The sequence below is a fragment of the Mytilus edulis genome, chromosome 9, assembly GCF_963676685.1.
Source record: "Mytilus edulis chromosome 9, xbMytEdul2.2, whole genome shotgun sequence".
Classification (NCBI taxonomy): domain Eukaryota; kingdom Metazoa; phylum Mollusca; class Bivalvia; order Mytilida; family Mytilidae; genus Mytilus; species Mytilus edulis.
Window position 1 is genome coordinate 54,332,516 of NC_092352.1, and position 144,179 is coordinate 54,476,694.

The 144,179-nt window shown below is 32.5% G+C and overlaps 7 protein-coding genes across 9 annotated transcripts; 1 reads left to right on the forward strand and 6 right to left on the reverse strand.

Moving 5' to 3' along the window:
- Positions 1–5,452: 5,452 nt before the first annotated feature.
- LOC139490058 (52 kDa repressor of the inhibitor of the protein kinase-like) lies at positions 5,453–8,317 on the reverse strand. The gene is made up of 2 exons (XM_071276909.1): positions 8,012–8,317; positions 5,453–7,330 (listed from the first exon to the last, which is right to left on the reverse strand). Exons 1-2 carry the CDS (start codon positions 8,315–8,317, stop codon positions 5,453–5,455), a joined length of 2,184 nt encoding a protein of 727 aa, XP_071133010.1.
- Positions 8,318–11,876: 3,559 nt separating this feature from the next.
- On the reverse strand, positions 11,877–16,640 carry LOC139488593 (uncharacterized). Its single transcript, XM_071274313.1, has 2 exons — positions 16,509–16,640; positions 11,877–13,584 (listed from the first exon to the last, which is right to left on the reverse strand). The coding sequence occupies exons 1-2, from the start codon at positions 16,580–16,582 to the stop codon at positions 12,705–12,707; spliced, it is 954 nt and encodes a 317-aa protein (XP_071130414.1). The 5' UTR covers positions 16,583–16,640; the 3' UTR covers positions 11,877–12,704.
- Positions 16,641–24,315: 7,675 nt separating this feature from the next.
- LOC139488594 (uncharacterized) lies at positions 24,316–44,050 on the reverse strand. 2 transcript variants are annotated; one of them, XM_071274314.1, is made up of 5 exons: positions 43,942–44,050; positions 37,094–37,190; positions 33,474–33,603; positions 29,283–29,474; positions 24,316–25,941 (listed from the first exon to the last, which is right to left on the reverse strand). In XM_071274314.1, exon 5 carries the CDS (start codon positions 25,836–25,838, stop codon positions 24,807–24,809), a length of 1,032 nt encoding a protein of 343 aa, XP_071130415.1. In that variant the 5' UTR covers positions 25,839–25,941; positions 29,283–29,474; positions 33,474–33,603; positions 37,094–37,190; positions 43,942–44,050; the 3' UTR covers positions 24,316–24,806. The 2 variants fall into 2 exon arrangements, with proteins under 2 accessions (XP_071130415.1, XP_071130417.1); XM_071274316.1 differs by lacking the exon at positions 33,474–33,603.
- Positions 44,051–58,590: 14,540 nt separating this feature from the next.
- On the reverse strand, positions 58,591–74,336 carry LOC139488595 (transmembrane protein 104-like). Its single transcript, XM_071274317.1, has 10 exons — positions 73,997–74,336; positions 72,230–72,351; positions 71,191–71,260; positions 69,471–69,549; positions 65,435–65,487; positions 64,865–64,895; positions 63,705–63,804; positions 63,007–63,115; positions 61,578–61,671; positions 58,591–60,737 (listed from the first exon to the last, which is right to left on the reverse strand). The coding sequence occupies exons 1-10, from the start codon at positions 74,039–74,041 to the stop codon at positions 59,974–59,976; spliced, it is 1,467 nt and encodes a 488-aa protein (XP_071130418.1). The 5' UTR covers positions 74,042–74,336; the 3' UTR covers positions 58,591–59,973.
- A 9,581-nt stretch (positions 74,337–83,917) lies between these two features.
- LOC139488597 (prolyl 4-hydroxylase subunit alpha-2-like) lies at positions 83,918–115,075 on the forward strand. 2 transcript variants are annotated; one of them, XM_071274320.1, is made up of 14 exons: positions 83,918–84,059; positions 88,843–89,274; positions 93,860–94,014; positions 98,723–98,884; positions 101,570–101,730; positions 104,827–104,878; positions 105,531–105,751; positions 106,127–106,300; positions 106,734–106,804; positions 107,844–107,943; positions 109,795–109,848; positions 111,146–111,211; positions 113,312–113,380; positions 114,414–115,075. In XM_071274320.1, exons 2-14 carry the CDS (start codon positions 89,102–89,104, stop codon positions 114,579–114,581), a joined length of 1,626 nt encoding a protein of 541 aa, XP_071130421.1. In that variant the 5' UTR covers positions 83,918–84,059; positions 88,843–89,101; the 3' UTR covers positions 114,582–115,075. The 2 variants fall into 2 exon arrangements, with proteins under 2 accessions (XP_071130421.1, XP_071130420.1); XM_071274319.1 differs by lacking the exons at positions 83,918–84,059; positions 101,570–101,730 and adding an exon at positions 102,461–102,621 and having other exon boundaries at positions 88,835–89,274.
- On the reverse strand, positions 85,433–86,184 carry LOC139488596 (DNA replication complex GINS protein PSF1-like). The gene has a single exon (XM_071274318.1). The coding sequence runs from the start codon at positions 86,109–86,111 to the stop codon at positions 85,521–85,523; it is 591 nt and encodes a 196-aa protein (XP_071130419.1). The 5' UTR covers positions 86,112–86,184; the 3' UTR covers positions 85,433–85,520.
- An 18,669-nt stretch (positions 115,076–133,744) lies between the features above and the next one.
- On the reverse strand, positions 133,745–134,854 carry LOC139490059 (uncharacterized). The gene has a single exon (XM_071276910.1). The coding sequence runs from the start codon at positions 134,852–134,854 to the stop codon at positions 133,745–133,747; it is 1,110 nt and encodes a 369-aa protein (XP_071133011.1).
- Positions 134,855–144,179: the final 9,325 nt, after the last annotated feature.

Here is a 144,179-nt window from a genome sequence, read left to right on the forward strand (position 1 = left end):
TTCTCACTCTCACACTCACACTGCTCTCACTCTTACTCCACTTTTTCTCTCTCTTACTCCACTTTTTCTCTCTCTTACTCCACTTTTTCTCTCTCTTACTCCACTTCTTCTCTCACTCACTCACTCTCACATCACACACACACGTCCTTTAGCCCAACTCTTAAGTTTAGTCCAACCTTTAAGTTTAGTCCACCCATTAAGTTTAGTCCACCCCTTATGTTTAGCCCAACCCTTAACTTTTTTAGACCAACCCTTCACTTTAGCCCACCCTTTAACTTTAACCCACCCTTTAACTTTAGCCCAACCCTTAACAGCTTAATTTTTAACTTTAGCTTAACCCTTAACTTTAGCCCAACCCTTAACTTAACCCCTACCCAACTTTACCCCTACCCTAACACCCATGGATCTTAACTTTCTTCACCCTTTCCCAGCTTTACCATTATTCCCTTAACCCTCACTCCTTTACGTAACACCCATATCCTTTCCCAGTGAATGATCTGTATACGACTGTTTCCCATCCACTTGAGAATTATCAATATGACAGACATTCAAAATGGTTAGGACAGTATAGAGTTCTACTCCTTCAGGGCTGTGGTCACCACAGTCCATCGGGGAGGACACCAATGTCTACCATTCTCTGCGAAAGGTTGGTACTCGTTCCTTCAGTTAACCTTCATTAGGTATGAGTACAACACTATTTAAGAAAATCTATGCTTTTTATTGCAATGAAAATGTCTTACTTCACTGGTCTTATAACATTTTACAATTTGCAATATATACCTGTAATAAGAACCAACTTTTTTGTTTTCATTTGCATAACACTTTTTTTAATATTCTTGGCACTTTTTATGTTCAGTTAGCTATAAAATTTCTTACATTTTGTATGGACAAAAAATATAAGATGAGATAAAATCAAGGGCGCTAACTGTGACAATCCTGAAGTCATTGTTAATATATAACGTAACAGATATACGTTAATAAACAGATTGCATAATGTATGTTAAAATCTGTTCACTTGTTATCATAGTAATCACTAAACTATAGAAATATCAACTGACATTAATATCTTAAATTATTATTTATATTATAAGGATTTTACTAATCAATTAAAAGTGGTTATATACATTTTTTTTATCCGACTCTCAAAAACTCTGTTGAATGATATCAGCCCCTGTTGTTCCCTATTATCTTTGGTTGGCCGATTTGTTCATCATAATTGTGATGCTTCAGTCATCTCTTGATTTACATTTTTTTATTGTTGAAATCTACTGCACTTGGTTGTATTATTTCTTCTTGTAAGGTCTATTTTGATAGCCTTTTAATTCAGCATTATTCGTTGCATACCAACTTTCGTTGATTTCGTGGTTTCCTGTGAACCACAAATTTGATGTTCCACACATTAACTATAATTAAATATCCACGAAAATAAATGAATTCACAGTTGTCATGTTTGTGATTTTATCTGGTAGGTCGTTGATTTCCGCTTAATGTATTTCGCACATTGGTTATTTTCAGAAAAATATTTCAATCATTAATAAAAATCATAATGATGACTTTATTTGGATTTTTATTAATAGATAAAATTATTAGTTCTAACACTATTTAGACTTAAAGTTTTATTTTTTTCACAACCAGACACTAAATCTGTGAACGTTAATGTTTGGGACTGTCAATTTTAAAGGGAAATTAGATACGAGATAAAACGAAAAGTCAAAACATGTTTTACTTTATGTTCCATAATTAATAAAAGTCAAAAAGTAAAATAATAATTCACTTTTTGCAGCCAGTTTGTTTCAGTTTAATCAAACTAATAAAAAAAAAATTGAAACATCGCTGATGAATTGTTAACTAATTGAAACAATCATGTGACAAGCAATGTTACTTCTTATGCTATGGTGCATGAGTAAAGTATTGACAAGTCAAGAGATGTTCCGAAACTGTAAATATTACCTTTTTGCACTTGGCCTAATCACTCATTCCATATCAAAATCAGTTTAAATACAACATTCAAAAGTTTATTTCACCTCTCTTTCATTTCCAACCAAAAAAATCTAAGAAATGAGTGAGGAAGGGAAAGAAAAAAAATTAAGGAAAAATACACTCTTGGGCCTACATAAACATATCATTTCAGACCGGAAGTAAATTTCACTAAACCGGAAGTAACTTATATCTCATTCATTACAGGCAAAAGTATATAGGAACCATGTATTTTTGTAGTGCAAATAATTATGACGTCTTGGAAGGCTATTTTTTAAAAGAAAAAAAATATAATAGCCTTTCAAGATGTCATAATTATTTGGACAAACATTTTTGGAATCAGTAAAAATAAATGGGTGCGCTCGGTTGGTGTGATCTGAACAAGTCCGGCCCGCCTGTTCTGAATCCAGACGTCACTCTAGGAACAAACTCGGCATATCGAAAACTCGGATCATAATAAACTCGGCCTGCTAGTATTTATAAAAATTTATATATATATATAAATATAAATGAAATTGTTTTAGTTTGTCTTATCGGGGCCTTTTATAGCTGACTATGCGGTATGGGCTTTGCTCATTGTTGAAGGCCGAATGTCTGTGTCATTTTGGTCTCTTGTGGACAGTTGTCGCATTGGCAATCATACCACATCTTCTTTTTTATAAGTCGGCATTGTAGATTGCGTTTCTTATTTTTTGTTTATTTTATTTTACTTAATTTATAACAATATTAAAAAAATTAAGAAATGAAAATAAATACTTTTAATTTTCGAGTGGCAAGATATAATTGCAACTGGCTTCACTTTTCCGTAGGCTGAATCTTTTGGCCTTTCCGAACAAAACATTACATTTTTTAGTGTCCAAAGTTGTCACGATTATCATTATAAGAAAAAGACATCAGACGGCCACTATAAAGTGTTTATCTTAAAGGAAAAGAGAGTTTTTTTTCCATATTTCCCTAAAAATAATGCTTATATGATCAAGTACGTTTAAATACATTGAACCAATCATTTGTATAGTCGTACTAGATTTGTATAGTCGATAGTCGTACTATACAAATCCTTGATTGAACAGATTATCAATTTACAGTTTTTATTTCACTGAAAGCTAAAGATTATTGTATCTTTATCTTTCAGTTCTCTTCTCCGCCATTTTGAATTCTGTCAGCACCTAATATTTTTTCGGCACACTAGGAACGCGTTCAGATCACAGTTCTCTCTTGTTTTATTATACTTCCGGATGATTCCGTGCATTTCGATCGTCTGGAACTCGCCAACCGAGCGCACGTACCCATCATCATGAGAGACCGGAAGTGACATATTTTAAACCGGAAGTTTTAACAACTATCTTCCTTATTTCAGGCAAAAACATTTATTTATTGAATCAATAAAATTGAGGAAACCTATGCTTGCACTCCAAAAGTGACTGAGTAAACCGAAAGTAGCTTCTCATCAATGATATATAAAATTGATATTGAAAGACCTTCAATTGTTCTCTAAACAATTGGTTTTAATTTTTTCTAAATTTATTCATGATTAAAACTAAGATTTTAATACAGACAATAAGCGATATGTTTACAACAATAAATATGAATGTATTGACAGCTAGAGGTATAGCACATTAAAGCTATATATCAGAATATTTGCTAGTCCAATGATTTAGCAATACATTTCAACATGCGTTAACGAAAACAAATTTCTGAAGCAAACTTGACACTAAAATAATCATGGTTGTAATTTATTCCTCAGAATCTTTTTCTTTGCAGGTTCTCCTTTTTGATGTTATGAATATGCTCTTTCCGTAAGTAAGAACTAACTTATTTCCCATAACACATGGCATGGTTCATGAGCAATCATACACTTTCATCAATCGACAATTCTCGGGTGATTCCGTTATTCTCCTTCTAGATGAGGTACGGAATCGGCCGAGTTGTGACGAATGACACTTTCATCGCACTAAAGGGGCAGTAATCTTCGAATCGGGTATATGCGTATATTACGAAGAGATTGTCTTCAATTACAGTAATTGTATTTTTTCATCGTTGTTCATATTAATATTTACTACTGTTTCCGTAAAGTAAGATTTCGTTCTATTTGTTTCAAATTCTTGACTGCTTATCAGACCTTCCGTAATCAAGAGGAGAATTAGTCCAATACACAAAATAATAGGACCAATAACACGACATGTTTCTCGCATGGTCCAAAACAACGTGCCTCCACCAATACTTTGAACAGTGCTTGTAACTGTTATGTAGAAACCCAGTAGCCAGCAAATAGTCGTTGGAAGATACAACCATCGAAACCTTTTGGCTTGTTTTCTCTTTTGTTTCCTTATTCTTCCTTGTTCAATTCTTAGTTTTGAAAATTTCTGTTGCTGTGCGTCATCTTTCTCTTTGGTCCAAATACGGAATTGATTTAGTCTCACCACAGTATTTCTTCTATTAAATCTTTTCGATTTCCAAAGACGTGAGGTGATTGGATTTCGTTTTTCTTCTGTTCTGCAAGCGAGAAAAGAACTGTTTTTATTGATAAATACATTTAAAAAAAAGTTTGTGAATACCAATATTGGCGAATGTCTCAGTCCGCTACTGAGCACAAACTATTGAAATCGATACGGACTAAATGCTCTAAACAGCCTTCAACTGAATCTCCAATATTTAAAGTTTATTCTTTTTTTTTAGATGCTGGCTGTTTTCTAAATGCTATTGTTTAGTATATTAACTGACTCAGGCTGATACATCTAACATGCATACAAGTTTTAGTAATTTGGTAATTTTCTGACACTAGTCTTATTTACATCCAAACACTTGAAATTGGACCTATAGTTTTATACAAATATTCAGGTGATGTGATATGATTAGCAATTAGACAACTATCAGAAGCCATAGGTACTTTTGGACAGGACAAGATTTTCAGCCTTTCGGTTTTTCCAAAAAAATGTTATTTTATAAGTTTTCTATTTAAATATTATATAGAGAGCTATTATGTTATACATCAGTCACTGCTGTGGATAGTAAACTTGAAAATGATAGGAAATATAAAATACAACATGTTTTTTGTATACTGATGTTCATTTGATACAGAAAAACGTAAAAATAGTTGAAAATGATAGACTGAAAAAAAAAAAGGATTTTAGAAAAAATGGTGAGGTCTAAAAAGAATTGTATTGTCCCCAAGTACCTACATTTGTCGGAAACAATAAAATATACAATATGCTTTATTTTAAAAACACTCCGTCACATTCAGGGGCGTAGCTAGGTTAAAATGTAGTGCACGCTTGTACCGCCGAGCGGAGCGATGCGAAAAATTTTGGGGACTATTTTATGCTGAAAATATCATTTTTTTTGGTTTTCGGTCATAGGAGGGTGAAAAGAGGTGATACATAAACAAAAGACTTGACGTAGACAATTCAAAAATATAAAGGCAAATTATGGTTACATAAATAAAAAAAGCAACACATTTTTGTTAGATAGAATTTATTCAGAATTGTCCAAAATCTGCTCTTCGGGTCTTTGAAGAAACGAACTTTTCCATTACCTTGTCAATATCAACATTGAAATCCCGATGGATATGCATTAATGCCAGCGATGATAATCTGTCATTATTCATGGTTGATCGTACATACGTTTTCAACCGACGAAGTACACTAAACGATCTCTCCGCGGTAGCACTTGTTACCGGCATTGTCAACATGATACTTAAAATAGTATCGATAGAAGGATACAGCACTGGGCTTACCGCATCGAGTGTCTCACACAGTGAGGTTGGCATCTGATCGCGAGGTGTGATACACCATCGTGTTCGCCATCGAGCGACCTCCCGTTTAAATTCGTCTAGATTACATGTCAGGTCTTCCTCGTATGTTTCAAACAGTGTTGTGATTTGATCGTTTGTCACGTTTTCTACAACTCGAGGAAGCAGATACTGTGCGAAAAATCGATTTTCGGACGATATTAGACGCGACTCGAGTTCCATTATCATGTGGTCTATGAATGGAAAATACAATGACACTTTCCAATATTGTTTTGGTGTGTTTGCCGGATGATTGGCCCTAGTTGTCTGTCGACCGCATCGCCTCGGCATATTCTCCACAATATCAAATGGTTCTGATAAATCTAAAGCTGTTTGGTAAATTTCATTCCAAACAGCTTCATCGCTGCGTTCGGCCCGTAGCATCTCTATAACTGTTCTACATTCTTTCGTAGCCTCTAACAGATCACATTCTACACCTTGCAGATATTTTGATAGATATACCGTACTCTGCAAAATGTGCTCCGAAACTACAAGAGCAATTACAAATTCAAATCTGGTTATAGAGGCAAGATACTGTCCGGATTTGTCATCTCCGTTTTCTCGTAATCGTTCCAATGCATGAACCACCACAGGAAACGATGTTTTAAAAGTATAAAGCGCGTCGGCTCGACTCGTCCATCGTGTTTCACAAAGGGTTCGCAATTTGGTCCTCTTGTCCATATTTTCTTTTGTAGTTGCATCGGAGTCCAACTCTTGGTAAAATGCTTGAAGTTTTTTAGATGAATAATCGAACGAAAAGGCAACTTCCTGTACGGTCGACATTACATTTCTAACCGATGAATCTTTACAACTATGGACTATGGCTAAATTCAAGCAGTGAGATTTACAATGAACATACATAGCACCCGGAACCATTTCACATATTCTTGCTTGAACCCCTTTATATTTACCAGACATATTGGCGGCCCCATCATAGCCTTGTGTCCTCATATTCATGGTAATGATGTCCGCACTGATCAGAGTTTCAATCAAAAGTTCCGCCAAATGCTCACCTGTAGTGCTGGTGGCCATCACGAAATCCAGAAAGTCTTCCTTAATAGATACTTTGTTTGTGATAGTGTCTCTCTCCAAGTAGAGTAGACATACAGATACCTGTTCACGGGTTGATGTGTCAGTTGTTTCGTCTGCGATTAATGTGAAAAATTTACTGTTGTTGCAGTTTTCAACTATCGATGTGCGAATCTGATTTCCGATTATGTTTATTATTTCGTTTTGAATATCAGGGGACGTATATTTTGCCCTGCTACTACTGTTTGCTAAGTGGTCCCTTAAAATGTCATCGCCCTGTGCCTTTGAGTTTAATACTGCCATAAAGTTACTAAGCTCTGGTGTGTGTCCACGTATAGCAATATTTTGTTTCCCGCATAACAAAAGTGTCTCAATAATTTTCAACAGAACATGACGATTTTTAAGAACTTGTGTCTTTTTGAATTCAGAAAGTTTGTATATGATTGCTTCATCAGCAGAATCTTTTGAGTTTATGTGTACAAAGTTATCTGCCATTGCCTGGTATTGAAAGTGTGGTGAACCTTCCCTAGTATGGCGCTTTATGAAGCAAGACAAATTGGACCAATCTGTAACTTTATTAATAAAAAGTTTCTCTTTTGCTTCTTTTCGACCAAAAATCACACAAGGGCCACAGTATAACGCATCCTCAGAGACTGAATAGCGCATCCAGCTATTTTCCAACAACCATTTAGCCGAAAGGCGACGACTGTGTTTACCTATTTCCCTGTAAAGAATGACGATTATTAAGTTTGTAAATTATGTAAATTTATTAAATAGCCATTAGGGTTTATTATATATATATCTGCGCACAGTGAGTCAACATACCCCCTTTTTTTTATTCAAATCCCTGTATCAATATACGGTTTGCCGGAAATTAGACGCGTTTGTGAATCTCATGTTGATTTATTTTTTACTCGGGGAACGAAGAACTAAGATAGATTCGGGTTGAAACGCGGGTTCAAACGTGGCAATTTACATAGACTATCTCATTCTGGGTCTGTTATTATCAATTTAATTTACGAGTCGACGTGTGAACCTTTTGAAATTGCCTGTTTTTCGGACAGTTGATGGATTTACATAACCACTAAAAAATTTGCCGGTATACTAATTTTGAAGTGTCACACATTGGCTTTGCATATGATATAATTCCATTTTTTGGAAACGTTTCATACAAATTATTAATTTAAAGTGACTTTGAAGAATAACAACACAACATACATAATTATTTACATCATTCCAGTTGGATGTTAGTAACTGCATCTTAACTTCTGTCATCTGCAAGTTAGAATCGTGCAGACTTGACATATCTGGGTACGGAGGTGTGTTGGCTTTGCCTTTGGAGGTGACGGCTAAAACTGAGCTGCAGCTTGCAGTTGCATTGTCACTCTCAAACTCTGGCAAGGATTGTTGGGATATGGGTTCATCTGAAGAATCTTTCGTTTCTGTTGAAACGGGTTTGGTAAAAAAACTATCAATAGTTTTCCATTTAGACTTTCCATCTTTTTCGTTACGTTTCGACGCCATGCCGTGTTCAACGCCGGAAATGTAACGTTCGTATATTCCAGAAACAATAACGGATAACGATGATAAGTCCGGGACGTACTTCATGAGTTATAGAAAACTTTCTGTTTGAAACCAAATGCCGTTATTTAATTACGTTTCATCAAGTAAAAAAAAACATCATAAAATTGAGAATGGAAATGGGGAATGTGCCGAAGAGACAACGACCAGACCATAGAGCAGACAACAGCATAAGGTTACCAACAGGTCTTCAATGCAACGAGAAATTCCCGCACCCGGAGTCGTCCTTAACCTGGCCCCCTAAACAAATATTTTATTCATCAAATTTTTTTTTTTTTTTTTTTGCACGACGAAACGATGTGCACGCACCTGCGTGTTGGCGTATATGGAGCTACGCGCCTGACATTGACATGCGAAATAAGAGGTAAATTACAAAATACAATCATATACAATTAAAGAAATAAATAAAACAACTTAGAAATGAAATATATAGAAAATTACTTTAAATTATATTATAATATTTTAGTTAACTTTGAAATGAATAAAGACACATTTTTAAGTACGTTGAAGAACATATCACTTTCTGTCTGTCGTCCTGTGCATAGTCATGTCTGCCAGTAAACCCGCCTTTTTATCATTTCGTGCAGAATGGCTAGAATCATTTTGCATCTCTATTTTGGATTAATGTAATGTTGTATTATATTTTATTGTATAGCAATATAATATTTCCCACAGAAAGTAACCAAAAGTTAGCGTGCAATAAATTCTAATATTGCACAAGTGCAATAAATCTTCAAAATTCATGCCGTCTTCAACGACAAAATCTTAGTTTAAACGAACTTTTACTTTTAAATATTATATTGCTATACAATAAAAGGGTTATTGCATGAATATTGGAATATTGAAAAATCATAAAGAGCTGTCGCTTTGAACATCTTTTAGAGCATAGTGTCGATATAAACTATTTAAAAAAACCGTTAAGGAACGACTGTTTAACTTCCAGGAGGGAGGAGGTTATGAAATGTTTCCTAAAAAAAAATATAATCCCAATTTGACTGATGACAAGAAAAATATGTGGTCAAGCTAATGACCAAAACAATTTTTCTGAGTCTAGATTTAAAAAAAACCGATTGATTACGTTGTAAAATTAAATAAAACAATTCTGAATCAGAAAAAAAAACATGCCCCCCTCAAGTTAAATGGTTGCACCCTTGTGATGTGTAAAAATAAAAATGTATACTCATCAACCTCGATGTGTTTGCAACTGCAGATCCGGACTGGATATTATTTTGTAACGTTACTCTGATGGTCATCATTGAAGAACATTCCTCTGGATTAAAACAAAGCGTAGGTATTATATGCTCCTTTTTTTTGTATATTAAAAGTTGAACGATTGGATGCTTTAAGACTACATGGTTGAAAGATATTATTGACACTTAAATAGTGCGTTGATTACTTGGGACAAGTTGAAACCCAGTAAGCTATTTTTGTCCTAATTTTATAATATCACACCTATTTAATTTAACACATATTCAAAACTCCAGTAATCTTATAATTGGTGTATTGATAGTTTATTTTTTGGAATTATCAACTTGGCGATTTTTGGAATTATCAACTTGGCGTTTTTTATTTGACAATCAAATATAAAACTGTTGTTTAAAAGATATATGGTTAGATGGAGAATAATATCACAATTACTGGTATAGACATGCATATGATGTCAATATAAGGGGCGACATCAAAAGATCAATGTAAGATAAAAAAAATTAAAAAAAACTTAATTCAAATAGTTTGGGGGGAAAAGGGGGGGGGGGGGTGAACTGCTGCAAGATGTAGTTATCCGACATTGATTTTTAAATATATCTATGTGGGTAAATCATTTTTTTCCAATATTAAGTTAAGAAGGGGGGAGGGGGGTCAGTGATAAAATATGTGAATTAAGTTTTGAACCTTTGATGTCGTCCCTAAGAGAAAAAGTTTCTCGACCTGATATGCATGAAGTAGTTGCCACTTGACGTTATGAAACAAAACGACGTTCTATAGAACAACGATATAAAGAGAAAGCATACTAATTTTATGGTCAGTATTTTCTCCAAGAGAGGTCGGAAATCCTTATATATATATATATATATATATATCATTAGATTTATGTTTATAAATTATAGCAGACTACTGAACTTTAAGAGCCATAAATGCTTTTCTAAAAAATATAAAGTTGGGTTTTTTTTTTTTTTTTTTTTAATTTTTTTTTTTAATTTGTATTTTTGATTCTAAGCTTCCATATTTAATTAAGAATTTAATTTTGTTTTCTTCCACTAAAGAAAGAAAGCCGCCATTTAGAAATTCTTTGCTCTTTCGGACACTCCGACAGTTTTTACTCTCTCCTCCTATAGCTAGCCTATGCTGACTAAAAGCGCTGTTTTTTTAGTTAAGTTTATAACGAAAATGTTCGTCCCAGAGAATAGAATATGTACATACTTTTAGGTTATTCAAGGATGTTTGCTTGTCATGTTTTTGATTTTTTGTCAGATTTTCGAAATCCTCTGGTTTTATCCATTTGAATGCCTTAATAAAATTTGAATATTGACCCCCATTTTTCTTTTTATAAATCTTTTACATGTATATAATTATAAGCCATCTGTAAAAGTCTTTTAAAATCTTATTTATTTTAATAGTTTTTGAGAACTTTAACTGGTCAATGATAAAGCTATGAAAAATCAAGAGAGAACATTTTCCTGTCGAAATTCTAATATATAATATCTGGATAACAAGCACATTTACCCCTATTTTTTTTTTTATTTTTTTTTTTGCTTTTTTGATTCCTCAATTAATCCCCTATCAATATATACTAGTGTTATGGAAAGCTATTTATTTTGAAACTAAGCAGCGAACTTTCTTAAGAGTCATATTGGGAACAACGTATTGGTTGGTTTTTTTTTTCAACTGTGTAAATACAATACTTGCATGCTGTGGTTTATTTTAGATAAACAATGAACAATAATTTTTTAGCGGTAATCGCTTCTGCAAAGTATGATTGCTTCGTTCAAAATATGATGGTTAACTGCTTTGTCATTTTGAGAAGTCCAGTCTTTCGGTCTGTCTATCCGTCCGTTGGTATACTGAAATCATCACCTACAATACAGAGACTCGAGACATACACGCTATCTTCATCTGAATTTTATAAGACACGGCCGTGACTTTTTCTTTTCCCTTGACATCTTTCTCTGACCCTTTAGCCAGTCAACTTTTTATTAGAACTGTCATGAAAACCATAAGAATAAAGAAGATTAAAACTTAACTGTTGCAGGATAACTTAACCTGAGATCACCCCTAGTTTTTGGTGGGGTTTGTGTTGTTTATTCTTTAGTTTTCTATGTTGTGTCATGTGTACTATTGTTTTTCTGTTTGTCTTTTTCACTTTTAGCCATGGCGTTGTCAGTTTGTTTTAGATTTATGAGTTTGACTGTCCCTTTGGTATCTTTCGCCCCTCTTTTAAAATCGATGCATTTGTAGGATTTGCTGTCCACCTGTTTTTGGATGATCATTAAGAATAAAAATAATATAAATGGTTCATAATTTTCATCTTTAATAAACGTAACACTGAAAGATGAGTGGAATAATATACATAACATCGATGTCAAAATTCAAAGATGGTTTTAATTTGAAGAATACATGTGATTAGTTTCTACAAGAAGAAAACGAAACTTTTTAAACGGACTTCCTAGTTTTATCGGGAACGAAGATTGATTTTTTGAATTTCTTCTTATCTTGCGATTTTATTTTTTTAATATATAACCCACATTAGAAATGTAGTCTATTTAAGGAATGACTGTAATATTTTTTTCTGTCTATGAAGAAATAACATAAGAAATGTGGTGCCCACTGAATAACGCGCGTAGCGGGTTATTTAACAGTGTGCACCACATTTTTTATGTTAATTCGAATAGACGGACAAAATATTACAGTTATTCTTTATAATTTTATTCTAAATTCCATTTTAAACCGGAGTAAACCATGAAAAATCGTTGATGACGTCAAGGTCACATGACTAAATTATGTCTATGAGCTGATAAACCAAACGACTTCTGCCAATCAGAAGACGCGTTACAAAATTATTGTCATTTAACATGATACTATAGTATAACAAGCAGAACACGAATGTGATTTTGACAAGATGAGCAGACTGAACTCTTCCTATATGATTTTAAAAAAAATATATATAAATACAATGAAGAACGTTCTTATTCTTACTTAGTATAATTATTGTCAAAAAATTATCAGAATGACTATATTTTATTGATATCCATTGTCAATATCAAGTGCTATTGCATGTGCTTTGTCCTCTTATGTTGCATTAAATCATATTTAGGAATGATATTTTCTTCAGTATCTATGTAGTTGCACCAATTAAATAATGTTCGTTGCTTTCTTTTGTTGCGTTAAGTAATTGTTCATATTCAGTAACGGTATGTTCTTCGTGAACAGTGTGTAAGCCTGTTTTCTCACTCTCTAGTAGGTGTGCTGTTGTTGCTAATGGCAACTTATAATCTTCATTGTTTATTTCACTGGGATGTTTCAATACTGGTATGTGCACCGTTGGCCTAGTTGATTCTATGTTTTGTGAGAATGCATATGTTTTAGGTCTAACCGCTTGTTCTTCGTCTTCTAATAAGAATGGTGTAGTTTCTGTGGATTTATCTGCGCTTTTCACTTTCTGAAGTTTAGGCAGTTTACCGGAAATAGTATTCAAAGTTTTTTGCCCAGGATTTTTAACATTGTTCACGGCTGTATTTTCATTGCCGTTAACCACAATATTCACTTCCGGTGTCAGAATAATCGATTCAAGCTTTCTTATTTTCATCTGGTGATTACTAATGCAGCCTTCTGTTATCAATAAAAGGACCAGGCCTGTACCCAAAACAACGGGGCCGATAATGTGAAATTTATCTCGCAAATTCCAAAATATCGTTCCTTCGCCGAGACTTTGAACGGTGCTCCCCATGATTAAAACAAAACCAACCAACCAACAAAAAGCTGTAGGAATTAACAATTTTCGTAAACATCGGACTCTTTCTTTCCTTTTCTCTCTTTTAGCTTCTCTGTCAAATCTTCTCTGTGCATAAGTCTTTTGTCTTGCAGCATCTTTCTCTTCGAACCAAATGCTAAATTGCTTAATTCGCTGCCTTTCTGATGATTTTTTCTTAGAGTTCTTAGATTTCCCAAGACAGCCACATGATTCATCAGCCAATTCGTGAAAGTGGCTGTTCCTTCTGTAAATAACGATAGATCTGTATAAAATTATGATTTTGAAAGTGAAATTCGTTATTGTTAGTGTTTTTAAAAGTAATATAAATATGAATTGAAAATAACATGAGTTTGATCAAATATGTGTACGACTTCTATGAACAATCAAAACCCATAAGTTGAATACAAGCTGCCTACACTATGATAAAAAAAAAATATATATCAGAAATGACATAAATTCAAGGAAGCATATCAAATAGCTTATGTCACATGGAAGCACAGTGTGGTACTTTTACACGGTCACATGACAATATTATGTTTATGAGCTGATAAACTAAACAACGTCGGGCAATCAGAACACGCGTTACATCCTGAATTATATTATTGAAACATGGTCAAGAAACTAGCTATAAAAACTCAAAAAAGGATGAAAGGTTATTTAATTTCTAGCATATTTCTTTGGAATGCGTGTGTTGTAAACACAATACATATTTAGATTTCTATCAGATTGTCATTTAAATGATATTAAGATCATTAATAAAAATGAACCTTTGTATTATTTGGTCGGTGAAGTTTAAATTTTTTTAAAGTTAGTAATACATTTAATCCATATCATACTTGTAAGCATTTAATAACCATCTACAGTTTATTTATACTTAAACAAAACTGACTTAACTTTTAGGACTTCAATAATTTGCAGTAATATTAGATATAACGTTGTCACATTGACATGGACACATGTCGTTCTGACCAAGACAGCTTTGACCTTATAGAGATTTTTTTTATTCAGGCAATGTTGATTTTATACATGTAGAAATATTTCTGATCCAAACTGTTCTGGCCTGATGCAGATATTTCTGACCCATGCAATGTTGATCTAAAAGATGTGCAATTCTGCCCTAATGCAGATATTTCTTTCTGGCCGAGGCAATGTTGATTTTATAAAAATATTTCTTATCCAAGCAATTCTAACCTTAGAGAGGTACTTCTGACACAGACAATGTGGACCTAATTGAAAGATTTCTTAATCAAGTAATTCTTGCCTTCTATAATGATATTTCTGACCTTATAGAAATAATTCTGACACAAACAATTCTGACATCTTGCAGATATATCTTATCCAGGTAGTGTTGACTTTATAATGATAGTTTTGACCCTGGCAATGTTGACATTATGTAGATATATTTCCGACTCGGGCAATGTTGACCTCATATAGATATATTTCCGACTCGGGCAATGTTGACCTTATATAGATATATTTCCGACTCGGGCAATGTTGACCATATATAGATATAATTCTGACCCAGGCAATGTGGACCTTATAGAGATATTTCCGACCGAGGCAATGTTGACCTTATATAGATATATTTCCTACTCGGGCAATGTTGACCTTATATAGACATAATTCTGATTCGGGCAATGTTGACTCCATAGAGATATTTCTGGTTCAGGCAGTATTGACTTTAAACTGATATTTTTGGGCCAGGCAATGTTGACCTTACATAGATATTTCCTACCATGACAGTGTTAACCTTTTATGGATATTTCTGACACAGGCAATGTGGACCTTATAGAGATGTTTCTGGCCGAGGCAATGTTGACATAATAGAAATATGTATAACCCAAGAAATATTGAATTGATAGAAATATTTCTGACCAGGGCAGAGTGTTGACATTGCAACGCCTAATCCAAACAGACACTTTTCCGAGTAAAAAATACCCCTTGCACAATGATCTTTTTGGTTGGACTTCAACGCAAAATGTTACATGGGAATCCAATTTAATTAAAACTTATCTGTAAAACAGTATCGTGGTGTTTACATTCAGAAGCAGTAAGTATGATCAGAGGCAGCTTTAGAAGGTTTTTCAGGGGGGCCGGGCCCCTTTTTGTGAGAAAAATTTGGTTGCTTATATAGGGAAGCACTGAAGCATGACTGAAGCGGGCCCTTTCTTAGGCAGTCAGTGGGGCCCCTCTTATGAAAATTTCTGGATCCACCACTGATGATTGAATATAAAATAAGAAGATGTTATGCGACTGAGACCACTATACATCAGAGACCAAGTTAGACTATGAAGAAGGTACCAGTTATCATATGTCCCCGTGCGGCTTTCAACATTGAGGAAACCGTACCTTAGTGCATACTAACCGTGGTTTGGTATAGATAAATGTATTTTGTGATTGTCACAGTTACCTTTTGGTTGAATCGAGTATATCTTTGTCTTTTTAATAGATATGAATAAAGTGTAAAGGCTGCTTTAGGATATGGTAAAAACAAATATCGAATTTCAGAATTTTAGAATTCATCTCACATAGTTTGTGTGCAATTGCCTAAAGATGACAAAAAACTATAATGTCGCTATAATTTATTATTACACATTAAATGTAAGAATAAGGACAAATAAAACGAATAAGGACATTATTCACCCGAATTCTTTAATCTGAAGTACATGTAATTATATGCAATGGAAATTGGCCAAAATTTCTTTGTAAATTTCAAACCTCAAACCTCCTCGCATATATTATCTCCAAAACACATAATTGAAAGGAACAGAGGGAAAAGGAATTATGAACTGTGTGAAAATAAGAAAATGGTAATATGATTACCATTGAGACAGCTATCCAACATAGACCAAATGACGCATATGTAAACAAATTTAAGACCCATTGGTGGCCTCGGGCTGTTTTCTGCTCTTGGGACGGGTTATTGTCTATTTGACACATTCCCCATTTCTATTCTCAATTTTATTTTAATTACAGTCACGGTATAGATTGCAGCATCTAAGTTTTTCCGCAACCTAAACACCTAAACACTTACTATGCATCACATTAGTAATGCTGAAGTAATGACACAGTAACAACAGTTTCTCGTTTACCATGGTGAGCGTTACTAAATAACAAATTGCATTTTAAGTACAAGAACAACACATGTTGCCTGAATATATTGCCTACCTTCCCGGAGTACTATTTTTAACGGCACTCTGCATCACCATTTTATTTCCGATATTTACATTAAACGCTGCCATATTGTTTATAGACAAATTTTAATCAAGTTATGTTGTTTAATTATGTTTGTAATAACGTGCTCCTTTAAACCTTTTTGTTTTAAAAAGAATCATTCATGAGGAGACACCGTATTGTCTTTTTGGACTGACGTATGTTGGTTTAAATATATAATAATGCTATTCAACACCAGATATAATATTATTAATTTTGCTGTACATTTTATTTAAGAATTGAATGCTTCTTTTTGTAACTTCATAGGCTTGTAAAAGCGTTGACCGTGCGCACATTTTTAGTATGAAGCGCTTTCGCGCTTCAAATGTTCTTCGGTCAATGCTTCTTTGAAATGATCATGAAAACACAAATGTTATTATTGTTTTATCTAATTCACATGTGCACTTTACTGTGGGACCACGCGTTATCATAAATGAAAAGTTTTATTAAGCAAAATGAATGCAATTGCTTACGGAATAACACGTTAGCCAATCAGAATAAAGTATCATAATGAAACATACACCTTATGTAATTATATATTTATGATAAACTAACATGCAGATACCTTTTCGAAATAAAAATTTCGAATTTTATTGACTGTTGTTTCCCGCGTATATTGCACAATATTATGAATACACACGTACGTGCGTCTATAAGTTTTGAAATCTTGTGAACAAAAAAATGGTTAACGCTTAAAATGTTTAACTAAATGCTGATTACCGCTAAGTATGATTTACTAAATGCTATGTCCATTACAGCTATATAAAATTGAGAAGTGATATGGGGGATGTGTCAAAGCGACAAAACCCCGACCATAGCTGAGCAGACAACAGCCGAAGGCCACCAATGGGTCTTCAATATAGCGAGAAACTCCCGCACCCGTAGGCATCCTTCAGCTGGCCCCTTAAAGAATATGTAATCTAGTACAGTGATATTGGACGTCATACTAAACTCCGAATTATAAACAAGAAACTAAAATTAAAAATTATACAAGACTAACAAAGGCCAGAGGCGCCTGATTTGGGACAGGCGCAAAATTGCGGCGGGGTTAAACATGTTGATGAGATCTCAACTCTCCCCCTATACCTCTAGCTAATGTAGAAAAGTAAACGCATAACAATACGCACATTAAAATTCAGTTCAAGAGAAGTCCGAATCCGATGTCAGAAGATGTAACCAAAGAAAATAAACAAAATGACAATAATACATAAATAACAACAGACTACTAGCAGTTAACTGACAGGCCAAATCCAGACTTCAATTAAACTGATTGAAAGATTATGTCTTCGTCATATGAATATCAGGCACAATACCTCCCGTTAGAGGTTTAGTATTATACTATCGAATACCATAACCCGTGTCAGGCCAACAACTGTTTTTTTTTTAAATAAATGTGTTTCGTTCCGATGCAAAGACCCTATAAGTGAATAAATATTAATGAAAATCTTTAATGACCTGACAACAGTATCGTAACTATATCCCTTCTTAATAAGTATGTTTAAAGGTTTTGTAAGCTTTTGAGGTGAATACTGACATTTTTGTGCTTTGTTAAGAATATTACCATAAAAGATTGGATGTGAAATACCTGAAAGTATAAGATGTCTGCATGTTGAGTTATATTTACGAATTATTTCCTTATACCGATGATAAAATTTAGTAAATGTTTGTGATATCGAAAACCCTGGTGTAATAATTTTTCAATAATACATAAATTTCTCTCGCTAAAATCTAATACGTTGTTACATACACGAGCGAATCGTACAAGTTGAGATATATATAAACGCCATAAGATGGTGACAAGGGAACGTCACCATCTAAAAATGGACAATTAACGATAGGAAATGAAAAATCATCTCTTTTATCATAATTTTTTGTATTAAGCTTCCCATTAATGAGATAGATATCAAGATCGAGGAAAGGGCAGTGGTCATTGTTAGTATTAGCTTTATTTAAAGTATGTTCAACAGGATAAATTTCTTTAGTTCATACATACTGAAGTCGTCATTATTGAGAGCCAATATATCATTCAAATATCTAAAAGTATTCTTAAATTTTTGTATCAAATGTTGTTTCGATGGGTCTTTGCTAATTTTAGTCATAAATTGTAACTCATAACTATACAAAAACAGGTCCGCAATAAGTAGTGCACAGTTAGCTATATGAATGTTTAGATCCTTTAATAAATTGGCATTGGGATTTTTTTTAAGTTTAAATGCTATTAACTGTTGTTAGTAGTTGGAAAAGGAAATACAGGTGTAAGTGACTGTACGCGGTAAAAATTACGAGCCGTTCTTAATGAATTTTTATTGTTTCTTAAGGATGTACTTAGGTGAGGTTTTTGAATATGTGTTGAATGTTCGGACTCCTTGGTGTTTTTCCATACAATACAATGTAATATATTTTGCCCCATAACACCCATTTATTTTTTCATACAAGACTTAATAGCTCACGAAAGGTCATTTACCAAAATTTTAGAAGATTCTTAATTTTCTTTCTTTTGTTTTGAGACCCAATAATACCAATGCAAATATAAGGTAAAAGTCCGAGTCATCTTTTTCCCGCCATATTTTAATTCTCAAATATCTCGAAAAGGAGGTCCATGACCTATCAATATTTATAGCTTATGTTTATCCTTAATTGATGCTCTACCAGCTTATAGTATCAATTTTAACTTCTTAATTTATTAATTTTCACCTAACCTCACCTAAGTACATCCTTAATGAATTTTTATTGATTCTTAAACAAGGAGCATAGTATATCTGTGACCTATTGAACCAATTTTTGATCAAATAATTTAGATATAGACTTTGTTGGCAAATAGCCTTGTGTCATTTATGGAAAAGGTTATATAGTCAGGGAACCCTATATAAGGTGAATGATGATCAAGTTGATAAGTTAGTACTAGCAATTGGATATACATCATATCACTTCATTTATGGATGTATAAATACGTAACCACGTCCAGTCGGAATGAGTAGTCAATATCCTACAAGGAGAGCACCATAATATGTGCACGTTAGGGAACCATTGAAACATGTCTTTCAGACAAAAATTATGTATGTATGTCTCATAGGACTTTTATTTGAAGTAATAGTCGAAATTTCTTCTTTTTTTCCTGTTCGATCCCGTTTCCAGAACCTATTTAGTGGATTATTGTTAATATGATTTAGTCCTGATAATGCATGAACTATTTTTCATTCGTCGTTAACTTGAGCACAATCAAGTCAATATAGAATTCAACTTCTTGCATTCGTAAATGATGAAAATTCTCTTGTTACGCCAGTTTCGTACTTGAACCATCCATTTCCATGCTTCAGATTGTTTACCCCACTGGAAACTATTGACAAGTTACGCAATTGAAAATGCACACAATAAACTGTATATGGGAAAATTGAAAACTAGACTTTCAAACATTTTCTTTGAACATGCAACTACAATATGAAGAGGCGTGAGCAGTTTTGTATGCAGTCATCCATCTCTCGTTGCAGCTTGACCATTATTGTAGCTTAGTAGAAATGGGGGAGGCGTGAACAGTTTTGTCAGTAGTCATCCTTCTCTCGTTGCAGCTTAACCATTGTTGTAACTTAGTAGAAATTGGGGGGGGGGGGGGGGTCGATAAAAGCAACTATACTAAGACTTAACTGAGGATATCTGTACTTATAACATAAATGTCATCTTTCTTTTACAGAAAAGTAGTAAACAAATCAAACATTGAAATTATGTTTCCTTGTCATATACTATCAGTGTGTACACGTCCAAACGGATCTCGTATAAACCAGTTGACAAAACAAAACAAAGCAAGTTGTCCTATTTACTACGAATTATCAAGCGAAGACGTATTGCTGCTTTTCCCGGATATCGTTTTAGCCCCAGGCCTATTTTTAAAAGTCCTTCAGGTTTTTGCTAACGCCAATATGTTAACGGGGTCTGCGTATTTGTAGCTTCATTAGTGTACAATGAGAATATTTCATATGCGCAATGCACTACTTCTGAAACTGTTATCAAAATATCACTAGTCGGGTTGTTGTTTGGCAGTGCGGGTTATATAAGTACGCATCCACTTTCGGTCAGAATCTAAAAGCTTTTGAAAAGATGACTTACAACTTCAATGTACATAGCTTTCCAAAAAAAATATTAAAAAATAGGGTATATTTCTTACTGAAAACCACAATTCAATCGCTTTTAATACTACACCTTGTCTTTTTAAAAGTCTTTACGGTAAAAGTTAATCCAGAATTTTAAGGCATCCCTTCGATGCAACAATCATATTAAAAAATACGTCTTCAACAGCAATGCACAGCGTTGAATAACAGTTATGCCGTGCTGTTGTTCTTTTCAATACTTATAGTAATCATGTTATCCTTTTTATGTATATGCTAAAAAAAACCATGAGATGTTGTACTGTTACACCACTGGCCCGGGTAAGGGGAGGGGGCGCCTTCAAACAAGTTGAACCCCGCCACATTCTGTATGTGTCTGTCATAAGTCAGGAGTCTGTATGTTGTAAGTTGTCGCTTGTGGTTGTAGGTCTTATGTTTTTCGTTCATTATTTTGTTTATAAATCAGGCCTTTCGTTTTCTCGTTTGAATTGTTTAACATTTATCATTTTGGGAACTTTTATAGCTGACTATGCCATATGGGTTTTGCTCATTATCGAAAGCCGTACGGTGACCTATAGTTGTGAATGTTGTCTCATTTAGTCTTTTGTGGAGATTTGTCTCATTTGCAGTCACACCACATATTCTTATTTTTATACGACCGCAAAAATTGAAAATTTGTTGGTCGTATATTGGTATCACGTTGGCGTCGTCGTCGTCGTCGTCCGAAGACATTTGGTTTTCGCACTATAACTTAAGTAAAAGTAAATAGAAATCTATGAAATTTAAACACAAGGTTTATGACCATAAAAGGAAGGTTGGGATTGATTTTGGGAGTTTTGGTCTCAACAGTTTAGGAATAAGGGGCCAAAAAAAGGTCCCAAATAAGCATTTTTCTTGGATTTTGCACAATAACTTTAGTATAAGTAAATAGAAATCTATGAAATTTTAACACAAGGTTTATAACCACAAAAGGAAGGTTGGGATTGATTTTGGGAGTTTTGGTCCTAACAGTTTAGGAATTAGGGGCCTAAAGGGTCCAAAATTAAACTATGTTTGGTTTCATCAAAAAATGAATTATTGGGGTTCTTTGATATGCCAAATCTAACCGTGTATTTAGATTCTTAATTTTTGGTCTTGTTTTCAAATTGGTCTACATTAAGGTCCAAAGGGTCCAAAATTAAACTTGGTATGATTTTAACAAAAATTGAATTCTTGGGGTTCTTTGATATGCTGAATCTAAACATGTACTTAGATTTTTGATTATGGGCCCAGTTTTCAAGTTGGTCCAAATCGGGGTCCAAAATTAAACTTTTTTTTTTGTTTGATCAGGGCCGTAACTAGCCTCTTTTAATAGTGAGGCAAAACATATTCGCCGAGCGAGGCGAAAACATTTTCAAGGCCACCAGAAGCTCTGAGAAAAATAACGCAAAATCATGCATTCTGAGCGTTCCACGGACTCTTTCTTACATTTAAACGCAAATAATCTTTAGCTATTTTTTCGACAATATTCTGGTCTCAAAGCAAAAACATAGATTTATTGTAATTTAACACTTTTAGGTTTAAGGGGCAACATTAAAAGACCGATATGTAGGATAAAGTAAAAGTCGTATTTCTCATAATCATTAATACCAGGTCTGTCTGTTTGCTCTTGTCTTGTATTGTGCTGACTTTGGTGATTTTTTTGTGACAAGATTTAAATATAGTGACAGTGCAGTATTATACTTAAAGTACTAGTACTGCTTAAGTCGACACTAGGGACCATCTTGACCTTCTTTTACGGTATTAATGATTATTGAAGTCCAAGACCCTCCAGCAACTATCAAGATGAAGAACAGGAATAAAAACTTTGACCATTGATCATTTGTATTTTTTCTATGCATTGACTTTGTGTGCGATTAGGTCCCGTGCACGTTTACTCCATATTCCTTTATTTTCTGTCCAAACACAACTTGATGCAAGTTTAACCCTTCAATATAAAAAGTCATATGGCAATACAATGTTTTTTTCAAATGATTTGATACCGGGAAATTGGTGGTCTTTCTTTAATTTAAACCATGTCAGCTATGTAGTTTTATCCACAGGAGCTTGGGTATATTAAACGACTCAGATAAAATACCAAATTTTACAATCCATACTAAGAAAAATTGCCGGTATTTTCTCTGAGTCGTTTAAATCATAGAAACTAGGTGAGACATGCACAAAAGTGATATAGAAAATTGAATATCTTAATCAACGGGGAAAAAAGACAAAAAAATATTTGTATTCTTTGATATCAAGTTCAATTATCCATGCAGAAACGACAATTTTTTCTGTGTCCAGTATAGCATCGTAGATAAATATAGGAAGATGTGGTGTGAGTGCCAATGAGACAACTCTCCATCCAAATAACAATTTATAAAAGTAAACTATTTTAAGTCGATGTACGTCCTTCAACACGGAGGCTTGGCTCACACCGAACAAAAAGCTATAAAGGGCCCCAAAATTACTAGTGTAAAACCATTCAAACGGGAAAACCAACGGTCTAATCTATATAAAAAACGAGAGCATATTCTTAAAATATTTTCCCGCACAATATCTGGACATCAGTGGACATGCAACATTGCACATGTTTACAAATGAAAATCAACACTCAGACTATAGTCATAAAGTAGGACAAGTCAATAAAAGAACAAAATACAAACCCGAGACACAGAAGTACAAACAATAGACCATCAACTCCGAAAACCAAAAGTAAAATAGAAACATAGATCACGAAAAAAATGCAGGGGCGACATCAGGGAGTGAAGAGAACTTGCTTCTTGCAAGACACTTTCCGTGAAAACAATTTGATATAAAGACAATTTTATATTTTTTTTAATTTTTTTTTTGAAATTTCCAGCATGAGGCATTTGCCTCATTTGCCTCAATGTAGTTACGGCCCTGTTGATGTCAACAAAAATTGAATATATGGGGTTCTTCAATATGCTGAATTTAACCATGTATTTAGATTTTTAATATTTGGGCCCGGTTATCAAATTGGTCCACATTGAGGTCTAAAGGGTCTAAAATTGAACATTATTTGATTTCATCAAAAATTGAATTCTTGGGGTTCTATGATATGCTGAATCTAACCATGTATTTAGATTTTGGATATTGAACCATAATAGGTAAATGTCCAATTTAAAAATTTCACATTCATTCTGTGTCAGAAACCTATATTGTCTCAACTATTTAATCACAATCCAAATTCAGAGCTGTATCAAGCTTAAATGTTGTGTCCATACTTGCCCCAACTGTTGAGGGGTCGACCTCTGCGGTCGTATAAAGCTGTGCCCTGTCGAGCATCTGGTTATAATTAGCACTAGTTTATAAAGGTTATTATAAAGTGCAGATATTAAGACTGGTCAATTCGAGCTCAGAAGAATGTTCCCGGGTGAGGCGACCATTACTTGCGACTGACTAGCGAGTAAAAATCCTGCTCAGTTTGTCCGTCCAGTAATAATCTAAGTTAAAATGTATATCGCCATGATCTTGTCCTGTTATTCAATTTGCCACCGAACGTTACACAGCTAGCCATCTATCCGAGATCTAGCCTTTCTACCGCAATTAAAATTCCACTGGGAAAAAACGATTGGATTGTTTTCAAGATACCAATTCTTTCACTTCAAAGTATAAACAAAACATAAAAACATGTGTATATTGAATTACATTATGAATGAAAGCAGACTTGAAAAATATACGGCAATGAAACAGTATCCCCCAAAAACACTTCCCCTTGACTCCTTAAACAGCAATGTATATATAGCACTTAATATTTTTATTTTCTGTATAAGTATATACAAGAGTTGGAAAATCTTGTAGGTTGATTACTTTATAGACTCACAAATATTCATACTTAAATAGTTTTTTTTCAACTTTCCTGAGTGAAGCAAACACTGGTGGAATTGATATTTAATCCCATCAAATGTATACTAGTCAAATGTATAGTTGAATGTAGTTTTGATGAATGTATATATATATCCTTTATACATGATCCGTGTACACAGTACACATTTAGTATATACGTAAACACAGTGACTTATACCTTTTAAATTGCCACATATATAGTTTATACACATATTTGTCTTTTCCTCACGATTGTTCACAATTATTCTCATTGCTGTAGAAAAAAAGACTACATCAATAATTCTTCTGTTTCATCGATGTAAGGTATTTTAGAAAGTAGACATGTAGTTGCAGCAGATGATGTAATGTTAGAGGACGGAAGTGACGTCATATATGCTAATGATGATGATGATGAATTATTATTTTCGAGACACTTAAATGATTCACTAAATTCATAAGAGTCTTTCTTATTTAACAGTTTCCTATAAGGCCGTAAAGATCCATTTGTCATTTTCAAATGTGTACCATTTGATAAATGAGCAGGCATGCATGTCGTAGATGGTGGCCCTGAAATAGATCTTGTTAAAAGTTTTTTGTTCACAGGTGAAGACTCGAGGTAACAGATTTGAAGAGTCTTTGAAGTGTCGCCTTCGACTGAATCTTTGTTTGGAATTGGTTTCCAATTAGGATGTAAGCATCCGTTTAACAATGATCCAGTTATGAATTGAGCAGAAGATTCAAATTCGTCAAGCGTATGACATGTAGCAGACGATGTTGCAGAAATAGATCTTGCTAAAGGTTTTCTACTGAAGTTTATTTCCTTTTGTTTCTTGTATTTATTTAAGACCCGCTCTCTCCGCTCTTTCTTTCGTTTTATTTCTTCCTCTGCTTTAAGTTTTGTTATTTTAACAGTATGATTATTGACAAAAGCAACAGTAATGAAAAATAATACAAGACCAAAAACAATAAAAACTGGTCCAATTATCCGGAATACTTGTCTTTGTTTCCATAATAGAGAACCCTCACTTATACTTTGAATAGTAGCACCTAGAATGAACACACAACCACAAAGCATTATTAACCCTGACGGCCAGTATAAACATTTATATTGTCTTAATCTTCTGTCTCTCGCAATTCGTTCTTTTCTCTCTTTTTTCTTTTTTCGTCGTCCAGCATATTCATCATCTTTTTCACCTGCATATTTCTTTTTTTCATCGTTGAATTTTTCAACGCGTCTTTTTATGGAATCGTGTCTACTTTTCTGTGAATCTCGTGATTTGAAAGAACTAGTCGAGTCTTGTTTGGTTCTTTTTAAATCCATTGATTTGAAAGAATTGTTTTCAGAGCGATTCGTTTTTTTAGTTCTGCTTGCATTTCAAAGAATCACATGATTTTAAATGACCACTTAATTTTCTTCCCGTTACCTAGAAAGAAAAGAATATGAACATAAAGAATGTATGAACAAGGTTTATACGCGTGAATTTATAATTTAAATTTCATTATGTAGATATAATGTGGTATTAGTGGCAATCAGAAAACTCTCCATATATACGACAGGTTTATTATTTTACTAAATTCTGAAATTATTGCCGCAGAGGTTTTAATTAATGCGAATAATGCAACTGGGTTATGTGCTTATAATAAGAACTCGTATTCTGATATCTAATTCATATATCTTTTGCAGGTTTTCCCGAAGTTGCAATAACCAATCTCGGTTTTTTTTCAGTTCTTCAAAATTCGCAATAATAAATCCACAGAATTATTTCTGAATTTATACTAGTATTTAAAATTATAATTAGTATGGCGTTTAGTGTTATATAATTATCATCAGGAAAGGTCAATGCTAACTGTTTGAATGACTATAAACAAGCAAAACATATTCCAAATATCCATAACCAGGGAGTTCGGACATTCTGAAGATTTTTGAAAAATTACCACTAAAGTATATTTTAGTCGAGAACCAAATTGATGTGTGAATGAAAAATGGCCACTAGTTAATATATTCATCGACATTGTGGCTACGGACCTTATTAGACAATGTTTATTTTATAGTATGTTATATACTTCAAGTGTATTTAGACAAAATTGACTTTAGATGAATTTAGCTATCAATTTTAGGTAATTTTGTCATATAGCTCTTCAACGGTTTCGGTACTTATACATTCTCGGATTTCAAATGTTTGGCTTTGAGCGTTCCTGATGAAGGTAAATCCAGAAAGTGCTTCGGAGGCATGACATTATTAAACGTCGTTTTCAATTTTTTTAGAAGCGTGTATATTATTCTGCAAACATTATCGGTAATGTATTTTTACAATAATAATAGTGATTATATAAGGACATATAACTCATAGGTATGCAAGGTTGATACGGTAATAAAAGATTCGTTCACCCTTTAAACCTAGAACATTAATAATTAAGTGTTTTACGATATAACATGGAATTATTGGTCAAATCAAATGTCTTGATAAGACATGTGATTACGTATTACATGCTCTGTTAGGAAATTTGGATGTCATGAGAGCTAGCTCATAGTGACATCATTAATTAAAAAGATGCTGCATACGTCATCAGAGCATAAGTGTTGCATAATGCATTGATTCTGACCTCAGTACAGTACATGTGGATTAGTCGCATATTAGTTTACCCAAATGTTGTTCTACATAATAACTATATATGTTCTCATTGCTCTTTCTGACGTCTTGGTAGTTTACTGGTGCAGTTTGATTCAGTGCCAATTATTTCGATCCCGTTACTTTTTGTGTGTTTAAAGGTTTTTGTTCCACATAACAGATCAATTCAAAAACGATGTAGCTTTTTAAAAGGGATCAACACTGTGTTTTGTTAAACAAGCGTCATTCCCGTACGCCGAGACTTCACTCGCGCGGACAGAAGTGAAATTTCTGAAACTGTCCATCTAAAATTAAGAAGGAGATGCTCGAGAGGAGATTCCATACATTGTTTGATATGCAATGAGAAAACTGTATGCATGTATCCACCAGAGACACAATGACGTACATTGTAGATATAAGCAACTACAGAAGCCAGAAAAAAACAACTAAAAACCAGACAACACAATGACCAAAAAGGAAAGGACAAAAAGACCAATGACGATCATCTCTGCACAGCACCCAATGAGAACACGTCATCCTTATAAGCGCGGGCATTCCCTCAATCATAAAACCAATTAATGTCATGAAACAATAGAGCCATGTGATATGGGCATGCATATAATTGCAATAGTGAAATTAAACATCAATTGAAATATAAAAAAAAAGAAGATGTGGTATGAATGCTAATGAGACAACTCTTCACAAATGACAAAACGACACAGAAATTAACAACTATAGGTCTTCGTACGGCCTTCAACAAAGAACAAAGACCCTGCCACATAGTCAGCTATGAAAGGCTTATTTAACACAAGGTAATATATAAGAAATGTAACTTCGATTTATCATACAACAATATTAATTTAATAATAACATAAAATTACAGTACAATACCAAATGCATTCACAATATAATGCAGTACTTTTTAACAAGTCATGTGATTACTCCCAATTTTGACCTTTCATAGAGTTTGAGCTCTTTGACATGTTAGCCCCAATCTAATTAAAATTAGTTCTCCGCACTTGGTCCTCATTTTCGTTCGATTGTTTATATGTCGCGCGAACTTGTAGGTGTAAACAACCGAACGAAGATGAGGCGCAAAGTGCAGGGAACTTATTTTAAGACATTGGGTTAATCACAAATAAATTTTAACTTTTCCAATATTATTCTTTGTATCGTTCGTTACAACACAGGACGGTGTCTGAACTTTAATTATCATATTGAGTATTCGTACTAGGCATTTCGACTGAGAATTTTCATTTCCCTAAACATACTGAGCAACAGGAACGGATTTAATTTTAGTGAAAACTGCCCAAGTCAAATAGCGGATTCACAATGATTTCACAAATGGTATTACTGGTGCACATACAATAAACCAACTTTACCACCCTATTAGTTTTAAACTAATACAATAATACATATTTCTTGAAAGGAATGCAGAGCAATTTTCCTCAATATATGGGACCAAATAATGCATGTCTTACCAGGCGTACCCTCTTAAGTTGGGACCACCCTGTTAAGGGAATACTGTAGGAAGTTCATTTTCTATGCAGTCCAATTATTTGATGCAAAAAAAAATCTGTAAGAAACCGGCATTATAAACACTACCAGTTGATGCTCTTCACAACTGGGAACAAGGCCTGAATAATGGAATAGTAAAAGGCAAATTCAGAATTCACGAAAGACTTGTTAAAAAGTGACATAATTTGTATAGTACTTTATAAATTCCAGGCAGACTTACCCTTTCCATGGTGGCTATAACACAAACACTGAAATATTAGGGCTTTATAATAGAACGACCGCAATTTAGAAATTGCAACAATACGAAATATCGTATTTGTTGTGTATGTATGCCGCGTGGCATTAATATTGTAGATGATTACAAATTTGGTAATGTTAAATACGATTTCTACCAAGTTTTCTTTTGTTTTCCCTGTGCACTTTATTGTAGGAGCTCATATCATATGTATGATACAATTTTCATTTTGAAATGAAGGCCGAAGTTAATTTCAGAATGACGCGAGATTGCTGTTAGCCAATCAAAGTAACGTATTATAATGATACATACGTGTAATGTACTTATTATTAATTAATAAAAACAAACAAAAACCAATATATGCGAAAATTGATTTGTCGTATTTTCCTTTTAACTTACTTACTGTTATTTTCCTTCATCATGGAAATTTCAAATCTTGTATGACATATTTGAATAATCCATGACCTTTGTTGTTATTAACAAGATCATTATTGTATTTATAAATCCACCCTTTAACGAAATGAATTTGTCTTCCATTTGTCATTGGTTGGAATTCTGTACCCCTTTTTCCTTTTCTATATTCATTCGATGCTATCTACAAAGAAATGGTAGAACTTATAATAAGAGAGTCTTTCAATATACAAAGTTCTGCTGGAAAAGAAAGAAACAATGATTTATAGTACTATAGTATGTGCCGTCCAAATTTACCCTGACCGGGCCAATAGGATAAATATGAACAAATTTGAAAAGTAAATCAATATATAATAAATCATTGTAAAATAGGTCATATTTTTGCTGTCGGGGCCTTTTTCTTACATCGAACTTAGTCAACGAAATGGTTCTCATTTGTTTCACTTTCAATATTGACATTCTTTTCCTGACTAATGCATATTTAACCCAATCTCTAGCTATTGGGTTGATTTGAAAGTCGCATGAATACAGATTCAATGAGGTCGAAATATTCACTTACAAGTGGGTTCTTTTGAAATAATTCTTTTCCGATGTTTCTTTGCTTATTTTGACAAAATTGAATAAAATTGGCTGTTAAAAGCGAATTATTATTTCATTATTTCACTTTAACTAATGATTCAAACAAACAAAATCATATTTCTAATGGTGGCTTGTGTCCTTTTAAGGAGTAGGTAATTTTACTGATGAAATGAAAAATCTTAAAATGACAAATCTTAAAACGACAAATCTTAAAATGACTTACTTTTTAAACATTATCAAAGACATCTAGGCCTATATTTTCTAACATAAAAAGTATCAAAATCTGTAAGTAAGATTCGTCAAGCAATTAAGTCACTGACCTAAATTAAAATAAAGTATTTAAAGTATAAATATACTTTGCAGAAAGCCAGCTTAGACTTAATATCCTAATATAGACGGACATGGTTGTTAATGTTATGTATAGTTAATCCAAATAAGTCGATATCGATTGAAATCCTTTGAGAATCACTTCAAACCGTGAAGTTGTCGAATTCCTAACATCACTGAAGAGACATTCATCTTCGAAATCCGATATGAACCTCAGGTTTGTGGTATACCATGTTTTCTGTTTGATATTAAACTAATAATTAAGATCCATTTTGTTACATCTGGTTATCCGTTTATTTGGCAATCGCCATGGCAGTCAGCAGTGTTTAAGAACATCCAGTGGTTGACCTTCTAGTCAGATGTGTTTTGTTAAAATCTACCTTTTCACTTTTTTGGTCTTTTGTTAAATGTTGTATGTGCTGTATTTAGACCCCTTTACCAGAAATTTTGTTTTGCATGCACACTTATAAATTTGGGGTTTTTATCTAACGGAATCATAGATTTGAACATTTGTTTTCAACTTAGACTTGTTAATATATACATATATAGATAGAAGGAGAATCCAGCAGTCAAAAAGGGTACCATTCGTACAGTAAGCAGAACCTTGGATGGTTTAGATGATGCATTAAAATAATTTAGATGACGAGGAACACTTTTTTGCCAAATCAGCAGTAATATAAGAAATCCCCTAATAATTTCAAATAAACCCTTCATCCTAATTTTGCCTAGTTTTACTCACAATCTAAACTTTGTCTAATGCTGAAGGCTTTATATATGAAGCAAGCCATGGAGTTTCTAAAATCTGGTTTACATTGGTCAGTTATCTATGTTCTTAAATTTTATTTCATACCAAAAGTCTGAGAAGGATTATGTGAATCTTTTGGCGACAAAAAAAATCTAACGAGAACCTTCTCATCACATGTCAACAACAAGATATAGCCACAACTATAATGAGAAGACGCTGGCGGTGGATTGAACATGTCCTATAGAAAGACCAGGAGGATACCATAAAGACAACTCTCCACTGAACCCCAGAAGGTAGAAGAAATAGCTATATAGGAAGGCAAAAAATGACACGGAGAAGAACTGTTGAGGCAAACGCTATTAAACATCAACAGACATGGGCCACACTACAGAAAACTACCAACGACCGACGAAAGAGGAAAATCTTCGTTACTGCCCTACACGCGCCAATGGCGTACAAGGGCAGTACGTAAGTAAATAAGTTAAATATTATTAACTTCTCTTGCTTAGAACTTATTTCATATGTTGTATACTTCTTATGTAAACGGACAAATCTACTAAAAATAAGGTTGCAATTCTCGTAGAAAAATTTAACCCTATACATGAATTTGATTGTTCTTTTCTGGTATCATTTGGGTTTTTTTTTGTTATCTCTCAAAGGTTAGTATCATCTTTCGATGATTGTTACCGCTATTGGAATTTCAGTACCTAAAGAGTACCATCCACACAGTAGACACTGCATCCGAATGGTCAAAATTGAAATGATGCATTACAAAAAAAGACAAATTATTCTAGATGATTTTGACTGTTCTTTTATGTCGTTTTGATGTTTAGATGTCAAATGATTTCAGTATCTGGCTCCATAACATGTTTTTAGCTCTCTAAAGTTTGTTACGTCTTCGGATGAGTATCACCGCTAGTGGAATATCAGTACCTAAGGGTACCACACAGTAGCACTGCTTCTGAATGGCCATGATTGAAATGATGCATCATAAATAAGATAATTCTAAAGAGGTCTAGATGATTTTGACTGTTCTAAAGTTGAGGTTCGTTTTAATGTTTAGCTGTCAAACGCTTTCAGTATCATTATCAATATTATTAAATTTGACGCGACTGTCATAAAAGAGAGAGGTTTAGCGCTGTAAAACCAGGTTCAATCCACCATTTTCTACATTTGAAAATGCCTGTACCAAGTCAGGAATATGACAGTTGTTGTCCATTCGTTTGATGTGTTTTATTCTTTGATTTTGCCATTTGATTAGGAACTTTCCGTTTTGAATTTTCGGCGGAGTTCAGTATTTTTGTGATTTTATTTTTTGCTTCACAACAGAATTGACGAGATCAAAAGATGCAAGTTCTTCAAGAAACACGCGTAAGGTCATTTAACCCAAATGTCCACTAGCTTTAAAATTTCCTTATAAATTGAAAATTTACACAATCTGTAAAATCAAAACATAAAATTTAATGATCTAATAATTAAATTGATTTGTTGCATTAAAACTACATTTAGTTGTTTATTGTGTTTCAAATGTACGTCAGTCCATTATTTACGTTTTGCCATTTAAATAATTACAATCATATATTTAAACATACGAAAGAATATGCTTTGAAGCACCTCGTAGACTTTGGTCATATATTACACGTGCTCCCGCTAAATTTTCATTCCACGAGTATTTTTCACCAAGATTGCACAACCCACCCTCCCTCCCTTTAACAAACAAAATTGCTGCTGTTTTTGGTTTATTTTTCAGATTACATGGTGAACAGATCCAAATGTATTGAATGTTCCAATTAGATTGTCATGTATCATCAAAAGTGTCAGACGTTTCAATATTCATCGGCAGATCCAATGAAACCTGAATATTCAAGGAATTTGCAGGAATAATTAAAAAAAAGAGTGTCTATCGTCATGGCATTCCGTTCAATATGGAAAGTGCGTTAGTAGATGTCATCTTCAACATGATTCAACTGGTAGTGATTTATTCAAATATCGTTCATAAAGCTGTTATGGATCTGCCCAGCAGCTAGAAATTGTTATGCATTTACTGTAAAGTGTTGGTTTCCCATCAGTGACCAATTGTCATCAAGTTTCAACTTGTTGGCCATTTTGTTGATGTTGGTTGTTTGTTGGTTTATATTGTTGAATAAATGCCATGAGAAATAATCAGCCAAATTTCAATTGGTTGTTTGTTGTTTATATTATTCTTGGAAAGAATGAAACAACACAAATCTTCAGTTGTATATTCATTGCGCACATTGAATATGCAATAAGCAAATATTACCTATTATATATCGTATACATGATGATAAACAGTTTAGCATAAGATAATCCAATTATCCCGAAATATAATGGAAGAATTAATACATGTAACGGACAGGTAAATCTTGATTAAGCATAGTCATTCCTGATATGAAAGTAGGTTTGTCTAGAAATTTTAAAATGATAACACTTACGATACTTATAAAAATTATTCTTTTTATTATATATCAAATTTTTAATAAAAAACAATCTTAAAGTAACTAATATTCTTACCATATGAAAAATACAGGAACAAAATCCTAAGTCATCAGAAAGAAATTGATTTTATTACTCCGTGTTAAGTCAGTGGTGGTCAGTGTATAGATATTAGTCAATGAATCCAATGAATTATTCACTCGTCTTCCTAGTAAACAAGATGTAATTGTCTGTACATATATAACCGTTATATAAAAAGAAGCACTGTTAAGACATAGTTTGATGAACATTCGCTTATTTAAAGTTCTAAAATTTGAATTATAATAATCTAGTGATTACTTTGACTGTTTAACCTATTAAATTATATATGGTCAACTATGTTAATGTGTTTTTAAGTAGTTGGTATTATATTCGAATATAATAACCTAAGGTGCAACAAAGCTTTTCACAGTTAGTAGTTTTATTCAAGTGCTGTTTTCTGATAGTTTTTGGGGGTTTAATTGTTGGGATTAGAAGCTTTCTTTCCTAAAAGATTTCATATATATTTGAATATCCTATTATTCAGTGAGGAGACTTTTATCCTTTCTGATTAGGGTTAATCCAAAAAGAATTAAAGTGTTTTTATCTTCAGTTGTTTATATTTCTCTTCAAAAGTAGATTAAGTTACAAAATACTTTTAAATCATACAAGGATAGCTTACAAACTCCTGCATGTTATATGTCTATTTTTTTAAAGCAGCATATAATGTCTTGCTTTCTTTAAATACTGTTGTTATTATCGTAATTTTTTACAGGATTTTTGCGCTTTTTTTTGCTGTGCCTAATCACACTTCTGATCCATAAAGTTAAATATATAAGTAAGTAATGTCTACCAGTAAATAGAAGATATAAGTAGGTAATTTTTCGCCATTTGACATATCTTTTTAGGGCGGCATTTGATAGCCCAATCTTTTATTCCTTTTTTTTGTAATTTTAAAACTAACGCTTTTCAACCGCGAGAAGCCCTCCAGAAATGGCTTGTTCGTCTTGATTATCACTTTTAATTATTTTTCATTCTGATTTATTAAGCTTTATTTTTTTTTAAACAATAGATACTGAAATGAGTGTATCCGTCTTTCGGTCCATATTTAGATTCGAAAAGATAGCAAATTGTACGTATACTTCAAAATACTTATTGAGAATAGTTGGAATGTTCCTAGCAGATGATAACAATTCCTCAAAAAAGTTTGTTTCTTTTTTATTGTGATGCACTGTTTTTTTGTTTTGTTTTTTTTTTTTGTTTTTTTTTTTTTTTACTTAGTCCGAGTTTAGTCAAAACTGATTTCATTTAGATACGTTGTTGTGCGTCATTGTTTGAACATTGTTTGAACTGTGTTTGTTTTCATCGTATCGAAATGAGTTTCTTGCTTGTATTTGGAACATATATATTGACATAGATATACTGTTCCCATGTATAATTGCGTTTTGTTTGAGATTTTACTGATGTTAATAAACTTTATTTCGTGTGGATTTGTTTTGGTGAATTATTGGGGTTTTTTTTTTGTCTTTAGCTTTACCTTTTGGCCTTCACATGGGTATTAACGTACTGCTTTGCTATCAAAAACTTTGTTAAATTAAATCATTTATTACATAATATCCCAAACTGAATAATCACAAATAAAGATAACTTCTTAGATCTTACACGGTATACAATTATAAATGTTATCTATTCACGGAACATATTACGATTTTTTTATTCGTCCGGAAGTCGGGTATCGCCATCAAAAAGCAGATCTTCTGCAATGATTTAATATTATTGACTGACCACAAGAAAGAATCAAATTGAATAATATTTTGAGTTGTAAGAACGCATGCCTCAACTATATGGTTGTCGGATAATCTCGGGTGTATAAACGATTTCCGTTCGGAAAACATGTCTTTTTTTCATAGGCGATCGTGACTAAAAGTTTTGAATGCCAGAAATTGAATTGCTCACTTTTTCGAGTAATATGATAATCATGATGGTATAGGGAATCAGTGCATGGTCTGTTTGTCAGATACTATAAGCAATAATTTAACTTTATGTGGCGTATTGACTGATGACAATTTGTACATGTCTGTCTGGCAAGTATCATATGACATTGACGTCATTTTCATGGTTCGTCAATGTGAAGTTTCGTTGTTTGGTCCTTTAATGAAATATAATAAGCAATAGATAACCTATATGTAATGTATGGAATGAGTGTTAGGTTTACATGTCCGGCTGAAAGGTTTTATTTGCATGACATTGACCTCGTTTTTATGGTTTGGTGGTCATTGTTAAATTTCACTGGCTAGGTCAGTTTGTCTGATATTATATGCAATGGATCAAGTATGTTGAGAATAATGGTACGGTATAATTATGTCTGCTTGGCAGGTATGATCTGACCTTGACATCATTTTCATGGTTAGTTATATTTTTATAAGCAATCGGTGAACTACTTTGGGAATATACCATTTGGAGGTATTATATATATATATATATATATATATATATGTCCATCAATGACTTTGACAGAGAGTTGTCTCATTAACAATAATACCAATCTTCTTATTTTTACTTAATAGTATATGAATAGACCGTCTTTGCTAGCCAAGGGTTACGACCCACTCCCTTCCGCAGATGATGAATGAACAAGAAAAAATTAAAACTATTTAATTTTAATTTGTAATCTCTTTGTTGGGAGCCTTTCGACTCTTAATATAGCAGGAAAATCCTTTCATTGGTTCTTGTATGACCAATTGGATTTATTAATTTTTAAAGTCTTTGAAAAGGTATTGAAAAGGTATAACTCGTCATACATGTATACAATGTAATATAACATTATAAATGTCAGCGAATTGTTCAGATAAATCTTTTTTGGCTGCATTTAAATTTTTAAAATATGTAGTGCGTGTAGATCGATTTGTTTCTAATCCTTGTAATACTAGTTAATTAAGTGCATTGCATATCCTTTCGAACTTCACATAGGTGAAGGTTGGTTTGTATTACCTAACTTTTTGGGGGTGTAGATTCACTGGCCTTTGGAATATTCAAGTTGATCAGTTGGTCGACGCACATTTTGTATGGCAGAAGCGTTCAACGCTTTCCTAAATGCTTTGTTGCAACGTTTTGATTGGAAGCACGCGTGCAGTCAAATACTGCGTTTTATAGGGAACCTTCGGAATATCTTGCAATTGTTGTTTTCCAATCAAAAAGTACCACGTACATTTCCAAAGCAAACCCCAGACTACCAAAATCAACATATGATTACCATAATTTCTAGCTTGATGCTGCGTTCACACGTAATTCGATTTCGATTCGGATTAACCAATTCGAATTAGTTTAATTCGCATTCTAAACGTTTTACGACCGAACGTAAATTCTAATTCGAATTGCAATGCGCGTCAAATTGGCTTTACTGTCCGAACGACGTTAACTTTTTTAAGTTCGTATTAACAAAAACACATTTCTAATGCAAATTGGCCAATTCGAATTAAAAAGGAAGAGTGTGTGGACGCGATTAGCGAATTCGATTCGCATTTGATTCGAATTCAAGATTGGTGCATACAATGCAAATGTTTTAATGTTTTAAATCTATTTATGTGAATCTCATTTAATGTTGTATGTGTTGTCGAGACTATAATTAAATATTGAATCTTATTGAATCTTGGTTTAAAAAAATATTTTAAATAACTTACCTTGAATATTTTCCGTCAGCAACTGCCAGGACGAAAAACAGCATTAAAAGTTTTGTTCCTTTGTATCGTTCACATCAAAACCATATCCAAGTATTACCTAGTATATAAAATGTGAAAATACAGAATGCATGTATTTAAGTGCAATGCTAAATATAAACAAACAAAGGCTATACGGGATTATAAATGCACGACTGTAGGCTTAAAAGGTTGCATATGATGTGAGATTATAACTTTATTTAAATCGTGGCATTCCTGGTTTGACACGGTGTTTGAGGTGACATATAATTGTTAACTAACCACGACTCACAGAAAAAGCATAATTGATTTGACTGCACATTTTCGTATTTTACGACGAACTTGGCATTTGAGTCTATAACAGCAAATTATGAATACAAATAGCATTTTCCGTTTCCAATTTGTTTTTTCAAAATTGCACAATAACGTCTTCCATTCGGATAATTTAAGGGGTTCAGTTAAAAAAAATCACTACAGAGTAAAAACACAAAAAATCCAATTTATTTTTCTTATATTCATTTCTGATGACAATCTTTATTGGAGAAAAAATCAGCCCTAATCCAAAATATTCTCCCATCCGGTCAGACAGTTTGTATGAGGTCTACTAGTTTCTATTTTCGAAAAAGATAGGATTCAAGGTAACCTATAAGTATTGCTCAGCATCACTATGACGCGCGTACGGTGTTGGTGATAATACGGGTTTTGTTTTCCAGTTCGCCTTTATTGCATTTGTTAGAAGTTTCGGAATTGATAACTATATAAATGTATATATCAAAATGTGCGTAATTAAAAGTAGAAATGGAATATCCCTTTAAATCAATACTTTTATTCATTTTCTTACTCGAATGAACCCTAATAACACTGATTTTGAGCGTGTAGACAAGTAACACAGCGACATATGGTCAGCGTTGCTTTGAAGTTATTCTTGTCATTTTTTAAACTTATTAAAAAAAAGTTGTACTCCTAGGAAGAGTAGTATTTGGTGTTAATGTTGTATGTTTTATTTATGACGTCATCGTTAACTGGACGCGTGGCCATGCCGAAAATAGAAAAAAAATATGGATAGGGGTGAAGTTAAGAGTGATTTTAAAAAGTAATCCAAAAAGATTATTCCGAAAAAGATATATCATTTTATTCCGTATATGACAAGGAAAAAAAATAAAAAGTTTTGTTCAACTTTTCAAATGATCGTGGCAGAATTAATGATTTTTTGAATTTTGTATTTCTGTCACAAAACCCAAATCTCGCATATTTTAAAGGGCTCTTCAAAATTCGAACAAATGCTGCAGACCCAAAACCACAATTTACATATCCACCCTTCCTGTGTCAAAATTATACAATAGATATATAGCTTTCTATGTCTTCAATTAGTAAGTATTGTTTAAATTTGTTGAAATGTCACACTGGCCGTTTTCCAATCCACTATAAATAAAAATGTTTAAACTAAAAGAAAAAGCAGCAGAAAAGAAAGTGGTTTAAACTTTTCAAAGTTTAAAAATATCCTGTTACAATCAAAAGAAAGAGAAAAAAAATCTTCGCTCCAAGGGGATACTATATTTAAATGAATATTATTTTTCTGTTTTAATTTTATAATAACTGTACTTAAAAAAATATGTGCCGCTTTTGCATTTCGGTTCTATACGTAGCAAGTCAAGCAAACCGCTCATATAAATTATGCTGTATGGTTGAGCTGCACGATATGAAAAAGTACGACGTTATTTATACAATGCCTGGAAAATAACGTCAAACTAACGTTACCAAAACTAACACCAACACCGTACGCGACGTCTATATATATACGTAATTATAGACATTTTCGCCTTTTGTGCACAATGACAGTTATTAAGCAATAGACTCGACTTATGAAATAAAGGCAAATAGCAGTAACTATTATAGTTTAGGGGCCAGTTGAAGCCTGTCACCGGGAGTAGGATTTTCTTGCTAGCGTTTGGTTGTTTTCCGCTCTTCTAGATCTGGTAGGGTTGTTGTCTCTTTGGCACATTTGGTTTCTATTCTCAATTCTGTAGTTGCTCAATTGCTTAAAAATTATTCCCAGAAGTCTGAGATGCAGATGAGTGATAGGGATACAACATGCCTTATTCCTAATATACACCTAGGCATACTTCATTAAGTATACGTCCAAGACCAAAAGTCCAGGAAGTCAAATCAGTATACAAAAAAGTAAAAAGGACTAAAGTCTTATAAAACACGTCACCCAAACCATTGAAAGTAGAAGTATTTTAAACGGTAATAAAACATTTAATATCCGATTACAAAGCTTGCTTGATCGTCAAATGTCCTATACACACCACCCCTCAAAAACGCCAATGATCTTTGATTAACTATTTGAATTATATTTACCGATTTTAACCCAAATAACTTTTTTGTATCAAGTACTATGGATTACAATTATTCACGAATAATTAGTGTGCGATGTAGTGTGTTGTCTTGTTGTCGATTACCCATCCCCCCCTTTTTCCCAAATGTGACATACCGACTTAGACTTTTTACCCGGTTTGGACTAAGACAAGCAACACGACTGGTTCCATATGTCTTTTTCTGTTAAAGGAATGGTTTTGTCAGTTTATTTTCGATTAATAAGTTTTAATGTCTATCTTGTGTCTTTCGTCCCTCTTTTTTTTTTTAAAAACCTCTTACTCTTTTTAGTTTTTGTTGATCTGTTGTGTTATTTTGCAACTTCAAAAATTGCAGTACATTGTGTTTTATGGTAAACCTTTAGAATAGCAAAACCGAAAAAAATATAGTGTTTATAAAGATCTGTATATGAACATTCTGCGTTGATGGTAATTTTTCGATGTTAGATTAATTTGACAATTATCCTAATATGTTAATGCCCGCGTCACACTGTCCCGATTTTTACGCGGATGGCAACACGATTATGGAAATCGGGACTGATCGTATCCAGATCGGACTACTCGTAGTGCCATCTTTAACCATCGTAGAACCATCGGCCACTTTTCTATCCTTCGGGGACAACTTCGGGAAGGGTTCTAAATTTTTTAACATGTTAAAAAATCCCCGAAGGTGCGTCCGATGTTGAGGGTTCGTATTGAGTTTGTATCACCATCCTCACCATCGTAATGTCACCGGGAATGCATCTTTGAACATCGTATTGCATTCGTGTTTCCATCGTTTCCATCGGGCAGTTTTGCCATTACGATGTCTACACGAATGAATCACGAAGCTACCCGAAGGTCTTACGATGGCAACACGACTTCGTGAAGACCTCGTTATCCCGTCGTGTTGCCATCGAATAAAAGTACGAAGGCGACAAGATGGAACTACGACGGCAATAAATCAAGCTAAATGTAAGTTAATTTCCGCGCTAAAATACATTTAAAGTGCCATGCGCGATATGCACTGGTCAGTCTAATACGACAGTTAAAAAAGACGTTCACAAAACATGGAGCTTATATCATATGATTCTATGAGAACAAGAAAGGCGACAGCGTTGTTTCTATTAATTCAAATGGAACAAAAAGAGCAGCTATTACAGGCTCAGGATTTACTTTTACAAGTAAAATATTATTGTTTGTCAATTTTTCATATCAAGTAACATAATGAAAATCATAAACGCGCCTCGTACACCAACACTGCAGGTACACGTATATAGGGAAACCAACTTTTTCTTCATTATTCTGATTTTTTATGTATCGTCTGAGTTGTTGTCACACGAATGTTTACTACATAACCATTTTGTTTTCTATATGTCATATTTTGCCGCATTTGTTGCTTTCCCCACATTCTTCCTTTTGTCTATATTATAATGATATTTTCCTGGAAAGAGCTCTTTTTGAATAAAAGGGATCAACGAACCCATTACCTTACCTTTAAGATAGATCAGTAAACATGGGCATAATTATGGGTGATTATTCAGACTAGTGCACACATTTTACAGTTCAAACAAGGCAATGCCGAGCGTGGCATCCCCTCGTATGTAACATATTGGGGACAAATATAGGCACTATATTTGTATATGACACATGCAGAAAATGTTAAATTGAATATGCATATTTGATACATAAACTATTTTTTTAGAAATCAACCAAAACTTTCAGTAACTGGAAATACCTTTAATATTGTCTTTAGAACCAGCAGGTAAAAAAATGAGCAACCCATTTCCTGTGTATTATGCTATTTCAAGAAAAAACAAGTCCATCTGCATGACATTGACCTTTGGCCTTGAACGTAAAAAATGTCAGATCATTACAAGGAGGAACAATATACCAAATGTGGTTAAAATCTTTTGAAGCATATTGGTTTTAGAGTGTCTGCAAGGGTGATATTGCCTTGTATTACAACTGCCACTGTGACCTTGACCTTTGAACTTTAAAGTCAATAACGCTTAAGATATTCTTAACGAGTAACACCATACCAAGTTTTGAGCATTTTGGTTCTAGAGTGTCCATAACAATTTTATCTACACGCAACTTACATGTAGTAGGCGAGGGGATAATAAACTAAGTTTTATAAGAATTAGACAAAAAGATCGATTTCCCGCCATGCATGGCAGACTTGTACAGACTCATACCCCTCCCTCTCCCTCTTCCTCTCCCTGATTTTGGTGGTATTATATGCAGAGACTCAAAATCAAGTTTTACCCTTCAAGCCCACGGTATTCCGTTTTATGATTAAACCAGAAACTAAATGTACAATATAATATATATTCAATATTGATCAAACAATCTAAAAAGCGTGATGCCTTCGGCATATAATTTAAATGCATCGTAAGCTGTACACGACGTCTTTTAGACATCGTATGGCCATCGCGCCATCATCGTAATCCATCGTGTAGCCTTCGTGATCCATCGTGTAGGCTTCGACTGAGATATGAAGCTTAAATGCCCGTCTTCGGTTAACCTTCGTAATTCCATCTTTTGCTATCGTATATATTTCGGCACCATCGTATAGACTTCGTTATTCATCGTACCTGCTTCGGTCACTTTTTGGTATTTTAACGAGATCGGGACCAACTTCGTACGAACTTACAGTTTTCGCATTCGGGTGTCAATCGTATATAAAAATCGGGACAGTGTGACGCGGGCATAAAAGAGGAAATCTAATTCATGAACATTAACATATTAAAAAGAAATAATCCCTGTTTTGGCAGACACATACGGTTTTAAGTGGGTTAAAAATTGGATCAATATTATGCAAACTAATACTACAGAAACCGCTACACTGATCATAATTTTTTTGTGTCGGCATATTTGTTTTTCGTCGATTGTTTTGTAATCGATGGTTGCTTTTCTTTTTTTAATTGTTTTACATTTTGTCAGTTCGAGGTTTATAACTGCTTACATCCAAACTACATCACCAGGCAGAAGCTAGTACATCACCAAGAATGTCATTTGGACTGTAATGGACAATTTTCTCATTGGCACTCATACCACATCTTATTCTTATTTAAGGCATTACAGTATTATTCATATAAAAAGAAGATGTGGTATGATTCCCAATGAGAAAACTCTCCACAAGAGACCAAAATGACACAGAAATTAACAATTATTAATGCATTCAACAATGAGCAAAGACCGTACCGCATAGTCAGCTATAAAAGTCCCCGAAACGACAATGTAAAACAATTCAAACGAGAAAACAAACGGCCTACAAAAAATGAACGGAAAAAAAATATGTAACACATAAACAAACGACAACCACTGAATTACAGGCTCCTGACTTGGGACAGGCACATACAGAAAGATTTAGGCGGGGTTAAACATATTAACGGGATTCCAGCCCTCCCCTAAACTGGGACAGTGGTGTAACTACAACATAAGAACGACCTATCAAATCAGTTAAAAAATACTTAATACATCAGATGAATAAAAATACAAATATGCTTCAACCATTTGTTTTATATTTGTAAGACATTTTTGAATGCGTGTAATAACCTAGACCAACAGGAAAATTGCATGCATGCATTGCTTGATTGTTACTTTGCTTTACGTCCAGTGTCAAATATTGCATGCATGTTTAGGGTGAAAGTCGCATTAACACTTAGTACGGTTGACAAATGTCACAAGGGTTTAGTTGCAAAATAAAGGTAACAGTGATACATGTATACCGCTGTTCAAAGTCATAAATCGGTTTAGAGAAAACAAATACTGTGTTACAAACTAAAACCGAGGGAAACACATCAATGTATAAAAAACGAATCAATTTACAGAAACTATACTAAACTGCAACAAATACAAATGCCAAGTTGAACATACATAAAATGAAAATTTTGTACTAAATACCGTATGGATCATCACCAAAAGTTTGGTCTAAATCCGGGGTCCAAATTGGTGCAGTAGTGTCAGAGAAGAAGATCTTTAATTAAAACAAAATAATGCGACAAAGGACGACAAGTAATTTGTGCATTTGTCAACCGTACAAACATGCATGCAATATTTGCCACTGTCGTGACGTAAAAATCAGTCAATCAAAACTATTTCCCTCGCTGCAGGAATGGTCGAGGTTATTACGCGCAAAAAAATTTGAAATAATATTTGTCTATAACTGATATTGTAAATGGCAATAATGACAGGCAAAACAATTCGTATTATTAAAACCATTGGGCGACTCCTTGCGTGTGTATTGCCCTGAAATGACGATTTTCAGCTAATTTGTTGTTTAACCCCGATAAAAATATCAGTGATATTTCATTATAGGACCACATTTGAACCAGCATTTAAACTACTATCATTACTCATATATTCAACCATATGCAAATATTTGCAAAACATAACACGTTCTGATTTTAACCCGTTTTCGTATGCAAAACAGTCACACCAAAAATGTATAAACAATAATAAAAAAGTACATACCTTCTTTCTCTTGCCATATACAATTAAAGTACAGGAGTATTTAGAATTTATTTGCTCATCCTAACTAGTATAATACGTCAATTAAATTTCACTTTAACATATTTATATATAAAACAACTTATCAAGTAACCGACTTTTGATTTCTTAAAAGTCCTTTGTTAAATTTAAATGTACATGTTGGTGTTCAAAAGGGTTTTAGTTTGGTTATCTACTTTTCTTTACTTAATCCATTCAATTCATTTACGTATATAGAAATCTTATAGTGATTGTTCATCTGATGTTCATGTTTGTTTGCTCCGACACTTTAAAGGTGAAATTCGAAAATATTTAAGTTGAATAAAAAGTAGTTTATTTACGAAAATGTTACTTTTACTATAAAATAGCAAACCTGCATGGGAACTTCGTTTATTTACGTTTTTATATATAATCAAAGATATAAATCACCTTTTTCTGAATGGTATAATAAAGATGGATACATTTTGAACGACCTTTTTCGTCATTTACTTATTTTTATTTTTGTTCTAAAAGACTTTTTGAGCTTTTGACATTACTTGTCTATCCCACCGAATTAGAGATAAAGGATGCAACAAATATTGTTAGGTCTGCCTCATATCTTGAAAAATATCTAGACATTGACAATGAGGGTTGGTTGAAAACAAAAGTTTACGACAAAAGATATAATTTCATCTTCCTAGTTGTAAACTTTCCATTTATAATATATGTAGCAACATTCCAGCAGCGCTAGTCCGAGATTACTCTGACGTCCAACGGCTGTTTTGCCAGACAATGTTTTATTAACGTTTAAAATACTTCTACTTCCGGTTGAAAGAATGGGATGTTGAACAGTTAATCTCCTCATTACTCTCATTTTCACTTATTAGCTCTGATATGATTTGGAAATATTCAACTTTTTAGTGACGTGTTTTAGAAGCTAGACTTTAGTCCTTTTTTAAAACTTTATTGTGTATTGATTTGGCTTCCTGCACTTTTGGTCTTGGACTTCAGTATACTTAAGGTGGTACCTAACACTACAGGGAGATAACTCTGTAAAATCAGCTAAACGTTTTAATTACGTTGTGTTGTTTAGGGAATATTAAGCTTCTCAATGATCAAAATAAGTGTTTGTCAAACTGCTATATAACCAGTGTAATTTTTCTGATAAAACAGTTGGTTCAAATTTTTAGAAATTTTTATATTTTTGTAAAAGGGTCAAAGTAAATACTTTGTCAAAATTTTAAGAAAATTAAACGAGCCAAATTAATTTTAGTTAAAGTGTTGGGTACCACCTTAATGAAGTATGCTTTGGTGTATTATATTACAAACTGTCGACCCCTAAGGAATCAGGCTTATTTACTTTCACTTATCTGCATCTACTTCTGAGAATAAGTTTTATGCAGTTCAGCAACTGTAGAATGGAGAATAGAAACTAAGAATGTGCTAAAGAGATAACAACCCGATCAGAAGAGTAGAAAAACAGCCCAAAACCAGCAAAAAAATCCCACACCCCGGCGGTGACGGGTTTCAGCTGGTCCTTTAACTATAATGTTTACTGTTATTTGCCTTTATTTCATAAGTCATGGATATTGCTTAATAACTGTCATTGTGCACACAAGGTATGATGCTTATAAATAATACGTACATAGTGTTGCTTAGTTAGCCAGTAAATATAGGTTACTCGGAAACCTACCTTATTTTCGAAATCGAAACTAGTAGACCACTTATTAACTGTCTGACCGGATGAAGAATATTTTGGATTAGAACTGATTTGTTTTCCAATAAAGATTGTCATCGGAAATAAATATCAGAAAATAAATTGGATTTAAAAAAAAAAATATGTAGTGATTTATTTTTAACTCAACCCCTAAAATGAGGCGAATGGAAGACGTTATTAAGCCTGCATTTTTGAAATTTAGAAAAGTGGAAACGGAAAATGCTATTCGTCTGCTCTTCAAATGTCAGGTTCGTCGTAAAATATGAAAATGGGCAGTCAAATTATGCTTTTTCTGTGAGTCGTGATTGGTAAACAATTATATGTCGCCTCAAACCAAGAAGGTCACGATTTAAGCTCTAATCTCACTGCATACTGCCCACACAAGTTGAGACTTATATGCAACCTTTTAAGCCTACATGTAGTTGTGCATTTATGATATATAATCCCGTATAGCCTTTGTTTGTTCTCAATTATAACAACGCAGACTTCTTTATATAATATAGCAATGCACTTAAATACATGCATTCTGTATTTTGACATTTTACATACCAGGTAATACTGTGATATGGTGTTGATTCGAACGTTAAAATGGAGCAACACTGTTTATGCTGTTCTTCGTCCCGACAGACGCTGAAGAAATTTTTTCAAGGTAAGTTATATATTTTTCTAAGCAACCTCAAGCTAGAATTTGGTTTATTATTTGTTGATTTTGATTGTAACCAGTATCTGGGATTTGCTATGGAAATGTACGTGGCACTTGCTGATTTGATGGTGGAATCGGAATGAAATTCCTGATTGGATGACCAAAAAGGCACATTGCAGGTGAAAGTTTTGTGTCTCTGTCAGGTGTATTTCTGTACTGAAGCATGGTCCGTTGGAATGCATCCGTGTCTAGATCACCTTTAGAACAAATGTTATTATCAATCATGCGTTTAACGTTTTTTACTCCAACTTTCGCTCTGCAATTGCTAATGAGGGAAAGACACTGACGATAGGCGATGGTGTACACCCCAGTCACGATGAAACTATCTGGTAGCAGCAGAGGTGAATTCAGGACCACCGTCAGATGCTAGTTCGTCTCGAAAGTGACAAATGTGCGCCGAAGACAGGTTATGAGTCCGGCTGCTCCATTTGATGATCTTTAAACAATTGGCCAGTTTGAGTATCGGTCAACTATGACAAGGTAACAAATCCCTTTGTATTGAAAAAAGTCAGAACAAACGCATTGAAACGGGTCGTCTGGTGACATCAGAGGTGTGGGTGGAGCACTTGGGTTAGAAGGTGCTATCCGATTACAATGGTTGCATCCGGCTCTTTGTGCTGAAATAGCAGGGGTAATACCTGGCCAAAAAAGAAACGATGACTCTGCTCTAGAAATCATTGCTGTTACTCATTGGTATGCTGCGTGTAAAGCAGACAACGCTTCATCTCGGAGGCTAGGGGGAAAGATGATTCTGTCCTTGTATATTATAACATCATCAATAGGGTAAAGGTGTTCACGGAATTGGAAGTATTCCCGCAATTGTTGAGGAAATTCATGTCGAAATTCAGATGTACCAGACCTTAATTTAGTTGATAAGTTCATTCATACTTCATACTATTCATGTCCCAAGTAACGGATTTGACTGCAAGCGAATCAAGCGAGGATACGGCTGATATAAAGACACTGTTATCTATTTCAGTAGCATCCGGTTCTAAATCTGTATGATCTATGTCTGATAAAAAAGATGTGGCGGGTGGCAACGACATTGTACTTTTTTTATTGCTGCTATGTCAGCTGAGAGAATAAGTTTTTCAGCGTCCCCAGTTGGATGACGTGAAATACCGTCAGCAGCATGATGTTTGACGCCTGGTATATGAATCATTCGTAAACGATATCTGAGTGAATTTGAGATGTCTTCTAAAGATCTGTCACTGAATATTTTCAGGAATGGTTTAATTTATGGTCAACAGCTACAATAAGATCGTCGCATCCCAGTACAAAATACCTCGCTTTGTCCAAAGCGTCGAAAACGACTAGTGCTTCGCCTTCTACTGGCGAATAACGGGATTCAGCTGGATGTGTAAATCTGCTCCCCACAAGCGTTAGTCGCCATCCTATGTTACGGCAGAATGGTTCACTTCCTTTGCTAGAACAATGTTTCTGAAATAGCCAGAAGCCAATGCAAGTTTTTGACCAATCTGTAGCAAGACATGTCGGTTTACTTTTATCAAAGATGCGAACGCCCCCTTCTATTTGGCTTATAATAGCAGCTTTCGATTCCTCGAACAGTTTGTTGATGTGTTAATCCCAGAAAAATGCTGTTCTTGTTTCAATATTTGCCTGAAGGGAAGCATCTTATCAGCCATGCTGAAGGCGTAGGACACTTGATTAACGAGACCAAACCATGATCATACATCCGTGATATTTTTAGGAGTTGGAAAATCTAGGATCGCTCTTAATTATTTATTTCATACAAGGAGGGACAGTGTTGAACGTGATTTCAAATCCCGCAAATTCTCAATATCTTGACCAAATATGAACTTGCACATTAAGGGGTTGAAAATCAACAGTGCGACGTGGTTTTCAGTTTTTCTTGGCACAAACGACCATTCTATGGCACCACGTGACAGGTTCCCCAACTTGAACTGGTTCCAATGCGCCAAGTCGGACGTCTTGATCAAGACCAGCTTTGACTTCCTCTTTCCAGTGGATTGGTACTGGAACTGGAGTGTGATGAAACACAGGTTCAGCTTCGGGATCCACCATCAATCGCATTGGTGGTCCATCCATCAGTCGCAATGGCTGGTGATCACATGTATTGAAGGTACTAGATTTATTTCCCTGAATCTTTTGCTTCAACGAATTGTGTGACTTCTTTAAGGGTCATGACTTGGTTTTTGTCACCAAGGAGATCTAGTTGGATATCTGGATCGCAAATGCCTCGTGCAAGTACGTCCCGAATAATGATGTCTGTACAGTTCACATCTGTGTTACAAGTAGTAGGCCACTGTATGAAGAATTTGCAGACACCGGTACCGATTCATCACGGTCTTGGCGCATATTATGAAGTGTGATCCTGGCTACCATCGTATTTTCCTTACGAACAGCAAGTTTCTTGATTGCAGCTAACACTTTTTGTACAGGTTTGTTTGCTAGACTACCCCCTGCTGATCGTGTCAACTCCTTGCGTAGCTGCTCATCACAGCATTCTAGAAGCTGAACTACCTTGTCACGGTCGGCAACTTTCGTTGCTTCAACATAATCGGACCACTGTGATTCAAAATATGCCCATTTCTCACTAATACCAGCTGTTGATATAACCTGTCTTTTCATTTTTTCTACTTTCGCTGCTGTGACTGGTCCTGGGGCGTGCGTTATGCTATGAAGTGTGATGAGTACAGCTACGATTGCTGCATCAAGATCGTCAGTGACATATTCAAATCCAGGTATAGGACACTGTACAGCAGGCATTGTCGTATAAGTGTTGTTCCTCACAGGTCTTCAGTAATCTTTGGCCGTGGTCATAAATAAGAACAATTTCTATTTGTTCACACATGTCTTTAATGAAACATACAGCATTATAAGCATTAATAGGCACAGTTCAGTACATAATTATAAGAAACAAATGTACATAGGCAATTATAACCCTCTATTTATTACTAATGGTTTTTGGCCAGAAGATCTTGCAACTTTTACGAAGATATGGAATGATAACAGTTTGAAGTCATATTTTATAACCTTCTATGACTCTGCACCAAATAGCAAGACTGATTTCACATTTCTATTATAGAATTTGATTTTGGTGAACCTTGATACTGATACTGTTCTCGACATTTTTCGAAGTCTGTAGAAAGACGTTCTAGTTTTGTTGATCCTTGTCATCGTATATATTTGCCTACTCAGTTGTCCTGGCTGATATTAGTACCACCCATTGGGTTTGTAGATCCCTTACCTTTGGTTATCGTCTGTGTTTATCTGTAGTAGTTTTCAAAATGATATGCAGAAATGCTCTACACAGCTACGTTTGCATATGTACTATTTCTGTAATTAAAATCTGTAGTACTGGATATTTGATATTATAAATATTTAGTAATATTTCTTTACATTACTCGATTTGTACTTGAAATGTTGGTAAAAAAATGATACAAACAAAGATCACAGTATTACATGATTGAACATCATAACTTTATGAGATTTGAAAAATACAAAAAATACAAACTATCAAAATGCTGAAAATGTGGCCGTGTAATCAAAAATCTGTAGTACTTAAATTTTAAGTACAAATCTAGTACTGTAAAATACAGGTACCTTAATATTACAATAATTTTAAAGTAACAAAATAGTTCTGAATATTACAAGTAGATTTCCAGTACTCAAATTTTTGGTACAGAAATAATACCTATGCAAAAGTAGCTATGTATCTAATGATAAAGCACAATATAAGGGTGATAAGTCCTTACAGAATAAAGTCAATTGCTTCGGTTATTAGTGGTCACTTTTCCTGTTTTACTTTACAGTTTCTTTCTATCAAAATAGGTTTATGATAGAAGGGGATAAAATTGGTTTCACACCATTGTGTTTCGGCAACCATTACTATGAGAAGTCAATTGCTGTTTAAAACAAAATATTTTCACAGTTTATGTCTTTACCTATAACAGTTTGCAAGATGATATGAAAACATTCTACAGTTAGAAAACACATCTTTTTTATACAATTATTCCTGAAATACAAGGAATTAAACGATGGTTTCTTAAAAGTTGTTTTGATATCGTTTTGCAAAATGTCACGTTTTTTCTATCTAAATATTTTTTTCAGGAAATTTACTAATTTTAAAAAAACTGGTCAAACACGTTAATGCTTTTTTATGTTGCCATTTCCATATTTAAATGTTCAGACCCAAATGGGTCCCGTACAATTGCTTAAATTTGTGAAAATATCTTTATTTAAACGTCATATTAAAGGGGGACATCTATTAGAAGGCAATTGAGTTTTTTGCTGTTCATTGTTTCCGTGAATCTGTAATAATAAAAAAAAACTTATCACATATACCAAACTCATAAACTTGTACATCAGACGCGTTTACAAACGTCTCATCAGTGACGTGCGAATAAAAAAGTGTTAAGAGGTCAAATAAAGCACAAGATAAAAAATCACTATCGACCCTAACCATGCTTAGATTCCGAAAGGTTTTGCCAAATAAAGCTAAGGTAATCTATTTCTGTAAGTCGAAAATCCCTAATATCGTAAACTGTTAATCTATATACCTAGTCAAAGCAATGATATGCCAACACAGAAGTCATGTCAACACAGAAATGCTGACTACTGGGCTGGTGATACCCTCGTTGAGGAAACCTCAACCATCAGTGACATCGCACATTGGTTATCAAAGATAAAAACTTATCAAAGATAACTGGCTTATAATTTTGTACAACATACGTGTGTTTCCTCTATAATGAATTTCAGATAGCAGACAGAAATACTAAACAGATGGAAATCCCCAATAAATGGCAATGCTTCGTATAAAGAACCAAGTGATTCCTTCAGTCAAATCAGCATCTGTATTGCTGATAATTTCTCTGTGAACCATGTTTGACTATCTTAAAAAAATTTAAACAAGATAAAATCTTTTTTTTTCTTCAATTGGTCAACATTTTCTGTAATGATGATAATTTAGTTTGAAACCCGGTATTGATGCTGATGGTTTCAGTTATAAAACATGTGAGGACGACCAAACAGTAACAAGTCCACAAAACAATACATAGAAAAAAGATAGGTAACAAAGATATCGAACTCCAAGGACAAATCAAAACTGAAAGTCCCTTGTCAAATGGCATAATCAAATGGCAAAATCAAAAGAGCTCAAACACATGGAAAACAACAGTCATATTCCTTACCAAAGAAAAGGAGTAGGTTCAGTAAGACCCATTTTTGGCCCCAAAATATAGCAGTTTTACAAAATTGTTAAAATGTAAACCTTTAGTTATTCATTGGACAGTAGAATGCTTCTGCTACATAAATATGGGCAGTTTTTGACAATACAATACACATATATCCGGTACTAGCACCATTAAGTCATGCTAAATTACTGAAATCCTCATAATTCTAGCATTTTAGTTAAATTTTAGACGGTTTTCGTGTAAAACGAAAGTGGCCGCATTCGTGTTCATCCTTAATATTGAAATGTGAGTTGTATTTTATGAAAATTCATAACATATTTAAAGGTTGAGGATGAATACAGATGCGGCCACTTTCATTTTTACCAAAAACCATCTGAAAAGTGACATTTTTCGGCATATGAGGTAGATTTTTCATATTTGAGCTTGAATCGGATCGTTTTTAATGACTAAATCTGTTAAAATCTTTCACATAAACTAATTAATTCAAATAAAATAGACACTTAAGTGTTTAAAAAGTGGTCAAAATCTTTCGTCAGATGAACCTGAAATTTGAGGCCAAAATCGGTCCTTACCGGACCTACTCCTTTAAGTTTGAGCATTAGGAAGCGCATTGGGTGATCTCACATGCTTCGAAGGGAAGGTATGCCTTGTTCCAATAGTTGCAAACCGTCGTGTTGCTCTTGGTAGGTACAAATTCAGTTGTCAGTCTCGTTCGGTGATGCCACAATTTAGGGAAAGGGGACGTGAATTGGAAGCATCCATGGTCATCTTTGACATCGTTATTTAATAACCGTAAACCAACTCTTGATCGCATTCGTAAACTTTCGAAGGGGGGAATTGTAATTTACCACCTCAATCAAAGGGAATCCTGATATGAAGCACACTCTCTGGAATATCTTATCAACGGTGAATTCCATTTTCCGGACCTCAAGACTAGATTGCCTTAGTTGTATTTGGAAAAACTTTTTAGTAGTTTTTGGTCCTAAAAGCTCTTCAAATTCGAACTTTATTTGGCCTTTTTAACTTTGCTTTTATTTTAGCTTCACTGATAAATCTTTTGTAGAAGAAACGCACGTCTGGCGCAAATACAAAAATTCAATCCTGGTATATATGATGAGTTTATTTTCAAGCATGGCCTGCATATTAAGTATACTAGTTTTACTTTACCATGTCCTGTCCTTGAATTTTTACTAGATAACATTTGTGTTCGCTATGGAGATTCCGTATATCGCCAAGTTATCGGAATTCCAATGGGGACTAACTATGCACTACTTATTGCGGACCTATTTCTGTATTGTTGAGTTACAATTTATGACTAATATCAGCAAAGACCAATCGAAACAACATCTGATACACAAATTTATTACTAGTAATACTTTCATATACTTGGATGATATATTGGCTCTGAATAATGACGACTTCAGTATGTACACTAAAGAGATTTATCCTGTTGAACTAACTTTAAAAAAAGTAAATACAAACAATGAGCATTGCCCTTTCCTGGATCTTGATATCTATAACATTAACCGAATGCTTAATACCAAAATAAGGCTCAAAAGAGATGATTTTTCATTTCATATTGTTAATTATCAATTTTATATGGTGACGTTCCCTTGTCACCATATTATGGTGAGTGTACGACTCGCTCGTGTATGTAACAACGTATTAGATTTTAGCAAAAGAAATCTATGTATTACTGAAAAGTTGTTAAATCAGGATGTTCGATATCACAAATTAGTCAAAACATTTACTAAATGAAATTTTATCAAGGACATCATACGTAAATTTAAATCAACACGCAGAGAGGTATTTCACATCCAATCATTTATGGTAATATTCGATACAAAGCACAAAAAATGTAGGCGTTATCCTCAAAATCTAACAAAACCTTTAAACAGACTTATTTAAAAGATTTGACATAGTTACGATACTCTCTTCAGGTCATTAAAGATGGCATATGTTGGCTTTAATATTGATTCACTTATAGATTCTTTACATCAGAAATAAACACATTTAGTCTAAAACCAGTTGTCGGCATGATGCGGGTTATGTTATTCTCATATATTTTATGATGGTGTGATACTAAACACCTAACGAGAGGGGTTGTGCTTGATATTCATATGATGAAGACATAATCTTTCAATCAGTTTAATTGAGGTCTGGAGCTGGATGTTAATAACTGCTAGTAGTCCTTCGTTAATTTATGTGTCATTTTCAATTTGTTTAGTTTATTGTGTTACCTATTCTGACATCGGACTCACATCACATCGCATTTTTGCGGCTATCCTAAGTCCGTAGCCTCTGGAATTTGTTAGTCTTGTATCTTTTTTAATACAAGTTCATTTTTATATTTCGGATTTTAGTATGACTTCAATTGTAATTGAACTGATGCACATTTTTGTTTATGGTCCAGCTGAAGCATGGGTCCGGGTGCAGGATTTTCTCGCTGTATTGAAAACCAATTGGTGGCCTTCGGCTTTTTGTTTTATTCACACATCGTTGTCAAAATAATGGAATCTGATTCGACTATCATGCAAGTGAGAGGTTTATTTAGCTATATAACTAGTTTTAGTCCGCCATTTTCTACTTAAGAAAAAGCCTGTACCAAGTCAAGAATATGACAGTTGTTATCATTCGTTTGATGTGTTTAAACTTTTGACTTTGCCATTTGATCAGGGAACTTCCTCTTTGAATTTTCCTCAGAGTGCAGTATTTTTGTGAGTTTACTTTCCATTCTTAATTTTAGTATCTCCAAATTGATACGATATTCCTGAGCTTGCGTTTCCTAACCTGATTTCCATTGCAGATGCGTACTGCTTACAATAAAGATATTGACTTGAAGATTCAAAGTGGTAAAGATAAAATCATACACACTTGGAACCTTTTATGGACACTATCGACCATAATGTAATATAGGTGTGGTAATGATGATCACCCAAAATTGTACTTACACTGAGTAAGATAATGGGTCCCCTAGTTAGACAGAATATGCTTAATCTTCAAAGCACCAGAGATCAACTCAATTTTTCGGGTCTCATTCGGTGACGACACAATTGAGAAAAGATGACGTGAAATGGGAACAAATTCGTGGTAAACTGTGATATCGATATTCGATAAAAGTCAACCAACTTTTGATCACGTCCAAAAAAATATTTCGAAGGGAAGGCTTATAATGTATCATTTGAAACCTATGGTTGAACAGCAAACAATTAATCAGCAACCCGCTATCAACCAAATCATGATATAAAACACAATTTAAATATCGAATCAACTGCGAGATGCATTTTCAAGTAGGGCCTATATATGGAGTACATATCTCTCAGTTGATACGATATGTCATAGCTTGTGTTGCTCAACCTGATTTCCATTAACGATTGTTGCTATTACGAAGAAAGCAATTGAACCAAAGGTTAAAAGTTGCTGGCAAAGATGAAGTCATCCCAACTTCTAGCGTTTTATGGACGCCATCACGAGTTGGTTAACCATTATGAAATGTGGGTATCAGGGATGACCACCGAAAGGGCGCTTACCATGAGCAACATGACGGGTGTCTAGTGGATCAGTCTCTATTTACCCTTCCTAATCACCGGAGATGAACCAAAGTTTTTGGGGCTGTCCGTGTTATTCAGTCTTAAGTATTGTTATTATTACAAGGCATTTTTATAGCGCATTATATAAAACTACAATTACTCATTACTCTAAGCGCTTTACATGTTAAAAAAAGTACACAAGTTCGTACATACACGAAATTACAAAGTTAAAAATATACCAGAATATGTATAAAAGCATACAACATCAAATCTACTATAAAAAGTTAAGACTCCAGCAACTTGGTTAAAAATGACTTAAAAGAATTATTAAAAATTTGAAAACTTGTTATCTTAACTAAATATTTCTAAAATTGCGGAATTTTGTATTTTAAAATAAGTTACTAAAGTATTATATGTAATGTTTGTAGACTTGTTTGTCGCTTAGTCTTTGATTTTAAATTGCCACGGCGTTGTCAGTTTAAGATTTTGTAATATCGCATTGGTTGGTATCTTTTGCCTCTCTTACGTCAATTTTCTCTATTCTTTATTTTTTTTTGGCAATTCGTCTCTATTCTGTTTATGTAAGCACCCAATTATTCTGCTTCTTTATATTTGACCCTATTTTTTTTCTATTTAAATCTTTTGGGTGTTGATTTTTCTTCAAATTAGGCCCATGTTTTTCTTTTCTGTAAACCCCATTCTGACCCTCGTATATGAATAAAATGAAGCATGGCATAACAGAGTTATCAAAGATACCGGGATTATAATTTAATACGCCAGACGCGCGTTTCGTCTTCATCAGTGACGCTAAGATCAAAATAGTTATTAAGCCAAACAAATAGAAAGTTGAAGAGCATTGAGGACCCAAAATTCCAAAACGTTGTGCCAAATACGATTAAATAATCTATTCCTGGGATAAGAAAATCATTAGTTTTTCGAAAATCAAACATGATGGTATATTTTGCCTCTCTTAAATCAAACATGATGGTAATGATGACCTTATTATGGGTTCAACTCCGAGAGCAACCATGCAATTCAAATCAGTATTTATAATCATCAGGGATAACCAATCATGAATTGATCAAAAACTTAATTTGTCATTCTAGTCTCCTCCCAAATTTATATTAACTATAAACAAAGATGTAATAACAAAGCTATAAAACATATAATCCATCAAAAGCGACAGGACCGGTTTGAATTAAGTCAAGGCTCTTTATAAAACTATCAAGTGAGATACCGCTATAATTTACTATCTAATTCAACAAAACTTAAACCTCGTCCATATGTCACCTTTATAAAACAAAAGTGCACACGCTGAAATGTCTTGCCTGTTTGAGATATCAGTGAATTCATATTGAATTAAAATTGAGAATGGAAATAGGGAAAATGTCTAAGAGACAACAACCACACAGGAGAATTTTAAGTCTGTAATATGAAGGTTTTACTACAAGTATCACATACACTAAAGAGGACCAATGTTCTATAAAAATGACGACACAGTCCAATAAACCATTACAGACAGACATGTACGCCTGACAATCGTTCAATTAACCAATATATAGAAGTCATATCACTAATAGAACCAAAGAAACAGATCAAACCACAAAATCTTAACATTCACAGTGAACCATGAAAATGTAGTCAAGGTCATATCAACCCTGCCAGACAGACATCAATACCTAACAAACATTCAATATACCACATATAGTTGACCATTTGCTTATAGTATCTGATAATCTGAAAAAATCAGGAAAAGTTATCATTGACCATTGACCATTATCCAATGAACAATGAACAATGAAAATGAAGACCAGGTCATATAAACACAGCAATAAATTACATGTATAGCTTGAAATTGTACAATACACTAAATATGGTTTACCTATTGATTATAATATTTGAGAAAGAGATCAAAATAAAGAAGGAGAACTGAAAAGTGAAAGAAACGATAAACTGAATAGATGGGTAGAACATTTTAGTGAAATTTTAAATAGGCAAGAACCTTATCAAAACAAAAATCAGATAAAGGTTTAGATCTAGCTGAAAATATAATAGATGAGATCGAATTAAGGGAATGGACAGTAGCTGAAGTTGAAAGAGCGATGAAGAAGACACCAAATGGGAAGTCAGCAGGAATAGACAGTGTTACACAAGCACTAATAAGGGCAGACATCAACATAACAGTAGAGAAAATGACAGAAACATTAAACAGGCTATGGGAAGCAGAAAATCAGACTGAAGAAGGGAATGAATTGCAAGATCTTTAAGACTGATTGTAACAACGGGAGGAAGTGACTCATTTACCTGTTCATGCTGTTCTCAGTTATGCTGATAGAAAGAATAAAAGGAGTAGACAAAAGATTAAGGAATGAGCAGGCATTGAAAAAGCATTTGACCCAGTCCACCGAGAGTCTATGGAAGATCATGAAGAGCTATGGAATACCAGGCAAGATCATAAGAACCATAAAGGAAATATATACAGGATTTAAGTGTACCGTCTTTGATCAGGGAGAAACATCAGAATGGTTTGAAATAAAATCAAGAGTGAAACAGTGTTGCGTAAGTTCAGTTTTTTTTTTTCTAGTCATAGTCTCGATCTTGCAAAGAACAACTGAAGACAAAGCCAGAGGATTAATATTTGAATTTTAAAACTGTTCTAGAAGATCTTGATTTTCTGACGACATAGCTCTTCTTTCCTCAAAACCTAGCGACCTTGATGAGAAAACGCAGAAATAAACAACAGAAGCTGATAGAGTTGGAATGAAGCTAAAAAGTTATCAAAGGTACCAGGATTATTATTAAATACGCCAGACGCGCGTTTCGTCTACATAAGACTCATCAGTGAGGCTCATATCAAAAAAGTTATAAAGCCAAGCAAGTAACAAGTTGAAGAGCATTGAGGACCCAAAATTCAAAAAAATTATACCAAATACGGCTAAGGTAGTCTACTCCTGGGATAAGAAAATCCTTAGTATTTAGAAAAATTCAAAGTTTTGTACACAGGAAATTTATAAGAATGACCATATAATTAATATTCATGTCAACATCGAAGTGCTGACTACCAAAAAAGCTAAACCCCAAAAAGTGTAAAACTCTGAGATCCAAGCAAACAAAGAGTAAAGATCTGATAACATTATACAACCAGAAAGTAGAAGATGTAGACAAGTTCAGATACCAGGGAGCAGTCATGGACAAAGAGGGCGGAGGAAGAAGTGACATCAAGAACAGAATACAGAAAGCAAGAGGGACATTCCATAGCCTATTAAAGAAACATATGGTATGCAAGAGGAATTGGCCGAAAAACAAAAATACACCTGTATGAATTATAAGTTAGACCTTTACTATTGTATGGATGTGAAACATGGACCCACAAACCTTGAAGAAAAGAAACTGAATACTGTACAACACCAATGCCTAAGAAAGATCCTTAAAATAAGATGGTAAGATAAAACATTAAACAACAGTAAATGAAATTGGGCCAGGTGAGCTAAAAACAATGATACATTTCAATCAAACACAATACATCAATTGTTTTAATATAATCTATTTGAACTACATTATATTTACAACAATATGAATAATAATAATGGTGGATAGTTGTCTCATTATCAATCATACAACATCTCCATATGTTTATATACCCTTCAACAACAACAAAAAAGAAAAATTAATGCCTCTTTGTCAGCACATGTGCAAAAACTGTATTGCACATATGTTTAAAATTAAGGTACAATTGGCATCTTTATAGTTTTTGGGTTGTAAAATAGCAGATCACAACTGTTCTCTATGTTTAATATTTAATGAAATATGCAAATTTTGTTCTCTTTGTTTAATGAAATATGCAAATTTTGTTCTCTATGCTTCATGAAATATGCAAATTTTGTTCTCTATGCTTAATGAAATATGCAAATTTTGTGATCTATATTTAATGAATATATGCAAATCTTGTGAGAGGAATGTAGTTTATCTCAATGAAGACTATTTTGTGTTTAATCTTTGGTTTTAACTTTGTGACTTGAATTTGTTTTCTTTCTGAAAGTACATTATGATAAGAGCTATCTATCATTTCTTTATAACATACACAATTATTTTATATTTCATGAATAATCTATACAAAATGTGACAATATTGCCCAACTAAAAGATTGAAAAAAGTTCCATGATCCTTGCTTTTTGTAGTATTTTGGAAAAAGCATAATAAAGATAAGATACGATAAAGACGTTTATCAAATAAGCACAATTGAGCTATAGCACATTTAAATTACTACATGATCATGTATAAGCAACATCTATAATCAAATTATAATATATAGAAATATAAAACATAAAATAAACTACATTTTGGAAATCTTTTTTAAAATCATAGTGATTTTGATTTAGAACATATTAATCTACCTGAAGTTTAGAATACAATGTGGCAGTTTAGAAATGTATGAAAGTTAATGTCTGCAATTTTCAATTTCAAATTAGGATGTGGCAGTGTAGAAATGTATTTGAGATGATGTATGCAATTATTATGTTTTTAACCTGGTCTATAAACATGTTGCATTTAAAAATCTACATGCATTTATAATGGACATAATATAATTTAAATCTTTTAATTTAATTTTTTTTATTTCCAAATTTGAGAAATTTTGTCAAGCTAAAAAATGTCAGATTCTTTTTAACTTTCAAAGAATAAAATAACACACCATGCATTCAGTGTTAAGATATTTTTCAAAAGGAAGTAATCTTAGCATTTTAAGATAATACATAAAAAAAAAAGCTTCATTGTGTAAAGACTTATGTATTCCATATATTTAAAAATTAATGTCTTATGAAATACTCTTTAAAAAAATGAACTAACAAGTGAAAAAATAGAACATTAAGTGTAATTTCAGAATATAATTAATTTACTAGTCACTAATACGGATCATTTTTTGTTAATTATATGATTTACCGTTACAAATATAATACATATACATGCCCATATAAGTACAAATATAACCCAGGCCACATGTTTAAAGGGTGACTTGAGGGGATTAACATGTCCTGGTGAAAAATTATTCACTTCTTTTCTTGCACAGTATACAAGAATTGCAGGAATAACATACTGGATTCCTGCTCCAGCATAAGATCCTGTTATGCCGACTAAAAACTCAACCTCATTTGTAATTATTGCAACTATAACTGGAGGTGTAATAGCAGCTACTGGGAAGACGATTTTGTCCACAAACCAAGAATATGGTCTCTCCTCATTGTAAAACATTGTTTTTAGGTTGTTCCTTAAGGTTACGGAAATAATTGGAAAATTTGTGCTGAGCGTAAAAACTGGAAATAATGCCAGAAAATATTCAAAGAATTTGACATTTGTCACTGACCTCGAAGGGTCGCAGTCATCTGGTAGAAAATTCAAAGTGTATAGGTCCTTTAAATGATTGAATGAATATATTCCTGTAAATGATATAAGTGCATAAAACCCTAATATGAGGGTAAAATCGCTAAATATTAACCCGTATAATCCTTTCTTGTTTCTGATTGGTGTAATTAAAGATGGAAGCGAATGATGACACATGAATGAGTAAATACACACACCAAATAGATTTGGTATTCCTGAAAAGTCTGCAACTACTGGATGCCCTGTGCCTTGACCTTTTTCTAATCTGATGGCTGCTAGGACAATCATAAGTATGAAAGCTGAAAAAAAAATGGAGACAAATATTTTATAAGGGGTTGGTAAATCTGAAGTGGCAAGCAACAAATATTTTCAATACATTTAGATCACAAGATTTGTAAATTTGGAATATTTTGTGTGCATTTATTATTAAAGTTGGACAATGGATCGACTGAGCACAGCTTAATATGGCCAAAACATTTCAAAACATGAACATTTTTACATCAAAAATAATTGTAGCCATAAACCAGGTTGTAAGTTATCTCATTTGCATTGTTTTTACATTAGGGACCTTTAAAGCTTGCTATGGGTTGTTGGTTTAGCTCATTGTTGCTGTACAGTGACCTTTAGTAAATAACTTCTATTTCATTTGGTCCCTGATTGATAGTTGTCTCATCGTCAATCATACCACATCCTCTTATTTTTATTTGATGAATTTATGACAGAACATTTCCAATTTTTAATAGATATAACATTCAGAAGGACCTTTTTGACGAATGCTTCTTGTGGAGCAGGATCTGCATATCCTTCTAGAGTACTTTGTGTATCTGTCATTAGTTTTCTAGAGTTTTGTGGAATTGTTAGTTTTTTCACCAACTTTTATTTAATTCCATGGCTTTATCATTTTGGCTCTGACTTGAGTTTTTAGTGTTCTCTTGTTATCTTCCACTACTTCTTTATCAAAAGGGATTTAATACCACCAGAATATAAATAAAATGAATATCTTCCAATGCAAACGAAGAAACAATAGCTGTCTAAATGAATGAAATATCAATTCTGAAAAGGGCTAGGTAAAATAATGCATCATATTGTTTTCCATTATTCATCTTTTTAGGATAAATGACATCTGTCAAAGTACCTACCTAGCCACCTAGTAATGGTAGTAAATATCTGTAAGTACTTCGTTTTCTGTACATTAAAGAATGTAAATGGTCCTAAGCACACTATAAACACAGCCTGTAAATTAAAAAATAAAAAGTACATCTTTTCCTTCATGTAATCAATTTATTCGTTTGATAATATATATGCACCTTTTTTTAATTTACATTGATATGTGTAAATTGTTTAAGTGTAAATTGTATAAATAGTGTCTCCTCCTGGTTTGTTATATTTGTTTTAGTATTAAATATAGTAGTCAACTCCTCCAAATTTAATTGCTATTATTTTAGTGTTAAATGTATTAGTTGTCTCCGTCTGATTTTATTTATATTGTTTAGAGTTATCTCCTCCTGCTTTTATTTATATTGTTTAGAGTTATCTCCTCCTGATTTTATTTATATTGTTTTAGTTTTAAAATGTTTAATGTATTATGTTTAATCTTCCTGACTTTATTGCTATTGTTTTAGTGATAAATGTAGTAGTTGTCTCCTCCTGATTTTATTTATATTGTTTAGAGTTATCTCCTCCTGCTTTTATTTATATTGTTTCATGTTAAATGATTCAGTTGTTTCCTACTAGTTTTATGTATTTTGTCAAATGTATTAGTTATCTCCTCCTGTTTTCATTGGTTTTGTTTAGTGTTAAATGTATGATTATCTTCTTCTGAATTTATTCTAAAATGTAAAACATTGGTCAATTCCTTCTTATATAATTTATTTTTCATAAATAAAAATAAATGAAAGATGTGTCCGCCTGATTCAGACAAAATTATATGTATGTGATCATACTTGAGGGGGTAGGAGGGGTCCTGATCAGGAAATCCCGTGCTTAAAAACACAAAAACCTATGGTCCCGAACAAATTTAAATCCTGACATCCCGAAATTCGAAAAAAGAATTCCTGGATCCTGAAAGGGACAATACCGAATCCCAAGCTTAAAAAAAACTGATCCCAGAGTCCCGATAAAGGTATTATCCCCCCTCATACTTCAAATGCACACAGCTGTTGACACAAACACATGTAATAGCATAATACAATTGATGAAATTTAGAAGATAACACTTTAACATGCTAACTCTGCAGAATTTTACTAAAGTCAATGGACCATGACTAAGTGTCAAATTAACTCCATGAAATTAGATGTGCCACTGCAAAACAGCTGCCAATAAAATATGAATGTATTAGGATAAGAGATTCCACTCAACAGGACCAAATCACAAACTTAAACAATTGTTGACACTGATACTAGTACTGTTACTCAAAACAGCATACTTAAATGTTTCCCTCTTCAACTTCTTTAAGGAAAGAGACAAAAAATTGCATCATTATTGCAGATATAGATATCTTATGATGCTATATAAAAAACGTAATTTTGTCACTGCCTGTGATAAGCAATTAAGATCTATTCAACTTACAACCATGATTCTGTAAGCTTGTAGTCTGGAAGTACCATAACTGTTCCAACATTTATTAGTTTCTTCTAATGTTTTGTTACAGGATTCATTAGATGGTAACTTGTATGTACTGAAAATAGTCAAAAAGTCATCTACAGCTATTGATTGTTGGTTGCTTTATACCAGTATTCATGATAAAAAATATGTTATGCTTTTTTTTTTTAAGTCAGATAACTTTGAAACTCTGGACTCCCAACTAAAAGATTACTGAAATGGATTTTTTTCCATTCTAGCACTGATTTTAAGACATTGCTATCTGTTATGAATATATGTGTGGAAAAAACTGTATACCTAATAAAAAGATTTTTTTTTAGAAAAGAATTTGTTTTACAAAAGAATTTGTTTTACAAAAGAATTTGTTTTACAAAAGAATTTGTTTTACAAAAGAATTTGTTTTAGAAAAGAATTTGTTTTTAGAAAAGAATTCTATATCAAATGAAAAATCTGCAATACATTACACAAGAGATACTTGCATTTGTGTGTGTCATTTTCCTTTTTCTTTTCTCTTTGCCGCAGAAGGGAAGTAACTTTCCAGCAATTTAAAAAAAAAAATTTGTTAGTGTTTAAATAACTTATATAGTTTAATAGGCTATTTTGTACTAAAGTTCTAATTGTGTCTCATATGATGGACAATCTTAAACCCTGTATGCAAGTCTTACCATATAACATCCCTGAGAGATTTAGGAACTGCAGCAGCATAAATAGCCAGATCTCCATATAAATACAACACCATACACAGATAAAATAGAAATATACCAACTGAAATATATAATAAATGTATACATAGACAGACAGGAAAAATAGCCAGATCTCCATATAAATACAGCACCATACATAGATAAAATTGAAATACACCAACTAGAATATTTAATAAATGTATAAATACAGCATCAAAGTCCATACATAGATAAAATAGAATTATGCCAACTGAAATATAAAATAAATGTATAAATACAACATCAAAGTCCATACATAGATAAAATAGATTCAATTTTTGATACTTTTTAACTTTCTAATTTTGTAGATTTTGAAAAATGCTAAATATATTAGAAATGCACTAAAATGGTTAACAATTCTTAATATTTACAAAAAATGTTATATATACAGATTCTTCAACTGTTTAAACTGAGTTACTGTGGATTCATTTATTTTCTTGTATAAATTTTTATGGTTTGAGAAAAAATTGCATCTTCATGGATATTTGATTTGGTGGTTTTACCAAAAGAGTGCATATATACAAGCTGATATATAATTTGTTCTTGGTTGAGCATTAAAAATTGTGATTCACTACATGTATACCCAATAAATCATCAAAAATTTGGCATACTGTGGATTCACAATTTTCGTAGATTTCATGGGTATAGATGAACCACAAAATTAAGGTGGTACCTAACACTACAGGGAGATAACTCTGTAAAATCAGCAGAGCGTTTTAATGATGTGGTGTTCATAAGGGAATATTAAGATTCTCAATGATCAAAATAAGTGTTTGTCAAACTGCTATATAACCAGTGTAATTTTTCTGGTTCAAATTTTTTGAAATTTTTATATTTTTGTCAAAGGGTCAGCCAAATTAATTTTAGTTAAAGTGTTAGGTACCACCTTAAATGTTCAAATATGACAAATTTTCTATAGTCTTGAATGCAAACACCGGCAAAACCACAAAATAAAATATCTACAAACGTATATATTTTCCTTATTCTATGAAAAGTGGTACCCCGAAAAAAAAGTGAATCCACAGTATATGATTTCTCCACTCAAGATAACTTGGTAAATTAAGAACACAAAATAACATAGCAAAAAAGTCTCTCAAACTTACCTCTGTTGAAAAATAAAGCTGCCATTTGACCCTAAAATATATAAATTGATACTGTATAGATTTGAACTCTAAAAGTGGCTTCAACCCTTCAAATATACAATAGGGCAAGGCATCCAGAAACATGTTTAACCTCTGTGTGTGCCTGTACAAGGTCAAGGACCTGTGGTGTAGTGGTTGTCATTTGATGCTGAAATTATATTTTTTCCTTCCTTTATTGTTTGTTACATAAATCAGCTGTTTACTGTCTAGTTCATTTGTTTAGTTTACATTTGTTATATCTGGCCATTTACAGATGACTATACAGTATGGTTTTTTTTTCGAATTGGTGAAGGCTGAACAGTAGCCTTTTATTGTTTACATTAAATTCACTTAAACTCTGCTGGATAGTTGTTTCATTGGCAATCATACCACATCTCCTTATTTTCTATATTTTAACAACATGAGTTATCTACCTTGCAAATCTTTTTTTTTAAAGAAAAGTTCTTAGATTATAATTTTTTTCTTCTTATATACTCTGCATATCTATCCAGCACTATTTTTTTTAAATATCTAAATCATTAAAATGCTTACCAGTTCAACTCTTTCTGTAATCTCAAAATCACTAACTGAATTGTTAAATATTTCTGTGAAAGATAAAATCAACAAATTAAAAATAGAAAGTTAATTTGACTAGTGGTAATAGATTCTTATAAGATATTGTTGAGATTTGCTGCAAGTGCATAAAGTTGAACTTACATGAACTCTTACATTTTTTATTTAAGGTGGTACCTAACACTTTAACTAAAATTAATTTGGCTCGTTTAATTTTCTTAAAATTTTGACAAAGTATTTACTTTGACTCTTTGACAAAAATATAAAAATTTCAAAAAATTTAAACCAACCGTTTAATCAGAAAAATTACACTGGTTATATAGCAGTTTGACAAACACTTATTTTGATCATTGAGAAGCTTAATATTCCCATATGAACACAACGTCATTAAAACGTTCTGCTGATTTTACAGAGTCATCTCCCTGTAGTGTTAGGTACCACCTTAAAGACATTTTAAGTTTTTTAATCTGGATATCTACCTTTTAAAATGTTTAAACCCTCTGCATTTGTTTGCATCATTGTCCTAAGTCAGGAACCTGATGTTCAGTAGTTGTTGTTTGATGATGTGGTTCATAAGTGTTTCTTGTTTCTCTTTTTTTTATATAGATTAAACTGTTGGTTTTCCTGTTTGAATGGTTTTACACTAGTCCTTTTTGAGGCTATTCATTGCTTGCTGTTCGGTTTGAGCCAATGCTCTGTGTTGAAGACCGTACTTTGACCTATAATGGTTTTCTTTTACAAATTATGACTTGGATGGAGAGTTTCTCATTGGCACTCATACCACATTTTCTTATATATCTATTTATCCCACTTGTTAAGATTTATTAACACTGTGATTAAGGGGACCAGTCCTGGACCACTATTCAATATTCAGGAGGCCACAAGTTGTTTTTTTTGCTGATTGACTTTTCGTTTTCATTTCTTGCTATGCATACTTATTTTTTTCCATGAAATTTATTTACTTATTTGTATGATATTTATTTCTGCATTCCATGTTACACAATATTAATTTTTAATCCTGTCTTATGCAAGGTTATTTATTTTTTAGCTTTTACCAGGCCAGGATTTTCATTTACTTACAGATAAAAAATTAATTAGTGACATTTTCCTTGTTTCCTGCAGGTGATTTTTTTAGCAGTGGTTTTTTCTCTGTTACCTGCTGATGAATTCTCTAGCAGTGTGTTTATTCTCTTACCAGCCGGTGAATTCTCTAGCAGTATTTTTTCTTTCTTAACTGCTGGTGAATTCTCTAGTAGTGTTTTTCTCTCTTACCTGCTGATGAATTCCATAGCAGTATTTTTTCTTTCTTAACTGCTGGTGAATTCTCTAGTAGTGTTTTTTTTCTTACCTGATGGTGAATTTTCTAGCAGTGTGTTTATTCTCTTACCAGCTGGTGAATTCTCTGGCAGTATTTTTTCTTTCTTAACTGCTGGTGAATTCTCTAGTAGTGTTTTTCTCTCTTACCTGCTGATGAATTCCATAGCAGTATTTTTTCTTTCTTAACTGCTGGTGAATTCTCTAGTAGTGTTTTTTTTTCTTACCTGATGGTGAATTTTCTAGCAGTGTGTTTATTCTCTTACCAGCTGATGAATTCTCTAGCAGTATTTTTTCTTTCTTACCTGCTGGTGAATTATCTAGTAGTGTTTTTTTTCTCTAACCTGATGGTGAATTTTCTAGCAGTGTATTTATTCTCTTACCAGCTGGTGAATTCTCTAGTAGTGTTTTTTTTTCTCTAACCTGATGGTGAATTTTCTAGCAGTGTGTTTATTCTCTTACCAGCTGGTGAATTCGCTAGTAGTGGGTTTTTTTTCTCTAACCTGATGGTGAATTTTCTAGCAGTGTGTTTATTCTCTTACCAGCAGGTGAATTCTCTAGCAGTGTTTTTCTCTCTTACATGCTGATGATTCCATAGCATTTTTTTTTCTTTCTTAACTGCTGATGAATTTTCTAGCAGTGTTTTTTATGTCTAACCTGCTGGTGAATTCTCTAGCAGTGTGTTTATTCTCTTACCAGCTGGTGAATTCTCTAACAGTGTTTTTTCTGTCTTACCTGATGGTGAATTTTCTAGAAGTGTGTTTATTCTCTTACCTGCTGGTGAATTCTCTAGCAGAGTTTTTTCTGTCTAACCCGATGGTGAATTTTCTAGCAGTGTGTTTATTCTCTTACCTGCTGGTGAATTATCTAGCAGTTTTTTTTCTGTCTAACCTGATGTTGAATTTTCTAGCAGTGTGTTTATTCTCTTACCAGCTGGTGAATTCCCTAGCAGTGTTTTTTCTGTCTAACCTGATTGTGAATTTTCTAGCAGTGTGTTTATTCTCTTACCAGCTGGTGAATTCTCTAGCAGTGTTTTTTTCTCTCTAACCTGCTGATGAATTCTCTAGCAGTGTGTTTATTCTCTTACCAGCTGGTGAATTCTCTAGCAGTGTTTTTTCTGTCTAGCCTGATGGTGAATTTTCTAGCAGTGTGTTTATTCTCTTACCAGCTGGTGAATTCTCTAGCAGTGTTTTTTCTGTCTAACCTGATGGTGAATTTTCTAGCAGTGTGTTTATTCTCTTACCAGCTGGTGAATTCCCTAGCAGTGTTTTTTCTGTCTAACCTGATTGTGAATTTTCTAGCAGTGTGTTTATTCTCTTACCAGCTGGTGAATTCTCTAGCAGTGTTTTTTTCTCTCTAACCTGCTGATGAATTCTCTAGCAGTGTGTTTATTCTCTTACCAGCTGGTGAATTCTCTAGCAGTGTTTTTTCTGTCTAGCCTGATGGTGAATTTTCTAGCAGTGTGTTTATTCTCTTACCAGCTGGTGAATTCTCTAGCAGTGTTTTTTCTGTCTAACCTGATGGTGAATTTTCTAGCAGTGTGTTTATTCTCTTACCAGCTGGTGAATTCTCTAGCAGTGTTTTTTCTGTCTAACCTGATGGTGAATTTTCTAGCAGTGTGTTTATTCTCTTACCAGCAGGTGAATTCTTTAGCAGTGTTTTTCTCTCTTACATGCTGATGATTCCATAGCATTTTTTTTTCTTTCTTAACTATTGATGAATTATCTAGCAGTGTTTTTTATGTCTAACCTGCTGGTGAATTCTCTAGCAGTGTGTTTATTCTCTTACCAGCTGGTGAATTCTCTAGCAGTGTTTTTTCTGTCTAACCTGATGGTGAATTTTCTAGCAGTGTGTTTATTCTCTTACCAGCTGGTGAATTCTCTAGCAGTGTTTTTTCTGTCTAACCTGATGGTGAATTTTCTAGCAGTGTGTTTATTCTCTTACCAGCAGGTGAATTCTCTAGCAGTGTTTTTCTCTCTTACATGCTGATGATTCCATAGCATTTTTTTTTTCTTTCTTAACTGCTGATGAATTATCTAGCAGTGTTTTTTATGTCTAACCTGCTGGTGAATTCTCTAGCAGTGTGTTTATTCTCTTACCAGCTGGTGAATTCTCTAACAGTGTTTTTTCTGTCTTACCTGATGGTGAATTTTCTAGCAGTGTGTTTATTCTCTTATCTGCTGGTGAATTCTCTAGCAGAGTTTTTTCTGTCTAACCTGATGGTGAATTTTCTAGCAGTGTGTTTATTCTCTTACCTCCTGGTGAATTATATAGCAGTGTTTTTTCTGTCTAACCTGATGTTGAATTTTCTAGCAGTGTGTTTATTCTCTTACCAGCTGGTGAGTTCTCTAGCAGTGTTTTTTTCTGTCTAACCTGATTGTGAATTTTCTAGCAGTGTGTTTATTCCCTTACCAGCTGGTGAATTCTCTAGCAGTGTTTTTTTCTCTAACCTGCTGAGGAATTCTCTAGCAGTGTGTTTAATCTCTTACCAGCTGGTGAATTCTCTAGCAGTGTTTTTTCTGTCTAACCTGATGGTGAATTTTCTAGCAGTGTGTTTATTCTCTTACCAGCTGGTGAATTCTCTAGCAGTGTTTTTTCTGTCTAACCTGATGTTGAATTTTCTAGCAGTGTGTTTATTCTCTTACCAGCAGGTGAATTCTCTAGCAGTGTTGTCTCTCTTACCTGCTTCTTTCTTTCTTACCTGTGGATGAATTTCCTAGCAGCGGTTCTTTCTCTGATGTTTCATCTTCATATGATTCATTTACCATGTTTACTGCTATCTATTAAATATTATACAAAATATGTATATTTTTTTTGTTAGTATCTACCTCTTATATAGTTGTATTTAACATGTACATTATGATTGCCAACTTTTGTTTTCTTATTGTATAATTTTTATAGTCTTTCTGTTCTAGCGCACCTGAAGTGTTTGAGAGTATTAATAAAATCTTGAAATCTTGCTAAATATGATTCATATTTTCTTTTAAACTTTTGGTTTAGTAGAATATAGAGTTTAATAAAAAAAAAATCTCAGTCAAATTTACTATGAAATTCTAATATTTTAGATGTGACAGTTATGTTTTAAAACATTTGAATGCTGTCTGTATGAATATTTATAGTCTTATTTCATTGTCAAACAATAACATAAGACTTTTCAGCCTCTTTTTACACTTTTTTTAATTAAGAGTCTTCATATGGTTAACTTTGCCGTTTTATTTGCAACTTTTATCAGAAACTAGAACACATCCGCGAAATTGTCGGCATTTAGAGCTAGGTTGAAAGTATGTAAATTCTTGTGGATGAATTTTTGTAAAAGATTTATGTCTGGAGAATTTCAGAAAAGGTATAAAAAGTCATAGGTACTTGGAGACAGGACAATTAGTTTAAGCCCTCTCCATTTTTTCCAAATTCAGTTATTTTTTCTGTTAAATTCCATGACTTTTTCGTTTTTGAATACCTTGAACATTCATATTTGCTATTAACTATCAATTCCAAGTTTTTTCTCCAAGACGATCACTGCTATAGTATATAGAGAGTATCTATATATTATAGGAGTAAAATCATAGAATACATGCAGAATAACACGAAAATAAATGTCCTGTCCCCGAGTTATTATGAAAATTATGTTTATAAGTTTAAAACCGAAAGTCTTGTCTATGACTTAAAAGTAGGTCTGATGAAGGAAACAATACCCGGAAGCCTTTTTTTTCCATTTTTCTCCAAAAAAAAACCAAACTGATTACTCGTAAGAATGGATGACAAATGCGGTACTTATAGGACACAGAGAAATGATGATTAATTTATTGCGGTAGGAAGATAATCGACACACAAAATGAGGTCTTCTCATTTAATAGTATAAATCTTTATTTATCCATTATTTCCTTCCAAATCTTATTACATACTAATGAAAAATAATGAAAAAGAAGTGATTAAATAGTTTATCTATCAGGTTAAAACCATCATATTAATATGATGTGTGTGGATGCATTTCCTTTTTAAAAAAAAAACGCCTTAGGCTTGCAAAGTATGTTTATTCTCAATTACTGTAAATTCAGAAATTATTGCGAGGTTTTTATTACTGCAAAAAATGCGAAAAACTTGTGAACGCAATAATTTAAACTAGCATTTTGAAATATTTTATATGAATTAAACAGGACTTTTCTCAAAATCATAAAAATTGAAATCGCATTTCAGTCTAAAATGACAAAATCGCAATAATAAATGCACCCAATAAAAAACAGTATTATTATTTTTGCAAGTTGATTCATAAAAGCACCTTAGAATTTCATATTCAAATTCAGTTCTTCATTTTCTAAAAGTATTTTTGGGGTTGCTTTTTATTACAAAATGCATATGAGAGCTGTTCCAAAGAACATTTAATCAATTTAGTGTGACCTAAGTACAAAAATATAAATACAAACCCTCTGTCCAATCTTGATCTTAGCATTAGCTATGGCCATTGTTTCTGTAACAAAAGTCACTGTCAAATAACTGAAATGACAGAAAAATAAGCAGGATAAGCATAGTTTAATTAACTAAATCAACAAAACATCAAAAGGATTTTCTTGCTGCTTTGAGGATCCAATGGTGGCCTTCAGCTGTTATTTGCTCTTTGGTAGGGTTGTTTTCTCTTTGACATATTCCCCTTTTCCATTCTCAATTTTATTCATGTTTGATAGTACATGTATTTAAAACTTTAATGAATTTCTTAAACATGAGGCATACAGTCCCTTCAATGTACCATTAGCACTGAAAGGTCTAAAGATGGGGGAGGGGCAATACCTTTTTCAGGATGTCGGGATCGGGTGTTTTTAAGCTAGGCATTTCGGAATCCAGGAATTCTTTTTTCGACTTTTCGGGATGTTGGGATTTTAACTTCTTGAAATTCAGGACCTCAGGATTTCATGTTTTTAAGCCCCAGGATTTTGGGATCAGGACCCCTCTGTCCCCCCCTCTCTAAATAAGTAATGGTTGTGCTTATAAAATTTAAAGATAAATTTAATTAAAGATAAAGGCTTTGTTCAAATAACAGTGCTTAAGTTTTAAAAACTTTGCCAGTTTTGAAAGCGGACAGCTGAACAGAGACTACCAGTACTACTGCAGACCTTTTGACTTTGGGCTAGCAGATGTGTCCGTATGAAGTGGACAACAACAAACTACTACATATCGTATTGTGATGAAAGAAGGAGAAATTTGGAGATTTCTTCTCATACATGTCATAATAGAAGATTTGAGATGTCTCTTCACAGGAAAAATATGAAGAAGGAAAATGTTCATGCTTCAACTGATATCTGTAGTCATAAACTCAATACCATACAATTTGATATTAGAAACTGCACTCCTTTAATTCTTAATTAAAACTACAGTAGAGTCAGTACCATGGCCTATATAAAACAATATCATATATTTGCTGACCTTGAAAGAAAACAGATAACCTATCAATTATTCATTACTTATTACCTTATTATGGCCAATAAAATCACAGTAATTAGGCTAAGTAACCATCCAGAAGTGGAGAATGCATTTGGCATAGTAAGGGCACCAGTTCCAACAATTAGATTAAATATGTATATCAAACCAACCTGGAATTAAAAAAAATGTAGTTAATAAAATTGCACTATTATGATTGTTAAAGACTGACTCTAAGGTCATGACCTATACAATGTATATATAAATAACTGTACTTATATACATGTACCACCTGACCACTAGCTATCTAAAATATTAACCATATGATTTGTTTTCACTATAGATGTGTAATTTTACAGTAAATCATGCATGAATGTTTAATTTGGAGTTGGTTTCGATTTCATCTGCAATTTATTTTTTACAAATTAATGCAATACATTTACATGTCCTGATGTGAAAACCACTGTCTTAGATACTAATAGGCTAAGTATACATGTCATTGACGTATAATTGTTTACTTTTACAAATTGTGACTTGGAGGGAAAGCTGTCTCATTGGCACTCATACATATGTACCACATCTTCTGATATCTAGGTACATAATTATAGTGAATTTCTATTTTTATGAATTTGATTATACATTTAAGAACATTAATTAATTTTCATAAATGTTCCACATCATAAGGAAAAATACCAACAAGTTAATTCTCTCCGTTACTCATTAATATCATAATTATATTATAGCCATAACAATATTTGGTTATTTCAAGTACTTCTGTCTCTGGTTTCAATATGCATGCAATATGTTTTCTGATCTGTGCATTATGGAATTAAACTAATTTATCTTTGTCATAACAACTACCGGTATGTTTATAAATGCACAAAATTATGATAAAATTCTGTCAATTGGCAATGTTTGGTAGGCAGTCATGGGTTCATTGCAATAGGTGTGGGTCCTCAGGTACTGGACTTGTGTTTCTGGCAGTGAACCTTTGATTTTTACATAACCAAATTTGTTTCCCATTCTTTAATTACACTTCTGTTATACACTTGACCTTTCTTTTTTCAAACCCCCAGCTGCTATCCAGCACTGTGGCAGCCAAAAGAGAAATATGTTGATTGTGTTATGACAGAGAACTAGGTATCAGGTCTATTCGCCTCCAATACACGCTCACACCTCACATGTCCACCCTCTAAGTCCATTCACACCCATTTTTTATTCTAATTCCAAGATGAATTATTAGATTTTTTATTCAAATCTATACCAAAAAAAATATATATATAATTTAAGATTGGAAAAATTTTTTATGATTTTTTTTTATCAATTTGATAATTATTTTTAATTGTTAATTGAATAAATTGTTTATGATTACTGCTATAAATTGGTATTTAAATACAATAAATTTGGTATTATTGTTACTCCATTAACGTTTTTTGTATGTGATACACCTTATCTCTTATCCCGGCTGATCCAGCCGCTTGAACATTTGGCGCAAACAACAATCACTTTTCCATTATGGCGTCAGATATTTTGTTTTATGACGTCAAAATTTTACGGGAACCTGTGTGATATCCAGTAATGGCGGACAAATAGCGATAATTTTAAATTATGGTGTATTATTTTCCCCCATTGTAATTTTTTTTAGCCAAAACCCGACTACTCCATGCACCAATAAAATATTGTAAAAGTTAATTTTGGGAAACAAGGAAATAATCTGTTAATCGGGGAAGGAATACATGAGGGATAATCCATCAATGACAATGTATAATGACTTGTCCTTTTTAAACAGGTAAAATATGGGTATTTTAAAACATTTACCGCTCTGGAGTAGGTTGCTCCTGTTTCTGTGATTTGTTCAGGCATTTTTGATTCTTAAATAAAAGTTTTCACGTTTTTAATTTCCTTGTATAAATTTGACAGTGCCTCAGAGTTCGCAAAATCTTTTTTTCCCTGAAGAAAATCTGCTGGTCCTCACTAGTTTAGTTATTATTTCTATTGAAAAAAACTAAAATTGTGTCAGTCCTTCGTAATATTTTGTTGGTAAAATCAGTAGGACCACCACTTTTCGCGAACTCTGGTGCCTATGCCATAGTTCAAAATTTGGAAGAATCTAAATTTGTTTTTCTGTCAAATAAATAGTCACATGATTGTTGTTTGTATAGAATTATCTCCCCTACCGAATGAATACAAGTTTTGTCTTTCCAAAAAGCTTGTCGTCGCTTATGCATCTCACTCGGCCAAATGACCACTTCTCAGTGGACCTCTTATCTGCTGTCAGTGTAAATGTATTAATAATTTAGACTGAAAAGTTGCTCCATTTAACAATAAAATATAGAATGTTAAAATAAAGAGTCAAACTTCCTCTTTAGATCTAGTTGCTATTTCTAAATCTTGTAGATTAGCTTCAATTAATTAATCCATAAAGGTTATCAAACATAACAAACTTATCTTGTCAAAACAAATCAATCCCAGACTGTCAGTAAATGTTTACTGTAAAAAAAGTCAATCTATCTGAAAAATACTCAAAATGAAAACATATTTTCAAAAGTGTGCTTCATGCATTAATTATACATTTTTTTTCATAAAATTCTCAGATGGAGGTTTGACAAAGTAGAATCTATTTGATGATCTTTGATGTGTATCAACCTTTAACCCTAGACTATATTTTCTAAATGTAAAAATAAATAAATCCATTGCTCAGTAAAATTTGGAAAATGACAATAAAAATTTTCAAAACTAAGTTTTGCTCCGGATCGGCTGTATTTTAGTCAAAAACAAGCTTTTGTCCAAATTTTATATAAAAAAAAATCTGGGACTATTATACTAAGTTTAACTAGTATAATAGTCCCAGAAAAAAATCAATGAAGATTTGGCAAAAGTTATTGATCATGACGGAAAAAGGTTAACCTTGAATAAGACTGAAGAATATGTGAAAATACTACCTCCATTTATGAGTAAAATATAGACAAGAGTGCAAACGCGGAAATGTCTCGCCTTCTTTACTGACCATTGATATTATGCTCAGGGTGGTAACTAGCCCCTTTTAATACTGAAGTAAATTATATTCGCCGAGCGTAGCTAGGCGAAAAAATTTTGGCGAGGGGTCTGAAAGCTCTGAGAAAAATAACGCAAAATCGTTCATTCTGAGCGTTTCCCGGACTCTTTCTTACATAGAAACGCAAATCATTTTTAGCTATTTTTTCGACAATATTCTGGTCTCAAAGCAAAAACATAGATTCATTGTTATTTAAGACTTTAAAGTTTTAGGGAAATTCAAAACATTAAAAGACCGATATGTAGGATAAAGCAAAAAATCGCAATTCTCATAATCATTAATACCGGATCTGTCTGTCTGTTCTTGTCTTGTATTGTGCTGACTTGAGATTTTTTATGACTAAATTTAACTTTGTGACAGTCATTAGTGCAGTAATATACGTTAAATACTAGTACTGCTCAGGTCGACACTGAGGGACCATATCATGACCTTGTTTTACGCATTCTCGCATAATGCCTGGACATCGGTGGACATGCAACATTACACAGTGAGACACGTTAAAATGAAAATCAACACTCAGACTAGTCATTTAAAAGTAGAACAATAAATGAACAAAAGACAAACCCGGGACACAGAAGTACAAACAATAGACCATCAACTCTGAAACCCAAAAGTAAAAAAAAACATGAATTACGAAAAATGTGCAGGGGCGACATCAGAGAGTGAAGAGAACTTGCTTCTTGCAAGCATAGGCGGATCCAGGGGGCCCTGCCCCCCCCCCCCCCCTTTTCATGGGAAAAATTTGGTTGATTATATAGGAAATCACTGAAGTATGACTGAAGCGGCCCCCCTTTAGGTCAGTCAGCGCCCCCTCCCCCTTTAGGGAAAGTTCTGGGTCCGCCACTGGCAAGACACTTTCAGTGAAAACAATTTGATATGAAGACAATCATATGAAGACAATCTTTTGTTGTTTTTTTTTTGTTTTTTTTTTAAATTTAAAACATGAGGCATTTGCCTCATTTGCCTCAATGTAGTTACGGCCCTGATGCTGATAGTCCTAAATATAAAGCTTTACTTCAACTATCACGTAAACTTAACAAGATCTAAGAAAATGAGGTCAAGGCCATATAAACCAAATAAGAAATACATATAGGCCTTACAATCATTCAATACACTAAATATAGTTGACCTATTGCTATAATTTCCAAGAAACAGACTTAACTAAGAAAACTAAACATTGACCAATGAACCGTCATGCTACACAGACATGTTCAGCTGACAGTCCTTCCATACAACAAATATAGTTTACCTATTGCTTATAGATATTTGAGAACAGACCAAAACACAAAAACTTAAAACTGAGCAATGAACCATGAAAATGAGGTCAAGGTCAAATAAAACCTGCGAGACTGTCAGGTACATCATGAAATATTTCCATACACCAAATAGAGTTGACCTATTGCATACAGTATTAAAAAAACCCAGACCAAAACACAAAAACTTAACTATAACCACTGAACCATGAAAATGAGGTCAAGGTCAGATGACACCTGCCAGTTGGGCATGTACACCTTACAATCATTCCATACACCAAATATACTAGATCTATTGCTTGAAGTATCTTATATATGGACTTGACAACCAAAACTTAATCTTGTTCACTGATCCATGAAATGAAGTCGAGGTCAAGTGAAAACTGTCTGACGGACATGAGGACCTTGCAAGGTACGCACATAGCAAATATAGTTATCCTATTACTCATACATTGTCATAATAAGAGAGAACTTAACATTTCAAAAAATCTTATTCAAGTAGTCACTGGACCATGAAAATGAGGTCAAGGACAATGAACGTGTGACAGACGGAAACTTCGTATCATTAGGCATCTATATACAAAGTATGAAGCATTCAGGTCTTCCACCTTCTAAAAAATAAAGCTTTTAGAAGTAAGTTAACGCCGCCGCCGGATCACTATCCCTATGTCGAGCTTTCTGCAACTAAAATCGCATGTCGACAAAAATTTGTCGACATTAATATTTTCAAAAGTTTGCTCCGTATACTGTATTTTGGTCATAAACAAGCATCTGCCCAAAAGAGTAGGTCCCGTTAATGTCCGATTTTTACCTTAAATTTCCGGTTCATCTGAAGAAATATTTTGGACACTTTCAAAGTTTTAAAACAATTTTTAAAAAGTTTCTACTTCAGTCGATTAAATTAGTTTATGTGAATTTGTCAGTGAAAGATTTGAACTGATTTAGTAATTCAAGACACTTAAATTCAAGCTTAAATATGAAAAATCTATCTAATATAGGTCAAAATAAAACTTTTCAGATGGTTTTTGTCAAAAATGAAAGTGGCCGCATCTGTGTTTGCTCTCAACCTTTTATATATGTTATGTATTATCGCTATTTTGTGCATTTTTCCTTTGATCTTTTTTTGTGATAATTTTTCATATCATGCTACTCTCTTGAGATGGAAAACTATCGCTAGAAAATAAGGAGGCACGTGGCGTTGCTAAGGAAATTGACATGAAATTGACATCGTCGTCATAGGTAAAATAGAGGTAAACAGATTATCATTGGTCATCTCGACTCGTTTGCTTAAAATAAATAATTAAAAGTTTACATTTTAACAATTTTGTAAAACTGCTATATTTTGGAGCCAACAAGGGGTCTTACTGGACCTACTCCTTTCATCTAATACCATGTAGGCTTTACACAGCTAATTATCAGTGGTGTCCAAAAAATATTAACAACAGACTGAACCTAAATGTTGACGCCACCGTCGCCGACACCGATACCAACGACGAAATCTAGGATCGTAGGCTCAACAAAAATGAAAAAGGCATAATCATTAACAAAAAATGCGGAAAAGAGACAATAATGTGACCACAGAGCAGAAAACGCCATGCAAGGCTACCAACAGGTCTTCAACACAGGGAGAAAATCCCGCATCAGGAGGTCCCTAAACAAGTATGTATATATGCAAGAGTACACACGCTTAAATGTCTCGCCTTTTTTTTTTTATACTAACCGTTGATATTAAGTTGCTAGTCCTAAATATAAAGCTTTTCTACAACTATCACATAAACTCAATATTATCAAAGAAAATGAGGTCAAGGTCAGATAAACCACACAAGAAAACATGTACACGTTCCTTGGTCATTTGATACAATAAATATAGTTGACCTATTGCTTATAGTTTCTAAGAAACATACTTAACAAAGAAAACTAAAAAATGACAAATGAACCATGAAAATGAGGTCAAGGTCAGACTAACCATGCCAGACAGACACGTACACCTTACAATCAATATATATATGAAATATAAATGACCTATTGCTAATTATAGTATCTTAGAAGACAACTTAACCATATGCAACTTGACATGAACCACCAAAATGAGGTCAAGGTCAGATGATACTGTACCTGCCAGACAGACATATACAGCTTGCACTCGATGCATACAACAAATAAAGTTGACACATTGCTTATAGTTGAAGAAAAACAGATCAAAACACAAAACCTTAACACTGAGCAATGAATAGTGAAAATGAGGTCATGGTCATATAAAACCTGCGCGACTGACATATACATCATGAAAAATCCCTATACACCCACTATAGTTGACCTATTTTGCATATACAAAAAATGTAGTATAAGAAAAAAAGACCAAAACTTAAAAGCTTCACTTAGACCACTGACTGAACAATGAAAATGAGGTCAAGGTCATGTGTCTGACGGGCATGAGTACCTTGCGAGGTACGCACATACTAAATATAATTATCCTATTACTAATAATTTCTTTGATTTTTTTTTACAAGTAGTCACTGAACCATGAAAATGAGGTCAAGGACATTGGTCATGACGCCGCCGGATGACTATCCCTATATCGAGCTATCTGCAACGAAGGTTGCAGTCTGAACAATAACGGACGTCAAACTAACGTCAGAAATATATAAATGAACCTAAATTGAAAAAAACATATGAGACTTTAAGATGGTCAGCGGTTCATGTGGCAGGCGCAAAAATGTGGCTGGGTTAAAAATGTTTTGTGACGGATTTCAACCCTCCTCCTATACCTCTATAGCCAATTTAGAACAAACAAACACACAGCATTACACTCTATAAATTAAGTTTAAAAGAAAGTCCGAGTCCAATGTTAAAATATGTATTAGAAGAAACTCGGAGTCCAATATCAGAATAGGTAACAGAAAAAACTAAGCAAAATGACAATGATAACATAAATAAACAAAGGACTGCCTGCTTGCAAAATTATGTATTCATTATAAATATGGAAATCAAGCACAATCCATCCCGTTAAGGTTTAAGTATCATACCATCATAAACTATACGAGAAGAACATAAATCGTATCATGCCAACAACTAGTTTAATAATTAATTTGTTTATTTCCTGTGCATAGTTTGATGGTATGCCGGTAAATTTAACTGAGAATAAAGGTCTTTTTTTGTCATACATGCAAAGGATTCCCAGTCAGACATACAAACAATAATATTGTGAATTTTAAAAGTTCTTTTACATAAATATAAAGAAAACAGGAGATGTATGATTGCCAAAGAAACAACTGCCCATCAAAGTTCGAATAAAGAGGATGAAGTCAATTTTAGGAAACCGTACGGTCTTTGGTGTTGACTGAACATTTAAGCTATGATATTTCTACAGATATTCTGTGCTGTTAAGACCTGTTGGGTTATTTCTTTATCCACCAAAGCTTCTCTAAAAATGCAAAAATGGGTAAAATCATCATTAAAAGGAATAACTTCTATAAATAGTAAACTGACAATTTCGGCCATTAATTTTGACCAAGATATGGTTATCTTGTCCTGCTATCAATTTAATTAAAATATGGATCTCTGATGTAGTATAACGAAATCAGAGATCAATATTTTAGTCAGATTGGTCCTGCTGTCAATTTTTTCTATATATTGGAGTAATCAAGATAATCAAGATAATAGATGAACACACAAACTAGTTGAATGTATTGTCATGTAAGGTCAACAACTCCTAGTGTGAGTGGACCAATGTTTTTGGCAAACCTATTTGAAGATTATTGTTTCCCCTCCAAAGTTTCATCCTATAATTTATTGTTTTCAAAAATATAGACTATATACAGTGATATTGTTTGCATTAAATTACTGGAGAATAAAGGCGTTTTCTCCTGGAGAAGAATCCCAATTTGAAAAACTAGAGGCTCTAAAGAGCCTGTGTCGCTCACCTTGGTCTATGTGAATATTAAACAATGGACACAGATGGATTCATGACAAAATTGTGTTTTGGTGATGGTGATGTGTTTCTAGATCTTACTTTACTAAACATTCTTGCTGCTTACAATTATCTCTATCTATAACAGTACTTTCTGTGGAAAATCTTCAAATTTTAAGAAAATTGTTAAAAATTGACTATGAAGGGCAATAACTCCTTAGTTATCCGATTCATCTGAAAATTCCAGGGCAGATAGATCGTGACCTGATCAACAATTTTACTTCCTGTCAAATTTGCTCTTAATGCTTTGGTTTTTGAGTTATAAGCCAAAAACTGCATTTTACCCCCATGTTCTATTTTTAGCCATGGCGGCCATCTTGGTTTGTTGGCCTAGTTACCGGACACATTTTTTTAACTAAATACCCCAATGATGATTATGGCTAAGTTTGGTTAAATTTGGCCCAGTAGTTTCAGAGGAGAAGATTTTTCTAAAAGATTACTAAGATTTACGAAAAAAGGTTAAAAATTGACTATAAAGGGCAATAACTCCTAAAGTGGTCAACTGACCATTTTGGTCATGTTGACTTATTTGTAGATCTTACTTTACTGAACATTATTGCTGTTTACAGTTTATCTCTATCTATAATAATATTCAAGATAATAACCAAAAACAGCAAAATTTCCTTAAAATTCCAATTTCAGGGGCAGCAACCCAACAACGGAATGTCCGATTCATCTGAAAATTTCAGGGCAGATAGATCTTCACCTGATGTACAATTTTATCCCCATGTCAGATTTGCTCTAAATGCTTTGGTTTTTGAGTTATAAGCCAAAAACTGCATTTTACACCTATGTTCTATTTTTAGCCATGGCGGCCATCTTGGTTGGTTGGGCGGGTCATCGGACACAATTTTTTAACTAGATACCCCAATGATGATTATGGCCAAGTTTGGTTAAATTTGGCCCAGTAGTTTTAGAGGAGAAGATTTTTCTAAAAGATTACTAAGATTTACGAAAAATGGTTAAAAATTGACTATAAAGGGCAATAACTCCTAAAGTGGTCAACTGACCATTTTGGTCATGTTGACTTATTTGTAGATCTTACTTTGCTGAACATTATTGCTGTTTACAGTTTATCTCTATCTATAATAATATTCAAGATAATAACCAAAAACAGCAAAATTTCCTTAAAATTACCATTTCAGGGGCAGCAACCCAACAAGGAAATGTCTGATTCATCTGAAAATTTCAGGGCAGATAGATCTTGACCTGATGAACAATATTACCCAGTGTCAAATTCGCTCTAAATGCTTTGGTTTTTGAGTTAAAAGCCAAAAACTGCATTTTACCCCTATGTTCTATTTTTAGCCATGGCGGCCATCTTGGTTGGTTGGGCGGGTCACTGGACACATTTTTTAAACTAGATACCCCAATGATGATTGTGGCCATGTTTGGTCAAATTTGGCCCAGTAGTTTCAGAGGAGAAGATTTTTGTAAAAGTTAACGCAGGACGACGACGGACGAAGACGGACGACGGACGCCAAGTGATGAGAAAAGCTCACTTGGCCTTTCGGCCAGGTGAGCTAAAAAATGGCTTAAAATTATTCCCAAAAAGACAACTTTTTTCCGAAACAGTGCAGTCAAGTATTAATTGCGATTGAATTCAAACTGAAAAACACTCATTTAAACATTTTTAATGTCTAAAAATGACTATATGTACAGATTTGAGGGTCTATTTATGTATCATCACTGACAATAAGGGCTCTTATTTCAAATGAGGGTTTACCTCTTGAAAGGGGATCTGCAAATTGAAGTTCCAGTCAAATTCATGGTTAATTATAAATTTCCCAATTTGATACAAATGATGCACATTTTTCCAATAAAAAAGGGTAGAGGTAGTTTTGAAAAAAGCCAACAATATCACTGATATAACTCCCAAAAATGATTAAAAAAGTGTCACTTTTTATTTGGCAATAACACCAATAAGGACTCTTCTGACGAGTTTGACCATGATTTCAATTTGAAGTTTATACATTGAAACATTTTATTTCACTAAAGGCCTCACATGAGGCATGATAGTACAACAATATAACAAATAAGATATAATGCATGAACAAACATATTTACAAATGCATGAATACAATGTTTGCATTCTGCAAGCTTTGAATTGAGTTATTTCCCTTTGACCATAAAATTTTTGAAAACCCAGTAAATGTATACAGCATTGAATGACTATCTGAAACTTGTATAATTCAAAAAACGAAATCTGTTTGTCACATATGGTAATATACACATCATTTTGTAAATTGGATATCTGAGTATCTGTTTAATAAATTTCTCAAATACCATGATAGGATACAATCAATGTACGCCTCACGGCACCGTGTTGTGTGCACTCAAAAGTACAGGTAAAGAAGAGGTTTATATAGAGTTAATCAGCCAGTAGCTATTGGACTTTGATTGCCTGCTAATATATTTAACCCCAAAACTGAAGCCTTACTCTAGATCTCAGCAAACCTCATATATATTCAGTGCATACATTGTCATCAATACACCAAATTAAAGATACGTCATAAGTGGAGATTTAAAACAAGAGTACACATACTAAAATGTCTCTGTAAATTATGCTTATTTACATAATAATAAATCAAAAGGCTTTCACTTTAAAATGTGAACATAAAATTAAATATTGTATGGCATTTAGACAAATCATATATTTTCAATTGGAGTTATCTTCCTTTGTTCACAAAAATTGTACATTTGTAGTCGAAAGTTCATTCACCATGCCCATTTATAATAGTGTCAAGTATCATGGTTATTCAAATGTACATCATTTTGTAAACTTAATAGCCAAGTATAACATATCATTTATAAATTTATTGAAATTGACTGAATAGGATCTAAACAATGTCATGCAGTTTTAGTACCTTTTGCTTAAACTATCTGATACACACAAACCATGGAAGCTAATTATCATTGACCAACAAACCATGTAAATGAGGTCATTAGAAAATGGCAGATAGACATATGCAATCATTCCATAGTTACATGGTATAAGTTCGGTACTTTTGTTATTTTACTTCTTTCCATACAGCAAATATAGTGGACCTATTACTTATTGTACATTTGTATTTGTATATATATGAGATATAGACCAAATAACAAAAACTAAACATAAAATGAATCATAAAAAAGTTCAGTCAGATTAAACCTGCCAGACAGAAACCAAAATCAGCTGTAGTATTGCTTATAGTATCTGAGAAACAGACAAAACCACAAAAACTTAACATTATTCAATGAACCATGAAAATAATTTCAAGGTCATAAGAAACATGCCAGACACATATGATCATACCACAATCCTTCAATTTACAGCAAAAATCGTGGTCCCATTGTTCATGTTGTTTAAAGTATTTGTGAAATAAACCAAACCACAAAACTTAACATTACTAGTATCCAATGAACTGTTATTATGAATGTTCAAGGTCAGAGAAAATCTTTCAATCTGACATGTGCACCTTACAATCATTCCATACACCAAATATAGTCAACCTAATGGTTACATTGTCCGATATTGACTTTACGATGAAAACTTAACCTTGATCACTGATCCATGAAATGATGTCAAGGTCAAGTGATTTGTCTAACAGACATGAAGACATTGCAAGGATCCAATATACCAAATATATTTCTACTACATATTGTATTACTCATAATTATGAGTACATGTATGTCACATTAAAAAAAGTTACATATAGTGAAGCATCCAGGTCTTCTACCTCAAAAATATAGAGCTGTATACAAATAGTTTATGCCACTAAGTATCTGTCCCCAGTTGGGAGCCCCATTTGTAGCTGGCTGTCTTTTTTGTATTTAAATATAAAATTGAGAATGGAAATGGGGAATGTGCCAAAGAGACAACAATCCGACCATAGAAAAAAACAACAGCAGAAGATCACCAACAGGTCTTCAATGTAGCGAGAAATTCCCGCACCCGGAAGCGTCCTTCAGCTGGTTTTGATTGTTCATAGAAGTCGTACACATATTTGATCAAACTCGTGTTGTTTTCAATTCATAAAATTGAGAATGGAAAAGGGGAATGTGCCAAAGAGACAACAACCCGACCATAGAAAAAAACACAACAGCAGAAGATCACCAACAGGTCTTCAATGTAGCGAAAAATTCCCGCACCCGGAGGAGTCCTTCAGCTGGCCCCTAAACAAATATATACTAGATCAGTGATAATGAACGCCATAAAGGGGTTTCATTATCTTTCATGTTGACTGGTACTTTCCATGTTTCTAGGTGGTACTTTTCAATTTATTCCCTGAATATCTTATATAAAAATTCCTACATTTAGGCGGTACTTGTCAATAGCATAGGAGGGTAAAAGTACCGGGTACCGCCTTCTAATGAATGGCCTGGCCGGCCCATACTAATTTCCAAATTGTACACAAGAAACTAAAATTAAAATAATACAAGACTAACAAAGACCAGAGGCTCCTGACTTGGGACAGGCGCAAAAATGCGGCGGGGTTAAACATGTTTGTGAGATCTCAACCCTCCCCCTATACCTCTAGCCAATGTAGAAAAGTAAACGCATAACAATATGTTTTGCTATTTGCATGACTTGGACTCTGGAGACTCAACTTTTTATGACAGACCTTCCAAAGACTTCACTACATGTTAACAGACTTTGGGCAATTTGAGCTTGATACATATTTGATGATTGATATTTGCTCGACATTCAGTTAAGTTTGATAAACATGTGCATGTATTAATGTTGTGGAATATTATTCAATAGCTCTCATCATTCAATAGTCAAGTTAAAACCCTGAATTTAATACTGTTGTTGCATTAGCCGATTTACCCATCAACAGACATATTCCTTGGAAAAAATTAATAGTTAACCGAGTTTCTGTGACATACATGTACATGTAGCTGTGAAAATAACTAACAATAAGGGCAATATTAATCAGTTCACCCATTGGGCCAGGTGACCTACATTAAATGAAATAGAATTAATCCAAATACTGTCTGGTATTGTCTATTGATTTTATTTGATAAAAGTTACACACTTGCTTTTGGCTTATTGCACATTAAATAAACTTGATTCAACAGTGTTTAACCATGGACAATATGTTCCAAAACTCCTTGTCTAATTAAATGTTCACATTCAGATCTCAATAGAAAATGCTGGCTATTTTTCTTCAACAATACAATGTTACCATCTTGAGTTTCAAATTCACCGTGATCCATCAAACACCTGACTTCAATGAATAAAGTTTTTGGTGGTTTAAGATCTTGTGTGAGATCAAGTCCCCCGTGGTCTCCTATAGACCTCATATAGTTTGCTAGCAATTTGTTATATTTTCCAAACCACTGAACTTCCTGTTCACCTAGGTTCAATTTGACATCCGAAGGCAGTACACTTCCAAACTCCCATCTCATCTTCTTAATGTGTTGTAATCTGTTATAAATATATGCTAAAAGACACCTTTTATTCCTTTCCAAAGCAGCATGCCGAAGTTGTACTCCTGAAAACAAACCATTTTCTCCAGCAACTGTGGCGCTGACATCCTTCTGGTTTTGTTCAAACAAAGCTTTCATCTCCTCTAACACGTGTCTGGCTGTATCTTCATTATATGGACCAAGTGTGCTATCAATTGTTCGTTGTAACTCAGCAATGAGCTCTAAAGCTTTTTCGGCTAACATTTCTACGATGTTCAATGTATGTGACTGTTTATCAACTTAAATTCCCGCCATTTATAACTCCCCTCGGAACATTTTATTATCGGGTCTCACTAATTAGCGACAACAAGCGTCAAGAAGCGACAACAAGCGTCGACAAGCGACAAGAAGCGACAACAAGAATTATTTTAGCGACAACAAGCGACAAGAAGACTATTTAGCGACAAGAAAACATATTTTTTTTTTATTAGATATAAAGAAATTTGTATTTAATGTTTTTTTTAAAATATACGAGCAGATATGTCTAATTAAAATGTTTTATTATATAGATAGACGAAGAAATGAAACATAAATTTGTGAGGAAGAAAGAGATTGTGAAGTTTATATTAGTATATTGGTAGATGAAGAAATTTAACATTTGTGAAAAAGAAAGAGATTGAGGTTCTTTTTTTTTTATTTTTAAATATGAAGAATATGTATAAGATAATGTATGTATCTGTTTTCATCAAAGTCAAAGTATGAATAAACGAATGGAGATATATATATGGAGCGGGCATAACGGAATATAATATTTTGATTCATTTGCTTAATACTATGCTCTAAGTGTACTCTTGTTATGTCAATTCGATGCTTTATTTGTAGAACTCTCAGCCACGCTTTGCCATCTTTATTATTTAAGCGTGTTTCCAGACCCATGAGTCAAGAATTTTTGCAATGCAAAAGCCTTTTCTTTCTCCGATTTAATCTGCCATAGAGCTTTTGTGCATTGAAAATGGCTTACTGAGGAGCTTAGCTCAAAGTCTCCATGTCCATAAAGTGCGCCATTGACAAGACTTTCTTGCAACTTTATTTCTTTGTGAATTAGCTTATTTGACACCATCTCTATACAAGTCAAAACTCTCAGTCTTGTTGCAAGACTTTCATTGCCACACATGTCCACTGACAAAGAATTGAAGAGACAATTGCCATTTGTTGAGACTTGGACAGGGTTTCTTTCTTTAATAATCATGCTTTGTTCATTTAATATTTGTCTAGAAACCCTGTCTTCAACCAAAGGTATAACTTCCCTACTATTTCCTTTGCTCAAGAGGAAAACCCTTATCCCAAGGGATTCAGTTTGACACGGCGATGTGACAAAATAAGTGCGTTTCAATATTTACCCTTGCCCAAGGGGATATCATGAACGGACGTGTCCACTATAGTATAATTATAATACTTCTAATATGCATTTATCGAAGTTTTTCCCTTGCCCAAAAGGAAATTGAAACCCTGTACCAAAGGGTTCGTTTGATACCGCGCAGTATCAAAGACGTACAAAGTAACTGATTTATTAATCAAAGGTAAACCGAGTTGCGTTTTAGATACTAGCAATTGCACAGAGCACGTACTTTTGCTAGAATAATACTGAAATGCTGACAATTTACTTTATACTAAACATAAAAGTTGAATGGCTTCAGTCAGCTTGGTAGAGCAAAGGAAATGCACACGCTATAAAATTGAAACAAAAACAAAAAAAGGTCAACTTTCCTTTGAAGGATTTATTGAAACAAAAACATGAAATATTATTTCCTTTCTAACAGTATAATTCATTGTTCTTGATAGGAACAACATTAGATGTGGCTTCACCCTAAGGTAATAACAGTACACACAATGTGGAACATCAAACGAGATTAACGAGTCGCGTGTCCCCTGTTTTATTGCTATAATAACATCCAATTAACACCTTCAACTTGTACACGCGTCAGACTATACAATTACACGCGCCAGAATATACAATCATTGTAAATAGTGAATACCTGTTGAAAACTCAAGATTGTCATTAATTTCCTTTCATCTTCAATCAATATGCATAAACATGATAAATATCGTTTAATGAGGCATTAATAAACAAATAAAAAGATGAAAACATTCACATTTCAATTTTCTTTTCCTCCTGTTTGATTTCAGTTCTTTGTATTTCACAATTTGTGTCAATATTTTCAGGACAATGATGCACAAATAATTCATTTTGCGAGCTTAATATATATTGCACGAAAAGACTAGAGTTTTAAAAAACAAATTATAAAATAAATAATTTGTTCTAAAACACAAGGAAAAGTAATCTCATAATACAATAATTAAACGTAATACTGGCTGTTATTCATAATAGATGATAAAATATTATGTAAATAATGTTTCATTTTTTTCTATCAATTTTAACTTTCTTGTCGCTAAAATTATTTTCTTTTGCATATTCTTTTAATATTTATTGCAATAATTAATTTTAATTAAAAAAAAATGTTTTCTTGTCGCTAAATAGTTTCTTGTCGCTTGTTGTCGTTAAAATAATTCTTGTTGTCGCTTCTTGTCGCTTGTTGACGCTTGTTGTCGCTTCTTGTCGCTTGTTGACGCTTGTTGTCGCTAATTAGTGAGACCGTTATTATCAAATCATTCATGGTTCTAAACAATGAAAAAGTGCGAGGAGCTCCGACAAATAATTAAACTGGGATCCTAACTCACTTCTTAGCCGCCGACTGAAAGCGTAGATTAGGACCCCAGACCGAGAGGTAATCACGTGATATCAACATGACCTTTGGAAAATTATTTTCTCCCAGGGCTAATAAAATGATGTGATTTTTAAATAAAGCTGTTTTACTGTGCATCAGTTAGCACGTACAAAAGAAATCTATGCAATTAAAAATTCTCTGTTTTTGACGTTTTCAATCTTTATAAACCTCTTTGATTTGTTTCATAATATATGATCATATATCTACAGGGACACCTGTTTTCCCTACAACAATGGAATAGCCCATCAATGAAATGTAATTTGATAAGGGGCACTCTTTGATGTTGTGTGTGTGTGTAGATTCCTGAAGATTCTACGCAAGAGTTTGTGCACGTAAGCCACCATCCAACGTGGAACTTTCTGGTGATTTCTCAGACCCTTCATGTTACTTGGTACTGAAGTTGTCATTCACTATTAAACAAATTGTTAAAAAATAAACAACAAAGTTTTGAAGACTAACTCAGGAACAATGACAAATCAGAGGTATTTGTTGTTGCTTATTTGCGTGGCATCAGTTGTTAGATGTGAACTGTTTACATCTTTGGCCCACATGGAAAGAGCTTTATTTGCAGAGAGAGAAATTTCTTCAAGAATAAAAGAATATGTAAGAGAAGAAAAACAAAGATTGGATGCACTCTCTAGGTGAGAATACCACTTTTTATTTTAATAAAACTAAAATATATACATTAATAATAATAATAATAGCCACCAGACTTTATATGATTAACTGAGGCTAGTACACTTGTACCTAGCTTGTATCTAGTCCTGTAGGTTGTCAGTTTGACATGTCTTGATGTATGGCTATATAGCTGATCATTCGATTGTGTGGTACTGGTAGATACAAAATAGAGTTATTTTATGATTGTTTTAAGATAATTCTTCTACAATTTTTTTAGATTCATATTCGAAAGGATGTACAAAAGTCATTTAAAGTTTTAAATTATTTAAATTCATAAAATATTATTAAACAATTTTGGTTAGAAGTTGACAATTCCTCATGTTCATAAGAGGATTTTTAAAGAGGACCTTTACTTCCATTTTGTAAAAATAAAATTGAATAAATGGGTATCCCAAAATGACATGTCCATGTCTTCATCCCTTATTCATGTTGATCCTTGGTCACTAGCTAGTGACCTGTACATGTATAGTTGTCTCATTGCATTGACAAGCATATCAAATTTTCCTTTTTTTATTTTTTTAATACTACAAAAAATGTACATGTAAAATATTGTCAGATAAAATGTTATCCCAAACATTTGCATAATATTCAGTAATACATGTAGGTGTAAAATACCAATTTAAAGATAAAATTGCTCCATTTATAGTTGTATCTGATCCAAAAGGTTTGTAAATTTCCATATGTATATTGCTTTGATTTTGTTAAGCAGAAAACAGGATGTACTCAGGGGCGGATCCAGCCATTTTAAAAAGGGGGGTTTCTAACCCAGGACAAAGGGGGGGGGGGGGGTTCCAATTACATGTCCCCATTCAAATGCATTGATCGTCCAAAAAAAGGGGGAATTCCAACCCCTGGAACCCCCCCTCTGGATCCGCGCCTGGTACTATTTTCCATGTTTCTTATCTGATATTTTTCGCTCCAAATAACCAAGCTCATTGAACAGGAAAATACTATTGTAGGAGTTTGAACACCAAATGTTACCATAAGCAATAAAAATATTAATTTTATATACATTGTAAGAAGACATCTGCATCTTTTAGTTTTTACAAATAATAGTAATAAAAGTATAAAACTTTTGTTGAAATTTCAATAAAACTGCTACACTCTACACTTTTAGCAATGTTTAGTAACTTTTGTTTTAAAATAATGTTGAAGAACAATATGCTGCATGCAATAAAATGTTTAATTTAAGATTTTTGCTCCTTGATACATGTACAAAAATGTATTATCAAAGGATTATCATAGTATAAATTTTTTATGGCTTTTTGATAAAAAGATTTATATTTATATATGGCATATATATGGAAAATATTGTCTTTAGTTTAATGAAGATAAATTAAAGGATTGATAAAAAGATAATGATTTGGAAAATGTTGACTTTGATAAAATGTAGATAAAAGGATTGGTAAAAAGACAATGGTTTGGAAAATAAATCTTTGATATAATGAAGATTATCTTTGAGTTAAAGGATTAATTTGTACATGTAGATAGTTTAGCATGACATCAATTTTCACTAAACTACCTGAAGTACACATTTTTATCTAGGGCCAGCTAAAGCCCTCCTGCGGGTGTATAATTTTCTTGCTGTGTTGATGATCCGCTTGTGAATGCTTGTGGCCTTCAGATGTTTTTTGTCCTTTGACACATTCCCCATTTTCATTCTCAATTTTATGTATCTTTTAGTCCAGACGAAAATAGAACATGCATTTTCAGGAGATAGGTATTTATACATGTATACAATGTACATTTGTACATGTAAATAAATATGCTCTGCTTTGACTGGCTGAGTTAGTAGATTTTCGAGATCCAGTTAACAAGGTACACTTGTATCTGTACCAACTGGCAACATATACATATTTAAATTTTCACTTCAAAGCACATACTTGTTATAAAAATCCTTGCTACAACTCTGAGGTGTCCAAAAGGTGACTTGTTGTAAAGCTCAATTTCTGTCCATATCAAAAATTATACCCTCTATTTCCTGTGATAGTCTTACCTCTATTGCCAAATATCCATGACCCTCATCCTGGACAACCTCTTACAGGACCTACCTATTGTATACATTGTTAATTTGTTCTCAACTGAACATGCATGAACTATTTGCCACTGGACATTAAGCAACCAACAATCAACAATCGAATCACTTAGGGATGATCAGCTGAGAAATTCAGTACCCCACACTTTTCATAAACATGTAATCGGAAAAAACAAAAATAGATACATGTAACTACATGTAGTCATAGGGGGTCTCATTTGGGGATTCTGGTCCTGGATCCTGCTTACTGTTTTGTCTAATTCACTTATCCCGCTTACACTAGCAATTCTAATTTTTTCCTGTGTCCCGCTAGACTTCAAATCCCATTTTCACAGCACAATAATTTGACTTTCACATGTCACCCTTACAAAAAATATGGCAATCCTGTGTCACGCTAATTAGACCCCAATGAGACCCACGTCATATACAAAATTAATAAGTTTAAGTTTCAAATTCTGCCTGTAAAGTCTTAGACTGCACATCTTGGCATGTGTGTCAAATTAGGGTTTTGACCTTGATGTCATGTTTCAATGAACATGAAAATGTGATTGTGCAGGCAGGGCATGGTTTAGCTATAACATGTGTAAGATGGACATATATATATTCATGTTTTTAAAATGTTAATTTTTTAGATGTACAGTACATCATGTAAATGAAATTGTATCAAAAAATTCTGCAGGTGTTCGCTCTACCTCAGGTCTTCTACAAATCATTTATCAACTTGTTTCATGATTAGGATAATTATTTGACACATTCAAGGTACATAATTACAACTGTTGACAATTCTAACAGCAGTCTTCTACGCTATCTTACCACAAAATTGTTAGCGAAATAATGAATTTTCTCTCGTTTTATGGAAATATCTATAAAATGATACTTAAATAAAGATGATATTGAAAATAGACTTCCGTGTAATGGGAATTTGATATTTATTTTGTTCATTATAAGGTGCTTTTAATTATAGCTGTTTTGGTCCGTATTGATTGGAATTTACGTTGATAGACAGTTCCGTGGGTGACGGAAATGAACAGATCTAGTTAGGATAATCCTTATAATTGAATTTTTAATATGTATACTTTTTGGTTAGAAATAAAATGGAGAAAAACAAGCTTCACAACTTTTCTAGGAATTTATGTACATGAAAAAATAGAGATAGATAAATGACAGACTCCTGAAAATGACTAGAGAAAGCCAGCTGTTATATTTCTGTGTCCTCAAAAAAAAAATCCCAAAGTTGGGGCGGGGGGGGGGGGGGGGGGGGGGGGAGGACGAGTCAATTAAATGTTGTGAAGTACAATTTTAAAGATATATGAAGTGAGCATTTAGAGAAATTCATTACTTTTTCAATAAATTTTTAAATAAAATTAAATTTATGAAAATGATTATTACAAGCATGTTAATTTATATAACATTGTTATAATACAATTTGTACATGTACATGCATGTAACAATGAGATAATAATACAATTTGCTATGCTCGTCATAATCTAAATATACTTTTGTTTATCTGCTACCTGCTGAAATGTATATGCCTTGATTACAATAGCAGTAATCTCTACTAGATAAAATTTCTTGGTACATTTTATATTGTACTCATGCATGCATATGATGTGTACCGTGAATAAATTATAAGGATGTTGAATTTTGCAGTACATTTTGTATTTTACTCATGCATATGATATGTGCGTAAATAAATTGAAAGGATATTGCCACTTGGCAGATTAATTACTGAACTACTTGATTTGGTTAAACTTTTATGAATAACTGGGTTTGTTTGTTTGTTCATTTCATTGTCATTGAGTCTGCACATTCATGACATTCCTAACATTTAATTTGCATGTCCTTTACATCTTGTGTGGCTTTTTGTTCGACTCTGTTTTTCTACATTTGTTCTGAAATAAATTTTTCAAACAATTTGTAATATTATTGAAGCTTGTTGGTGTATTTACAGTTTACATATATATCATGTACGTATATATACATCATGTACATTTTGTACAGTTGTACATGTACAAAAAAATGAGAATGGAAATGGGGAATGTGTTGAAGGAGAATAACCTGACCAAATATCAGAAAACATCCAAGGTCACCAATAGGTCTTCAATGCATTGAAAAATCCTGCACTCAGAGGCGGCTTTAAGCATGCTTCTAAACAAAAATGTGTACTAGTCATGCTAGTCTCTTCTTTCTGAAAATTAAAAAAAAAACTTGTTTACAAACCAATTTTAAAAATTACACACATTGAAAATATTTACAAATATTTTGGACAAGAGACCAAAAAAACTTTGTATGGCACAATATATAATTGCTTGTTTCAATAAGAAAAAGTAAATAAATGTTCAAAGTTTTGGACAGTTCCAAGATCTGACTATATCACTGTTCTGAAATGATCATGAAGACTTGATCACTAGATCATTGTGGTAGATTATCAACCAGTTTGAAAGAGTATAAATCTGCTTTGAATTAAAGAAAGATGAACACAGCTTGATATTTGTAAATTCTTCTTTTTTCAGGTTAGCTGATGAGTTAGAGACACACAGTACTAAAGCTTTAGAGAACGTAGATTTTTACTTGGGGAACCCTGTCAACGCCTATCTGTTTGTCAAGAGATTTACAGTTGATTGGGAAAGACATATTGAAGATATTTTGAAATGGAAACCAAATGAAGGTATAAAATGCATAAATTATGCACAGCACTGGTGTAAAATATATAAATAAAATCTGGTACAGATCTCATATTGATACAATTTTGTATACATGCATGTTATTATACCCCATGCAACGAAGTTGCGGAGGGTATAATGTTTTTGACCCGTCCGTCCATCAGTCCTGTTTCTTGTCATCGCAACTCCTCTCAAACCACACAACAGAATTTCACGAAACCTTTTCAGATAATAAGGACATACTATGTAGTTGTGCATATCGACGGGAAATTGCAATTCAATTTTTTTTCTAGGAGTTACGCCCCTTTGAACTTATTTACTTTAATGTATTACTGCAACAGTTTGTCATCGCAACTCCTCTCAAACCACACAACAGAATTTCACAAAACCTTTTCAGATAATAAGGACACACTATGTAGTTGTGCATATTGACGGGAAATTGCGATTCAATTTTTTTTCTAGGAGTTACGCCCCTTTGAACTTATTTACTTTAATGTATTACTGCAACAGTTTGTCATCGCAACTCCTCTCAAACCACACAACAGAATTTCACAAAACCTTTTCAGATAATAAGGACATACTATGTAGTTGTGCATATCGACGGGAAATTGCGATTCAATTTTTTTTCTAGGAGTTACGCCCCTTTGAACTTATTTACTTTAATGTATTACTGCAACAGTTTGTCATCGCAACTCCTCTCAAACCACACAACAGAATTTCACAAAACCTTTTCAGATAATAAGGACATACTATGTAGTTGTGCATATCGAAGGGAAATTGCGATTCAATTTTTTTTCTAGGAGTTGCGCCCCTTTGAACTTATTTACTTTAATGTACTACTGCAACAGTTTGTCATCGCAACTCCTCTCAAACCACACAACAGAATTTCACGAAACCTTTTCAGATAATAAGGACATACTATGTAGTTGTGCAAATCGACGGGAAATTGCGATACAATTTTTTTTCTAGGAGTTACGCCCCTTTGAACTTATTTACTTTAATGTATTACTGCAACAGTTTGTCATCGCAACTCCTCATTAACCACACAACAGAATTTCATGAAACTTTGTAGATAATAAGGACATACTATGTAGTTGTGCATATTGACGGGAAATTGCGATACAATTTTTTTTCTAGGAGTTACGCCCCTTTGAACTTATTTACTTTAATGTATTACTGCAACAGTTAGTCATCACAACTCCTCTCAAACCACACAACAGAATTTCATGAAACTTTGTAGATAATAAGGACATACTATGTAGATGTGCATATCAACAGGAAATTACGGTTCAATTTTTTTCTAGGAGTTATGCCCCTTTGAACTTATTTGCTTCAATGTACTTCTTCAACAGTTTGTCATCTCAACTCCTCTGAAAACACACAACAGAATTTCATGAAATTTTGTAGATAATATAAAGGACATACTATGTATATTGACAGGAAATTATTATTCAATATTTTTTCTTATACTTATTTAATTTCTCTAATGAAAATGTGGGGACGTGGGGTATGTGAGCGTGCTCACTAAGGTTCTTTAATTTTGAATGCTGTGACTAAAAAAAACCGGTACAACCTAAATAAATACCAAACCTTTTCAATGGGACACATGTTTAATAGTAAATACATAATTATAAAATGGTCTGTACATGTACACTGTCTGCTCTTCTTCGCATACCAAATTAAAGGCTTTTAAGATAGATACTAAAGAGAGAGCAATCAAGTGACTAAGTTGGAATAAGGGAGACAATTTGACTGAGGTGATAGTTCAATGCCAGATTTGCTCAAAGTGATGTTTGAGATGAATGGACCCTCCTTTAGAAAAATGGCTCGGTATGGGATATTCAAAACACAGATAATAAATTTGCACATGGTCAAAGATAAAGATAATTATACCCCCACTTTAAAAAAAGGGGGGTATACTGTTTTACCTCTGTCTGTCCTTTCGTCAGTCAGTCCGTCCGTCCCATGAATATTTTTCGTCGCATTTTTCTCAGGAACTAGAATACAAGGATTTCTGAAATTTGGTTTCAGGGTTTATCTAAGTCAGCTATACCGTGTGATGCGTTTTCAGATTGATCACTTGACAACTTCCTGTTTACCGAACACTTGTATGATTTTACACATGATAGCCAAGTTGAAAATTTTCATCACATTTTTCTCAGGAACTACAATACAAGGATTTCTGAAATTTGGTTTCAGGATTTATATAAGTCAGCTATACCGTGTGATGCGTTTTCAGATTCATAACTCGACAACTTCCTGTTTATTGAACACTTCCATATTTTTACACTATTAATATTATCCACTTGCGGCAGGGGTATTATCAGTGAGCAGTAGCTCGCAGTTTCACTTGTTTTATCTTCGTGGAGAAAAAGGAGGCGTTACAGTTTGTAATGTATAGCAAAGTTGTTAACGTAGAAACATAAGCAGATCAGTTCTTTATGATTGCTTAGTTTTAATGCTCAATTCCACTACATTGGGCAAACATTTTTTTGCCAGCTGTAATCCTTGAAAGTGGATTATATGGATAAATTCAGAATGACATCTGTCGTCTAAAAAATAACACATGTATGTACATGTATGGTTAGAAATATTGTAAAGTAAAACCAACTTATTTTTAGCGTGAATACTTTAATTATTTCACTTTTATTCCTTTTTGTCAGATTATGCCGCAATTTTATTTTTGGTGATATTAATATTTGTAACAATTTGTATTCATGTTATTTTGCCATAAAATTGGATAAATAATTTGATTAACAAATTAACCGCTTATAGGACATAAGTATATCACAATGAGATTTATCTAAAATGTGATTATTTAAATCTGTTCATTAATATTCTATTGCATGTTTTCTCCCTGTATGAAAATGATAGCAAACCCCAAAATGTGTACAAGTTTGGGTCATCTCACGGTCATTTTGATACTATAATTTTTAACTGATGGAAAATTAAACAAGATTATGTTGTCATGATTTCTGCCATTTATTTTGTTTGAATTGGACACATACATGTACATGACATATATATATACATGTACTCATTTTTAAACATCCTACATTTTAATATTAGATTAATAGACTTGCCATACATTTGTATATTGATCGAACTCCAATCTTAAATGACTAGGATTGTCAGTTTTCCTATAGAAGATCAGTGGTTATTTCTCCAACATGTCCAAGAACTCTTGCTTCCTCCACCTTTAAAAATTGGCTGCCACGAAATAGCCCAAAAAACAATGCTTAAAAGTGGCTTTTAAACCGGAAAATCAAAATCAAATCAATCATTATATTGAACATGCACGTGCACGTGCACATGTTGTAAGAAACATCTGTTGACATTTACTTCCTGGTTATTGATATGATCATTTTTAAAATGACCATGAATTTGTGCAGAGAAAATTTCAATGCACATGTACTTGTTATGTGCAAAAAGTTGTCATGCACAAGAACAAGCTGTGGTTCAATCTTTTACCCAGTTTCTCATGAATTTTTTTCAAACTTAAAATCAGTGGGTAAAGTTAAATTTAATACCATTTAGTTGGCTTTTTGCATAAATGTATAAAGAAATTCTATTAAAGCAAAACCTCTTTAACTATGAAAATCAATTATTTTATATCAAATGTCCATTAAGTGCTCATTAGGATTTTTTTGGCATGTCAGGGTTTTGGTATTAGTTCTTTTATAAATTACAAAATATATGCAGGTAAACTAAGTAAGTCAAGGATGGTGTTTAAAGGTTTTATGTTTTTATTTATAATCTTGACAACTTTGCACAGATGTACATGTACTAAATTATGACCTCTAAATTTATACAGCTGATTTCTTTTCGTTAAACACATACATTTTGACATACAAGTTGTGTATCCTCATCTTTTATTAATTCCCCTAAAAAATACATCTCTTACAGAAAAAGTACTATTGATTGATTATCATGTATGGGGATACCAATTTTGGGGAATTTGTTGGTATAGGTGACCATGAACTAGAATATTCAATGACTTACAAATGTTCTACAGTTTTAGTTGAAAATGAGAAGCAGAAACCAAAGTCAAACATGTCAAATATTCATGAAAGTACTTCTTTTTATCTTAATTTTCTAAATTAATACCAGTATCTAAACTGTCATGACTGTCAAAAAAATGTATTGAGCTTCAGTGTTTTTTTTTATGCCCCAGCCCTAGCAGAGGGGGCATTAAGTTTTACCCTTGTCCATCTGTACATCTGTCTGTACATTCCAAAATTGCTTTTCATTCTCTAACTAATTAAGTTTGCCTCAACCATATGTTATGAGACTTATACTACCAAACACAGATCAAGTATGAATTTTGGTGGTGTTACTTTTACCATTCTAGAGTAATGCCCCTTTTAAAAATTGGTGAATTTTTCTTTTTTTCTCTAATTAAATAGTTTGCCTCAATCAAATTTATGAGAATTATAGATCTATACACACTGCTTATTAATTACCACAAAACACAGATCAAGTTTGAATTTTGATGGCATCTCTTTTTTAAGAATCTTGAACTCTTGGAATGAGTATTATTATTGGTTATCTATCTGTTCAGGAACTGGAAGAAGATGGGTTGTAAAAAACATAGGATTATAACTATGCAGGATATGAAAATTTGTGGTACCCACGAAAATAAATTATAAATCAGCAGTATTTGAATAATTACAGTATTAATTAATGTGCATTTGTTTTTTTGTTTTTTCACAGAATTTCATGAAAAGGTAAACAAATTGAAAGAGTATTTGCCAACCTATGAAGATTTAAATGGAGCCGTAGCAGCCTTGTTAAGGCTTCAGGACACGTACAAATTAGAAACAGAAAAAATAGCAGCCGGAGATATAGCTGGTATTAAAACTTCAGAACTGTCAGGTAAGTTTTGTTCAATACATGGGTAGACAGAAAGAAAAAACAACAAAACATAAGCACAAAATTAAACCTTCAAACAAACCGTAGATAGAAAGAAAAAGAAAGAAAAAACAATTTATAAGCACAAACCTTCAAATTGTCTGTACAGTATATAATATACATAATATATATATGTCATTCAATAAAAAAGAAAAATATATGAAAAACAACAAATATTCAAATTCAAACAAATTAAGAGGGAGTAACTCCTAGTAAAACATATATATAAAATGATACCTTCTAGTTATACATGAAATACATTGTATCTTGTCTAGGCAGATTGCCAATACTTTCTCTTCTTTGATGATTCTTTGTTATAGAATGAAGGAATTTCATGGGTGTACAGTTTTATGCAAGGTTCACTTGAGGCAGATTTCTGTTTTAACCATGTTTACTTGATATATTCTTATATATATATATATGCTTTAAAACTTTGTTAAATACATATCTGTACAATATTATTGAACTTATACTGCATTTGTATCACTGTAATTTATTAATTGTTATACAGTGGTTGATTAATTGACGGTAACATAATGCCAGTGACCAATATTACAAGCATATTGGAGATGACTATCATCATGATCTTTAATTTATGAACATGCACAATTGGTTTTAGAGATTTTAAAAACTGTAGAGGTGGTGTTTATTTTCTGTGATGTTGGAAATATATCATGTATATGAAAATATCAAATACACTTTTATTATGGTTATTGATTTTGTAAGTGCTAGAAGTGAACTTTTATAGAACAATAACATGATAAGGAGATGTGGTATGATTGCCAATGAGACAACAGTGAACTATCCACCAGAGACCAAATGGAATAAATGTAAGCAGCTATGGTTAACAGTACTAAACGACCTTAAACAATGAGCAAAATCCATACCTTATACATGTAGTAAGCTATTTGAGTTATATAAAAAGACACATTTGTTGGTGATAATATGCAGTTTAAAGAAAGGTTTTGTACAAATAGACCACTTTCAAGTTCATCCATCACCGTAAATAAATTCGTCAATTATGTGTGCCTTTATGACGTCATTTACCAGATAGAAGGGATCGCCTGTATCCCTGCACTATTAATGTTCATCAAGTGTATTAGTGATCGTCATTGTGCAGGATAAACTAGAAATAATATTTGTTTTGTGAGTACTTAATCACAATTCTCTAATGACAGCAGTGCTGGTTGTCAATCACGAGAATTTAATTTGCCAAATAATTCATGTAATACAGCATTATAGTTTTCCAACCTCTCGCTCAACATTGGAACGGAAGTGACGATGCCCCAGTAAATCCAGAATTTTTGACGGAAATGCATCAAACTTGAAAGTTGTCTATTTAGGAATTACTTTTATATTCTGTTTTATTAGTTTAGAATTTGAATTAATTGTGAAATGTACAATGCCATTTTAACACAGAAAATTAGATGCAAGTCATTTGATATATTCACATAGTTAACAATAAAATAACAATGTATTTTCATATGATGTTGTGAAGAATTGTAAAAATAACATGCCTGCTAACTTTCTAATATTGCATGCCCTGTTCGTCAAACTCTTGATTTGTTTACTTTTTGTTGAGCTTTCGACTTTAGTTGAAAAAGCGAAACATAGCGAACCTACATTCCATCGTCGTCGGCGGCGGCGGCGGTGGCGTCCACAAATATTCACTCTGTGCTGGGAAACATTACATTCACTGTGTGGTTAAAGTTTTTAAAATTTTAATAACTTACTTAAACTATCCTGGGTTTGTACCAAACTTGGACAGAAGATTGTTTATGATCAAAAGCTAGTATCTAAAAGGAAATTTTGTAAAAAAATAAATCTATTTTTTCCTTATTTTACTTTTAATTGGACTTAGATTTGTTGCCAGGAAACAACACATTCCCTCTGTGGTTAAAGCTTTTAAAATCTTAATAACTTTCTTATACTATTTTGGATTTGTACCAACTTGGACAGAAGCTTGTTTATGATCAAAAGCTAGTATCTAGAAGGAAATTTTGTAAACAAATAAATCCAGTTTTTTCATATTTTACTTTTAAATGGACTTAGATTTTCTGCAACGAAACAAAACATTCACTCTGTGGTTAAACTTTTTAAAATTTAATAACTTTCTTGTACTATTTTGGATTTGTACCAAAATTGGACAGAAGCTTGTTTATGATCAAATGCTAATAACTAGAAGGAAATTTTGTTTTCTTCCCATTAAAATTACATTCAGTCTGCAGTTAAAGTTCTTAAACATTTATTAGATTCATAAACTATCCTGGATTTTTACCAAACTTGGACAGAAGCTTCTTACAATCAAAAGACAGTATCAAAAGGAATATTTTTATTGATTTATTTTCTCATTTTTGTTGAGCCTGCTATTAACAGAAAAAGTAGGAGAGACACTGGATTCTGCAGAACCCTCACAAATTTTTTTGAGGTACAATTTGAATTGATGCTTATAATAAAATATGTTCTACTTTTTGAATGCTCTATCCACCCGGGCCGGTTTAGTGGTTGTATACCCTCACCATTCTCCTCCCCCTTTAAAACAGATAATTTTGATTATGAATCATTATTGAATTTGGTAGGTTTAATGTATGTTTAACATGATTAAGGGTATAGCATGTGACTTAATAGCATGATTTGCACGATTTTCAGCTGTTGATTGTTTCGAGGTTGGTCGTGTGGCTTACAATGATGAAGACTACTACCATACAACTGCATGGATGATTGAAGCTATGAGTAGATTGGAAAATGAGAAAAATAAAACCGTCAACAAATCAGAAATTATTGACTTCTTGGCTTTTTCTGTTTATCAGGTATGACATAACCGTACTATGCAATTTTTTTACACACATTGTCAATGTCAGGACAATAACTTCTTGGCATTAATATACACTGCTCTTAACAAGGAAACTGATTTGTTTTAGAAATAATATATATATGTGTGAATCATTTCACGAAAATTTTAGTTTCTTTAAAAAGGTAGATTTGTTGTTAAGCATCTTGTTTGCATGTCTGTCATGTCTGTTTTTAAAGCAGACATATGATTGACATACTTTGTTGTAGTACATCTTGTTAACATGCCTGTATTTGTTTTGAAAGGACAGATCTGATTAGCACATTTCATGAAGTAATTCTTGTTTACATATGTGCTCTTTTTAATGCCTGTATATGATCAGTACTGTTTGCTAGCATCTTGTTGACATATCTCTATTGAAAGCAGAGATCTGATTGGTGTATTTTACTGTAGTGCATCTTGTTTTCATGTCTTGTTTTTGAAAGCAGAGATCTGATTGGTGTATTTTACTGTTGTGCATCTTGTTTACATGTCTGTGATTTGAAAGCAGATATCTGATTGGTGTATTTTACTGTAGTGCATCTTGTTTACATGTCTGTTTTTGAAAACATACATCTGATGAGCACTGTTTCCAGTATTGCATCTTGGTTAAATGTTTGATTTGATTGCATGGTTTGTTTTTCAAGCACATTGTGGACTAACCCCTTTTTGATCGGTCAATCCTGACAATTTGTCATGTGATTTTTCAGCTGTTGATTGTCTATATGTTGGCAAGTATGCATACACCCAGAGTGACACATACCATTGTCATATGTGGTTGGAGGAATCTCTTAGTAAAGATATGAAAGAAATCAATAAAACAGCCGATCGATCAGAAATCCTGGATTACCTATCGTATGTTACAATGCTGGTAAGGGTAGCTATGGTCTTGTTGCTTAGATATGTAGAAAAACTTTATGTTAGAAAGCTGGTTAGGGTAGCTATGGTATGATGGTTGCTGTTGTTTGATTGCTTAGATATGTAGAAAAATGTATGTTACAATGCTGGTCAGTGTAGCTAAGGTTTGAAGGGCTAGTTCTGTACACAAATTGCTACATTTGTAGTTTAAAATGTTTAAAGGTAACAATGTGACATGTTGAACGGACTTCAGGGTTACATTTCATTTACATGTTGTCATTTTAATTTCTTTTATTGACAGATTTAATTGTTTTGTGTCTGACAAAAGAAAAAAAAAGTCTTATGGTTGGACAATTGGTGACCTGTTCCATAACAGTATTCATATTGCTTCTTTTTTTAGCTCACCTGGCCCGAAGGGCCATGTGAGCTTTTCTCATCACTTGGCGTCTGTTGTCCGTCGTCCGTCTGTCGTCGTACGGCGTCGTTAACTTTTACAAAAATCTTCTCCTCTGAAACTACTGGGCCAAATTTAACCAAACTTTGCCACAATCATCATTGGGGTTTCTAGTTTAAAAAATGTGTCCGATGACCCGGTCAATAAACCAAGATGGCCACCACAGCTAAAAATAGAACATAGGGGTAAAATGCAGTTTTTGGCTTATAACTCAAAAACCAAAGCATTAAGAGCAAAACTGACATGGGGTAAAATTGTTCATCAAGTCAAGATCTATCTGCCCTGACATTTTCAGACGAATCGGACAACCCGTTGTTGGATTGCTGCCCCTGAATTGGTAATTTTAAGGAAATTTTGCTGTTTTTGGTTATTATCTTGAATATTATTATAGATAGAGATAAACTGTAAAAAGCAATAAATGTCAGCAAAGTAAGATCTACGAATAAGTCAACGTGACAGAAATGGTTAGTTGACCCCTTTAGGAGTTATTGCCCTTTATAGTCAATTTTTAACCATTTTTCGTAAATCTTAGTAATCCTTTACAAAAATCTTCTCCTCTGAAACTACGTGGCCAAGTTAATTGTAGATAGAAATAATTGTAAGCAGCAAGAATGTCCAGTAAAGTAAGATGTACAAACACATCACCATCACACAATTTTGTCATGAATCCATCTGCGTCCTGTGTTTAATATTCACATAGACCAAGGTGAGCGACACAGGCTCTTTAGAGCCTCTAGTTTTTTTTAACTGAAACAGATTTGAACCAGAATTTATTACTTCTAGTAAAGTTGAGGTTGACCACCAGTACTTTCATTTGTGGTTTCAATTTATGCATTAAAAACATTTACCATGAAAGAACAAAACTTAACCATTTCATATTTAGAATTTTACATTTAGGTTATTTCACAAATAGACTTTAACTTGCATTCATGAATTGATTAAATTTCAATTGCTTAATTCCCATTGGTTCATGTAGGTTGGATTTGATGGATGCAGTAATTGATTTCAGCCTTGAAGACCAATTGATACTTTGACTCTTTTAGAATTGAAATTTATTTTTACCAAGATAATTTTGATAGACAATAGGAGAAAGGGAGACATTGCAAACTTAAATTTTGTAATGGATTTCCTATGTCAGGAAAAATATTTATATTATTGGAGGTGTGTCAGATAGAATCCTATCTAATACAAATTCACATAAATACATTTGTGAATCTATTTTGGGTGGAAACTCACTGAAGTTCTGTAACTGTTTGGAAAAAAGGTAAAATCACAAAAATACTGAACTTAGAGGAAAATCAATTTCGGAAAGTCCATTATAATCACATGGCAAAATCAAATAACAAAACGCATCAAAAACGAATGGACAAGAACTGTCATATTCCTGACTAGTTACAGGCATTTTCAAATGTAGAAAATGGTGGATTAAACCTGGTTTTATAGCGCTAACCCTCTCACTTTGATGACAGTCTCATCAATTTCCGTTATATTTACATTGAAATTCACTGAAGTTCTGTAACTGTTTGAAAATTGATTTGTTATGTAAGAACCCTATAAAACGGACCAAAATTTGTCTTTCAAATTGTATTTGAATGTTTCAGAATTAATCATAGTCTTACACATGTACAGGTATACATGCACTTGCATAAGGTAATCCAGCTCATTTGTTAATGTATCATGATCTAGTAGAAGCACCTATAAGCTAAACTATAGGAAATTTTCTGTAAACTAAAGACTTCATCTTGTGTTAATTTTTCTTTTCAGCAAGGAAATGTTAGACATGCATTAGATTTGACAAATGAATTGTTAACATTAGGTAAGTTGTTTGTTTTCTGAACTATTGTGAATTCATATACTTGTGCTAAAAAATTTCAATAAAACACATACAATGCAACATACAAACTGTGAGAATTTGTAATTATTCGGTACCTACCGAATCATGGATTTTATGGTTGATCGATACAACAAATTTTATCTCAAATGCATATTTGCTTATTTTTCATGTACAGAAACAACAAATTAGATATTCATTTGCTTATCTGGCAATGCTCCATTCTACTTAATGTTTTAAAGACTTTCTGTATCCTTTTGTTTTGTCAAATGATACTCACCTTCATAATTTTGAAGGTAGAAATTTCATTGGCTGATGTGATAATAACTAGAACAGAAAGTGGAACTGAGTGTTATCAGGTCCTTGTAAACAAAGTATGGATTTAATTAGACTGCTGTTTGATTTACCTATCATTATTGCTGGATTGGAATACAACACAATTTATTTCAATTTTAGGCCTGAAATTTAAGGCCTAATATATATTGAAAGTACTGTAGAAGATTGTTCAAAGGCTAAATGAGTTTGCATGAATCATATCTAAATTTACAGGCTCTATAAAGAACATCACTGTAAAGATACAAACCAAAAGGTATATTAAAGAGTATTTTATAATTTAATATTTCTTCCTGTATTTCAGTCCCAGGTCATGACAGAGCTTTAAATAACAAAGAATATTATTTAAAAATGATCAGTGAGAAGGAAGAAAAGATGGGGGAAACTGCAACAATGGGAGAAGCTGCAACTATGGGAGAACCAGCAGCAGATGAGCCCTTGAAAAATGAAAAAGGGAGGGATGAATATAAATCAACAGACGAGTTCATCATGTATGAAAGGTTATGTAGAGGAGAACATACACATGTAAGTTGACAGAGAATCATTTAGAATATGAAGATATAATTATGCCATGCTTTTGATGGTAGGGGCATCTCTTTTGTCATGTCTCTCTTTAGATTCCTGTATCTAGATTTGGCTTACAAGGATCTAAAAATTCATCTTTCTACTTTTGCTTTAAAGAACTTTCTGGATCCTTTGGTTTTGTTGGATTGATACACACCTTCAAAAAACTGAAGGCTGTAATTTCATTGGCTGATCTAGTAGATACCAGAGCAAATAGTAAAATACAGTGCTGCCAGATCTTTTAACACAGGATATCTGCATTTTAATCAAATTGTATGAAGATATGAAGCTCTTTGACAAAATAAGTTATTGATCATGATCATGTTTATTTTACAGGATTACAAAGACCAACATAAGTTAGTATGTAGATATAAAACAAACAATGATCCATTGCTGTTGATAAATCCAGCCAAAGAAGAGGAAATTTATCTTGATCCTTATCTTGTGGCTTATCATGATGTTATATCGGATTATGAGCTGGCGGTTATCAAAAGTATTGCCACTCCAAAGGTATGGTTTATTGCATAAGTATTTGAGAAACCACAGGATAACCTTTCTATTCCCCCTAATTGATTACATCTAATAAAGTTTTTAAGTGACTTGGGGAACGGGGGGGAGGAGGATGCAAAAGTTTATTTATTGAGATGTTGTAACATGTACATGGTTTCAAAGTAAATAAGTAATTTTAAAAAAACTCTTTCATTTACTGAAATAATACCCATATGAATGTAATATATAAAGGTTGAGATATATATATATATATATATATATATATATATATAATTTGGTCTTAGTGTATTAAATTTACATGATTTTGGAAATTAAGTAATTAATTTAATCATAAGAAAAAAATGAAGCTGTAAAGTGACGTAGATTTTGTAGAAAAAATTGTAAACATTGAAGAATACATGTAGCTAATAGATTGTTAAAATTTTAATTGCAGCTAGGAAGAGCAACAGTGCATAATGCTAAAACAGGGAAATTAGAATTTGCTCATTACAGAGTAAGCAAAAGGTAAGATTTAGTAGTTATTTATTGAGTGCAAAAGGCAGAAATAAACGTTCAGGTGGAACCAAACACCCTGACTAAAATTAATTTGGCTTGTTTTCATGAAATTTTTACAAAATATTTACTTTAATCCTTTGAAAAGAATATAAAAACCTCAACCACACACTTTATCAGAAACATTTCGTTGAATATATGGCATGGCCTTAGCAAACCAATATTGTTGACAAACACTAATTTTGATCATTGATAAGTTTGATATTTCCTTAACAATAGAACGTGATTAAAACATTCAGTTGCCCTGTAGAGAGTTATCTCCCTGTAGTGTTATGTACCACCTTAATTGCTGAGTAAGCAAACATAAGAATTAGTAGATACTGATACCAGAAGCATAATCTTAATTTATTAATGAATTATAGATTTTAAGTCAAAGAGAGGCCAAAGATACCAAAAGGATATCAAATTCATAAGTTAAAAATAAACTACATCACCTTGGTATCAAAAATAACCCAAAGACAAACAACAGTACACTTCATGGGTCATAAAAAACTAAAGATTTAGCAACACAAACCCCTACATACACCGGGAGTGATCTCAGGTGCTCCAAAAGGGTAAGCAGATCCTGTTCCACATGTGACAATAAAAGGGAAAAATAGAAGGGAATTATGCTGTTAAAATAAAGATAGAATTAGTAGATATTTAAAAATAAGCAAAAGTTCATATAAGCAGTGTCAGAATGGCAAAAATTAGAAAAAGATCAAACTATGTCTATGGGTCTTTTATTTGCAGCAACTGACTTATTTACATAAAGGTTGCTTTAAGCCTTGGATTCAACCAAATGTCAATAGTATTAGATTGACAGTTTTAGTACTGTGTCTCACGATTGATAAAAAAACAAATTTCTTAAAAATTTACATCCTTAAATTTGTACAGTTCTTTTGAGATTCTCCCATAAAATTTGCTTATTTAAGATGCACATTTTTTAAACTTGAATGCAGCCACATATAAAATATTTTCTCATCGTTTAATTAGTATTTGATTTTTACAGTGCTTGGTTAAGACCTGATGATGACATTGTTGTAGAAAGAGTGAATAGGAGAATATCTGCTGTCACAAAATTAGAAATGGATACAGCTGAAGACTTACAGGTAAATTAGGTCACTGTGACTTATTATACATAGATCCAAAGATTGACCCGCAAAGTGGAAAGGGATTTTAAAAAATAAGTTGCAATAACTTGTTTCCCAATCTACTATAAATAAATATGTTTAACTAAAGAATACTTTTTATACGACCGCAAATTTTGAAAAAATTTTCGTCGTATATTGCTATCACGTCGGCGTCGTCGTCGTCGTCCGGCGTCCGAATACTTTTAGTTTTCGCACTCTAACTGTAGTAAAAGTGAATAGAAATCTATGAAATTTTAACACAAGGTTTATGACCATAAAAGGAAGGTTGGTATTGATTTTGGGAGTTTTGGTCACAACATTTTAGGAATTAGGGGCCAAAAAGGGCCCAAATAAGCATTTTCTTGTTTTTCGATAAACTTAAAATAAATTGATATGGACTGCTCCATTGAAGATTTGTATAATGTTACTTTATTATATTTTCTGCAAACATTGTTATATTATAGGGTTATTGCATGAATATTGGGGAATATTGTCCCAAGTAGAATTTTATATTGAGCTTGCGAGTGCAATATATATATGTTCTACGAGGGACTATATTCCCCAATATTCATGCAATAACCTTTTTATTGTATAGCAATATAATATTTGAAAGTAAAAATTGTTTTAAACTTAAATTTTGTTGTTGATGACGTCATGAATATTGAAGATTTATTGCACTAGTGCAATATTAGAATTTATTGCACGCTAACTTTTGGTTTCTTTCTGTGGGAAATATTGTATTGCTATTCAATAATATAAATTTCTTGCTTGATCCAGGTAATCTGCATTTTCATAGTTTTTCTTAGCAGAACACAATACTGTGATAAACAATTACATGTCCATGGTGCCTTATTATCATGATTATCATAATCATGTATTTGAGTGCACCAACATTGTTCAGGACAGCAGATAATGAGATATTTTATTTCTTGAGCATATACTGTGGATTAATTTAATATTTATGTAAAACAAAGTACAAGTTTCAATATTCTTATTTGCTGACTTTGGCAAAATCATTAAATCAAATATTCAAGTTTTCCTAAGTCCACATAACATTGCTACCCATAAAATTGGTACACATGTAAATAGTTCATTGACTGTGTCTAATAATTCAGAGATTTTCAATTATTCATATGTTACTACCCTAACTTTGGCAATAATTGGATCTTTGTTTATATTATCTTAACATTTATATACAGTTAATTACAAAATTACTAGTAGCTAGACAGGAATTATTTTCCATGTAACCCTCCAAAATTGATATCTGACAAATAATGATGAATTCACAGTATATGGAATCGGCAGTATTACTTTTGATAGTTTTGGGTTTTCCATCCATGACACAAAAGCGGTACATGCGCAGCAAAAGTACCTGCGCAGCACAACAAAATCACAAAAAACAAAGGATCAGCGCTTTTATTGCTGTTCTTTTATTTCAAAGTTACTTTATATTGATCATATTGTCGGTTGACATTTTGCTGTTTTAATTTATCTTCAGCATAACTACCACATGTTATTTTTCCCGTATACGATATATAGCTTTTTGGCTATTTTAAGAAATTTTTCCTTTCTTTCTCAGCATAGTAGAGTGATTTGAAAAATAATCGCTGTAAACTAAGGGCGAACTTGCGGGTTGTCAATGAAATTAACAATGACGTCATAGGTAAAATAGCGATAAATGATTATCATTGGTCATCTCAACTCAATTGCTTTTCTCACTTTCCTCATACCAGTAATAGCGAGAAAATCAATCTCTTTGAGATGACCAACAATAATCTATAAATACACAAAAATTTCACTTACATATTATTTTCTCATTTTGTTTTGCAGATAGCTAATTATGGTATAGGTGGACATTATGAACCTCATTTTGATTTTGCACGGGTAGGTATTATTTATCAGATTGGTATTTTGCATTTAGTCCTTTCTAGTTTGTTTCACAGTGATTTAATTACACAATTTACGATTAGATTTGATGCAGTTAGATAGAAAAGATCCAAGTCAGATGTTTTCGCTGTGATTAATATTTGCATTAATTTTCTTGTCGTGAAAATAAATCTCTTGGGAAAATGTGTTGGTTTATAGTATATTTTTGTTCTTCTGATGAGATAGAAAACAACATACAGTCAACCAATCGAGCCTATTTTACAAGGTTCTTTCTTTACGAAAATAGTTATATACTAAGGATAATAGTATTGCAACATTTTATACTATGGATAATAGTATTGCAACATTTTATACTAAGGATAATAGTATTGCAACACTTAAGTAACCAAGTAGCATATTGTCTGCTGTTACAGAAACCAAATTCAGTTGTGGCGCAAATAAATGGCAACAGGATTGCAACGTTCCTAACTTATGTAAGTTTACATACATAAACACAACAACGTAGGTCTAAATACTAGTCAAAAGTTTTTGTGCACTATATTGTTTCTGATTGATGTGTTAAACTTAAAATTTTCAGCTTCAAATGAAAAAATCAAGAAGAAAAAGGAGCTCCCTCTTTCTGGGTCATTGACAGCAAATTCACATGTTTATCATATACAAATCAGAAATAATAATTGTGCCAAAATCTTGAGAAAGCTGTATGTTATTACTGTCCAGCTTTGAAATGTGCATGCTTATAATTGTAGCAAGCTTTTTTAAATGGCCAGTGACTCAATCTTTTAATTTTCTTTATAGCATTTATGAAACAAGAAAAGATCTAAACAGAAACCTTCTATGATCTTTCATAAAAGGGATGGCAACAAGAAATTGAAAAATTCAAGAGAATATTATTCCAAAGATTTTTATGGAAAGTTTACATTTGCTCATTCAATTAGCATTGGTACTTTCCAAAACTGATGCCAACTAGTCAGAACTGGTTGAAATAATAATCTTCTGCTTCATGATTCAGTTGACTTTCTGTAACTAATATCTAATTACTATTTGGTCTTGAATTTTGCCAACATTATTTTTCAAAAGGGGGAGAAAACAAATTTAAAAATTAAATCCTTATCACATTTGTATCTTTTTTACCAGATTTTTTCCCCTCTTGATGGATACCACATTAAATGTACTTTCATGAATACTTAAAACAAATTTACATTTTATAATGAATGTTTGAAAAAGCTTGCTACACAAAATATATTTTATATATATCTTGAGCTAATATGATTACATGTGCCTGTACTTTATTCAGAAAGAAGAGTCTAATGCCTTCAAAGGTTTGAATACTGGCAATAGGATAGCAACATGGTTGTCATATGTGAGTTAGAAAAACTAAAAACTTATTTTACGTTTTACATTTCTTTTGTGATGTACATCTTTTATTTTCTGTTCCTATCCAATATAGCCTCAATTTTTATGCCCCACCTACGATAGTAGAGGGGCATTATGTTTTCTGGTCTGTGGCTCCGTTCGTCTGTGGCTGAAGTCCAATCAACTTGAAACTTAGTAGAATTGTTGCTTATGATATGATCTTTCTAATATAAAGCCAAATTAGACTTTTGACCCCAATTTCACGGTCCACTGAACATAGAAAATGAAAGTGGGAGTTTCAGGTTAAAGTTTTTGGTCAAGGTAGTTTTTGATAAAATTGAAGTCCAATCAACTTGAAACTTAGTACATATGTTCCCTATAGTATAATCTTTCTAATTTTAATACCAAATTAGATTATTACCCAATTTCACGGTCCATGGAACATGAAAAAGGATAGTGCGAGTGGGGCCTCCGTGTACTTTGGACACATTCTTGTTAGTGACAGTCCTAATTACCTGTCCTTCATCCTGGTTGTCCCCATTTATGTGACTTACCTATTGTATGAGTTAATATTTTTTTCTCATCCTGAATTTGTATTAAATATTTTCCACTGGATGTTAAACGACCAACAATCAATCAGTATAACTTTTTAAAATACTGGTCAATATTGAAGGTACTATATTTGAGAAATTAAGCTTCTACTTTATTGAATGTTGTTGTTCTTATCTAATTTCTGAAAGAGAACAAATCAATTTCAAATACCTTCTTGATTGTCATATTTTAGATTTTTTCTGTTTGTCCATTTAATTTTTCTTATTTTGTGAGACGATGAAGACAATTTATCTAGGAGACAATTTTTATATCAAAAGTCAGCTATAACCCTTTCCCCAAAAATGAGAATCAGAATCATGATTCTAATTTTTAACTTAAATTAGAAGCAAATCAAACTCTGAAGTTCTGGTTCATTGCAATAGAGGAGCTACTATAGTTAGTAATAAGTAAATAACAAGCTATTATTTAAACTTGGAATTATTTTTAATTATGGAATTCGCATAATTTCTTGCGTTTAAATTTTTTTATAAATTCCATGTTTATTTTGTATTATGATCTTTTGAACGGTTAATAACACTTTCCATACAATGTATTTTGGTTAGATAGTGTTGTGCGCGGCACAGTGCATTCTATTGAAAATATACAATTTTCTTTGTAATAGAAAGTGTTGTGCGCAGCACAGAACATTTCAGTACAGAATAATCATGGAATTTATTAAAAATTTCAATAACAAGAAATCAAGCAAATTCCATAGTTAAAAATAATTCCAAGTTCAAATAATAGACTGTTAAACAGAAAATTATTCATTAACCTTACTGTGGTTCATTATTTTTCCTGGGTTACTAATTTAGCCGATTGCTTCGGTACAGGTCAACCACAAAGCCACTCAAAAATATAAATTTGACAGGATGGCGCTGAAAATATTATTCCAATATTTGCCAAGAAAAAATAAGTTTTATGATTCCATAGATTCCTTTTGACTGGGATATATATATATAATATACAGTATACTCTAGATTCAAATCCTACAAATGCTTTAATACCTATGTAATATGTCCCATATTCTAATATTACAACAGCATGCTTGGTATTTTTTTTAAAAGGGACTTTCTATTGTCATTGATGTAGAGTTGTTGATTTTTTGCTTGTTTTAATCTAAGAGAACAACTTGGGTTTTTATGTTTTAAGTTAACCTTCAGAGAAAGTTTTTTGCTACAGTTATAAGCAATACATGTATTTTCAAGATTGTATCACTGTTCATGGAGAGAATTATTTAGATTCCTGCATTTAGTCAGATAATTTGTTTAAATTTAATTTAGCTGAAGGCTTGGCAATTTTAAAGTAACAGCATTATTGAATATGAATTTATATTGACCAGACAATTTTTTACTTTCATTGACAAAGTCAACTTTCATTCATAAGAAAATTATAAACACCATGGATGCAAATTGCCTACATATAAAAAGTGAAATCGTTAATTGTTTGATCTGCAAATGTTTTGGATATTGAATATGGAATTTGAAGTCTAAAAATTTGAATTTTCTTTATTTTACAGATGAGTGATGTTGAAGCAGGTGGAGCAACAGTCTTCCCATATATTGGAGTAAAAATATTCCCTAAAAGGGTAGGTTATCTTCCTCTTTGTTTTACATGCGTTGTTTCAGACAAAAGTATTGACTTTATGCGAATGCATGTATACATGTACATGTATAACACTTTGATTGCCGTTGGAACATTCAATTACAAAATAAAAGACAAAATTTGGTCTGTTTTGTTGGATTCTATTAACACCTCAATTTTCAAACAGTTACAGATTTTTGGTAGACATTTTTTCAACTCATAAAGGGTTACCACATCTAGATGTATTGATATTCATTTTTATCGCTATTTTGTGCATTTTTCTTTTGATCTTTTTTTGTGATAATTTTCATATCAAGCTTCTCGCTTGAGATGGAAAAATTATCGCTAGAAACTAAGGAGGCCACGTGGCGTTGCTAACGAAATTGACATGAAATTGACAACGTCCTCATAGGTAAAATAGCGATAAACAGATTATCATTGGTCATCTCAACTCGATTGCTTTTCTCACTTTCGCTGTACCAGCTCAAGCGAGAAAATCAATCTCGTTGAGATGACCAACGATAATCTATAAGTATAATGTGAATTTCTGTCAGGCACAGCTCACATGATGTTGTAAAAATTAATACCTGAACTCTAGGTTCATTGGTTGAACTCATGTATCGCTGTCATATTGATTATAGTTCTTGATATAAAGATTATTTATCCAGACTTGTTATGAATGATGAATTCTTTAAAGAAGAAAGTAAATAAATCTTCCTTTTCTCTGTTGATGTAGATGTCATAAAGATTCGGATTGGGGTTTAGTATACACTTTCTTTGTTACCCTTGTCCGTTTGCACATCCCAATCAAAATTAATTTCTATTTCCTTATTTTAGTTTGCCTACACTAAATTTTATGAAAATTTGTACCATGGACCCTAAAATGTAAATGCATTTTTATATAAAAAAAAATCTTTCTCAACTTTGATTTAAAATTTTGAGAAAAAGAAAATACTTTTTTATATATTTAATTCTACAATGACGTGAAAAAGTTTATATTCTGAACATCATTGTGAAAGTAAATTTTAATTTTTCAGGGAATGGCAGCATTTTGGTATAATCTGTATAAAAATGGAGATGGTATTTATGACACAAGGCATGCAGCGTGTCCAGTTTTAGTTGGTACCAAATGGGTGTCAAATAAATGGATCCATGAACGGGGACAAGAATTCCGAAGACCATGTGGTTTAGTAGCAGACGACTAAAGAAAGACTAAAAGGGAGATAATTTATGAAGAAATTTGTGATTCCATTCATTAACAATCATATATATGTATATATAGAAAAATATCACGATTATGCATTGTTATAGGAAGTTTTTTTTGCAAATATAAGTTATTTGTAAGCCATAGTAATAAGTTCTTATTAATGTATTTTGATAGGCCTCTCTTATTTACAAAAACTTTCATTAAAACAGCTATTGGATTTTCTTTGGAAAACTTTAGGTAGAAAATGCTTAAATTAATTAGCCTGAAAAAAATCTATAATCTTGTAACTCAATTTATTGTTAGCATGTCTTTATGAATTCCATGAAAAGATTGATATCAGAAGTTATTTATTTCAATTTTTGTTGCATATTAAAATCTCATGTAATGTCAATGAAGAGAAAGGAAACTGCAAAATGAAGATGCTATGGATGCAGTTCATCCAAATTGTCTTTATAGCTTTATATGAAGTTTGTTATGTTTAAAACTAGATAATTGTTTTTATGTAAATTAGTATTCATCATATTTTGTTATTCCCTTTGCAAGGGGAGGGAGTATAACATTCTGTATTTGTTCAGTTTCTCATTTTTCCTGGTTCAGCTTTACTTTAAGTCATTTCTACAGAACTGAAATTATAGGGATATTATCTTTAATGGGTGAATATATCTTTGAAAGTTATGAAGGGCCTTACATAAATAAATTATATCATCTGGAGATATATACACCTTATCGCTATTTAGTCCATTCCGGGAAAAACAGTCATTTATACAACTTCCTGTTTTGGGTCACCGGCCGAAAAATGTAGGTCATCAGTAGTGAGCTGAGGGAGAAAAAACTTTAGAAAGTGATCATCAAGAAACTTTGATATAGTATGATCCACTTTTTTCGAAATTAAAATTAAAGTAAAAAAATATTTTGTTTGAAGTATTTACGGTAGTTTAAACAGGTCTCATTAAAAAGTATCATGCATGGTGCATTGTTTAAACAGGGTCCCAGATAACTTCAACTGGATGAAAAAGTTGTGTAATTTTAGAACTTATCCGGAATGGAATAAATAGCGATTAGGTGTATTTTACAAATAAGAGACTTAAGTTTTGTGTTATGCTTCAGATCCAGACTAATAGCAGTTGTGGAACAATCCTTTTAGGCAAGAAAATGTATCATCTAAGTAACACATTTCTGAAAATTAAACAAGACAGGAATAATTTGGGTTACCCTTGCATATATTTTGTACATGAATAACACTTGAAAGATCTTTTTCTAAACATAAATTGTGTAAAGTCATTATATTTGGTATAATATCACATCTAAAAAGAATCCAACAGAAAAATAGGTCATCTTTAATTTTTTACACATTTTGTATTTGTCTGAATTTATAAATCTACGAGTGATACCTTAGTAAAGATTGATAAGCGGTTACATCTTGGATGTTTTTGACAATTTTTCAACCTTGACCTTTAGTTTATGTATAAACAATTGGTTTCCCTCTGTGTTAAGCTTAAGATCAAATTCACTGCAAGGAATACATTGACTATATATTTCATCTATGTGAAAACAAGATAAACTTTAAGTAAGGTCAATAGATATACTTTGTAATAAATGACATAGTTTATGCATTAGAGACCTTATAAGTAATATAACACAATAGTGCAATTTAGATACTCAGAAAATTAAGAAAAATAAAACTTTTTGTATTGAATTAAGTAAGTTGTGTTGATTACATGTTTAAGTGCCTTGTTCACAAAAAGAACATAAATAGATATAGGAAGATGTGGTATGAGTGCCACAATAAAACAATTCATAAAACACATTTTTCAAAATCAAAATGCACAATGATATAGATAATGATTTATTTTAATATTTTAAACTGCTATTTTAAAATTACAACAGAGATCCCTTTGTTTTCTTTTTGTTACTTATGTTGCTTAATTTCCCTGGTTGTATACTTTTGTTTACAACTTTTGGTCTAAATTAAATGTGTTTTTGAACTTTTGGTATAAATTGAATGTGTTTTTGATTCCTTTCCAAGTCACAAAGTAGATTATTTCAAAAAATCATAAATTTCATTAGTGATGTCATCAGAGTTGCCTGCTGGTAGGTAAAACAAATTCTGGTTATGGAAATTTACTGTTTTTCAACAATTAAAGATTCATTAATACAGACAAAGCAATAGTATACCCATACTCATTGAGTGTTTTATATATTTGTATTCAACAATCACCTTGTCTGTTTATCTGTTTTTATATTTTTGTCTTATATAATTCATATATATTTCTGAATTTCATATATGGTTTTTAAGTTTATCCATTTAAATGGTTTTCATGTCTGGCTGGGCAGTCAATTCCTGTTTTTTGACAATATTTTGAATTTTTACTTTACCCGCTGAGTAGGGAATATTTCATCTATGTCTAATAATGAGTTAGGGTAGACATGGTTTAACATTGTGTGCAACTTTTTTGTATTTTATTGCACAAGTATTGCCATTATCAGTGTATAAAATTGATTGTGACAAATTGCTGTTAAATGATATTTGAAATATGTTGCTGTGCAACTTAGTTTCAACCATCAACAGCTAAAACTATTGGCGAACTTAAAAAAAAACAACATTTATACCTAGCTTTCATACATATGTATCTTTTTTTGTTTGTTTTAATGACTTTAAAAGGAACATGACTTAGATACAGATGACTTTAATATATATATATATATAGAATAGAAGTTTATGTGTGTAGCCTTTTTTAATTTCTTACATATTGGATACCAAATATTTTTATAAACATCTTTGGTCCTGAAGACGCCGATCTAATCGGTGAAATTAGTCAGCATAATAAACTTGCAGTTTACTAAAGCGTTGTTGTCAATCCAGTGGTATTTTTAAACATCTTTATTGTTTTACTTGAACTTTATTGAATTTTAACTTTGTTTCTAGCTTTAATTCTACTAAAATCCTTTTCTTTTTTAAGTTCTGTTGTTCAGTTTATATAAACTGTCAATTTTGCAAATTGACTTGTATGGTACATATCTTCTGATTTGTGTCCTAATGAAAGAGCACCTGCTTTGTTAAAAACTTATATATAATATCCAAATCAATAATATTTTATAATTCGTTTCATTTAATTTGTATTTAGTTGTATGGAAAGTTGTACTGTTGATAGTTCGTGTTCTGAAACTAACATTTTAAAACAAATATAGATTTTCTGTAAGTGAATTTAGAATGGATATGTTATATGAATTTTTGGTTATCTTTAACCTTTAACTTTATATGAAATCTACAAAGTTTAATATGAACGATCGTATATATAGTAGTTTTAGTTAGATTTTTATGCTTTTATAAATCCTGATATATCTTATGTTAAATATGATAATCAGACAATAACTGTGATGTATTTTTATATTTTATGTGTATATAAATGTTTTGGAAGGTCTGACAGTCCTTTAACAATTGAGTTTTATTCTTTTGTTATATCAGCTTTACCTCTGAATAATTTGTGCCATTCAAAATATTTTAGAAAAACAATCTTCCCTTTATTCTATAAATCCATTAAGTAATAAATTGTGCCATAGTAAAATCAATCTTTATTTGTCAATGCTTTTATTAGAACTGTCATCTTCCCAAAAATGTTGCTTTTGAAGTGAGAGGAAATAGTACAAGTTTCATCTTTATGTATATATGTTTGTATGATAGTTTTGTTCACTTTTATAACACATGATCCAGTTGCTGTAGGAAAATTACATTTTGAAGATTAAAAATTTGTCAATCATAATTTTGATGCAACAGTATGTTAAAAGTAAAATTTACTGTCGGTGTAGCATTTCATTATCAGATACCATCATTTGCCATGAGGCAAAAAAGATGTTGAGATTTTTAATGTCATAATATTTTGAATACTCATCTTCCCTTAAAAAATGTCCCTTTACTTTTATAATCTCTAAATTTTACATTGACTGTTTTAATGTCCTCTTTCTTTTATAATCTCTAAATTTTACTTTGACTGTTAAAATATCCCCTTACTTTTATAATCTCTAAATTTGACATTATCTGTTTATGTTTCGTATATTGTTGAGTTTGTTATAAATTGTGTTTGTTCATATTGAATCTCTGATCAAAGATCTATAAAATGTTCACCAAAGATAAATCATTATTAAACATGTGTTTTATTTATATTGACAAATGCCTAGGAAATACAGATACTGACGAATAGAGGAGAGAAAAATTATTGTGCATGAAATATAGAAGGAAACATAAACTCTGGGTCAAGATTGCATAATTGTTGTATAGGTAGAAGAAACATTTATTATTATTTCTAACTGTTCAAGATGGTCATTATAAGTTGAGATTATTGATTAAAATAGAAGTTAGCAAAAGGGTACACCAGGGCTGAGTTCAATATCGTAGCAGCTACCTAGTGCTACGTAGATTCTGACTATTGAACGTGTAGCTATATACTAGCTGTTACATAGACATTGATAGCAGCTACGTAGCCGCTACGTAGCTGCTACAATATTGAACTCAACCCAGGAGAAAAATTTAAGATGTCTCTCACACATGGTATCGCAATTAGAAATATGTAAAGATCTGAATCTTGAAGAGCAATTACAATTTGTTAAGTGCAAATATAAGTACAATTGGGATTCCCTTCAAACTGAGCATAATCCTTTCTGGAAATCAGATCATGATTGTACTAAACAAAACGGTAATTGCTCCTAAGGATCCATATTCCTCTGCAGATTACTGATTGGGATACCCTGTGATTTTCTAATCAGAATGTGTTATTGGAACAGGTTGTTGCATATGTGTAGATCTTAATGAAAGACATTTTAACATTACAATTCTCTTCAATATTTTTCATAATCGTTGAAGATCAACATTTAGATAATTTTGAAATTATTGATTTATAAAATTGAGGATCCAAAAATGTGTTTTCATCATTGCATTTTCCTTTAACAATGCATATTTTTTCTTCTTTTTTTAATGTTTTTACAATACATTTTCTTAACTTTTCAGTAGTGCTTCATTTGTCAATTTGGACATAATACACTACATCTATTTAGTTTGCATGCCAAATTAAATTTTATTAATGATGAAATGCACTTTGTTCTAATTTTTGAAGCACTGTTGTAGTGTAATTTATTTTATAGCAAGATAATGAATAATGGAATAAAAAAGATTTCCAGCTGCATGCTGTCACATAAGTTAGTACTAGACATCATAAATAGATATAAAAATGAAGTATAATTAGTGATAAGCAATTTTAAAACAATTATATGAAAAGCAAAGTAATTTTTTGATAGAACTAATAATGTAAACTTTAAAATTGTTTTATTTTTAAAGTTTAATTCTACGACAAAAAAAAATCAACAACAAGGATTATAAATAACAAGAAATGTTTTCCATGCAAAATTACATTTGGTTTGTTAAATGTTACTCTAAATCTTGTACACAAGTATTTGGTATAATAGTGTATGGAGTAGAAAACATCTATAATGAACAGATAACAACTGCATTTAGTTTAATTATCACTTATGAATCTTTTGTTACCAATATTTTTCTGTGATAATGAAGTACAAATATTAAATGACAATTGTTATTGATTTAAATAAATGTCAATTTTTTTAATGAATTATGTTTGGAACATCCAAAGTGATATTATTTTGTAATAAAATGTTGACAAGCATTGTAAAATGATCTCTTTAGTTTTTTGTCTCCCCTTCAAGGAGAGTCGGTGAATGCCAGACAGGACTTACATTTTCACTGTGGTGACAGCTTTAACTATGTGTTTAAAGGTGTGTAAGACAGGAATGCTTGATGCCTTGTATACAGATCATATATGTGTTGTGTTACAAAGTTTCAATTTGCCATATGTCCATTCCTTGTACTTGGCTCCATTTTCATGGATTAACAACTGCTAAAAAAAGTTAAAAGTGTTTTTTGTCATCTAAATTTCTTGCTTATTATGAGTAACAGGATAATTTTATTTGGTAGATGGTTTCTTGTGCGGTCTACATGTCTAATGACAGAGTTCAACTAATCATGGGTCAGTGATTGTCAAAGTTTTCATTGTAAAATCAACAGTATTTAGTAGATACATCCTTGCAAGGACTACAGGTCTAGTGACAGTTCACCTTATTATGGATCAGTGATCTTCAAAGATTTAGTTGTAAAATCCATAATTTAGATACTATAAGCAGTGATCCACTGGGGTAAAGCTGATGACCGTAACTGCATTCACGGTTATCCCAAGATGTCGGATGAAAAATTAGGTCAGTTTCTGTATTGTCTGTTAAAGTGTTTCTATATCATTTTCTTTACAAATCATACATTGAAACGATGTAAATTTATAAAAGAATCACTCGGAAATCACTAATTACTTCCGAGAAATGTGCATGAAACGGGAAATTTGAATTGAAAGAATCGCTTAGATGACCGTAAATCACAATCGAGATGACCGTAACAGAATCAGAGATTCATAACAAGGGTGACCGTAATTGCTTTTAAGATGACCGTAATTTGTAAATGATGACCATAACTTTTAAAGGATGACCCTCAATTCTAAGAAATATCCGTGTTTATATAACTACCTTTTTGTATCAAATGATTAATCATGTTGGTATAAACATATTAATATGAGAGTATTATCCTATAGGTAAAAGAAAATAAGACGTGCTTCAAATGCAAAGATTACCATATGTATCTTTTTTACAGTAGAGGGTTTAATTCTTTTTTAAATGAATTTGCAAAAAGACATGCAAATGAACAGGTATGGAAAACATGCTACAAAAGCGCGATAAAATGACACTTTACAAGTATAATGAAAAAATGCGGCGCACAGCCTCCATGCAACTGCTCGACAAAAGATTTTTTTTTTATTTCTGGAATTCCTTTTAATGACATATAATAAATACATATTTTTAAAAATCCCAATGCATGTACATCAATTGATATTATATCGTCTTCCATTTTGTCGTGCAAATAAAATAACAGAAATATTTTGAAAATATCATACGACTAACTAGTGAAGGTGAGCTCCAGCAAAGTAGATCCTTAAAATAGTCTTGTACGAATAGCGCATCACAAGGGGGAACGTTGTTGGTTATTTGTATATATACAGAAATGTTATTCATATTCAGGGATGACTCTCTGCCAATTTTGCTCTTGAAAACTGATAAATTTATCCACATAGCACCATTATGATCGATCGTTATATGTCAGTTATATTTTAAAAGACAAATGTATCTACTAGCTAATGAGCATCAGTTAATGATCTTGTCTGCATTGATTAAACTTAAAAACTATTGTCTGTTTGGATGTCAGGTGGAATTTTCGAAAATTCTTAAGCATTTAAAAAAAATCTAATTAAATATTTCGTGGAAGGGCAGACTAAACATTTTCAGTGGTTGAAGATTATAAACCCTAGTTATCACACACAAGAAAATCATATTTTTTCGAAAATATCCATTTTCATCATCCAAATTAAAAGACTGTCGTCAAGTACTTTTAGAAAAAAATAGCAATTCGAACACACCTACTCTGTTTTTGTGATTCATTAGATAGGTATTTCACTTGACCCATATATTTCATCTTTTCGTACTGTCATTTTTTTATGTTATAAAGTCAACCTGTAGCTTTGATATATAAAAATGATAGAATCTGAAGCAAGATGCTATATTAAATACTCTTGCTTTGTACGTTTTAAAGACAAAATATACACCCCAAACATGCCCTAACATAAAAAGGTGCACTCGATTTTCTCTTTTCGATACTATCGTTACCTATTTTGGAGAATTTTTTCTTGATTCACATAATGGAAGGGCAGACACGAATATTTTTGAACTAAAAGATTGATATGTTCTCCGTCCGTGGTAAAAAAAAAATTAAAAAATTGGAGATTATGCATTTTCTACATCCAACTTATGTCGTCGACTAGATATCTTATTGTTTTGCATTATTATGTAATAGATACATTGAAAACTTATGCAAATGGTGTTTTTAAAGTAAAACACTTCGTAATTGAGAAGAAAATTGTCGTTTTATTTGTTTCTTGAAACGAAAACACTTGTTTTTATACGACCGCAAAAATTTTAATTTTTTGGTCGTATATTGCTATCACGTTGGCGTCGTCGTCGTCGTCGTCGTCGTCGTCCGAATACTTTTAGTTTTCGCACTCTAACTTTAGTAAAAGTGAATAGAAATCAATGAAATTTTAGCATAAGGTTTATGACCACAAAAGGAACGTTGGGATTGATTTTGGGAGTTTTGGTCCCAACATTTTAGGAATTAGGGGCCAAAAAGGGCCCAAATAAGCATTTTCTTGGTTTTCGCACTATAACTTTAGTTTAGGTGAATAGAAATCTATGAAATTTTGACACAAGGTTTATGACCATAAAAGGTAGGTTGGGTTTGATTTTGGGAGTTTTGGTTCCAACAGTTTAGGAATTAAGGGCCAAAAAAGGGCCCAAATAAGCATTAGTCTTGGTTTTCGCACAATAACTTTAGTATAAGTTAATAGAAATCAATGAAATTTTAACACAAGGTTTATGGCCACAAAAGGAAGGTTGGGATTGATTTTTGGAGTTGAGGTCACAACAGTTTATGAATTAGGGGCCAAAAAGGGGCCCAAATAAGCATTATTTTTGTTTTTTGCACCATAACTTTAGTATAAGTAAATAGAAATCTATGAAATTTAAACACAAGGTTTATGACCCTAAAAGGAAGGTTGGGTTTGATTTTGGGAGTTTTGGTCCTAACAGTTTAGGAATAAGGGGCCCAAAGGATTCTTAATTTTTGGTCCCGTTTTCAAATTGATCTACATTAGGGTCCAAAGGGTCCAAAATTAAACTTAGTTTGATTTTAACAAAAATTGAATCCTTGGGGTTCTTTGATATGCTGAATTTAAAAATGTACTTAGATTTTTAATTATTGGCCTAGTTTACTAGTTACTATATCAAACATTACAGTAAACATTTATCGCTTTCTCGATAAACAAAGAGCTTCGATTCTTTTGTTCTATTTCAAAAGTGTTTCCGCCTGCATATATCAAGACAAATTAACATTTTAATCTGCCCTCGGGAACCATACACAGACTCGATTACCAAATATTCGTATGTATCATTAATGTTTTTAATGCTCCATTTATTGGCATTATGTTTTTCTGGTCTGTGCGTACGTTCGTCTGTTCGTCTGTTTGTTTGTCCGTTTGTCCAGCTTCAAGATAAATAAAATTGAAACTTAGTACACATTTTCCCTATGGTATGATCTTTTCATTTCTAATGCCAAATTACAGTTTTATCCCATTTTCACAGTCCAATAAACATAGAAAATGATAGTGTAGATGAGGCATCCGTGTACTAGGGGCACATTCATGTTTCTTCAAATTTTCGTCGTATCGCTGTCAATTTGTGTTAAAATTTTAAGGTCGTTATCAATAAATATTTCATTATTTACGAGAAATATGCAATTTACTATCATTGTCCTAAATCCAAAATACGGCCAATTATATTATAGTTTAAAAAAAATTATGAAACAGATTTATATCCGCTAACCGAGCCCCTATTGATATCGACAAACTCAACAAAAAAAGCTTTGAATACAATACGGATATTTCTTAGAATTGATGGTCATCCTATAAAAGTTACGGTCGTTCTATATAAATTACAGTCAGTCTTTACAAATTACGGTCATCCTTTACAAGTTACGGTCATCCTTTTACCAATCACGGTCATCCTTGTTTTATGTTACGGTCATCTTGAAAATATTCTGATTATGATTTACGGTCATCTGAACGATTTTTTCAAATCGAATTTCCCGTTTCATGCACATTTCTCGGAAGTAGTTAGTGATTTCCGAGTGATTCTTTTATAAATTTACATCGTTTCAATGTATGATTTGTAAAGAAAATGAAATAGAAACACTTTAACAGACAATACAGAAACTGACCTAATTTTTCATCCGACATCTTGGGATGACCGTGAATGCAGTTACGGTCATCAGCTTTACCCCAGTGAAATCTATGGTAGTTTGCAAAAAATAAGGGTATATTTATTATAATGTGATATGTAATATGTTGGCAAATAATGAAAGCTCGTATCTTAATTAATAGACATCGAAATAAAGCGAAACTGTATGACAACCAATACAAATCTCCCAGAGACAAACTAACATTGATTAAGGCAACTAGTATGATGGTCTGGATTCAGGGTTCTTAATTTCTGTATTCTTTGATATTTTAGGCCATTTTCTCTATTCTTTATACTTTTTGCAAATTATTCTCTTCTCTTTATATTTTAACACCATTGTTCTAGCTTTTTAATTTATTTCTTGGTCCATTGTCTCTAGTATTTATATTTTTTGTCAACTATTCTCAATTACATAATTCCCCATCAACCCCCTATAGTTCAGGTCACCATATAGCCTTCACAAATAAGCAAACTGACTAAAACCCTATAGGCTCCGGATGCCAAAATAACTGAATGCTTGTCCAGGTTTGAATTGTGAAATTGCGGAAATTTGTTTTTTAATCAATCTATCAAGCAAAACATAAAAACACATTATCGTGCTCGATGTTCACGGTACTTAAAATACTGGCAGATGGACGTTGGTCATCAATTCTAATAATCTTAGATCGACCTTTCTAAACCTAAAAGTAAAGTTCACGCACCCGTGTCCAGATTGTTAAAGACTTTTGCATCTGTCGACATTATCTTTGATTAAAATAGTATTGATCTGACAACCGCTGTGCATGTATACTTTAACGATCAGGCTAGTTTTCTTGTCAGTTTTATAAAGTAATTCCCTCCCTTATAAGTGTCATGTTGTAATCAATCTATTTATTTGTACCATCTTTATGTATCGTAATATTATATTGTACAATTTAAATATGTGATTCGTTTAATATTTAAATATGATAATTTATTCTTTATCAAAGGTATAAACAAGGTAATTTGAAAGTCTTTGATTACTTTATCACCGTATTTCAATTCAGAAGTCATGCGGTCTATTTTGTCTACATTATGTTGAAATACATTGGCAATATTTACAATGACTGAGAAACAAGAAAGGAAAACAATATACATTTAATTTATATCGAGAAACAATTAAAATTAAATACATTACTCTTCTTTAGTAAAATCGAAAACGAAAAACTGAAACACTTTTATTTTCATTTTGGTTTCAGTGAAATGAATTTTTGGTCCCGTTTTCAAATTGATCTACATTAGGGTCCAAAGGGTCCAAAATTAAACTTAGTTTGATTTTAACAAAAATTGAATCCTTGGGGTTCTTTGATATGCTGAATTTAAAAATGTACTTAGATTTTTAATTATTGGCCTAGTTTTCAAGTTGGTCCAAATGGGGGTCCAAAATTAAACTTTGTTTGATTTCATCAAAAATTGAATAAATGGGTTCTTTGATATGCCAAATCTAACTGTGTATGTAGATTCTTAATTTTTGGTCCAGTTTTCAAATTGGTCTACATTAAGGTCCAAAGGGTCCAAAATTAAACTAAGTTTGATTTTAACAAAAATTAAATTCTTGGACTTATTTGATATGCTTTATCTAAATATGTACTTTGATTGTTAATTATGGGCCAGTTTTCAAGTTGGTCCAAATCAGGATTCCATCTCAAGTATTGTGCAATAGCAAGAAATTTTCAATTGCACAATAGCAAGAAATATCTAATTGCACAATATTGTGCAATAGCAATTAATTTTTTCAATTGGAGTTATCTTTCTTTGTATAGAATAGTAGTTGATAATATATGTTGGAAATTTGCCAGACATGACTATGATGTCATTTTCTATTTTTATTTGCCAATAACTTTATGTAAATAACTTCATTGGAAATTTGCCAATATAAAATGTTGCTGATGAAGCTTTTTTTCCTTATCTTATCAAAAATGTTTTTAGATAATGTATGTTGGACATTTGCCAGACATGACTATGATGTCATTTTCTATTTTTATTTGCCAATAACTTTATGTAAATAACTTCATTGGAAATTTGCCAATATAAAATGTTGCTGATGAAGTTTTTTTTTTATTGTTTTATTGTTTTATACAATAAACAATGTATATTCACTTTTACTACCAACCAATCTTTACCATTCAGTGATAACAAGCACTTTATTTTACATTTTAATATTTTATGATGTATTTAAAAGATTAGTTATTGTTGCAAACTCCATTAGAAATTTGAATTGATATCAGTTTTGGAAAAAGGGAAACAGGGATGTGAAAAAAAGGGGGGGTTAAATTTTTCTCATTTCAGATTTCATGAATAAAAAGAAAATTTCTTCAAACATTTTTTTGAGAGGATTAATATTCGACAGCATAGTGAATTGCTCAAAGGCAAAAAAAAAACTTTTAAGTTCATTAGACCACATTCATTCTGTGTCAGAAACCTATGCTGTGTCAACTATTTAATTTTAGATTTGTAAAATCTTGACATTTGTTTTGTGTAAAAAAAACCCATGTAATGTCAAAAATTTGATCACAATCCAAATTCAGAGCTGTATCACGCTTGAATGTTTTGTCCATACTTGCCCCAACTGTTCAGGGTTCGACCTCTGCGGTCGTATAAAGCTGCGCCCTGCGGAGCACCTGGTTCATTTTGGTTTTCGAGAAATCAAAAACGAACAATGAAAACATTCTCGTTCTTTGTTTTTTGTTTTTGACATTTAAGGAATGACTGTAATATTTTTTTCTGTCTATGAAGAAATAACATAAAAAATATGGTGCACACTGAATAACGCGCGAAGCGGGTTATTTAACAGTGTGTACCACATTTTTTATGTTATTTCGAATAGACAGAAAAAATATTACAGTCATTTCTTATAATTTAATTCTAAATTCCACTTTAAACCGTAGAAAACCATGAAAAAACGTTGATGACGTCTTGGTCACATGACTAAATTATGTCTAGAGGCTGATAACAAAATAACTTCAGCCAATCAGAAGACGTACGTGTTACATCCAAAATTAAATTATTTCAAAATGAAAAACGAATGGACTCAAATATACACGGATATCGAATGTTGAATGTTAAAAGCGAATGTTGAAAGCTGAAAATCGAATGTTGAAAACGAATGTTGAAAGTTGAAAACGAATGTTGAATGTTGAAAACGAATGTTGAATGTTGAAAACGAATATTGAAAGTTGAAAATCGAATGTTGAAAACGAATGTTGAATGTTGAAAACGAATGTTGAATATTGAAAACCAATGTTGAATGTTCAAAACGAATGCTGAATGTTCAAAACAAATGTTGAATGTTCAAAACAAATGTTGAAAGTTGAAAATCGAATGTTGAAAACGAATGTTGAATGTTGAAAACGAATGTTGAAAGTTGAAAATCGAATGTTGAAAACGAATGTTGAATGTTGAAAACGAATGTTGAATGTTCAAAACGAATAATGAATGTTCAAAACGAATATTGAATGTTCAAAACGAATGTTGAAAGTTGAAATCAAATGTTGAAAACGAATGTTGAATGTTGAAAACGAATGTTGAATGTTGAAAACGAATGTTGAATGCTGAAAACGAATGTTGAATGTTCAAAACGAATGTTGAATGTTGAAAACAAATGTTGAAAGATGAAAATCGAATGTAGGAAACGAATGTTGAATGTTGAAATCGAATGTTGAATGTTGAAAACGAATGTTGAATGTTGAATGTTGAAAAAAAATGTTGAAAGCTGAAAATCAAATGTTGAAAACGAATATTGAATATTGAAATCGAATGTTGCATGTTGAAATCGAATGTTGAATGTTGAAAATGGATACAAGAAAAAAAAATTGAATGTTGAATGTTGAATATTGAAATCGAATGCTGAATATTGAAATCGAATGATGAATATTGAAAACGAATGTTGAATGTTGAAAATGAATGTTGAAAATTGAAAAAACTAATGTTGAAAACGAATGTTCAATGTTGAAAACGAGTGTTGAAGGTTGAAAATCGAATGTTAAAAACAAATGTTGAATATTGAAAACGAATGCTGAAAGTTGAAAATCGAATGTTGAATGTTGAAAACGAACGTTGCATGTTGAAAATCGAATATTGAATTTTGAAAATCAACGTTGAAAGTTAAAAATCGAATGTTGAAAACGAATGTTGTGAATATTAAAAACAAATGTTGAAAACAAATGTTGAATGTTAAAAAACGAATGTTGAATGTTGAAAACGAATGTTGAAAATTGAAATCGAATGTTGAAAACTATGTTGAATATCGAAAACGAATGTTGCATGTTGAAAACGAATGTTGGAAGTTATATTCGAATGTTGGAAGTTATATTCGAATGTTGAAAACAAATGTTGAATGTTGAAATCGAATGTTGAATGTTGAAAACAAATGTTGAATGTTGAAAACGAATGTTGAAGATTGAAAATCGAATGTTGAAAACGACTGTTGAATATTGAAAACGAATGTTGCATGTTGAAAACGAATGTTGAAAGTTATATTCGAATGTTGAAAGTTATATTCAAATGTTGAAAACAAATGTTGAATGTTGAAAACGAATGTTGAATGTTAAAAACGAATGTTGAAAATTGAAATCGAATGTTGAAAACTATGTTGAATATCGAAAACGAATGTTGCATGTTGAAAACGAATGTTGGAAGTTATATTCGAATGTTGAAAACAAATGTTGAATGTTGAAATCGAATGTTGAATGTTGAAAACAAATGTTGAATGTTGAAATCGAATGTTGAATGTTGAAAACGAATGTTGAATGTTGAATGTTGAAAACAAATGTTGAAATTTGAAGACGAATGTTGAAAGTTGAAAATCGAATGTTGAAAACGAATGTTGAATGTTGAAAACGAATGTTGAATGTTGAAAAAGAATGTTGAATGTTGAAAACGAATGTTAAATGTTGAATGTTGAAAACGAATGTTGAATGTTTTTAAAATCGAATGTTGAAGACGAATGTTGAAAGTTGAAAATCGAATGTTGAAAACGAATGTTGAATGTTGAAATCGAATGTTGAATGTTGAAAACTAATGTTGAATGTTGAAAACAAATGTTGAAAGTTGAAAATCAAATGTTGAATGTTGAAATCGAATGTTGAATGTTGAAAACAAATGTTGAATGTTGAAAACGAATGTTGAAGATTGAAAATCGAATGTTGAAAACGACTGTTGAATATTGAAAACGAATGTTGCATGTTGAAAACGAATGTTGAAAGTTATATTCGAATGTTGAAAGTTATATTAAAATGTTGAAAACAAATGTTGAATGTTGAAAACGAATGTTGAATGTTAAAAACGAATGTTGAAAATTGAAATCGAATGTTGAAAACTATGTTGAATATCGAAAACGAATGTTGCATGTTGAAATCGAATGTTGAATGTTGAAAATGGATACAAGAAAAAAAAATTGAATGTTGAATGTTGAATATTGAAATCGAATGCTGAATATTGAAATCGAATGATGAATATTGAAAACGAATGTTGAATGTTGAAAATGAATGTTGAAAATTGAAAAAACTAATGTTGAAAACGAATGTTCAATGTTGAAAACGAGTGTTGAAGGTTGAAAATCGAATGTTAAAAACAAATGTTGAATATTGAAAACGAATGCTGAAAGTTGAAAATCGAATGTTGAATGTTGAAAACGAACGTTGCATGTTGAAAATCGAATATTGAATTTTGAAAATCAACGTTGAAAGTTAAAAATCGAATGTTGAAAACGAATGTTGTGAATATTAAAAACAAATGTTGAAAACAAATGTTGAATGTTAAAAAACGAATGTTGAATGTTAAAAAACGAATGTTGAATGTTGAAAACGAATGTTGAAAATTGAAATCGAATGTTGAAAACTATGTTGAATATCGAAAACGAATGTTGCATGTTGAAAACGAATGTTGGAAGTTATATTCGAATGTTGAAAACAAATGTTGAATGTTGAAATCGAATGTTGAATGTTGAAAACAAATGTTGAATGTTGAAAACGAATGTTGAAGATTGAAAATCGAATGTTGAAAACGACTGTTGAATATTGAAAACGAATGTTGCATGTTGAAAACGAATGTTGAAAGTTATATTCGAATGTTGAAAGTTATATTCAAATGTTGAAAACAAATGTTGAATGTTGAAAACGAATGTTGAATGTTAAAAACGAATGTTGAAAATTGAAATCGAATGTTGAAAACTATGTTGAATATCGAAAACGAATGTTGCATGTTGAAAACGAATGTTGGAAGTTATATTCGAATGTTGAAAACAAATGTTGAATGTTGAAATCGAATGTTGAATGTTGAAAACAAATGTTGAATGTTGAAATCGAATGTTGAATGTTGAAAACGAATGTTGAATGTTGAATGTTGAAAACAAATGTTGAAATTTGAAGACGAATGTTGAAAGTTGAAAATCGAATGTTGAAAACGAATGTTGAATGTTGAAAACGAATGTTGAATGTTGAAAAAGAATGTTGAATGTTGAAAACGAATGTTAAATGTTGAATGTTGAAAACGAATGTTGAATGTTGAAAGTTGAAAATCGAATGTTGAAGACGAATGTTGAAAGTTGAAAATCGAATGTTGAAAACGAATGTTGAATGTTGAAATCGAATGTTGAATGTTGAAAACTAATGTTGAATGTTGAAAACAAATGTTGAAAGTTGAAAATCAAATGTTGAATGTTGAAATCGAATGTTGAATGTTGAAAATGGATACACGGAAAAAAAAATTGAATGTTGAATGTTGAATATTGAAATCGAACGTTGAATGTTGAATGTTGAAAATGGATACAAACAAAAAAAATATAAAAAATATTTTTTTTAATGTTTAATGTTTAATATTGAAATTGAATGTTGAATGTTGAAACCGAATGTTAAATGTTGAAAATGGATACAAGAAAAAAAAATTGAATGTTGAATGTTGAAATCGAATGTTGATTGTCGAAAACAGATACAAGAAAAAAAATTAAAAAAAAATATAAAAAAAAAATGAATGTTGAATGTTAAATATTGAAATCGAATGTTGAATGTTGAAATCGAATGTTGATTCTTATGCAATTTGTATGTAACAATTTTTTTCATTGGCTAAAAGTTGCCGCCAAATCCACAGTTGACCAGGCGTAACTAAGGAGGGACAACCATTTTGAAATGATTGAATCAACAAATGTTCGATTACTACTATATAATCCAAAATAAAACAGCACCTACCTCGAATTCGCGGTTTTAAAGTTATTTTATCCAAATTTGAAGCGTACAGGTAACGTAATATCCTCCAGTTTGTAAGTTTTCATTTGTTTGACGTCACGTTTACCCATGACGTCTTTGCGCCAAAATCATTCATGAAGTTTCGCGGATTTTTTGTTGTTGTCAAATTTAGACATTTTTCCAAGTTTTATCGTATTATTTCTTATGAAATGCATTAGAATCGGAATAACAGTACTGTTGTTGAATTTTTGATTTGACGGTCTCAAATCTCCGTTTTACAGTCTCCGCTACGCGTCGCCAGTAAAACTGCATTTGCGACCCTCAAATCTACAATTGACGGTGGCAACTCTTCAACTACAGTACTGTTATTCCTTAAATGTTGAAAATGGATACACGAAAAAAAAAATAAAAAAATAAAAAAAATTGTGAATGTTGAATGTTAAATGCTGAATATTGAACCAACTTGACATCCGTGTTTTAATGTTCATATTGCTGTGTGTTTGTTTATTCTACAGTAGCTAGAGGTAGAGGGTTGATCTCACAACAAATGATTAACTCGGTAACATTTTTGCGCCTATTCCATTATTTAGGGCCAGCTGAAGCCCGCCTTAAGGTGCAGTATATTGAAGGCTCATTTGTAGACTTTGGTTGTTTATCTGCTTTTCGGTTGGGTTGTTGTCTCTGACGTATTCCCCATTTTCATTCTCATTTTTTTAAATAGTTTTTTTGTGATTTAGAGATTCGTCAAAAAAAAAAGTAAAATCACAAAAAAACTGAACTCCGAGGAAAACTCAAAACGGAAAGTCCCTAATCAAAAAGCAAAGTCAAATGATAAAACACATCAAACGAATGGACAACTGTCATATTCCTGACTTGGTACAGGCATTCTCAAATGTAGAAAATGGTGGATTGAACCTGGTTTTATAGCGCTAAACCTCTCACTTGTATGCCAGTCGCAATAAATTCCATTATATTTCCAACGATGCGTGAACAAAACAGACATAATAGGTAAAATAGTAAAAATATGGGAACAGCAGTCATCACTGTGTATCAATCTCAAAACAAACAAATATTTAACAAAAAAAGTACAAAAAGAATCTATCAAATTGAAAAACCACATTCATTGCTTCGCGTGTTTGACTTCAGAAAATGTAAACGTCATATAGGAAGAAATATGAAATAATTTTGTCGTAAAAAGTATTTAAAAAAAACCTAAAACTTCACATGAGTAATTATGATATACATTATGATGTGGTATTTCCACTGATGCCAGTGATAGATGATCATAGATGCAATCCGACCATTTTGACATTTGAATTTGGTGATACTACATTTATCTGACCAATTAGGAAACATCTTTTATTATAATTTCTTCATAATGAAAGATATAAAAGTGGCAATTAGAAGAAAGTGTTTAAGATGTGACGAATTTATCGGAAAAGAAGGTGATATTATTGTGACTACGTTGCTTCTAAACAAGAACGTGATTGTGAGCGGGACAAAAAATATATGTATACTAATGTGCCAGAAGATGAAAATATTCAAATATATCTATAGGTATGTCTTTTGTTAATTGATATATGACAAGGTATATATTTTTGATAAACAAAATATACGAAAAGGGTGGGGTTCTGAATGTATCATCTGCTCACCCCTACCAAAAAAGTTTGAACACGGCTTACCATGCTTAATTTTGAGAAAACTGATGAGGTTTGAATTGGAATTTTGTTTTTCAATTTTGTAAAAAAAAATTCATTCACCTTTGAGAGTTTTAACTTATGCTATCCTAAATATTTCACTTATTGACAAAATAACAGCTATAAGTTGGAATTATTTTGTTTTAATATATACTACCTTTTTATTTGTTCTTTCAGACTGGGCCCAGACTAGGGGTTATACACCTTAAAGAAAAGTGAGCTTGCACATAATGATTATGAGTGTATTTATCAATGTATTTACATTTGAATATAATTGAAATTACTACATAGTATTTCATTGGAAGTCGTGATAATTAACAACCTATTAAGTTCAGTTTATAAAGTTTTCCCTTTTCTTTACTGTCTTCTTTAGTAGTAGTTCCTAAATATATCATACAAAATTGTCCTACCATTGCAAGTCCGATGGTACATGGATTTTGCACTATCCTTTGTTTGTCTGTAGTGCTGATGTATGTGATCAGGTTACCTGAAGAATTTAAAATATGAAGAGTACTGCTGGCTAAATCCACAACAATGACCTTGTCACTAGGTGTAGTTGTTAAATCTGTTGGACTGAATTCTGTATCTTGAGTGTTGATAGCTGAATGTCCAGAATAGGTATTAATTGTCCCTTCTGGTCTTAGTACGACCACTCTTCCATCACCATCATTATCTAGTTGATCTATCACAAAAATATGGCCATCGTTAGTTGAAGTTATTTTGAATGTATAGCGAAATGAAATACTGCCAGTCTGGCCTTCACCATACACCTTCTCGTGGTTCCCCTTCTGATCCATTACTAGCACCATGCATTTTGTTTCAGTAACAACAACTCCTACTATAATTTTATTATTTCTGGTAACATAGATCGTCCCAGGGTGATATGTTTTCAAATCATAAACAGTGTCTAAAATTTTATTTGTTCCACTTTTGATTTTTTTTAGGAATTGCCCATCGGTAGCTATGAGTAAGTCATTATCAGGAGTAATGGCTATCCCGTAAACCTGAATGTTAAAACTAGATATCACCTTTAGTTTATTTCCCTCGCATTTTACTTTCTGCAATGCTTTGTGGGAAGAAAATAATCTCACCCCCTTTTTATGGAACCCTTCGCCAATCCACAACGAATCATCCAAGGATATTGCAAGTTGAACAATCGCATTTAAATGGCTTTGATATTCTTCAACAACAGTTATATCAACATTAGCAGAATCCTTGCTAAGTGATGATGTACTATCAATATCCTTTATTGCTATTATTCTATGTTCCCCTGCAGTTTTGAATTTCGGATGAATGTTATTTTTACATGAACTACACATCAGTAAGTCACATTCTAAACATTTCCAGGAGATTTTAGAATCCCGTTCACATAATTGACACTGAAGAGGTGATTGTATTCCTAACTGGGGTTTGGATAAAGCCATAATGAACAGAGCTGACTTTTATTTGTGTAGATATCAGATAGATATTGTCAGTAATACCTTGTGTTTACCACATGGATTTAACTTCCTAGTTTAAAAGGGTTCAAGGGTAGGATAATTTAGATTTGAATATTCATATGTAAATAACGGTATGCATGATGTTAAAATGGAATGAAAAATGTTATACTTGGATATATTCTTTTATTAATACACCTATGTTACACACGAACAAAACTAGATATGCTGGAAAAAAGTGTATTTTTATAAAATATATGTCTTATATTTTAATTATTTCAGGGTAAACTGATCAGATAATTGTGTTATTGTCTCCCAAATCAATTTGAAATCATAATTAATTCAATATAAAATACATCAGTTTAGTACTGTCATAAAATTGAAATTACAACTTTTGTTAAAACAATTTTGAAAGGTTATAGGTTGCACTTTGTAATACAGCAGTTTCACAAACCAAGCCTCTTTTGTGGAAATTTAGTTTTGTCAACATACTTGTTCCCAGTCATGATCTTTATGTTTTATCTCGTACTCAATTCTGAGGTAGGCCAAAAGTGAAGGAAGGGGTAGTACCGAATTTTAGTATAAGTTTGAACTCTTAGAGCTTCGGGCCATATATACATGTTGAAAATATGCCGCTCGGCTCTATGTTTTGACCTTTAAATAAAATAGAAATGCATATCAACTTCTAAGATTTATTTTTTTATGAAACTTCATAGTAAAAGTGGCACAGTTTTAGTCGTAAAGGGAGTTCTCACGGGAATTGCATTGTCTACAATTACAGAAGTGCAACCTATAGCTGAAAGAGTGAAATTCGCAGATATGAAATAATTTGTACTCTGATTGTTCAACAATTGATGAAAATTCACTATCTTTTTAGAAAAGCAAAATCGATGAGTCAAGGCACTATTTGTGATACAGTTGAGCATTAGTGTGTTATTTTTTTTTTGTCAACATTCATTTGCAGTAATTATATGAGCTGATAGAATGAGTTTTTGAAATCGAGCCTAATTATATCTGAAAAAAAAAAGAAGATACACAAAAAATAATTTGCATGTACACTTATACCTGAAAGAAAACTATTTGTCAAATGTTATGCATTTTAGGATTTTGTCTAATGCTTAGTCCGTTTTTCTGTGTGTGTGTGTTACATTTTAATGTTGTGTCGTTGTTCTCCTCTTAAATTTAATGCGTTTCCCTCAGTTTTAGTTTGTTACCCCGATTTTGTTTTTTGTCCATGGAATTATGAGTTTTGAACAGCGGTATAATACTGTTGCCTTTATTTATGCAAATCTGAGGCATACCCAATAATGTAAATTGTCTGCCTGGTCAACATTTAGGTTCAGTTAGTGGTTAAAAATTTTGAAAATCAAAAGTCGTGATGAATCTGCCAAATAGCATCACTTCAGATGTTCATTGGACTTTCGAGTATTACTCATCAGTATTGAACTTTTACTTTTTTCTCACATATTAGAAATACTGCCAACTATAACTTAAACAAAATGCCAGGTTGTTAGATTATTTCAGCAAGAACTAGATATGGTCAAAAACTTTACTAAAAAGATGTTTTGCAAACGATGTGGTATGTGTGTCAATGAGACAACTCTCCATCCAAGTCACAATGTATGAGTAAAACCTCAAATAGTTTTACAAGTTTTGCAATTTCAAGGCTCAAATGATAGCTCTTATCATAGCTCATCATTTAAGATTACTTGGAGAGAAGCTTTTCCATGACCAAGAAAAAACAAGAAGACAAATCTCCCTGGGTTTTGGTCACTGACTTAAGCTTTGTCATGGTCAAGAAATAGTATTGGAAGAAACATTTAGATTTAAAAAATAACCTTTTTTTTCTGATAAATAGATTTCTTTGAAAAGTTATTATTAAGATGCATACATTCTAGAGTAAACAGTTTCCAAACATCAGTTACCTTACTTAAATGTTCATGGAATTTCAGAAATCTTCATAATCGAAAAATACTATTTCGATTAACTTTTGTATTTCTATACACGTCCTACAATAGTAAGAGGGACATTATCATTTAATGACTGTAAATGTTCTCTTCATAACTTTTATATAAACTCACCAAGTTACAAACTGTAAATACAAAGTTACATGACATGTGGTTTAAGACTAAACTGAATAACTTAGTTAAAAATTTTGTTTCCATTCTGTGCTTCTCTCTCTCTCTATCTGTTAGTCTATGTTCCTTGGTCTCTCAATCTTGAAGCAGGTTAAAGGTTTAGTTTGCGGTAGTGGGAATACCTTACTGAATACCAGTGCTGTTCCAGAGACATGGATGACTCTGGCAGTATTCACAAAAGAAATTCCCTTATAAATCTAACATCTTTTTATACGCCCGTCAAAATTTTGACGGGACGTATTATGGTATACAAATGTCCGGTGTCCGTCCGTCCGTCCGTCCGTCTGTCTGTCCGTCTGTCCGGCGTAAACATGTCGCACCGTAACGTGAGAACGACTTATCTAAATTTCATGAAACTTGATATAGTTGTTTTTTATGATGGTCAAATGATCTGTATACTTTTTGGTGAAAATAAGATTTAAACTTTTTGAGTTACGGCACTTTGTTTCTAAATCAGGGGTGTGTTTTTTTCACATGTCGCACCGTATCTCAAAAACGATTCTTGATTATTGCTTTAAACTTTACATACTTCTTAGTTATATTAATTTTAATATCTGTATACTTTTTGGTGATGATTCAAAATTTCATTTTTGAGTTATTGAGTATTTTGTAAAAAAAGGGGGAGGGGTTTTTAACATGTCGTGCCGTATCTCAAAAACGATTTATGATTATTGCTTAAAACTTTACACACTTCTTTGTTATATTAATCTAAAGATCTGTATACTTTTTGGTGATGACTCAAAATTTTATTTTTGAGTTATTGAGTATTTTGTAAAAAAAGGGGAGGTTTTTTTTACATGTCGCGCCGTATCTCAAAAACAATTTATGATTATTGCTTGAAACTGTACACACTTCTTTGTTATATTATTCTAAAGATCTGTATACTTTTTGGTTTGATTCAAAATTTTGTAAAAATGTCCCCTCGTGTCTCAAAAGCAATAAATGGTAATGGCTTAAAACTTTCTCAGAAACTATTTATGATTATTGCATAAAACTTCCACACAAGACGTCGGGCGTATCATGCGCTCATGGCGCAGCTGTTTATTAAAAGGATATTGGGATGAAAAATCATAAAAAGATGCTGAATACATTTCCTTTTCGTATAAGGCATATTTAATTAACCTTATATCAACAGATCAGAAAAAAAACATGTAAATATATACCATACCTTAATTACATTCTGAGTAAGTTGAAAACTTAATAATTTGCTACCAACAATCAACCCAACAGTAATTATAAGTTGGTAATATGACATGTATCTCATAGACAATTGATGTGTTGTAATTCTGGAGTTATTTTTGTCCTCTGTGCAACAGTTCAGAGGACATAGCAATATTAGCCTACATTCATCTGTTTGTCTGCAAGTCCCATTGTTTCTGTACATTCATCCATCCTTTTGTAACCAATCTCCCATTTATATCAAATGTTTATTTATTATCAATGTCTCAAGACAAGTCTTAAAAAACTATGCTGATTAAATTATTTAGTGAGTTTTACCCTTTAAAAGTAATACCATAGTTGTATGGAATATTTCATTGTAAGCAATCTCAAGTCTACATGTTTCTTTTCATTCTTATGAAATTGAAAATTACTTTTTCGGTTGTATATTGGTATCATGACGTCGTGGTCATCGTCGTCGTCTGCGTCAGCGTCGTTCACAGACATTTGGTTTCCGGACGATATGTTCAGTTTAAGTGTACATGTGGATCTCTATGAAATTTAACCAAATAAACTCATAATAGATACCAGGATTAAAATTTTATATTTATGCCACACGCGCGTTTCGTCTCCAAAAGACTCATCAGTGACGCTCGAATCAAATGTTTATAGGGCCAAATAAACGAAGTTGAAGAGCATTGAGGACCAAACATTCTTAAAAGTTTTGCCAAATACAGCTAAGGAAATCTATTCCTGAGGTAGAGAAACCTTAGTTTTTCAAAATTTCAAAGTTTTGTTAACAGTTAATTTATAATTATGAACATATCAATGATAACTCAAATCAACACAGAAATGCTGACTACTGGGCTGGTGATACCCTCGGGGAAATAAATCTCCACCAGCAGTGGCATCAACCCAGTGGTTGCAAATAAACTCATCATAGATACCAGGATTAAAATTTTATAGTTACGCCAGACGCACGTTTCGTCTCCAAAAGACTCATCAAAAGATTCAATACCACAAAAGGAAGATGTTGATTGTTATTGGGGGTCATGGTCCCCACCGTTAAGGAATTAGGAGTCAAAAAGGGGCCAAAACAATAACTTGTATGGATGTCTCCTAATTTGTATCACATTTTACAAAAAGAAAATTTCTTCTAAATTATTGTTTTTGAAAGGGGGTACATTTTTCCCCTTAAGATTTAAGAAACTGTCAATTTTCCAAAGAAAAAAATGTGAGGGTCACATTTTTTTCCCGCTAATTCTTTGTATATAGTCTGAAAACAGATTTGCTGCACAGTGTATTGCATAACAGCAAGAAATCTTCAATTGAATATAAATTCAAACCATACAACCAATTTTAAGTTCTTTGAATACATTTATTCTGTGTCAGAAATTTATAATGTGTCAAATATTTAATTACATTCCAAATTCAGACCTGTATTAAGCTTGAATATTGTGTCCATTTTTGTCACAACTGTTCAGGGTTGGACGTTTGCGGTCGTATCTAGCTGCGCTCAGCGAAGCAGTTTATTGTCATGTAAAATTCTCGTTTATTATGAGTAATAGGATAACAATGCTTGACAGTTAACCTAATCATGGATCAGTGATTGTCAAAGTTTTCATTGTAAAATCCATATTTCAGATATTAAAGCAGTGGTCAACAATGATTTCAAGGGATGTATATATAGGTATGGCAAATTTAATTTGACATTGAGGTCATTTTCATGGGTCATATGGTAAAGTTTTGTTTGTTTTGTTTTCTTGGTTAGGTCTATATAATATCGTATACTAGCAGCAATGGATTAACTATATTTGGGGAGTTGGTGTATAGAATAATTGTAAGATGTATTAGTCAGTCTAACAGAGTTCATCTGACCTTTACCACATTTCCATGGGCATTGATAATTTGTCAATTCTATGAAATACATGTATAACCTTTCTTAAAACTTTAACCATTTAGCAAGCATGTTTAATAAACCACGCTCTGTGCTCCTCTTTTTATGGCCCACCTAGGTGCATAATTTTTATTCGGTCTGAGTGTCCTGTCTGTCTGTCCCGCCTCGGGTCGAAGAAAATGTTTTGGTCAAGGCTGTTATCGAATCAACTTGGAATTTAGTAAACACATGTTCCCTAGTACGGAAGCCGATAAGGGCCATTCAAAAAAAAAATTATGTCGTAATTACGACATAGCATGTCGTAATTTCGACATAACATGTCGTTATTACGACATCGCGATGTCGTAATTACGACATAACATGTCGTAATAACGACATCACTATGTCATTTTAACGACATAGCTATGTCGTAATAACGACAATTTATATATATAAAAGAATATGTATTATGATTGCCAAGAGACTAAATGACACAGAAATTAATAAATATAGGTCATCATAATGCCCCCAATAATTAGAAAAAAACCCGCATAGTCAGCTATAAAAGAGGAACGAAAGATACCAGAGGGAGAGTCCCCGAAATGCTGTGTGGCAGACAGTGTTATTAATTAATTGTTAGCTCCCTTGATAAAACTCCAAATTTCATATTTAATGTATTTCATTGTTAAATAATTAACATGAATCTTAATAAGTATATATTTGTTAATTGCATAGCTTTTGCTATTTGAATTCATTGGTTAAAAATATTTATTTATATTGTAAAGTTTAATATTTGCATCGTCGCAAAATCTATGGTTACCTTCTTTGGTTACCTTCTGTGAGAAACTTATATATTTTAAAGATCCCAATTCAAATTTTAATGTGTTACCAAACGTGGCAGGGCAGTAAAGCCATTCAAGGCAAAATAAACTTCTATTTGTTATAAGAATAAAATGTGGAATTGTATGAGGATTGGCATTCAGTCCTACCAAGGCAAGCCAAGCTTTCCACCTCCCTTTAAATAATCGCAAACTACATGCCTTCTTGTAATAAGGGTTAATTGAAGTATTGATTGCTCTGTTTCTACTGTCAAACGTTTGGCACGATGTTCCTACAACACGACGTTACACTTTTAAATGCGGCGTCGAAGAGGGTTTTTGACTTCGATTAATTTTTGCAAGTTTTATTCGTTTTTTTATATGTTGGTTGATTCTGGTTCTGTTCGTTTTGAGATGTCATTTTATCATAAATTACCTCAAGTTGTGGAAATCGATTTAATAATGTTTACCCTTTAAGTTATTTCAACTAAAAATGCAGTACTGTCGCAAGTAATGTATGAAGGAAGGATGGGACGGAAGTACATGTATACGGTTTTCCATAAAAAAAAATATTATTAGATGTACAAAACTTTTATCATAGGATGTTTAACTTTCAAGGTGCATATCATCTGTCATTGTAAAATTTCTATATCTTAATTCAACCCCAATACAAATATATCTGACACTCTGCAAGTAAATCGAACAGTTTTACCCTTGGTTTAATTTGAATAGAATTGTATTTTCCCTGGCACATAAGTTGTTGAAATACAACCCTTCAATTACTTGAACCTTGGCTTGAGAAATATTTCCCAAGTCATCTATAGTGTTTAACTTCTGATATACATTTTAAAATATAGTAATCTACTACTGAATCGTCCGCGAAAACGGCTAATATAATCCGGGGTTTTTATTTATTCGATGAAACGGTTTTCGTCGTCTTTCAATTACCTACATTTCATGCACAAATTAATATTGACGAAAAGTTCCGGCTTCGCTAGTACAGGAATAACTTTCATCACGACAGTTATAACATGAATAGCAGGACAAATCGCAAAGTAAAACATTCCGTGAACTGGTATTAAGTCTTTTAATATTGGTGATTGCACCTTACTGAAGTGACGACTTTAAATGATCTATTTCGGAGTACTTCCGCAACATAAATTTCAATTCGCATTTTACATTTAGAGGACTGTTTTGGTGTTTCCAATTTGTCTTTACAAAAGTTGGACGAAGTTCATGTAATGAGATCCCCCCCCCCCCCCCCCCCCCCCCCCCCCCCCATTTCATCATTCTTTTAAATAAATCGTTAAAAGCTATTAACGATTAATAAAAATTGCAAAATTTAACCTGTGTCGAACCTATAGCAACATGCACTATTCTTTTATTTCGGCAGCAATCATGAACCTCTTTTTCCAAATTTCATAACACGATTTGTTTTAATTGTCATGAACATTTAATTGAAACTTTAGCACATGTAACGTCGGAAATTAGCTTCTTTCGGATTTTAGTTGTTTTCAGACGTTTGGACAAATTGGCTACCGTTTTGTAATGTGTGGAAGCATTTTATTCCTTTAAGACACAAATATGTTGAATTAAACAAGGTCAGATAAACTGTTTCAATACTTAAGATAAAGCAAAGTCAGATAAGACCCTTATTGAGAAGGCGTGTTTAGTCAATGCGTGTTATCACGTTTTTCTTTGGATACCGAAAAATGTATTGGTTTTAACCGTCTTTTAAATAATCTTATCGATTTTTAAAGTCTAAACATTTTGTATATGATATAAAATTATAATTTGAAAATAGGTATGCTTTTGATTTGGATCAGAGTCGATGCAATATTGTTTTTACTTTGCAAGCAACATTTACAAAAAAATGTAAAAATGGCAAATCTATACACATATAGCTATTGCACAAAAATTATCATAAGTGTCAACTCTTATATGCTAATATGAATTCATCAGAATCGATATACACGTATATCAATATTTTAAAATAAAAATTAAAAGCATCGCTGTATATGAAACTAAGTCTAATATGTTTATAGATGCTTGACACATTCAAAGTAAATATATACCATTTTTTTTTATATAGATTAGCACGTTGGTTTTCCCGTTTGAATGGTTTTACACTAGTAATTTTGGGGCCCTTTATAGCTTGTTGTTCGGTTTGAGTCAAGGCTCCGTGTTGAAGGCCGTACATTGACCTATAATGGTTTACTTTTATAAATTGTTATTTGGATGGAGAGTTGTCTCATTGGCACTCATACCACATCTTCCTATATCTATTGATAAGGAAAGAATCTTGGCATTTTTTACTCTTCGTGTATCTAACTTTCGTTTTGATCAATTATAAAAAAAAATACGCGTTAACTGGTTAACTGCTTTGAAAATGAAATATCAACTTGGACAAAATGGCTACCGTTTAAAAAACGACTGTGTAGAGAAGATTTAATTGAATCAGCAATATTTGAACTCACGAACAATGAGGCAAATATTTGTACTTTTGGTAGATATTATTATTGTCTCACTCTTTTTATTCATTTTCTGCTATATCTACTTATAAAATTAACTTTCAGTCGTTGAGTTAATGAAAAATGTCGTTGGACATTTTTCTTATTCCAGCTTAATATGCAGCCACCGAGTCAAATGAAATTTGGCAAAATAACGGCTTTAACGCCACAAAGAACCGACACATGTCGTTGTTCCTGCCAAGTTTCAGGAAGATCAGAGAATAAGAAATAGGATCACTGTACATAAGAGTTAAAACAGTTTTTCATAAATGTAACGTTGGACATCCGTTTTTTCCACATAGCTTTGTTATTTTAATCCTCAAATATACTAGATATTACTTAGTATATGATCAAGAGCTGTAAAAACATAATTTAAAACATATATTGAATTTGTTTTAATATTGGTTCGTGTTTCTAACATTTTTATTTTGTTTTGCGGATGAAATTTCGAAGATTCTGTTTTAAATCCTAGGGGTTGTAGGAATATCGTGCCCAACGTTTGAAAGTAGAAATAGAGCAATCAGTATTCGCCCTTATTACAAGAAGGCATGTAGTTTGCGATTATATATAGGGAGGTGGAAAGCTTTGCTTGCCATGGTAGGACTGAATGTCAGTCCTTATTAAATTCACTTATAAATTTTCCAACAAAAAGGAGTTTAAACTAACCTTATCTGGCTATACAACCCTGGCACGGGCAGTAGCAATTTGAACTTTTTAAAATCTATAAAATATATAAGTTTCTCACAGAAGGGTAACCAAAGAAGGTAACCAAAGATTTTGCGACGATGCACATATTAAACTTTACAATATAAA

Bases quoted from the DNA above. Each gene is read 5' to 3' on its own strand.
- LOC139490058 (XM_071276909.1), bottom strand. From the start codon at position 8,317: ATGGCGTCGAAACGTAACGAAAAAGATGGAAAGTCTAAATGGAAAACT. The intron at 7,331-8,011 runs GTATGTTGTGTT...TGCTTCATAAAG, and splicing joins GGAATGATGTAAATAATTAT to CGCCATACTAGGGAAGGTTC.
- LOC139488593 (XM_071274313.1), bottom strand. From the start codon at position 16,582: ATGGCAGCGTTTAATGTAAATATCGGAAATAAAATGGTGATGCAGAGT. The intron at 13,585-16,508 runs GTAGGCAATATA...CGTTATTTACAG, and splicing joins AAAAATAGTACTCCGGGAAG to AAGGAACAGCCACTTTCACG.
- LOC139488594 (XM_071274316.1), bottom strand. From the start codon at position 25,838: ATGGATTTAAAAAGAACCAAACAAGACTCGACTAGTTCTTTCAAATCA.
- LOC139488595 (XM_071274317.1), bottom strand. From the start codon at position 74,041: ATGCCTGAACAAATCACAGAAACAGGAGCAACCTACTCCAGAGCG. The intron at 71,261-72,229 runs GTAATAAGTAAT...CTGTCATTTCAG, and splicing joins ATTTTATTGGCCATAATAAG to TTATTTGACAGTGACTTTTG. The intron at 63,805-64,864 runs GTAAGTTTGAGA...TATATATTTCAG, and splicing joins AGCTTTATTTTTCAACAGAG to TTGGTATATTTCTATTTTAT.
- LOC139488596 (XM_071274318.1), bottom strand. From the start codon at position 86,111: ATGTTAGCCGAAAAAGCTTTAGAGCTCATTGCTGAGTTACAACGAACA.
- LOC139488597 (XM_071274320.1), top strand. From the start codon at position 89,102: ATGACAAATCAGAGGTATTTGTTGTTGCTTATTTGCGTGGCATCAGTT. The intron at 105,752-106,126 runs GTAAGTTGACAG...TTTATTTTACAG, and splicing joins GTAGAGGAGAACATACACAT to GATTACAAAGACCAACATAA. The intron at 111,212-113,311 runs GTGAGTTAGAAA...TTTATTTTACAG, and splicing joins TAGCAACATGGTTGTCATAT to ATGAGTGATGTTGAAGCAGG.
- LOC139490059 (XM_071276910.1), bottom strand. From the start codon at position 134,854: ATGGCTTTATCCAAACCCCAGTTAGGAATACAATCACCTCTTCAGTGT.